The sequence below is a fragment of the Toxorhynchites rutilus genome, chromosome 3 (genome assembly GCF_029784135.1).
Source record: "Toxorhynchites rutilus septentrionalis strain SRP chromosome 3, ASM2978413v1, whole genome shotgun sequence".
Taxonomy (NCBI): domain Eukaryota; kingdom Metazoa; phylum Arthropoda; class Insecta; order Diptera; family Culicidae; genus Toxorhynchites; species Toxorhynchites rutilus.
The window spans coordinates 322,531,440-322,675,618 of record NC_073746.1 but is presented as its reverse complement, the minus strand read 5'-3'; the positions used below and the strand labels follow the sequence as shown (position 1 = coordinate 322,675,618).

Genomic DNA, 144,179 nt, shown 5'->3' with positions numbered 1-144,179 from the left:
GGAGAAAGAAGAGAAAAAATACACGAAAAGTACTGCAGGTATAAAAGCATAAAATTTTGTGACGTCACAATTAGGACAGAGGAAAAAGGTAGGGAAAATAGGATAGGGTCAGAAGAAAATTAAAGAGTAGATTTAAAAAGAAGGAATTAAAGAAGAAAATTGTAAGAAAATTACATTTATCTCCTCTATTGCGGTTTTGGAAATTCCCGTTTTTTCGGACTCGAAAGGATTCGCCAGCCCTCGTCTTCGATTGGTCGGCGGAGTTGGCTGGCATTGCTCAACCTTTGAGAGATAGTTGATTGTGGGAGTAGTTGGATGCTTCAAAGGAATGCGTAGGTCTTGTGGAGAAGGATAAAACCGACACTGCTCCTTTTTGCTGGAGGAACAGCTGTTTGCGAGTGACCGGAAGCAGGTGAAACGACCCTGAGAAAGGAAATCCCTAATTAGAGAGTTTCAAATTCTCTACAATTTGCTCAAATAATTCCTATATTTATCGGAGTTTAAAAGATACTAATAATAATACAAGAATTTTCAGCATTTATTTTTTATCAATATTTATTTTTATCAACTAATAATTTTGTTGTTTACAATTTAATTTTTTCATTATTTTCTTATATTTCTATACACATTATGATAACTTGCTGCATTGTCGTTAGAGTACAACTTTTCTGCTACTTCATTCTCGGATACAGGTACAAAAGAATGATACTTTTGGGTACCTGGAATTTCTTTGGTGTTATCATACATGCTACTCAACTCTTCCACACCCTGATCATATTCTTCTTGTGACATATATGAAAATGATAATTTTGTAAGATAGTCTTCTTTTCGCTTGCTAGCCCAGTTAAATAACGTTTTTGCACTGGTAATCGGATGTTCATGCGCCTACCCAAACTAGCTCTTGTTGCAATCCGTTTTAATGTACCACCAATTGCATCACAAGGTTCTTTGCCGTGTGATGTCGTAAAAAAATGCCATTCAGCGTCAATGTCGTATTTCGATTTAAACTGACATAAACTCGCAAAATTTTTCCTATTTTTCTTCTGGGATGCAGCACCATCCGACATGAATTTTATTCTTTTTACCTGCATTTGTTGTTTCAAAAATGTTACCAATTTAGAAATAAATACTTGCACAGCTATTGTGTCATGACTTAAAACTTCAGATATAACTACAAAGCTTAAATTTGCCAGAGAACCTTTTTCATCTCTATACTAAACAACGAATGGATGGATTGTTGCTTGATCATTGTTCCAGTGATGACTTTGAACTTCATCTTGAAGCACAAATGAATAATTTTCGGAAAAATCGCAAATCACAACAACCTTATTTTCTTGCAAATTAACTTTTATATTGTTAAGAAATGTGGACTGTTGTTTTTTAATGTAATCATAATAATTTTTCTAATTTTTCTAGTAATTTTTCTATTTTTTCGCAAAAATACGATACAAATTCTTCCACCAGTTTAACAAGAGTTTCTATGTCGCATCGATCAGTAGAAATCCATTGTGCATAAGTGATTTCAATTAAATTGCGTGCCTGAAGCTTATCTAGAAACCAGTTTCCAAACTCGTCCATTGTTGGGCATTTTCTGCATTCACGAAGGTAACAGTATTTCGATCTATTTGTTACATAGTATTTTTTCCATATAATCTTTGCATTCAATGTTAAAGGAATATTTTTTGAGACTATGAAGCATAAGATTTACATTTTCATGGAATGTACAAACACAAACGTTATGATTTCCTGAACTACTTAGCAATTTACAATGCTTCGGACGCATTGATGCAAAAGAGCTAAATCCAATTTTGCAATTTGGATTAAGTTCCTTAAATCTGTTGAAAGTTACCCATAATGATGTTATTAATAACCTTTTTTGGATGTGTTGACGCTTCCCATCTTTGGCTACAGAAACATAGTCTCTTACTCCAGTCGATCTTAATGATCGACTGATATCGTCGTCATTATAAAATTCCGAAACATGATTTTTAACATCTTCACTTAAACTTGGTCCATATTTGCTATGTGGTGTCGACAATACACCTTTTTCATTTGCCAGTTTTTTGGCTTGAATTGCCATATATTTATTAACGCCAAATTCTTCTTCCATTTTTTTGCACGGACCAAGACTTAGGCAAAACTGTTAAAATTCTAACTTTTTCTGATCTTGTTATCTCTGTGTGGTCAAATTTCTCTTTGAGCTGATTGATAATCTCATCAAATTCTTTTGAAACTTTTTGTTTAAAGTTCGACTCTTCGTCTTCGTCATGTGAAAAGGAAAATAGATTTCTTTTAATACCTTTAAAAATTTATTTGAATTTTTGTTCGGGGTAACTAGCCTGTCCAAGTCTTTTCGTCATTATTGGTGAAACGTTAATACCGGCGATTCCCTTGTTGAATAGCTCAATGTTGTACGCTCGGGAATACTCTGGTATATTTCTGTTTTGGGAATCTTGCGAAGATGCTGAAACGACCGAAACTATTGATGGTACTTCTTCTAAAGTATTTCCTACTGCTGTACTGATCTGCTCCACAGTATTACACTGCTTTGGTTTGGAAGAGTATACAGATAAACGGCATGATCCGCAAATTTTTAAAGGTGTATCTAAAAGGATATTGCATCCCATTGACTTAAGTTTCTCAATCATTGACACGGTTAAGAAACGTTTTTCAGATGAACATTTCTTACCGTTTTTCGGAAACGGTCTACAACACGAAAAACAATTTTTGTAGTCCATTATGGTATACTGTTATTCACTCTATAAGGAAGATTGTTCGACTGAAGAACGATGTTTGAATATGAGTAACATTATATACATTATAGAGGTACCTTAAAGGTACCTGACTTTACATACCTGTACAGAGGTAGCTTCAAGATACCTGACTTTATATACCTATACAGAAGTAGCTTAGAGATACCTGACTTCAGGTATAATCTAGGCATAACGTAAACAAGTTAATTATATGTGTACCCATAACGTCCGGTTGAATCAACAAGGTGTATTTTTTGTTGGGATTTCAATTCTACTGTTCGTGTTTTGATTGTGTAACACGAATAATATGTTAAAAGTTTGTATTAAGATAAAAAAAGATTTTTTAACATCGCTACGTTTTGTGTTAACCCACATGTCTTCAAATGTTTTTCAACGTAACTCCTAAACATATACTTTTACCATAATGATGTATTTGGAAAAGTTGTTGGAAATTATAAGCAAATTCATAAAATTTCATGAACATGACGGTATAACACGACAAACATATTAAAAGGGAATATTTACTATAAAAAAGACAATAAATTAAAAATATTTTTTTTAAATATCTCGAGAATGGCTTCATCTAGAAGGAGATTCATAATGAGCTTTTTTGTTTTAAATCACATCAGAAAACATAATTTGTGGCTAAAAATGATTGTTAACATACAAAAACTGAAAGTTTCGGAAATTCATAAAAATTCGATGTTCCACAAAGTTCGTCAAAAATAGTTTTACCATCTTGGACCCATTTTTTAAATTTTCTACATGACTTCTATTTTATATGAAAAAATAAAAAAAAATTAAAAATATGCATTTTGGATATTGCCAATTATAGTTTTTTTTTGTAATTAAAAAAAAGGGTACTATTTTTTTTTCTCAGTGTATATTTTTTTCATGTTTAGTCATCTCACGCTATAACTCTTTCTAAGACACTATTTCGGTACGACTCATAGTTTTTTAGATATAAATTTGATAATTTAATTAATTAAAAGATTTCTCCTACTAAAATCGATACGCCTTTCAAAAGTTACGCTTGAGTCAAAAAATTCCCAATTGCTGTGGAAAACTCATATTTCCTCCAACCCAAACGGAATACAAACTTTCATTCGAATCAAAAATACATGTTTTCAAAATCTGCATTTTTTGGACGATTTCATTTGGAATTGCACAGTTGCATTGTGAATTTCAAATTTCTGTTGATGGGAGCCTCTTCTACGTGCTATTCAAGAATATTTAAACCATCCTATGACAATGAACACTGAACCAAAGTGAAATAGGGAAACAAAAACCCAAGATCAAACATGATTCCACTTGTGGATGTAATTTTTGCGCCTTCGATATTAGGCATTTTGAGTGTGTTCGTGTAAATCAATGAAAACACACGGTTCTTTCGATAGCGATGATTATATTTCAATCAGCTTCAAGCTATAAATATTCCTAATTAATTTTACACAATATGTTTGGCGATGATACCTACATTCAGTGTGCCTGTATGATTTACGCAATGGACACCGACAGCAATATCCCTAGACGTAGCGCTGTTTCGCTGGGTAGTTATAGGAATATAATTTACTTCAAGCTCAAATTCATACTTTATAAATTCAATTCCTAACCTGTATTGTCAATCACTTCTATTCACGTAGTGTTTTGACCTCTCAACTGTAGAATGCAGCGAATTTTATATATTAAAGATCAAAAGGTAGTTCCACGAGTTTTTATAAAGCACGCTCTTTAATCCTATGAATTGGCAGAATGCCTTCTATTGTTCATATGCATTGACGTTGTCTGCCAAGAAATGTCGTTGGATCTCCATAGTGTGATTAGATGATGTGCGTTTGGTTGCAGATAGGGTCGCCAGCGATTGTGCCTCTGCAGCTACAGAGTGATTTAATTGCAGAATTGAATTCGCTAATGGTTATATTTCGGTTTATGAGTTGACAGAGAAGCGGTAGGTATGTACGAAAAAGTAAATTCTTTTGTAAGTGGTAAATTTATATTATTGAAATAATTGCACTGGTGGGGTTGAAATGGACAGTCACATTCATAATCACATCCAATGCATGATGGAAAGTGAAGGGAATAATATTGAACTTTTTTTTATATCGCTTTCTCTTTTTGTTCTATTTCAGTTACTGGACACACAAACACTGATAGAGAGCGAAATTATTCCTCTCGCGAACGATAAACTTCTACGCTTCGTATATTATTGACATGTCCATAATCCCCCCACTACATGTCCATTATACCATTATACCCGATAAAAATCGATTCTACTTTTCGGCTTCTTTTAGTTTCAGTAAAAAAACACGAAAAAACAATTTTTTTTAAAACATTTGGTCAATTATTTCGAAAACCAGTTCATTGAATTGTAACAAACTGCTTTTAAGTTTTGGAAAACATGAGTTCCCAAAGATACAAATAAAGTTTTCCTTAACATGTCCGTCTTACCCCCATCTGCCCTATATCTCAAAACATATTTCTCCGATTGCCCGATGGACACATTTCGCTCACAGCATGCAATGTGGAAACATAGGAACTCTAATGATATCAAAAGAGTTGCATTGAAAAAGGAGATACAGAATGATTAGAGTTGATTGGATTACGCAAAATGAATTTCTGGGGACAAACAGCCTTCTAACTCAAGTAACAACATCTTATTTTTGGTTGCATAACCTAAGCAATGGAATATCGTTTTATTCCAGAGCTATGAGAGCATATCGGATATTCGGAGAGCATCGTGGAGAAAGAGTCGCTTCCTTTCACAAATAAAATCATACTGAATAACAACCATTCATTTTCTCTGACCCGGTTTGTATATTCAACAGTTTTTTTTATTTCTGAATTCTAACAAAATATTCAAAGTGAAACGCAGGAGTATTGTCATCTGATTAACAGTTCCAAGAAGTGCCACTTTGAATATTCACGTAACACTACTACACTACTGAACGGATTCGTATGTCTTACATCCAAGACTCAACCTTAAACTCGAAGCTCTGATGATTCAGCTAACAAAAACCAGCCTAATAAAAACAGATAAACGCTGCCATTCATTCGCGGAATTCTAATGATGGATTTCACGGTGAAAGGTAAAACAAAAAGAAAAAGGCGCACTATCCCCAGTTCGGCTTCGAACGGATTATACTTTGAAAACAAACATCCCCTTATGTAACTTTACCCTCCCCGTGCGAGACAGATGCTTTTGATCCTGTTGCGTTCAGAATTCGACTATCGGTGTGACCGGTTTGGCATGATGGTCCCCTAACCAAGGATCAAAATCGTGAGGACAGTTATATAATAAGATTTGAAACACACTAACTAAAAAACAATTCATCTGCCTTCGCACCCAGGACGGAATGGAGCTACTGGGCCATACGGGTATAAACGCATAGTAAAACAAAAATGAAATGTTACACTTCCAGGGCTGCACCATAACGTGAGACAGCCTTTGTTGATAATGAAAAGAACGGAAATCGTAAAATGCCCGGCAAATATGTCGTTCGCTGGATTAAGACGGAAACGTGACTGACTCTGGCGGATGTCTTCAAACGTGGCCACCGCTGTATCGATTTTCTCTTTAGTACTTTCACTTGCGAGCAAAGTTTCAAAACGAATCGTTCCGCCTCCAGGGACAAACTTTGTGGTGATTTTTTTTTTTTTGCTTTTGGTACTCAAATACCAGCTCGATAATAGTGGGATCGACTTCGAAACAATCTACAAAGGAAGCCGTTCCATTGTTCCATCAGTTATTTATGTTTCTATTGTGGTGTCAATAACCGTTTGAGTGCTTGTTATATGCCATAACTACGGAGAGCGTAAGATTTCGTCTTTCGAGAACATATTGAGGGTAAAAAATGAAAAAATCTAGATTCTATCATAATTGATGAGCAACATCAATTTTTCGATGATTTTTTCGCCTATCCATTATATTTTGCTCCGCACTCAAACGGTTGATATTAATTTCTTGCCAGTGCCCGTCAGGGCTCATCAAGGTCATATTCAACTGAGGATAGTTAGGGGACTATGAAGCCATCGGCCTTCGCATTCAATAGGAAATGAGTTTTTGCTTCTTCCAGCTGTTTCTCTGTCAACATGAATCAACAGTAATTCGGGCGTTTTCGTTGCTATCTCCTCTACGACGCTCCGTGCTCATTCCAATACTCACCGTCAAATGGACTTCACGGCATATTGAAGTGACTCCCCCAGACTCTTCCGTTGAGTTCACGGTGGGTAAAACGGCCGTACGTCGATGGTGTAACTACTTTTTCGCATCGGAAATCATGTTTTCGTTTCACTTCATATGGACGTTCAAATAAGATTGTGTACGCAGACAACGAAGTACATGTCAGGTACAGTAGTGGTGGATTGGAGTTAGGTTGAATGAAGCGGCAGATTTGTATTCATGCGTCACGTCAATTAGAATAACCATTTGCTAAAATTGAGTTGACTAGAAATGAATTGACGAGCGTTAAGAGCGAAGATGACAGGTGAGCTAGTCATGTTGACGGCGCATGCTGATGAATTCCTACTCGAAGCGAAGCCACTGAGAAGATGGTCGATTTTCATGTTTCGTCTTCGAAAATGTTGGACCCTGTTGGTATGTGCTATCGTGATAGGAAACCTTCTGGCTCTCGATTTTGTGTACAGGCATTGATCCAGTGATATTTGTTTTGCTGTCATTGACACTTTCAGAACGGATTTCTTGAAATGGTTTTCGAGTTTATAGAATAGAAAGAAGTAATGGTGCTAGATTAAATGAATGGAGCGTCAAATTTTTGAGTTGTTTATCAGAGCCTCTTCAGATGCACGCCAAGTGTGTGGACGAGCGTTGTCGTGTTGCCAGATTATTGGTGCCAGGTTGCCCCTAACATGACAGATTTGTAGTCGGAGGAGTTGGTTAACGAGTGGTTAACGTCACAAATTGTCATCAAAATCCACTCGTTCTGTCCGGGGAATTTTCATCAAAGAAATATCTTCTGACTTGCTTGCCATTCCAGAATACATTCAAAGCGTGTTATTCGGCATAGAAATCCCAACTTATTACTACTAATAAAAATGACGCAAGTAATACCTACGTTGAGAACAGAAAAAAAAGTTCCACTGGGAACGTTAGTGCCATCCAAAAAGAAGAATATACTGAGCAGAATTTAGCGTTTGCGACGATTATCGTCTGAGACAGCGATTGGATGTCCGTTCCGTGTTTTGTCAACAATTTTTTTTTTAGGTTTGGCAATAACGAAATTTTATTACCCATCCACAGTAGACCTATATACCGTATCATCACAATCAACAGCCTGTAAACGACAATGAATCCCACTAGGATTCACTTTTTCAGCAGTTAAAAATTCGAAAACAGTGCATTGTTTAGTTTCCGTCGACATAGCACCAGAAAACAACGCTATACTTCCACTACTCAAACCAAACTGAATGAAAGCAACACCTTCAAACTGTGCAGATGTGCAGAGTAGAAACAGTACTTCCAAATGCAACCAGGGGTACTTCTGATGTTTATTTAGTTGGTCTTCTACAAGCTGCATTACTTGGGAGTATGATTGTGTTTATCGACCCAGCAAACATTAAATCGTTTAACTTTTGCACATGCTATATAAATTCGTATCAAATAACAATCGTTTAAAACATCAGTCAAAGGACGCATCATGTGTATCCGAAATCGTATATACAAAAACGCGATTTTCTGTATCATTGAGGGATTAAATCGTATATCTTATAACAACAATCATACTAGTGTCGCGAAATGTAGTATTATATACGCACATTCTGTTCGTTTTATAAGGCATTGTCGGATCAAACCGCATATCAGTGTAAAAAGCATCGTATATCGTTATACCCGGCTTTATATGCGTATAAAATATTGCATATACGTATATCGCCAATTATGGCCATTCATACGATTTAATGTTTACTGGGAAGTTCTGATTAGAAAAAACACTCATGAACGAAATGCTCGCGAGGAAAAAAACAGTCAGAAATAGATCCTGGATGCTGTACATAACGATGTTGATGATGTTCTATTGCGTTGACGACGGAACCTCCGTCAATGCAGACTTCGGACAACTTTCTATGCGGGAGTTTTGTACGATATTCGGAAAGGAAAGGTAAGAGTTATTTTCAGACATGTGGAACTGTCGAAGTCAGCCAAGATATATTGAATGGCGTTAACGTTCCCTATGGAACTTTTGCCGTCTCAACGTTTGCATTAACTAGCGTCATTTATTAATACTTAGTTGAGATTTCTTAAGCCAAATAACACGCCTTGAATGTATTCCGAGGGGCGAGCTCTAGAATACGCGTGAACCACAGTGCAAGGCGAAGGAAATTTCTTTGACGAAAAATCCCCCGGCCAGAGCGGGAATCGAACCCGAATACCCGGCATGATAATGTGAGACGCTAACCACTCGACGGGTGCACTAGCCAAAATATATTTGGCACTGAAAACATTTTTGCATGTGACTTTAAGGCGACATTCACATTGCGACCGGGACTGCCAACAAGAAAATTTATAAGCTCAATAATGTTGGTTTGTCCAGTCGAAAATATGATCTTGATTTATCCACTTTTTCGAATACTCTAGTTCAGCGCACCTGTGTCAAATCATGTCTCAAAACTCAAATGTTTCAAAACATATAAATAAAATTGTCTTTTTAATTATTTACAGCAGTTTCATAGGATATTTTCACGGATTCACATGTTTTAAAGGCTTATCAAATCCATCTTCTATTGGTGTCTATGCGCCACCAACAAAAAATATTCTTTTTGCTGCACTTGGAATAGTCTTACAATATTTTACTTAACCAAAACTTTCTGAAGGTATCTGGCAATACTCCAAATTTTTTTGGCTGCTAAAAATGTACAATATTAATTTGGGAGTCATTTTTATGTAACAAAACCACGATTTTCGATGGTGTATTTGATGAAAATTTCAAATTTTAATTTTTTCTTTGAAACTCTATATTAAAAAAACAGGTTTTTTCGCTTCATTAGAAATATTGTAAATCGCTGAAATAATCGGTATCGCTGCACTAGAAATATTGTTTTGTTTTTTGCATAACCAAAGGCGCAATAAAGTGAAGTATTTTTGGGGTTAACGAGCAGTGGCAACTATATTGCCACCAATTTTTTCAACTGTTTCAATAGTTAAGTTGATGTCTAGGCCTTGCCTAGTTCTCACGGCCCGTTAAAGGGTCAATCAATCATCAGATGATTATTTGGTACATATTCGGACCTTTTCTGGAATAAAATCACTTACAAATATTGTAAACATCATGCTTGCACACCATTTGTATCAGATTTTTATATCTCAATCATGTAATGAATGCATCTCGATTACCTCAAATCTGATCAGTATTTGTCCGATGCACTGATGATGGTTTGTCTACTTTGTCACTATGACAGCCGCTTGGCGCGCTGCAGTTTGTTTGTTTGTTTTGTTTTGTTGTCCTTTGCGCTAAGCAGAAATAAAGTTTCTGTTTGTTGAGTGCTGATCACCTTTCAAATGCCCAAGAAATTGTAATATTCTGAAGAAAGCCTAAATTATGAATGGATCAATACGATGACAGTAAACTCAAGCGAGGAGCGAAGAGAAGACAAATGCAACATCTCCTTGATAATTCGACTTTTTCATTCAAAAATGGTGATTTCTATAACCGGACAAACCATGACCATTTTTCGGACAAATCATGATCAGAGGTGGACAAACCATAATCATAATTTCTCTTTGGACGAGGGGTCTGTACAGAATAATGACATGAGCGAAACGAAAGTCCCAGCAAATAGGATTCGGTCAACCAGATGAAGATATCTTGATGAAGAATGATCCAACGGCTTAGGTTTGTTTCCCGTTTATCCGCAAAGATTCCTGCAAACAATTGATAATAATCGTGAAATGTTTCACAGTTGAATACCATTTGGTTTCCGTCTTAAACGCACAGATCCACGATTCGTCATTTATGTGATCGTTTACACTTGTTCCGATCAACGAGGTGGTATTTTGTGATCATTTGTTTCTATCAATCGACACGAGTTTCTTTTCCAAATGTTGTGAGAATATATGAGTTCTACAGAGAACAAATATTTTCACGGTTGATTCATGATATACGCTGGTGAAACTAAAGCAGCCCTTATACGGTCATTCGTATTGACATTAGTTCAACAAAATGACATTAAAAATTATCGTGTAGTTCCACAAAGTTGAAATGACAGCCAATAATGACGAGAATCCGGATTTTCTGACATCGGCCCATCATTACTGAAATAGGGCAGAACATGTTATTTTATTAATAACGGTGGAAAAAGTAAGGTGTGCTCGAGTCTCACTCGTAGTGTACTTGCATAAAATAGGGCGCTAGAACTCTCAGCAGAGTAGTGAAATCACTTGATGTGTGACGTATTAAATAATACGGGAAGGGTTTAATAACGATTAATAAAGTAAGGTGGGCAGAGTTAATTTTTGGACAACAAAGTACGATGGCGACAACTAGAAACGTTTTGACCGAGTGAAGCTATGCAAAACTATGCAAAACTAGGCAAAAATGTAATTTAAAATCGTCAAAAGATCAATGAAAATAATTGCTAATAGTTTTTTTTTTGAATTCTCAAAACATGTTATTATATGTTTTTTAAATCATTTCTGAAGGACATTATAAGGATGAATATTTTTTGAAATTATAATTAAAACCCGTCAGAAACATTTTCGCTAAAGGCTCTTTCACTGCTTGAAGAAAACTAACACTAACAATTAGAATATTTGTTTGATACAGAAAAGATTATTTTCATTTATAATTTTCATTTCGTAAACGAGTTAATTTCTTCCACGAATATGAGTGCTAGAGTTGCTGCACTCCCACAAGCTGTCAAAATCGGCTTCTTTGTTGTGAATCATTGTACATATCCAGTTATCCTGGTATGCTATGAAGGTCCACGCATTAGTATTAGTGAAAAAGCAGCAAAATAACATCGTAGTTGGAGGCGATCTGGCGCAGTGGTAACATCCATACCTCTCACGCAGAGATCACGAGGTCAATTCTCACTCCCGATATTCTTCCAAAAATGGAAGTAAAAAGTGACGAACCAGCCGAAATGTGTTAAAAGTCACTATAATAGAGAAAAAAAAACATCGTAGTTCTGCAAACTATTTTCATTTGTGTGCGTAATTTTGGTGTAATATATAAACATTCAAGCATACCTGTTAGATTAGAGACCATAACAATACTGTAGGAAAATAATGAAAAAGTAATTGTGATGTAAAACATAAAAATTCAAGATCAAAGTTTAAGCCTGTTAAACTGAAGACCATAACAATACTGTAGGAAAGTAATGAGAATGGAAATGATTGTGTAGGGTTGAAGAATAATGATATTGTGGATTGAAGTGAACCTCGAATGAATATCATTACTATATCATTTCATTTTTCCCAATCAAATTGTCTCATTGTTGTTGCATTTTGAAGTGACTTCGCCCAAAACGAATTCGTTCCTCTCTCGCACCCATGTATCATGTATGCAAACATCGATGTTTGAGTTCAACGTGGTTTGACATACGCTACAGGCGAGCTAGATTGTTTGTATCGTACACGAAAATTACTCACACGTATCAAATAGCGTGCAGTGTGTGTGCGCTATTTTGCACGCTATTTACTAATACTAACGCGAGGGCCTTTATAGCGTACTTGATAAATGTCTAAGTTCGTTGGTTTGAGTTCACGATGGGTAGACAATAAACTGTCCACTAATAGGGTAACTACTTTTTTGCATCAAAAATCAAGTTTTCGTTCCTCTTTATATGGACGTAAAAATAAGATCGCGTATACGGGTAACAATTTCGTTCCTAGGGGGATAGAAATGTGGGTTGAAGTCAGTTGAATGAAGAGGCAGATTTGTATTCATTAGTCACGTCCGTTAGAATAACCACTGACTGGACTAGTTCATCAGTCATCCTCGCTAGTCAACGCTAGTCAATTCAATTTTCGTTGATGGCGACTGCCGAAGCAGTTCTAGTCGAAGCGAAGCTACTGAGAGTAGAGTCGATCTTCATTGTTCACCTACGAAGATTTCGGGCCCTGACTGGTAGTGTCAATACGGATGATTGAGTAAGGGTCGCTTAACAACTGAAGTTGATTCAATGGAACGGTACGTAATACGAAGATCAATTAAGAATTTTGTTTACCAATTAAATGGATAATAACTTTCACAATGGATCGATACACGCCTTTTATGATGAATCTCGTCCAAAGGCGTAATAAACTATTCTACGAAAATTTTTCTCATTTTCATTTTTATTTTGAGGTAGATAAGATTTCAGCTTCCAAACTTTCAAATGGATCCCATAAATGGCACACAATCACGATTTTACCGAGGATCGCAAAATAAGTTATGGCACTCAAATTCAAACGTTTCTAGAATTTTTGTGATTCACAGTTCGTAATTAATTGTTTCGTATTTAGAATTTTGTTTGCTGAGTCTCTCAACATGCTGAACGATTGATTCAACTGATTAACCATGCCAAAGGGATGCTTTTCACCGCATATCACGACAATTTACACACAAAATCATCATTACTACCTAAATGATTTTTTTTAAATCTATATTTACTAAAATTGTCACTCAAAAACTAAATCCTACAGAACACAACTGCTTTTTTTCGTGATACGAATTTATGTTGAAATAAGAAACAAAATGATGAAGTACACCGATACATACCTCTGAAATTACATTCTAATCACCGTATTGATAGTTCCGCTGATTTGTACTGATATTACGATCAACAATGAGTGCAGAAATCAAATGTTCACTTAGCGTTGGCGCTTTCTTGGATTGCATCTACCAAAACACAACACTATATGAAAGTTTCACATAAATTTGCTTTTTCAGCACTCAAATCACAATAATCAAACTGGAAACTGCGTGAATGATTCTATTTTTTATTATTAATATTTTTGCACTATTCCACCACAGGAGATAATAAAAAAATCCAGATTCGTTCAAATCACACGACACACGAACGCACATTCACAGAGTGTGGTTTCCTAATTTCACGTCCGTCTCGGATCAGATTCTAAGCACAACTAACCGACGAAAGACTTGGGTTGCACCCTATAGTGTGCATGGTGGGTTGAAGATGCGAAATGAAAGAAAATACAAACAAATGCGCATATTTTTCCTGGCCACGTCGTGTGTCGGGATCAGTGGCTTTCCATCGCAGTGGTGGAATAGGATAGTGTGGGTTGTAGTAGTTATTCATCTCGCAAAAGTTAGAATCCTTATTTTCGTATACACTCAGAATCGGCAACTGATTACTCGTGGAGCAATTCCACGCGAAATCAGACAAAAAACGGCAGATTTTGACGCGACTCTCTCTCTCTCATTTTTTGACGTAGAACTACGTCTTTCATTAAGGGTGCCAAATCAGAAAACTGGTCACGTTTTTATGAAATAAAGTTAACGTTAATAACTATTTTTGCCGCGAACGGATTTTGGCGATTTACATACCAAACGAATCGGAAATTCCCTAAGATATAGCATAGCATATCAATACATTACAATCCCCTGGCGTGTAAATGGTTAAAATTCATGAAAAGTATAAGCGTTTCCATTTTCCCATACATTTGTTCTGTCCATTTGTGTGCTTTCCCGAACAGAGCAACTTATCGACAAGCAACGAAAAATGTAAAGTGAACAAAGGAAAAAAGAAAGAACGAAGGGGAATATTTGCCTGGAGTATAAACAGTGGATCGCAAAGTCGTAGTGTTGATATTTTTCTGAGAAATGAACGTATTATTGATTTTTCAGTCTGATGGACCTATGCGCGAGTATAGGAGTGTTAATCGTCAAATTGTTAACTTGTATTGGTAACTGTCTTAAGCAAAAAAAGCTGGATAAATTTCCTGTCTAATGGTATATAACACAACATATGTCGTAATAACGATTTTGGGTAATAGCGTTCGAAAACTCTTAATGAATCGTTACATTTTTCGTAGAGTGACCCCCCTACATAGAAATCAAAGACATAGTCCTATGTCGGAAGTACAGATGAGAAATATTTTCAACCCCTCCGGTACAGATGAAAACATGGCAACATTGCTCCCAACATTCTTCCGAAATGGAAGGTAAAAAGTGACGAACCAGCAAAAGTGTTAAAAATCACTATAATACAGAAAAAAGGCCATTTGTTACGTGTCATGTAGACAAGAAGGAGTAGAAAATAGAACTAAATTTGCGTTATGTAATATTTGAATGACCCCTAGTTGAAAAATTAACAAACTTGACCTGTCTGATAGAGATACCATGTGTCCTGATTTAGTAGGACATGTCCTGATTTTGAGATGCTTTTAGGGCGTCCTGATTTATTTTCCATACTCAAACCATTGACCAGATCTTTATAAGAAATTAAATTTTGTTGACGAATCGTGATTCTTTTTTTTTGTATTTTGTTTTTCAGTAGGATTACGTCTTTCGTCATATTGGGGTTCAAATTGAAAAACGAAAAACCTGTCACATCGCAAAAATTGTCCAATTTCAAGCGCTCATTGCTAAGTTATTAAGCTAAGCTGATGAAATTACGAGATATTTGCATCAATCGATTTAGGTACTCCCTAATAATTTATTTTTTTTTTATCCAAAATATATATTTTATTAAGGCTCATATGGCGTCAGCCTAACGGGGCCGGGAGTTCAATATTTTGACAATGTTTGCTTAGACTATGTTAGTTATATGTAACCGATTACTCGCGGTTGACTCGAGGTTAGTATTACAAGTGTTCTCATAATTGGTATGTCGCAGTCTTCGATGCTCTGTACGTGTGTCCGACACGGGATACTTCCTATTGGGATGCAGCTGACCATTAATCAGCAACGCCCCCCTAGTCTGTACCCCATATCTAGCGTGGTGCGTCTTTCTCGACTCGAGGAATCCAGGATAGAATGGTCACTAGCCGGCGCAATCATCAGCTCGTGTAGAGTTGTCATGAGCGGTACAACCTTTGACTCTTGTTGAATGATCAGTGGACTGCACAACCTTTGGCCCGTGTATCTGTAAAGAGTGTGTGTATGTATTGCCGCGACTAAGTAAAAGTTTATAGATCGGATAGGAGGGATACGAAACAGGGACACAACGAAGGAAACATCATTAAACGTTGACATCGGGGTTTCTGAGGAACAGGTATAGATGAAGCAGAAGATCAGGATCACGGCTACCTAAGATATCCCGGACGGGGATATCCGATTGTCTGCCTTGTGCTCTTAGTGCTCTAGAGAGCTGAGAGCGAGCAGCATGGAACCGGATACACGACCAGACAACATGCTCGATGTCGTGGTAGCCATCGCCACAATCACAAAGATTGTTTGCTGCGAGCCCAATGCGATAGAGATGCGCGTTTAGGTTGTAGTGATTGGACATAAGCCGAGATATCACGCGAATGAAATCACGACCTACATTCAATCCCTTGAACCATGCACTCGTCGAGACCTTAGGGATAATCGTGTGTAACCAACGACCGAACTCATCTCCACTCCACATGCGCTGCCAACTTACGAGCGTGTACTGACGAGGAATGTGGAAAAATTCATTATAAGCAATTTGCCTTTCAAAAAGATTGCCTTCTAAAGCGCCCACCTTAGCTAGCGAGTCCGCTTTCTCATTCCCCGGAATCGAGCAATGAGAGGGAACCCATGCTAAGGTAATCTTGAATAATTTTTCGACCAAAACACTCAATAGTTGTCTTATTCTAGTTAGGAAATAAGATGAGCGTTTATCAACCTTCATTGAGCGGATTGCCTCTATTGAGCTGAGACTGTCTGAAAAAATAAAATAGTGGTCGATGGGCAATGTTTCAATGATCCCTAATGCGTAATATATCGCACCCAGTTCAGCGACATACACGGAACAAGGATCTTTGAGTTTGAAAGAGGAACTGGAATTTTTATTGAAGATGCCGAAGCCAGTGGACCCGTTTATGAATGAACCGTCAGTAAAGAACATTTTATCAGATCCAACTTTCCCATATTCTGCCGAAAATATCGGCGGAATAGAATCGGAGCGTAGGTGATCTGGGATTCCATGAATTTTTTGTCGCATGGACAGATCAAAAATGACAGAGGAATTGCAAAAGTATGGGAAGCAAACTTGGTTGGAGATGCCTGGTGAAGGGTGCACGTCGTGGGTAAGGTACTCATGGTATAAAGACATAAAACTTGACTGAGGAGTCAGCTGGAGTAGATTTTCGATGTTATCAATCACCAATGGACTCATGATCTTGCAACGGATGAGAAATCTGTAGGATAATTCTGTGAACCGAAGAGTAAGCGGGGGTACTCCTGCCAAAACTTCGAGACTCATCGTATGTGTCGAATGCAAACACCCCATGGCTATACGCAAGCAACGATATTGTATTCTCTCCAGCTTGAGAATATGAATCCTGGCAGCTGATCGGAAGCAAAAACTGCCATATTCTAACACTGACAATATCGTTGTTTTGTACAACTGAATGAGGTCTCCTGGATGGGCACCCCACCATGTTCCGGTAATTGTTTGGAGAAAATTGATTCTTTGCTGGCATTTCTGTTTCAAATACGCAATGTGTCTCCCCCAGGTACATTTAGAATCAAAATATACACCCAGGTATTTGAAAAACATAGAGTGTTGGATCGTTTTGCCGGATAGGTAAAGCTGGAATTGGGCGGGTTCGTGCTTCCTAGAAAAAACGACCATTTCAGTTTTCTCCGTAGAGAATTCGATACCCAGCTTGAGGGCCCACGTGAACAGATTGTTCAGGGTATCTTGCAACGACTTTTGCAGAACGACGGGATTAGTACCTGTGATGGAAATAACTCCATCGTCTGCAAGTTGTCTCAGCGTGCAGTCTCTAGTTAGACAATCATCCATATCATTGACGTAAAAACTGTACAAGAGGGGGCTTAGGCAGGAGCCTTGCGGTAGGCCCATAAAACTGTAACGAGAAGATTTCGAGCTGCCATGAGAGAAAATCATGTGCTTTTCTGGCAGTAAATTGTACAGGAAATTGTTAAGAATTGGTGAAAGTCCACGATTATGAAGCTTCTCTGAGAGAATTTCCATGGAAACTGAATCAAATGCCCCTTTGATATCGAGAAAAACGGAAGCCATTTGTTCTTTGCGAGCAAATGCGATTTGGATTTCAGAAGATAGTAGCGCGAGACAATCATTTGTCCCTCTACCTCGGCGGAAGCCAAACTGCGTATTTGACAGCAAATTGTTCGTTTCGACCCACTTGTCCAAACGAAGTAGAATCATTTTCTCTAACAATTTACGAATACAGGATAACATTGCAATCGGCCTATACGAGTTGTGATCGCAAGCCGGCTTGTTGGGTTTCCGTATGGCTATCACTCTCACTTGTCTCCAGTCATGCGGGACTATATTCAGCTCCAGAAACTTGTTGAACAAGTTCAGCAAACGCTGTTTTGCCAAGTCGGGAAGATTCTTCAACAAGTTGAATTTAATCTTGTCCGACCCCGGAGCTGAATTGTTACATGAGAGAAGGGCAATTGAGAATTTCACCATCGAAAAATTCTCATAATCGGTTTGAAGTGGAATGTCGCGTACGACGTTTTGTGCAGGAACGGTGTCGGGGCAAACCTTCCTTGCAAAGTTAAAAATCCAACTGTCAGAGTATTCCTCACTTTCGTTTGTATGGTTCCATCCACGCATTTTCCTAGCCGTATTCCAAAGAGTGCTCATAGCGGTCTCCCTTGACAAACCATTGACGAACTTCCGCCAATATCCACGCTTTTTTGCTTTAATCAAACCTTTTAGTTTGGCTTCTAGAGCTTGGTACTTTAGAAACCATTCCACTAATCCAGTTTTCCTGAATTTTTTGAAAGCGGATGATTTTTCAAGGTAGACCTTTGAACACTCCTTGTCCCACCAAAGTGATGGAGGACGACGTCGGAAAGTGGTAGCCGGTACACGTTTCTTTTGAGCTTGAAGTGCGCTTTCGTAAATCAAACTCGATATAAAGTTATACTCTTCGAGTGGAGGAAGTTCATGCATTGAAACAATTGCTTCAGATATTATTTCCGCAAATGTTCTCCAGTCAATATTCTTCGTGAGGTCATACGAAATATTGACTGACTCACGAGAGCTTGATTCATTAGCGATCGATAAAATTATTGGTAGGTGATCACTACCGTGGGGATCTTGGATTACCTTCCACATGCAATCCAGGGATAACGAAGAAGAGCATAGAGATATGTCTAGCATGCTTGCCCGTGCAGGAGGGTTGGCTATTCTGGTTGCTTCCCCAGTATTCAAAACTGTCAATTTGAAGTTGTCGCACAGATCATAAATCAAAGTGGCACCGTTGTCATCGTAGAGTGATCCCCATGCTGTTCCATGGGAGTTAAAATCACCTAAGATTACCCGCGGCTCCGGCATTGCCTCGATAGTATCAAAGAACTGATGGCGGCCTACCATAGTTCTGGGAGGGATATATATCGAAGCAATGCAGAGGTCTTTGCCATTGATTTGTGTCTGGCAAGCAACAACTTCAATGCCTGTCATCGATGGGAGAGTGACTCTATAGAAGGAGTGACATTTTTTAATCCCCAATAGTACGCCACCAAACGAGTCATTTCGATCGAGGCGAATAATGTTGAAATCGTGGAATTTCAGCTCATCGGCTGAAGAAAGCCATGTTTCACAGAGAGAAAATACATCACAGTTAGAGCTGTGAACTAAAAATTTAAACTGATCTAGTTTAGGAATAATGCTTCTGCAATTCCACTGTATTACAGTGGTCAAATCCTTGACCTCTTGCACTGAATCAGGCATCGAGGGAAATGAACGCTGCCAAAAAACCACATTTTTCTTTCAAAAATGTTCTCACAATCGGAAGCAAACATAATACTATGCTTTTAAGAGGGTCGTTTATATTTAAAGCATTTAAAATGTTGTCCACCAGGTCAGAAAGCGCAAGCAAGCCAGATTGTGGCTGTTGCCTCGACCGCGAAAAAGGAGCAGACGTGTTGGGTGCTGCTCCGGGAAGTGCTGAGGACCCCTGGTGCGTAGAAGAACCGCTTAAACCAGGAGGTACTTGCTTCGGTATATTCTCAGCACGTTCGATTCGAGTTTTCATTCCAACTTGGGAAGTTTCGGTTTTCTTTCTGGGGAGTGATGGAAAAATTGGAAAATATGTTTGGAATTCACAATGAACCATTACAGGTAAATCTGATTTGGAAAGCATGTCCAAACACCGAAACATTGCAAGAGTATTCAATTGGAATCTATTTCTAAATTCATGCTGAATCACATCACTCAGAAGATTTAGACTGCAGAAGGAACTCTCACGTTTTATACATCATAAAAGCTTCAAATCCGCCAAAAAATCTCCTGTTCTCGCACAGAACAGAAGTCATCACCTCCGGAGTATTTTCATCGCATGGATTGTCCGAGAAATACGATGAATATATTTAAGTATTTTGGTGTCTTGAATTGCAAATCAAACATAACGTGTTATCGGGCCCTATTATATAAATCGAATCGAGAATTCGATACAATCACTATCACTATCACACCGAGTAAAATCTGGAATTCTAGAAATCGAGGAAAACAGCTCGATTCGTTACTCTGCTCGAATGTCAGTGGCAGTAATGAAATATTTTGAAACGAGTTTGAAATGTTTCACAAAGCACTATAGAAAGGATGTCAAATCTTTTTTGAGACATCGACTATGAAAATTATAAATATCTATATTTCCAAAAGTGTTAATATGGTTATGTTTTGGAGAAAACTGATATTCCCTCTACGAATGAAGCTTAATGGGTGTAATGCATGCATGGATGTGTAATAAAAACGACTTCATGGAACAATTTGCTTTACAAAAAATATAATTATTAGAAAATGAACTTTTTCATGTATTTTCACAACTGCAATCGATGGAATTCCGTAGGAAGGCACGCGTGAATTCCACCTTTTTTAGCAAAACTATTTTTTTGCATGTAATTTTCTTTTAGCGTCGATTTCTCGTTGTAGCGGCGTCAATGGGCCCTATTATAGAAATCGAATCGAGGATTCGATACAATCACTATCACTATCACACCGAGTAAAATCTGGAATTATAGAAATCGAGGAAAACTGCTCGATTCGTTAGCAAGCTCGAATGTCAGCGGTTGTGATGAAATATTTTGAAACAAGCTTGAAACATTTCAAATGTTTGAAATGTTTGAGGTATCTGCTATGAAAATGTATTTCCAAAAGTGTTAATATGGTTATGTTTTGGAGAAAACTGATATTCCCTCAACGAATGAAGCTTAATAGGCATAATGCATGCATGGATGTGTAATAAAAACGATATCATGGAACAATTTGCTTTACAAAAATATAATTATTAGAAAATGAATTTTTCATTAATTTTTACAACAGCAATCTATGTCATTCCGTAAGGAGTCACACATAAATTCCATTTTTTTAAGGAAAACATTTTTTTTATGTAATTCTCTTTTAGTGTCGATTTCTTGTTGTAGCGGCGTCAATAGCATTATTGTATTGGGTCACCACCTTTGGTCCTTAAATTCTCGCTTGTTGTGTGCTAGTGTTTATTTACTTTTCACCTCATGTCAATCCAAATCTGTAATTTAAAAAAAATCATTGTTTTGCAAGACATTTCAGCTTTAGCATATGGTATAGAAAGTTCGGTATAGTATAGCAATAAAAAAGAAAATTGCTGACAAAAGTAACACGTACTAACATATGCTAGCAGGAATAAGACATTTTTAGGTAGGAAATTCGTTTGATAGTAATTCAAATAATATGATACAATTTACTTATGAAGTTATATGTATCGTAGAAAAAACACTTACTTTCTGGCATTCTGAACCAAGACGCATTGATGGTCTCAGCGCATTAAGCTCCTCACTAAATTCCTCCAACGTTACCTTAACCTGGATTTTATTTGAACTTCCTCCGCAAATACCTCGAGCAATGTTTACATTCACTTCCATTGGTTCAACGAGTCGTTCAAACAGGTGGTGATTTGTCTGTCCACTCGTTTTCAGCCACTGAAATATGTGCTGGAAGTAAGTTCTGCATTGTAAATTATAACTTAATTAATATGAATAATGTTGGATTGAACAATTACCTTGTATAGACTATTCTGGCAACACCGTAAAACAAATACTGATCAAAACAAATGAACATGTGTTGAAAATTGCATATATTCAAGCGTTTCTGAAATGTTTCCTAAAGGAAAATATCAGGGACGCAAACCAAAACAAAATAATTCTCTGAAGATATGCAAAAAGCGAACCAAACAACTCGAAAATTTCTGACACTTGCGTCGATAGCTATCACTCGCTCGGTGCTATTGAATTGCTCGATTTCTATAATAGTAAAATAGAGCTAACGAGCAAAATTCTTATCGCCTCGATTTCTATAATAGGGCCCATCATTTATTTATACAGGTCGGACCCGATTATATATAATCGCAATTTCACTTTCAACGTTAATTTTCGAGTCCAATACATAATCGAATAGCAAAAAAGCTATATTTCTATCAATGTTTGATATTCATACATTAATGAAAAAATTGTTTTCTTGAGAATGATATGAAAATAATTGTTGAAAAAATAAAGGTTGACTAGAGATAGGGCCCTATTCCAGAAAACGAGACGAGCAATTCGTCTCGTCTTGGTTTCAGTCACTGTCGAGACGAGCAAAATATCCCATTCCAGTACACGAGTTTCATTGTAATGATTTATTTGGGAGACTGGAAAGACTTCAGTCAGTTTTTCTCGGTATGATAGCAATTACTGAACTGAATTTGATGGTTGCAGTTGAAAACATACATTGCTTATGCAATACTAGTTTAGCCGTGAAACAATTTTTGAAGATAAAGGCGGAGCAGAAGAATACCGATGCTTCCAATCAAAAAGGTGAACAAACACATCAAACAAACTAGACGATTCGACTGATTCATCGACGAGCGCGGCCAAACGGTCGTCGAGCCAGACGAGCTACTCGTCTGTTTTTAGTCGAGCTCGGCTTCTGGAATATGAAAACAAACGAGACGAGCGCTCGTCTGCTCTTCTCGTTTTCTGGAATATGGCCCATAATCGAGTCCGACCTGTATATTAAAAAAAAGTTAAAGGTTTGGCCAAAATCGTAGCTACAACAGGTGTCCTGATTTTTAACTCCGACCAGATGGTATCCCTACTGTCTGACATACTGAGGAACAAACCTGCAGTAAAGTGTAAAAAATGCGTCAATTTCCACTGCGATCTTATCTTGAAAAACATGGGGTAATTTGAAATGCTCGAAGAGCTATACGGAAAAAGAATTTTTGGTTCAGTTTTCAAAATCACTACTTTTAATTCTCACTATTTGATTACCTGACGCGCTTTTCTGAAGATATTTTCAACAAAAATCATTTTTTTCGTCCCTTTTCAGTCAGCGCGCAAAATTGTTTGCTTTGATTTCACGACCGACGAAAAGTGAACAATGACGCGGATTGCGTTAAGGTAATTGAAATATTCTAGTTATGACTGTCACAAAGTAAGTTGAAAGGTACTAAAAAAAATATATTACGTTATGACTTACGTTTCAACTTACCCCGTATTCAACTTGGCTCGGTGTACCTTAATCCATTTTATGCCAAGCGTTTGAAAAATCGAACAGCAATTAATTTTTCATCGCTTTAGAAAGCAACCATATGGCACGTTTTTGGCATCAAACAATAGCTTAGTCTATTGGCTACCAGTCACTATCAATTTCATTTAATTGTATAACTTTACTGGGTAATGAATTCGGTTTAAGCAATTATGTACGAAAGGTACATAACCTCATATAACGTAACAAAAAACAAAACCTCATAAAATTTATAAATATGTAAACTTTTCTACAGTATTACTTTGATAAAAAATCACTCATTGTGATGTAGGAAAAAAATTTAAGGGGTTGTATTTAGGACACGACCGCATATTTTCGACGTAGAACTACGCAATTATATTATGCAATCCACTTGTTTACCATTTCGAATATTATTTAAGGATGCATCGAAAATTTTGTAATAGATTATGTTCTCCGTTACAAATAAATTTGATGAACGTCCTTTTACATTTGATATGATACCTAGGACTACCAAAATATGTGAACGGAAAAATTGTCAAACGATCATTGTATTTTACATTTCCCTCTGAAATTATTGCACACCTCATGTTTACGTAGTTGTCGAACCGCGAAAGTTCATTCACCTCTAGTATCTGAAATGCCGATTTTCCCGGACTTCTCAATTTAAAAGTACGTTTTAGGGAAACATATTCCGGTCTGCACAACGACAAGTGAGTAAAAAAGTACTCAACACCAAAAATTACCCCTGACTTGCATGTATTTGCAAAGCGGATTCCCCCAGGCGCATTGATTTAGATGTCCGTGTTAGGGAAACGCAGCTCGGTGAGAAAAAAAATACCCCCGGCTTGCATGTATAATTGCAAAGCGGATTTCCACAGGTACATCGATTTTGAAGTCTGTGTTGAGGAAATTGTGAATCGGGCCAATCAACCCTTGGTAGTTTGGGCGTTTAGAAAACGCTTGACATTTTGCAGTCATTCGATTGTTCCTCTCATGAAAAATAACATTTTATTAATTGTGATAGACGCGTAGAAATATTTCCTATCAATTGATGCATCATTCCGATATTATTAACAAATGTTCGAGTCATAAGCATTCGAAATACGGATAGGGTTAGCACACACAAATCTGCAGAACAAATTTATGAAAGGATTGAGCCTCCTACAGAAACAAAAAGGTCGGTTTTGGCCAATGTTTTTGTTTGACGATTTTTCGATTCTTTGTCATTTTCCGGAAAACGCAAGAACGGGAAAAAAATAATTCTTGAAGATTGCGGTTTCTGTAACACCAATAATCAAAATTACACCAATGGCTTTTGTTAAAAAATAATATTTACAGCTTGGTTGTTGATGGGTTAATGAAAATAATGTTCGTGAAATAATAGAGAATCCATACTGTTGCTGGACGTTACGACTAAGTTTCCTACACTGTGCAGAAATTTCACAAACATTTCGCATTTTTGACGCAGAACTACGTCTTTCAGAAAGGGTGCCAAATCAGAAAACAGGTCACGTTTTTATGAAATAAAGTAAACGTTAATAACTATTTTCACTGTGAACGAATTCTCATGATTTGCATACCAATCGAATCGGAAACTCTCTGTTTGATATGCTATACATTACAATTCGCTAATCTCTAAACGGTTTAAATTCATGAAAACTGGAAGAACTTCTTTTTTTCCCATACATTTGTTCTGCCAATTTGTGTGCTAACCCTACCCGTATTTCGAATGCTTATGACTCGAACATTTCTTAACAGATCGGAAAGATGTTTGCATCAATTGATAGGAAATATTTCTACGCGTCTATCACAATTAATAAAATGTTATTTCTCATGAGATGAACAATTGAATAACTCTAAAATGTCAAGCGTTATCTAAACGCCCTAACTGCCAAGTTTTGATTGAACTAATTTACGGTTTCCCCAACACAGACTTGAAAATCGATGTACCTTTGAAAATCCGGTTTGCAAATATACATGCGAGTCGGGGGTGTTTTTGACGTAGAACTACGTCTATCGTTAAGGGTGCCAAATCAGTTAACAGGTCACGGTTTTCATGAAATAGAGTTAATGAAGTTAATAACTATTTTTGCCTTGAACGGATTTTGACGATTTACATACCAAACGAATCGTGAATTCCCTAAGATTTGTTATTAATGCTATATACTACAATTCCCTGATGTGTAAAAGGTTGAAATTGATGAAAACTGGAAGCATTTCCACTTTCCCGTACATTTGTTCTGCTCATTTGTAAGCTTCCCTACCCATGCTGTCTATAACGAGCAACTTATCGGCGATCAACGAAGGGGAACGATTACAAGCCTCCGTGAACAAAATAAAGAAGAAGAAGGATAACGAAGGGGAATATTTTCCTAGAGCATAAATATTGGATCTCGCTGATGCAAACTTTCAGTATCATTCTAGATACGAAGCAATGAATATCGCTTGTACTTCTTTGTTTTGCGTCATCACATGTCTTCGCTTCGGATTGAGCTGTGAACGCGACCAAATTACTTACTCGCTGCCATTCCATTAAGGTTCTGAGCTACACGATTGTGTGGGGAAACATCACACTAGGCTATCTTCGGCTCACCAAGAAAATAATTGTTCAGAAATTTTGTGTGTGATTTGGTTTCGCATGACTGTAGCAAAACAATCTACACCATGGATGATAGCTAAGCTTATCGAGACCGGAAATATTAATAGAAAGGGCATCTATTGAGAAGAGCGCAAAGTAGAGATAAGTGTGTGTGTGTGTGTGTGTTGTGTGTTGTATGTGTGTAAAACAATATCCAAAGTTATTATCAGGCGACAAAATAACAGCGTAATTCTACGTCAACAAAGTGGTCGTGTCTTGAACACAACCTCTATAATTTTTTTTTCCACTGAGCTGTGTTTCTCTAACACGGACTTCAAAATTAATGTGCCTGGGGGAATCCGCTTTGCAAATACATGCAAGTCGGGGGTATTTTTCGGTGTTGAGTACTTTTGTACTCGCTTGTCGTTGTACAGACCGGAATATGTTTTCCTAATACGTACTTTTAAACTGAGAAGCCTGGGAAAATCGTCATTTCAAATACTAGAGGTGAATGAACTTTCGTGGTTCGACCACTACGTAAATATGCGATGTGCAATAATTTCAGAGGGAAATGTAAAATACAATCGTTTGACAATTCCGTTCATATATGTTGGTAGGCTTAGGCATCATATCGAACATAAAAGGAAGTTCATCAAATTTATTTGTAGCAAAGAACATAATATATTACAAAAATTTCGATGCATTCTAAAATAATATTCGAAGTGGTAAATAAGTGGATTGCATAATGTAATTACTTAGTTCTACGTCGGAAATATGCGATGGTGTCCTAGATACAACCCCTTTACTATTTTTTTTCGAATATTGTAAATATTCATACATTCGCTAACCTGCTATAATTTTTTTAAGAAATGAAAACCATCATAAAACCATGAAAACCAGCCATCTGAATACCTTTTCACCCTCATGTGACACTATAGCTTTATCTAAATAGAATGTTTCGAAAGCTTACATACATTCAAAAGTAATGAATATAGACTCCATGGTGGTGGAAGAATTTCCGTCAGATATTGAGAATCCTGAAATGACAATCCGATTTAAAATATTGTTCTTCAATTAACAAGTCTCTATTCGGTAGAGTTTTGACTCTGCTTATTTCGGATGTCTTTCAACATTCTCAGCACTTCACAAGTGTTGCTAATGCCCCACAAACGATCGAGTTCCACACACCATGTTCAGTTGAAGAAAATTCAGCTACCCTGGAACTCCTACAGATTATGACGTTAACTGAATCTATTTGGCCAATCTGTTGGTCTATGTGTTGCCATGGTTGTCCCTACGTCCGGAACATGACTGAGGTACCGCCTGTAGTTGAGATTACCAAAGACAATTCGAAACATGTACGCCACCTTTGTGATAAATCATTGTCGACGAAGGGTTGATTGTGTTGAGGGAGAACCTTCTACTTCCACACTATCATCTCCTCCCCCTTGTTGGTAGATTACAGTTGAACTTATGCTTCACTTGCACCAATTGCCATAGGCGATCAGCGAAAACTTATCCACTACAAGATATTTATATTCCCCGCATTCAGGGCAGTTTCGAGATACCAGGTATGCAAGTTGATTTTTTTCCGTTTTCCGGTGAAGGGAACACATAATTTTCAGGGGAACTTAAAATATATTTATTTGAAGTAACCCTCGTTTGATTCTACACATTTCGCCCATCTCTCAGGTGATACTACACCCAAAGTTAATTTTTAGCACATGTTCTGACATCCCGATTTATTACATTAATTGAGCTGAAAGATAACATAAAATGTTCTACCGCCCATGTATATCATTTGTATAATATATATGCTAGAGCCAATATGAGGGAGCGAAACAGGAGACACATTTAAATGAAAGCATATGAAAGCCTTTCGTATAGTTTTCCAAATACACGGCCCAGACAGAGAAAGATATATTATCGTTCATGTTCTTCTTTATCGGCTTAGAAAACACCTTCCAACTTCATTTTATGATGAGGTGTAATATTATCACGCTCCTTTATAATAGCGCTGACAGATATATGGATAGCGTGGTCGTGTAAAGTAACTTTGCATTCCAGTCGGCCTTGGTTCGATCCCCATTGACGTCGTAAGGACTTTTTTTTTTGCACAATCCCAAATGAAAAGAGAAAAGAAAACTGAAAGAGATGTCTGCTCGCATACATACAAACCATTTTTAAGCTTTTAAAATAGCTCATTATTTGCGCATTTGACTCTCATGAACAGGAAATGGCATCTTTTCTGCCAAAGATGACATGTTTTCTGCCAACGCTAGTTTGGGTGTATGTACCGACTATGTACCCTGCAATAACCTCGATAATTAAAACTGAAACAAGTCTTACATCAAATTCCAACATAGCTATTCAATGAGTCTAGCTGATTGGGTAACATATGTGGCTTCACCAATTTTTTTTTTCGGACACGTCCGCTTCGAATATCACGCTAATACAGTCCGCTGACCCCGAACATCCAGCTGAGAACCTTGTATTAATTGGTTCTTTCCGGTGTCCTCATGCTCTGCGTGCAGTGATATGTGCGGATGTCGAACGAAATGACAGTTTAATTCATAATGTTTCCACATTGTATTTTATAATTCGTGCCTCCGCAATGAATACCTCAGTACAATCCGCACAAAGTTCGCTCAGACACGACGCTTCCGACGTGACTCCGGTTGGCTGGGAGTGTTGAGGGAACGACAGCCTGTTGTTTATTACGCAGAGCTCCTACATTGCATCAAATTTTCCGTAGATTCGCGATAAATCCCATTGCCACCAGCACAATATCCGCACCACCCAGTTACGCTCAAACACGACGCTTTCAACGTGACTTTGGCTGGTAGGTACCTATCGAGCACTGGTGTGTACGTAAATGGGAATTGGCCGGAGCTGGAAATGTGTCGAGACGCAAGACATGGGATAGGAAAACGGTTTACATAAGTGTGTTGTTCGGGTAGCGTTGTGAGTGAACTTCATAATAGCTGGTCCAGGAAGAAAACAAGGCAAGATGTATGAACAATCGATCGGGATTCGACGGTTAAGCGACACGTGAACAATGCTGGGTAATAGAAATTTTACCTTATGGATAGGAATAATTCGATGATTATTTGTATTTATAGATTACAAACTTTATTTAAGTTCCCTACCATTGCATTCCCTACCATCGATTTCCAACGATATTTTAGTTACGGAGGTAAATGAAGAACCAGGGAATACTTTTGATTTGATTGCGATGTGTTACCTCACCCGACGTATTCGTCATCCATTTCTCATTAAGACTATCAAGTATTTCGGTTGGAGCGTACGACTTGAATTAACAGTTAGGTTCACATGTGTCCTATGAAGGGTGCGGATTTTGACGTAGGACTACGCCTTTCATTTCTGCACCGGTGTGTAAGTTCAAAGTTTCGAAAACGAGATATTGACGCTGGAGTGCAGAGTTTTGAACAAACCCCTTTACCGGCTAAATGCAGTGGTATAATAATCATCACATTCGAAAGATAAAATGTCAGAGAGTTATACGATACGAACCGTTTCAATAGCTTAAAAATTGTTTTGAAAATAGGCTATTGTAATCATAACAATCTAGCTTGATGATGATTGCTTTTGTGGCTATCGGAATGTGTTCCCGAACACAGACGCAACATCAAGGCACCCGCAGAAACCGTCGTCGCGAATACATGCAGACTGATTTCTTTTACTCGCTTGCGCTTGAGCAAAGGAATTTTACAGATTTATATTTTACAGTTTTTTTCGCCAAATTTCAGATACAGAATCTGTTTATACAAAATTGCAGATTTTCTGCAAAGATATAAAAATTACAGTTTTTTTTTAAATTCAGTTTTAAATATTGAATTTATTACAGTGCATACATAGATACCTTGGTTTAAAAAAAATCAAAAATCATTCAGACAAATCTTGAGCGATTTAAAGAGCTTAAACTATTCTTTTCGTTCCAAGTTAAGTATGACCATAACCAATCAGCCAAAAAATTACTCATTTAAACGAACCTATGACTAAACCGATTATGCCGTTTCTAAAGTTTGTTCTACTGCTCATCAATAACGTCAATTGCACCTTTCAATAAGAATATAAATATAAATAACTTATGCTTGGAGAGCTACGTGCAACGATTTAGTGATGTTGACCTTGATGTGAAAAATTTTGAAGACTTTCTGAAAAATCCTGAAGATGTTTACGTTGGTATCGATGCAGAAGATGCTGAAAAGCATTGGATGCAGCTAGGAAACTGACCTTCAAATAGATTTGTCGTGTCTTTTATATTGAACTCGTGAAATAGATTTCAAGCGATTGGATTTTAGCGATCAGGTTGTCGAAACTGCGTCCTTCATAATTCCTCAAAATTTCGTCAAGTTACTAATTCTTAATGATTCCAATTTCCTCAGTTCGTTGAAGCAGGTAATAGATAAGACTTGGATAACGAATTCAGACTACTCAAGAGGAATGTTATATGGCAAAAATTGAGTGAGCGAATATTTTCGCTTTACAATGCCAACAAAACAAAGTCCGGAAATCGCTTGGCACCCACAATTATAGACTCTATTCTGAAAGCGAAAAACTATGTATTGGCCCAATGCGGAGCTACAAGGATGAAATCGACGAAACATTGGGAGGCAAAGTTCAACAAAACTTTGCTTCCACGTGGAGTGCTCATGAAAACTCTCGTGTATTATTCTCACGAGAACAAAATAGAATTATGTATCAAATTTAATCAGTTACTTTTGCAAAACCACGCCAACTCAACGGTTCTTTCCTGGACCACCAACAAGTTTGAAATAGTTGGAATTCATGTTAACAACAATTTCATACTCATGCTCATCCACTCACACACTACCAGGGAAAACTTTCAGCAATCTTTAGAAATAATTCTTCATTCAATCATTAAGAATTGATTCAGTTGCAATTTCAAACAATTGATTACAGAGCCAGCGATAGTCCTACGTCTACCTTGCGGTTGTATCACAGATATAACTCGCTTCTAGTTTTTTTTCAACAGAACACATATATTGATCCAAGTAAATTGAGCTGTTAGTGTTGAACACGTGAATTCTAATTGGCCAAAAAACTTCAACATAAACAAATATACGAGAAATTGCGTTCTTATCTTTGACGCTCCCCTCAGCTCCTAAACGAAGCTCAATGCAGTCGATGCGAAGTGAGCTTCCTACACGAGTATAGGGGAGCGTAAAAGATAATAATTGATTTTCAAGCGGTGTAGCCGTTTAGTATACATTATACACAAAAATATGTACAACACAACACTTTCATGCATGTAACACGCAACACATACACGCAATGAATTTAAAGACGGGTGGGTAATGTCGGGGACATAACCGGAGTGACGTAGGACTATACAAAGGGGACAGCTTTTGTTAAATATATATTTTAAATATATTGTTTTATTTTCTTCTCCTACGTGAATACCTACCTATCTACCTGAAAAATGAATTAGTTTACTGTTTACTCTTTATGAATATGTTGATGGTTCTGAGAAGAACCTTTGGTGTTGTGTTTTTGTTATCACTCGATATTCCTATTTTGTTCGGTTAAACCTTCCTGTTTAGCTATTGCGTTTGCCACTCGCCACAGCTTTCACAGTTGGAAAATTTCTTCCCATCCAGCTTGTGACATGTTGTTCAGAAAATTACATTTAATGCGACGTGCCGGAGAAACACTTTGCCACTCACTGAAACTAATTGTTGCCTTGATGAGCGCCGAACCGAAGCTGCTCTGTTCTTGATGCGGGTTTTCTGATTGTCGTGAGCAGCTTTGCAAGCCAACTCGAGCACTCCGACGGCCGAAACTCTATAATCGCTGTTAGGTATACTGGTGCTCCGGCACCAATCCGTTCGGCCTAGTTACCCTTGCGGAGCAATCAGTGAATGCGAACAACAGGGAACTGGAGACCTGCACGGTTCGAGTGAGACTTTGCCTTTCCCTTAACTTGTCCTCCTATGTTACGTCCACGATGCCGATGCCGTACAATCACACGGGTTTACGGTTTGAAAGAAAATAAGATATTTTTTTGGGTTCCGCGTATTTTATACTCTAGCGGTACACACTCACAGGATAGAGACAAATCGGCAGACTCAGCCAGAGGGGCGAGTCCAACGAGACGAAGGAATGAGCGTTAAAAGGGAGCGATGGCAAAAAAATACATCATACTGATTTTAACCTCCGACCGAGAAGGTCGATTTTTCTTTCAGCAGCTCGGAGTTTTGGCGGTTCTGGACAGCGGACTGGGACGTTCCCCCTGGCGATTTTGGAAGGAGATTTGGAGCAATAGTTTAAACGTGACAGCAGAAGGAGAGCGGGAAAAGGCAATAGCCTCTTCGATCGTGGAGAGCGGGCGCTCACCGTGGAGAGCGCGCGCTTTTTCGGCGTCACCGACGCCACGCCCCCTTTTTTCTTTCGGGCAGTGTTGCCAGTTTTTTTTGTAGTGCTAGTAGTGAATCTTAATTATTAAATAAAATCTAAAAAGAAAAAAAAACACGCGTACAAACAGTGAAGTGACTGAAGCAATTATTAGATTAAGTGTAATTTGAAATTTTCTGCACCTATTGGTGGCTTTTCAAAATGCTTTATCGGAACAAAGTGTAATTTTCTGGGAAAATACCCCTTAGTGAATATCCCCCATAAGGAATTTTAGTGATTTTATATCCGTACCTGCTGACTATAACCTAGGTATAGTCAAGCAGAAGCATGGCTTCAAGTAGCTCCGGGCCTCCGGGAGGCCGGGCTACAAATTTCTATAAGGGCAGGCCCACCGAAGCCACCGCTCCACTATGGGCGGACCCCTCGAACGGTAATCTCCAGATACTGCTTCTGAGAGCTACAGGAGACAAGGTGCTTCCAACAAACCCATTCACAGTCAGCAATACCATCAAGGCAGTTGTAAAACAAATTCAACAACGCCAAACCACAGCGAGATGATAAAAAGAAACTCCAGTACATCTTGACAACCAGGGATGAGGATACAGTCGGTAAGTTACTTTCGATTACCAAACTTATTGATAATACCCCTGTAGAAGTGATCTTCCACCCAACTTGAAACCAACGCAAATGCGTTGCGACTTGCCGCGAAGTTATCGACCTTCCTGAATCCGAACTGGTGAAAGAACTCACCGCTCAAGGTGTGATCGGCGTCAAACGCATCACCAGAAAGGACAACATTGTTGTGCCAACGGCCACTTTAATATTGACCATTCGCGGAACTGTCGTTCCCAATTTCATTTACTTTGGGTTCATTCGAGCCGGGACTAGAAATTTTTATCCCAATCCCATGCAATGCTACAAGTGCTACAAATTTGGGCATACGAACAAGCGATGCAAACGCGAAAATCCGCTTTGCAGAAACTGCGGCCAAGAACATCCGGAACAACAAACAGACGCAAACAAAGTATGCGATGCTTCAGCTTTTTGTGTCAACTGCCAAGGGAACCACTCCTCTTCTAGTAGGAATTGTCCCGTATGGCAAACCGAAAATAAAATCACCAGAATAAGAATCGACAATGGAATCTCATACAAAGAGGCAAAGGAACAGCTGCAACTTCAAAACAATGCTCCAACATTCGCAAGTGTTCTGCAAGACAGACTATCCAACTTGCAAAAGCCAGCACCCAGCTGCAACTGCGAATGTAACTGCGCCTCGGCCGCTTCGGCCACTTCTAGCCGCGAAAGCACCCCCCCAATTGACACTACATTCGATACAACCATGACAGATTCAACAACTGGTAGTTCATCAACTGAATCCGAAAGCGAATCAGTCATTTCTATGGATACGTCTGATGTTCCAAACAAAAACAAAAACAAAAGAAAAATGACTAAAGGATCATCCTCAGAGTCAGATCAAAAATCTGAAGATGAGACCCAAACAAACAAGGACAACAAAAGAACTAAGAATGAACAAAGACAGACACCAACAACAAATAACAATACAACCCCAACAGAAAACAACAACAACAACAACAACACACATCAAACAAAAAACAACAATAACAACAACAGCAACGCACATTCAACAAAAAACAACACAAACACAACAAACACTCCAAAGACTTCTACACCAAACAAAAACAACACCAATACCTCAAAGAAAGCTTCTCTTTCCAAGGGTAAAGGACCATCGAACTAATTCTCTTTGAATAGTTCAAACATACACACAATTAAGACTTAGGAATTAGAGTTAAAATCACCAACACATTCACTCCAACACAGAAATTCGGGATACAATGGAACATCAGAAGTATCCGACGAAACATTCTAGAATTGAAAATGCTTATTTCGAACTCTAATCCCACAGTCATAGCCCTTCAAGAAACTATGACACCAAACAATTTCAATAAACACTTCATCTCAAAATATATCACATATTTCAAAGAGGGTCCCAACCCCTCAAAAAACGGAGTTGCAATCGCAATCAAAGATGGCACTCCACATGATCTTCTTCCCATTACCACTGATCTTCAGGCAGTGGTAGTGCGCATTAAACACCCCTTTCCAATCACCGTCGTTAGCATCTACATCACTTATGATTCCGATCCGAACACTCTACGCGGCCAACTGGACCATCTGTTCGCCCAACTTCCCGCCCCAATCATGCTTATGGGTGATTTCAACGCCCACTCATACGCCTGGGGAGGTGCATACCTCGATCGAAAAGGATCCATCATTGAGGATTTCATATCCGACCATTCTCTTCTCCTTCTTAACAACGGTCAACACACCAGAATCCATTATTCTGGTACTACTTCAGCCATCGATCTCACTATAGTATCAGACAAACTATCTTCAAAACTTTCTTGGAACATCCACGATGATACTTGCGGAAGCGATCATTTTCCAATCTTCACTTCCTTCGGCCAAACTTCTCCAGAGTTTTCAACAACCTTTCTAACCCACAAAACGGAATGCGAAAGAATTCCCATCGATTTTCATACCGATGTGGAATTTGACTTCAACAAAAACCTCTCCCTCAAAGAGCTCGATTGGGTACTGAACAAAGTCAAACAAGGATCCACAGGACCTGATGACATCAGCTACCCTATGCTTAAGAATCTACCCCATCTCAGGAAAAAAGCACTTCTGAAGCTCCTCAACAAAGTCTGGGACAGTGGAACCCTCCCCAGTTGCTGGAAAGAGGGTTTAATGATCTGTATCCCGAAACCAGACATGAACAATCATCTTCTTGACAATTTCCGCCCCATCACTCTCCTAAGTTGTGTTGGGAAAGTCTTGGAAAAAATGATCAATCGACGCTTAACGACTTTTCTAGAGTCAAATAAGCTGATTGATCCCAGACAATTCGCCTTCCGTGCGGGAAAAGGTACAGAAGATTGCCTTGTAGCAATCGAAAAAATCCTAGACGACGCAACTGAAAAATTACACCACATTGATATTGTTTCCCTGGATTTATCCAAGGCCTTCGATCGGGCATGGAGGTACCCAGTGCTGAAAAGCCTTTTCGACTGGGGGATTCGTGGGAGATTAGGTCTCTTCGTTAAAAGTTTCCTAGAAAACCGATCTTTCAAAACCGTTATTAACAACCACCAATCTTCTCTAAAAATCCCAGAAAACGGCTTCCCACAAGGCTCAGCACTTTCACCAACCCTCTTCAACATTGCCATGCAATCTCTATTCGAGATTATCCCGGACCATATAAAGATCATAGTCTATGCAGATGACATCACTGTTATCTCTACGAGCTGCTTCGGCTTAATTCAGAGAAAGAGGCTTCAAAAAACCTTAGACTCCATCCAAAACTGGGCTCTAAAAACAGGTTTTAAAATTTCCCCGGAGAAATCCAAACACATACATATCGGAAAAGCTCTCAGAAGGAGAACCTATCTTCAGCTCAACAAAATCCCGATCCCTACAATGAGGACATTGAAAATACTAGGGGTTACTTTCGACAAGAAACTCAACTTCCTATCACATTCCCAAAAGACCAAAATAGCCACCAGAAAGAAATTGAACATCATCAAGGCTATCGCAGGCAACCTAGCCTCTGGCCATAGAAAGACGCTGCTAAATGTTGTAAATGTTTGGTTGGTCCCACAAATCCTTTACGGAATAGGCACCTTCAGCCGTGGAGGGGACAGGGTGTTAAACACCATTCAACCAATTTACAATAAAGCAATTCGGCTCGCAATTGGCGCTTTTCCCACCAGTCCTACTCTTGCTGTAATGGCAGAAAGTGGGCAACTTCCCTTCACCCACCTGGTAACAAAAGCCATCACTAATAAAGCCATCCGTCACTTGTCACTCCCCGAAAGCGACCACAATGTCCCATTAATACATAGAGCTAAAACATGGTTCAAAAATCTCACGAACAAAGATCTTCCCGATATATGTGAACGTTCGTCTGCGACGGGAAGAAATTGGAACGTCAAACCGCCGAACATTAACCTTGAACTTCTCAAGGCAGTTCGGGCGGGAGACCCTTCTCCAAAAGTCAAAGCCTGCTTCAATAACCTCGTTGCATCCAATTTTCAAATCAACCACCAGGTATACACAGATGGTTCAGTCAGTGCCGATGGAGTTGGATGTGGAATCTTTGAGAGTAGATACACTGGTAGCTTTTCTCTTCCACCGCAATGCTCCATCTTCAGTGCGGAAGCTTTCGCCCTTTTAATAGCTACCCAAGAATGCACCCATGAGTTTCTTCCTACCACAATATTCTCAGACTCAGCTAGCTGTCTCCACGATCTTCTAAGTGGAAACAGCAAACACCCATGGATTAAGCAAACAGAAGAGGCTGCTTCAAATAAAAACATCTCCTTCTGCTGGGTTCCTGGTCACTCAGGAATCCGCGGAAACACAGCCGCCGACATACTGGCCGGCAAGGGCAGCAAAATAGAACCCCCAGACATGCCCTGTCCTCCATCTGACATTGTCCGCTGGGTAAAACAGCAAGTCCGTGAAAGTTGGGACATAGGTTGGATAAACAGCCGTCCCACTCATCTTCATAAAATCAAAAATTCCACTCTCCCTTGGGAGGACCGTCTCAATAGTAGGGAAAGGCAAGTCCTTACCCGTCTTCGAATTGGGCACACTAACTTCACCCACTCACACTTGTTCTGCAGAGCCGAAAAACCCCAATGTGCTTGCAACGAAGCTCCGGTTTCCGTTAGCCATCTTTTACTTGAATGTCAACATACCAAAGATGCTCGAGTCCGACACAACATAGGTCAGAGTCTCCGAGATATCTCCGAGACGAGACCCAAGAAACCAATTTAATTGCGTTTCTGAAAGAAACCGAGTTCTTTGGTAAAATCTAAACCGAAGTACTAAATACCTTGGAAATTGCTTATTAAAGTTCGCCACTTCACAGTCATGTATGCGTGTTTATGTGTGTATACACATGTATGTACGGGTCGGAAGGAAGGTATTCATACATGTATATACACGCATTCAATAATAATAAATAACAAATAATATAATATATACTTTCATACCCACATCTATCTTCTATCCATTACATTATATTTTAATCAACTTCCTATTCCTACAGCCACACTCACCAAGGAGGATAAATTCATTAAATAAACCTCTCCATTTTTCAGCTATACTATATACCATTAAATTCAAAACCACTATATTTTTTTATCTATTCAAACTGTATTTCATTTCATTTCACCCCACCCCACACCCACTCCTCCCCTCTTTCCTTCCCATACCACTCCCACCCCCTCCCACTCCACTAATCCCACCCAAATCCTTTCCACTCCTTTCCTTCCTATCCTCCTGAGAAGGGCCTTTTTGTTTTTTGGCTTTGGAACACGCCTTTCGCTGGGTCACTTGTGCTTCGTTACTGCTTTGGTCCTCGGATCAGTAAATTTTTACTTTTCTTCACAGCATATATTAAATATCTTATGAAGCATAGGATCCCTTCCTTCTTCTTGTATGGCGTTAACGTTCCCTGTGGAACTTTTGCCGTCTCAACATATGCATTAACTAGCGTCATTCATTAATACTTAGTTGAGATTTCTTAAGCCAAATAACACGCCTTGAATGTATTCCGAGGGGCAAGCTCTAGAATACGCGTGACCACAGTGTAAGTCTGAGGAAATTTCTTTGACGAAAAATCCTCCGGCCAGAACGGGAATCGAACCCGCACACCCGGCATGATAATGTGAGACGCTAACCACTCGGCCACGGGTGCACCCTAGGATCCCTTCCTACCTTCTTCTTTAACCGAGAGTCGAGCGGACAGATCTGATGAGTGATTTTTTTTGGTTTCCCTTTCGCCAGTCCCCTCTGGCCTGGTTTTATTGTGGCTCTTCACTGGGCTAGAGGCGAATGAACTGCAAAGTTTAAAGCCTCTTAAAAACAAAGAAAGAAGAAGAAAAATACATTCATTACGATTTGTTCGCTCGTTGGATTCACATGCAGGCTAAAAAGGGTCCTTTTCAGGATCACAAAATTATCTTCAATCTAAAGAGTTTATTGTTTTGTTATCACTTGATATCCCCATCTTGTTCGGCTAAACCTTTCTGTTTAGCGATTGCATTTGCCACTCGCCACAGCTTTCACAGTTGGAAAATTTCTTCCCATCCAGTTTGTGACATATTTTACAGTAAATTACATTTAATGGCACGTCACATTACCACCACTCAATATCGGATTGGAGGTAATTTTAACCTGTAATTGAACATTTGCGATGACAGTCGTACAGTGTCGACTTTCAATGTGGGGTCATAATTTGGACCCCGAACTCTATGTTTACAAAAATGTCCAACTAAATATGTCGCATTACAGTTCCGTCCAATTGGCTAAATGTCGAGATAAGTGTAAATTACTGTACTTTCAATCTAGAAGCAATTTAGGAATTGGTGAAAATCATTAAGCTCAGAACAACTGCCAAATTCACATACTCATCATATCCTGGCAAACAAATTATGAAAAAATCAATTTGAGTTTTATTATTATTTTGGATATTGTTTTAGAAAGCATTGAACTGTATTTCCTAAACTCTTTTTTGGAAGGTTCAATGGTTCAATGAAAAGCGCCTTGTTTTATGGAATGGTTCCAATTTAGAAAACTTAGTAATCGTGGTTTTGAAAAAAACCATTTCGAACGCCCTGGATGCCGCCTTGTTCTGGATTTGCCACCAAAGTAGTTTGTATAAAGAACAAACTTTTTTCTTCTGCTACCTGATGCCGTTTTGCGATTGCGTTTGCCACTCGCTGCAACTGCCTGTTGTCTTGATGTCCACCGAACCGAATGTGTTCTGTTCCGAATGCGGGTTTTCTTATCGTCGCGAGCAGCGTTACCAGCCAACTCGATCACTTCGGCGGCCGAAACTATATAACGCCGGCTAGGTGGACTGGTGCACTAGTACTAACGCGCTCGGCCTAGCTACCCTTGCGGGGAACTCCAGATCAACACGGTTCGAGCGGGATTTTGCCTTTCCCTTCACTTTTCCTCCTTTACCATGTCCAGACATGGCTGCTTGTGTTGGTTTGTTGATGTGTTGTGATGCGAACCGATGTGGTGTACGGTTTGAATGAGAATGATCGTTACGGAAGGAAGGAAGGTCTTGTATTATAGAGACTTTAAACTTTTGCAGTTCATTCGTCTCTAGCCTTAAGAAAGGCCCTTTGAAAACTCTACTCTATTCTACTCCAGCGCTACCACCTCCACCCTCTTGCCTTGAGAAAGGCACTCGATCCCTCGCCGTCCAGCCCGGGGCTGTGGCAACCCTATCCCAACCAATGCAAATTGAGCGTAGGCAGCATAAAGCAGGGCTCGCGCTAAGGGGGCTCACATATTGTTTACTGTTTGGAGTCTTATATGTTAATATTTGATTACGTTGGATAGTTTCCTTTAACTAGCGATGTTTGATACCTATCCGGAAGCTTTCTTGGCGATTTGCAATTAAAATCACTGCTACAGGATCGCGTGGAGCACTTCATTTTTAATTTCAGGTTATGATTTCTATGCTCATGAGTGTCTATGCTGGCTACAGAAAGACGGCCATCTTAGCAATCCCTTGGTCCAGCCCGTCAAACAACGATGTTGTCCAGTCGGTGTCCACACAAAGAATGTGATCGTTACGGCAGCGGAGCGGGGATTTTTAAGCTGAATGGCTGGCTCGAGAATTACGCATGTGTGAGACTGCGACCGATGTTTCGTTCATTTTTTTCTTTTTCCTTTCCAATCGTGCTTCATTCTATTTCGCTGCTGCTCTGGTTGCCCGTTTTGGTCGGTACGATTTGAGGAGCACAAAATGGGCACATAGTGCATTTTGACAATGCTTGATATTTCACAATTATTCAATTATTTATCTCATGAAAAATTAAATGTTATTCGTTATGATAGATGCGTAGATATATTTCCTATCAATTGATGTAAAAACCTTTGCGATCTATTGAGAAATGCTCGAGTTATAAGCGTTCCAAATCTTGCATTTTTTCCTACTTGTTCAGTGCCTAGATTTCCATTTCACCCCCTATATCTTCCGGTTAGACGTAGTCCTACGTCAAAACATTTCACATGGATGCGGTGGGCAATCAAAGATAAACCCAACGACTGACGTCACTATTCGAGAAATGGTTACGGCAGCTCATGCTATGTCGCTCGAAACTCTACCATCTTCAATATCTTTTTTCCAGTGCATTGGGTGTACCCCATAGAATGTCGGGGTTTCATCATTATTATTATTATTTTTCGATTATTTATAACATTAAAACTCAGCACATCTATATTTTAAAATGAAGTGTTCAAAATATGAGTCTAAGTGGCATTGCATTCCATGATTACTGTCATCATGATTTTTGAGATGAAAAAGAGTGCCATGCTTTATGGTTTTTTTTTCAATTTTTAATCGAATAACCCTATATGTATCAAAGCCGAAGGTTTTGTCCTACCATTCTACGCACCGCCACCAGCGTGCATACGCTTGATGTGTTGATCCAACCGATTCTTCCTTCCATAGCTTGCCCCACATTGGTCACACTTAAACGGTTCAATGCCCTCGTGGACTTTCTGTCGGTGAAATTTTCTCGCGCTGAAATTATTGAACCACTCATCACACAAATCGCATTTGTACGGTGTTGGGTTGCTGTGGTGACGCTGATGATTCCGCAATGCCTGCTTCCGCTTGAAACGCGCCGGGCACTGATCGCAGGGAAACGGCTGCTCTTCCGTATGCGTCACCATATGGATTGGAACCTCGAACTTCTTGAGAAATGTTTTGGCGCAAATTGGACAGGAATGTGTTTTCTCCGAATTGTGTAGCTTCAGATGATTGCGGAGCGAACCGACCTGGGTAAATCGTTTGCCGCACTCTTCACATGCATAGTTGCGTTCGGTAGTTATGCAAATTTCTTCGTGTTTCTTCAGTGTGCTTCTTGCAAGGAAAGCATTTCCACATGAGGTACAAACGTACTCGCGCTTCTTGTATGGTCGTGCTTTATGTTGAGCGAGATGTTTCTCCGTTAGAAATCGCTGGAAGCAAATTTCGCATTCATACGGTCGTATCACGTTATCTGCAATGCGATATTTCTTATGCTGATCGGTTCTATGAGCTTCGAAAGCCTGCTGACTTTCGAAAATCTCCGACGGACAGCTACAGCAAACGAATCTCGAACTAGCCTCAGTTTCTGCTTCCAAGTGTGGTATTAATTTTTGTTTCCGAGGTCTCCTGCTGATAAGTTGTTTCCGTTTCGCAGGTTTAATATCTTCTTCCGACTCCGAAGCTGTTCCTGAATTCTCATCCACGTCCGAGTACCCTGGATCACCCAGAGAAGCCAACACTTCATACTCTTCTTTCACAGCGTCAGTTTCTTCAACGACCCATTCTTCCGTTAAGACATTCGACTCGGGGTAATCTCCATTATTCGACGAATAAGTTCCCTTATTGTCCAAGTCTGCAAGTTGCAGTTCAGCATTTGAATCTACCTGCAGTTCTACATTGCAGCTATCATCGTGTGGGACGTTTTTGGAGAGCACATCTTCGGACTCAACCGAGGTGTTATGCTCCGCTTGGAGTTTCTCTCGCAAATAGGCATCCGCTTCCAAACATTGTTGTCGTAGTTTAAAGAATTTGAGAAATTCCTCCGTACAGAAACCGCAAATAAGTTGGGTGAGGCCGTCTTGTCGCTTGATCTGGAATGAGCGGCATCTTGTGAGATAATTCTAAATTAACTTAATGATTACTAGATAATAGCTACATTCTAGTCTTTTTGGAAATGCTAAAATGTTGATACAAAACGTTAATTATATTACTATTGTGAGGATACAGAAACATTGCATGAATGTGAACACATTCATTTACCCAACGGCCACAAACTCCTGATCTACGTTTTTTTACTGCGCACACCCACCTGAATTCCAGTGCAGACCATTATCGCCTTTGCGATGGTCCGTTTATCTCGAACGGAGAATAGGGAATAATATTCATAATAATCTTGACTTAAGCACACACGACACACGCTCATGCTCGGGCATAGATTTGAATGAATCGATTTTGATTTAGCGTACCGCAAAGAAAATAAATATCGAAGCCTTGCAACACAGCTGCAAATACAAATTCTTACCAATGTAAACAAGTTGGATTTTGACATCCTCTGAGGTCAAGATATACGAAACAAGGTAGTGAGCACTCCCCGAATCCGACCGTAAACAACTGGTTGAGTGTAAACCAAGCCCCGGGCAAGGGGATATGATCCGCGAGTCAAGATGTGCTACAAATTTAGCTGTCATTGCCAAACCTATCAAATTACTCGGCGAACTCAAGGCAAATCTATGGAACAAGGTGCGCCCATTCGTTAACTAAAAAAAGAATTGTTTTTTGAAAAAAAAAATTATGTGAAATGTAATGATCATGATGATCACAAGGGTCTGAATGATAATATAAAACGTAGAACCCTAGGTTGATCACTTGAAATGTAGTATTATATTATAATGTAAACCAACTTAAGAACATCTGGCTTAAAACGCACGTAAACGTAAACTTCATATTTAACTCGAAACAATCGTTAAATTTGTGAAAATTTAAAGAAGGTAGTTTTGAAATCTTATAAATAGTATGTAGATTTTTAAGTTATTCGATTACTTAAAACACGTAGTCCTGACGCTTACTTAGCCATTTGGTTGTATATTTCCAAATATTTTACAACACAATAATCACAAAAACTCACCATTATAATATAAAATCAGCATCAAACACAATTTCAGTTTCATATTATTTCACAATTTTCGAGGAAACGTATTACTCTATTACATAGAATACATATTGAATACAGAAAAGTAAATTTTCATTCATTATTTTTTGTTCTAGAAGTGTGTTAATTTCGTCCTTAATTTCGTTTTCCAAATGGCGCAAATCATTATGGTGCCTTCAACGCAAAGACAATAAATGAAACGCTTGCAGCGTAAAACGTAATGAATATAATGAATATAGCAATGAGTATTTCATAAAGTATCAGTATATTCCACAAATTGTGCTCAATCGTCTTAATTTACTTTTGTGTATTTTTTAAATGGCTGCAGAAAACCACTTCACGTTTTGACCCACCTGGTAGTATGTTAAGTGCCTTGTTTTACACCAGCTTGAGAGTTTGGCAGTTCTCGCGAGTGACAGTGGTCGCAAATTGCATTTGCGACCCGGACATGTCAAATCCTATGTGCTAGTATACGGATGCCCTCAGGCTGGTGTAAACACATAACGTCTTACTATCGAGCTGCATTTGTTCAAACATATCAAACCGAAATCATTTCTCGCGCAACTTTTGAAAAGGTAACAAATGTAAACAGATAGAGTTAAAGGATACACTCTATTAGTTTTCAATCATTGAATGCATTACAAAAACAATCGTTCATGTATCTATCTTCTTCATCTTTTTATCGCTGATACAAAAAATGTCCAATGTACATATTCGGGTTTTGAGCACTCGGCTGTTACTTCGAACGCCACTTTACTCCGACGTTCGAAAAGTCCGAAGTAACAAAGCAATCAAAACAAAACGAAGTCGTTTTGAGTTTTTGTTTCTTTCAGGTGTTGTTATCGATTTCAGTGCTATTCAACGAGTGATAACAATGATAATCTGTCTTTAGAACGATATGCTGATATTTGGATTGTTTTTTTTTTTTTTTTATCTTCGCTTATTTTTCGTCGGCCTATTTCCGCCACTTTAGTGCCAATCACCGACATCAGGGAGGCGACTCCACCTGTTCCTACCTATCAGACTCAACAACTCATGAGCCGGGCCAACTTCTTTTACTTCCGCTCCGAAGGAAGACGTAACCAGAGATTTTTCGCCTCAGAAAATCCCAACGACGCCAGCTGGGATTGAACATTTGGATTGTTGTTTAATAGTTAGTTTCAAACTCTTATCGTGCAACACGATATGTCCAATGTGCAAACGCGGGCATTCGAAACGTCCATGTAACATTTTTCGCTCCGAAGCTTCAACTTTAAGCTTAAATCACGAAACAACAGTTACGATAGGTTTTTCAGAGCTATTATTGACTGCTAATGGTGAAAGTAGTGATAAAGATCGATACCTTTTAAGATAATTCGCAGAATAATTGTCGGCTCTTCAACTTTGTTTTTCTCGAGTTGACGAAAATGTTACATTGAACCTTTTCAAAAGTTACACGAGATTTCCTTAGGTAGAATGTCGAACTAGGTTATTTACCATGATCTGATACGGTTCTTTTATTCTTATCTATCTAAATGAAAAATAGGTTTGAAATAGAAAGTTTCGAATAAATATGCGAACAACACACACTGAAATCAATAATATTTGTGTGCTGTAAGCTTCTTCTTCTTCTTGAATGGCGTTAACGTTCCCTGTGGAACTTTTGCCGTCTCAACGTATGCATTAACTAGCGTCATTTATTAATTTGAGATTTGAGATTTTCTAAGCCAAATAACACGCCTTGAATGTATTCCGAGGGGCAAGCTCTAAAATACGCGTGATCACAGTGCAAGTCGAAGGAAATTTCTTTGACGAAAAAATCCCCCGGCCAGAACGGGAATCGAACCCGAACACCCGGCATGATAATGTGCGACGCTAACCACTCGGCCACGGGTGCACCAAGCTGTAAGCAGATTTGTTATTTGTAATTTTGTTCACAGAACGAAAACCTGCCAGTTCTAAACAAAACCCAGGAACCATGAGTTTTCGACAATTCATGTCATTTGAATTTTTCGCGGGATGTTTATGATATGTTTGAAGATTCATAAAAAATATTTGATACTTCAAATATCGTTAATTTAGTCGCTGATAGTTGTGCGCATAAGTGCTTTTCAAAAGCTGGATGAACATTCATCTCGAGAACTCTACGGCCGATTTGGCTAAATTTTGGTTGAAATATGTAAAAATGTATCCTCCAACAAGTAACGTAGCGGTTTTTCTAAATTTAAGAAAATGTCAAAATGGCGGTCATACGATTTAATTTTTTTCAATTTTTGTGCTAAAAAACGTCACTTAAAAGTCTCATATAAAATTCAAAAACCGCTTCGCAACGTGATAGAAAATACATTCCTATATGCTAAAAACAAATTTCAAAAATCGACAAATCGGACACATACATTCTGAGATAAATGTGCCGACAGGTGAATACAGGTATATGCTGAACAGAATCAAAATCTTCTGAAGGATTCGATGGTTGACACCATTGACACAATAGTACAATAGCGAGAATTCAACCATACAGCGAGGATTGTCATAGTTTCCGTAGATGTTATGTGTCACTATGTAATTTTGAGTTTACTTCATGAACGACTAGCCCATTCAGCAGGGTCGTTACCCCAACGCTCACTGTCAACTACTTGACGTCAGTTGGGAACTGATGGGAATTCTCTCTTGTGTTCTACACACGTCCACAATGGTTAGAGGCCTCAACCACGTTCTAACTTCACCTCAAAGGCTGAGATGGCCCCTCTTTCCACCAAACTATATGGGGCGAGGCTTGGTAAACTCTTTCGAGTTCGATTACGGTATACGGTATAAGAAGAAGATTTTATAGAAGAAGAACCATTCCAAAAAGAATATATGTTTTATTATATGTGTTTGGTATGTGTATTTACTCATTATTTCCCTAATTCCTCTTTTCTATTTTGTCCTACTAGTGACGTCACATTTTTCGTGTAATACTTGCGCAAATTTGAGCAATGTGGTGACACATGCTGATGGTTAAGAACCCTGCTTATAAAGCATTGTGGGTGAACACACGAAAGCTAGGAGAAACAATAGATCAAACCAGCTTAACTTTTCGTAGCCAATGAGCAGGGGTCTGACATGCTGATGAGTTTTTATTTGTTTACAGTATGGCGTGTGGTCTCTGTAATGTATCTATAGTGTTTATTTGGAATATATTTATTTAATTATGAAACCGAACGGTTACAACTACAACAAGTACGGTGGTAGTGCAACACCCGTGACGATATCCTGACTGGTGTTCCGCCAGAAGGCGTGAGTGAGAAAATTTTCAGTAAAAATGTCGGAAAAAACGGGTATTTGAATAGTAAACTACAAAAGTAGGCTTATAGGAACAGCAAACGACGCCATATTTTTTCCAGCTCTCTTGACATTTCTCTTCAGTAAGATTTGTCGTTTCATAATGGAAAGATATACGATCCAACAACGAGTCAAGATTATGAAAATTTACTACCGAAATTCGGAGTCAATGACCTCAACTTTAAGAGCGCTACGTCCAATTTATGGTCGTCATAATCGTCCGCATGCACAGTACAAAATGTTCCCGTGCCAATGAGACAAAAAAGTACCCGTAGTGTCGTCGATGTGGCGAATTGTGCGAAAAGATCTTGGCCTACATCCTTACAAGACCACCAGAAGCGTCGTATGTTTGTGAATTGGGCTAAGCAACGACTTGAAAATGATCCGGATTTTCATCGAAAAATCATCTTCAGCGATGAGGCTCATTTCTAGGTGAATGGCTTCATCAATAAGCAAAATATGCGTTATTGGTCAGGCAGCAATCCACACGTACTCCATGGATCACCACTGCATCCCGAAAAAAATACAGTTTGGTGCGGTTTATAGTCCGGCTGCGTCATTGAGCCGTTACTGTGAATGGGAATCTCTACCGCTCAATGATAACCGAATATTGTTGGCCCGAATCGGGTGATATGGACTTGGCAATATGTGGTTTCAACAGGACGGCGCCTCAAGCCACACTGCGAATTTAACAATCGATTTATTGAAAACCAAGTTAGACTATGTGAAATTGCAACAGTATCGACCGATTTATGGTTGAAAACCGTCAAAAATTAGGTTCAGCGTCTGGACTTCTGCAAGCGTGCCCATACATACATAATGGCATCAAATATACTTTCCCATGAATAAGTAATTTTTGTTTTATTTAAAAAAAAAACTTTTGTAGCGCTCTTATTGAAAAACCCAATATATAGACAAATGGTTTAATAAGGGCGATTACACATTATCCGGTTTCAGCCGGACCGGTTTCAAAAAACGCCGCTGGGTTTGGACGGATAACCGGTTAACAATGTGAAAAAGACCTCGCGCTACACAAAACCGTGCATCTCTCACATACACATACGTGCATTTATTTATATAGTGGATTGACAGGTAAACATTGCTACAAATACTCCTGCTACATGCAGCCGTTTGTATACGGAAAACCTTGAAACCACAGCTGCTGCACCAATTACGAGTCTTCTCAAATTTGCGTTCCTTTGGAGAGTATATACGGCCGTGTTAAAAAAAAAAAAAAAAGGAACACGGCAGATCTTGCGAAAATTACGCGCATCCTGCATCAGGACGGTATTATTACCGATAGGTGCGATCCAGCGGTCGAAAGTGTGAATCTTCTCGCCCCATTTCAAAATACAATTCAATGACAAATAAATTTAAAAGTCCAGTTGCTGTGTATTTATCCATATCCATATATATAAATTGTTTTATTTCCAAACTTACACAAACAGTATTATTCAATCCATACACTCTGTTGCCACATATTTCCAATAGAATTTGAATGAACCAATAAAAAACATTTCGTAAGCTAAGGGCACTACTCAATTATTTATTCACTTCCTGTGATTTTCTTAGAATTAGCCTACGAGATAATCCATCTATTCTAGAGTGTCTTTTTATTCCACCATTGCAGTATGAATCTTTACGATTAGAACAACATAATTTTCCTTCAGAAACTATTTCATCACTGCTTCCGCAGATTCCTCGAGCGCGTACTCCCGGGGCAGGGACGGCTTCTCGAGCGTATTTCGCATCAACACATAGTTATCAATACGCGGATCCTAGGCGAAAAATGACCGAATCAGATATGCCAGCTGGATGATTTCGCTCTGACAGAGCGGATGCTTCTGCATCGGGCAGGAGAACATCTTGATCACCGGTCACATGACAGACAGTTTGGTCTTGAGCTTCTCGAGCCGAGCCTTGTCATCGATCGCTTTCCGGGTCAGGTCAAACTGTGTGGAATGCCCAATAAGAATATTACTAGAGAGCTATTTTTGGTGTGTTCAAATTAACAAAAACTGACCTTCACATTCAGCTCGATAAAATCGCTCACCATTGCTTTGCTTTGAGCAGAAACCTGCATCACTAAACTTTTTCCACAGTAGCGAAATAAAGGAGTAAATGTAAATCCATCCATATCACTTGCAAATTCTGAATTTCAAAAACAACAAACAAACGTCAATAGCACACACATACTAATACATGGGACGAAAAACTGCCTGAATTGTACTAATACTAACAGACATGACAAACAACTGTCAATCCGCGTTGATGGCATGGAACTTCTTGCTCTGCTTTTGGGAAATGATAGTGATAATAGATTTTCAGGTGCAATAAACACATGTTTGAAAATAAAAGTTATGAATGAAAATTAACTTCTTCTTATAAAATATGTTATTTTCGTAATGGAGTAACACGTTCTTTTGCAAGTGGAGAAAACCCCCTGATCAATAATTATATTTGATGATGATTTTGTATTACAATTATGAGTTTCAGTGAAAATATGAAGAAAATTATACAAAAATGATTAAATGATAATCAGTTCACGGGTTCTAAGCTAAGTGGTGCGGACTCAATCCACTTCATTTTCAAGCAAATTCATGCATGTTTTCAAGCGATTTCTTGCAATAAATTCTTAGACCACCAGAGATGCCAGATTTACAAATATGTTTGTAAATTTACAGACATGTCTGTAAAACACTTTTTGTTTTTGTTGTAGACTTTTTGGATATAACAATATTTCACAGGTTTTTGAAAAATAAAAGGGCTCTATTCATCACATCAAAAATATTCGACTCACCATATGACATTTTCCACAGTTTTAATACAGAAAAGTTATTATATTTAGTTTATATCAATACACATGACGTTAGACCAGCTATTCTCAACCTGCGGCCCGGCAGTCTTTCTGGTTGGCCCATCTGGTGTGTATGAAGTTTGGAACCCGTACTTTTGCCCTGACATCATTGCAGACGAAAGAGAGGATACGGTTATTCACAATTAATGAAAAATTGCATTCTCTGCAGGTAACGAAAAATCTTGAACGAAAATTGTCTCTGATAATAATTTTTTGTTCTAGATAAGATTGTTTTGCTGAAATGCAAGGAGATTTATTGAAAAATAGTAAGGCTAGGGTCAGGACTATGTCTTCTTAGTATTAAAACAAAATCGAATAGAAATTTTCATTCTATTCTCAACAATTTACATTCGCTTTCGGGCCTGCTTATGACGAAAAATGGGTTACTGTTCGATATTGTTACCACAGACATAGTTCATGGCTAAGTGGGGATCTAAAACTTGTATAGCCTTGCATGGCGGATGGAAAATATACACTGTATTTTCTTATAAGTTTCATCAACGACAAGACCGCAAACCTTGGTGGATGTCCAATATATCAACGAAGAAATACCGATTTTTATAAAAATTAACAACGCGTATGTATGTGTATGTATGTATGTGTAGATCGTTGAAACATTTAAACACACTTACAACACATAAGTTATTAAGTGGTCCGAAAAATCAATTTTTTCCACTTTTTCCCAAAAATGACAAATGAAAATTAAAAACTTTTGAATCACTGAATCGATTTAGATGATCGACATATAAAATTGAAACTAATGACTTAGCCTTTTATTAAAAAATATTTAACTTGCGAAAAAAATAATTATATTTTAGTAATTATTGATCGTAGTCGTTTTTTATTTTTTTTTTGTGACTTTGGACTAGAGGGCGCTATATTTTTATATTTTTCCTTGAAAACTGAGGATTTTTTACATAACATATCTCGATATCAGAGATGCTATTTTTTTGTTTTTTTAGATATGATGTTTCAAAGTAATCCGGTGAATCGAAAAATCATTTTTTTCCCCTTTGTCCAAAAATAACTTTCTGCAAAAAATCATAACATTTGAACTACTGAACCGGTTTTGATGATCGATGTATTAAATGGAAGCCAATAAGCAAAATTTGAAAAAATATCACACTTGCGGGACGGATATTAGCAGCATAGTTCTAGTTTAGTCACATATGAATATTGATCGAAGACTTAAAACATGTTAAATTTACAAATTTATAACTTAAAAACGATAATTATAACATCTCCGATATCGAGATATGTTAGGTAAATAATCCTCAGCTTTCCATAAAAAATATAAAAAAAATATAGCGCTCCTATCTTTAAACGAGAAAACTATGAAAAAATAACTCAATCAATAATTACAAAAACAAGAATTAAATTTTTTCGCAAAAGTAACATTTTTCCAAAGAAAAATAGCTCGTAAGCTTCAATTTGATCATGTCGGTCCAATAGTTCAAGAGTTATGTTTTTGTAGTGGGAAAAATGGGTAAAATTTGTTTTTCAAACCATCGATTAGTTTTGAAAAATCATATTTCAAAAACGAAAAAAATAGCATCTCTGATATCGAGATATTTTATGTAAAAAATTCTCACGTTTCAAGAAAAAATATAAAAAAATATAGCGCCCCCTAGTCCAAAGCCATGAAAACATTAAAAAACGAGTACAATCAATAATTACGAAAATAGGATCCATGTTATCTGCAAGTTCAATATTTCTCAATTAAAGCTCATTGGCTTCAATTTGATATGTCGATCATCTAAATCGGTTAAGTGGATCGAAAGTTATAAATTTTTGAAAAAAGTCATTTTGGGAAAAAGTGGAAAAAAATGATTTTTTGGATCACCCTAAAATGGAAATGGGCACCCCAATGAAAAAATAAAAAAATACGAGTCTAATGTTTTGCGATAAAGTACAACATTACCACTTTTGACGAAGATCTGAGAACCACTATATTGGTTTGGCATGGAATGGCTGTATATATATATACAAAATACAATCTTACGTGCATCACGATGTACAAAGTATTAATGAATATGTGAAAATTAACGTTAAAAGACATTTCTATAGATCTGCACACTTTTACAGACTTTTCCACATTTTTAACAGACATTCACATGTTTTTACAGACTTTTTTTAAAAATCATCTGGCATCTCTTCCTTCCACTTTTTATGGAATATTTTGAAATCGCAGGAGTAAACATTTACGTGACTCTGACTTCGTTTGTTTTTATTTCGTTCGGAAAAACGTTATGTCAAAGAGAGGGGACATTAAAAAGGCGTAGCTCAGTGAAAGGCTGAGATGCTCTTTCAGAGATGCAATGGTTAATTAAACAATTTACGGAAAAATGTAGTTCGTTCATTTTATTGTTTGAATTATTTTTGCCCCTGACAACAATACCTCTTTTATAGTGTTGATTATCATAAGAAAAATAACACTCCTGATCGTTGGATCTCTTTTGACATTTCAATTGGATCTTTTTTGACAGCCGTTTTGATTCAGTCCGCACTACCTAGGTTCTAAGTAATCAAATAACATGAAGTAAAAATTTTCATTCAAAATTTAAACAACTTGAAACTTAAAAGGTCTGATAATCTTATAGAGAATGATTTGCTTTCCCAAACTGATGTCTCCACCAGACGTCGGCACAATACTATTGTCATCGCGTGTAATGCTTGTCCGGTCACCGGACATTGCAGTCGCAGTAGACGGCTGCATCACGGCGCCGTAAAGAGGTTGGTACGGTCGAAATTTGCCATTTGGGTTTCAGACCGGTCCGGCAAAAACCGGATAAAGTGCGATTCACATACAACATTCACGTCACGTTCACGTCCCGTCACGTCACGATACGTCAATGATTCTACCATGAAATTCTCATGAAAACATTCACATACACCAGCAACGTAACGACCCGTCAGCATACGTTCAACGAAAACGACCGGCAGGGTTTGTAGAAAAGAATAATTGACGGAGACGGACGGCTCGTTTGGTTTTTGTCTGGGCTTTGTGTCTCGGCTTTTGTTTTGATTTGGTTATACAGTAATTTACATCTACATCGACACTAAGCTAATTGAACAGATCTGTGATGCAACACGTTTAATTAGACATTTTTACCTCTAGTTGGACATTTTTGTAAACATTGAGTTCGGGGCCCAAATTATGGCCCCACATTGAAAGTCGCCCCCAGTCGCAAATGTCCAATTACTGGTCAAAACCGACTCCAATGCGACACTGAGTGGTGCCTCAACATATCGCTTTATAAGTAACTTACTGTATTTTTTATGCTAACATATCTCTTAGCTCCAAATTTCTGAGTGAAAATCATTTGAAAAAAGCGAGTGAATGTCTCCGAGACTAGCTTTGCGCAGTGACGATATCCATTGAGGTTTATCCGAGGTGTGATTATTGCTAGTTGAACACTAAAAACCCGAGGCAAGTCTCTCTGTTGTTTACTAAGAACAAAAATAAACAAGTGACACTGATAATCGATCGACCGATCGATCGAACGATCGAATAACAATAGTTAGAAATTTATGAAAATAACATCTCTAAAAAATTCACATACGCTACCATACTGAAATGTCTTCACATATTTCATAATGTCTTTAAAATGTCTTCACAAAATCAAATGTCTTTAAGGCCCATTTATACGTTGCTAGTAGCTGACCTGACAGTGAGCAGCTACTGGGCCGGTAAACTCGCTTGACAATTGGTTGACTTGCCTTGTCCGTTCACACAGTGTGAGCTGCTGATGAGAAACTAGGTACTACATCATTGGCTTACCAGGGATGCCAGATGATTTTTCAAATATCCATCCAATAGTTAGAAACAGCTATCAGATCCGAATTTGACAGATGATTGATCCGAAATCGACTTCTCTATTGGCAGTTTTTATCTCAGGTTTTCAGTTACATTTATCATTACACAATTTTATCACGAAATACATGCTGATCGTGTATAAAAATAATTTGTGCTGAATTTCTTCGAACTGAAGGTACTATCCGAAAAAGCAGAAAGGCAAGAGGATTTGGACCATGAATTGGATGCAAAGAAAAGGAGCAACAAATACAATATTGAAGGAACTCTATGATGATGATCCTCTAGAGTACAGAGCAGTGTTGAGAAAAACACCTGAATAAGTGGAATAAGTGGAAACACTGTTGGATTTCATTGGTCCAAAAATACAACGCCAAGATACACTCATGAGGGATGCTATACCAGCAAGAGTGAAATTAAAAAACGACATTGATGTGCCTTTCTTCTGGAATATCGTTCAGATTGTTGGAGATATTTTTTTAGAATCTCGAGAGCATCCATAGCTAAGATAATTCCGAAAGTATGTGATGCTATAAATCGCAGTCTAAAAGATTTTTTTTGAATTTTATTTATTTCGTCTTGCCAGCACCAATTGTGAAATGAAAATGATAGTAGATTTACAGGTGGAACAATACTTTTTTTGCAAGTTGTGAGTGAATTTTGAATGAAAATTGTGTCCGATAATGATTCTATATTGGAGATTCTAAAGAAAACTATTTAAAAAAGAAAGCATGTAAAACAAAATAACAACGATTTCGTTTAGAAACTATGAGGTTTTTATTTGTTTTTCCAATAATTTTCAAGTCTAAAAATATCTTCGCATATTTTGAAATATCTTAAAAATCGAGACATGTCTTTACATTTGGCATCCCTGATTCGAACGCTAAATTTTGTTTTTGACGTTGTGAGGGATGCGAGTGCGAGTAAAATCAAAAAACTTTGAAGTAGCTCGCACGCCGGATCTCGCATGACACTAACTGGCATGATGTGTTCACACGGTGTGAGTAGTTGCACTGCAGTAACTGACTAGACCGTCTCGTATGCTTACTCGCACCGTCTGAACCCGGCTTTAAGGCCCATTTATACGTTGCTAGTAGCTGACTTGACAATGAGCAGCTACTGACCCGGTGGACTCGCTTGACAATTGGTTGACTCGCCTTGTCCGTTCACACAGTGTGAGCTGCTGGCGAGAAACTAGATACTACGGCACGGGTTTACCAGGGATGCCAGGCGACTTTTCAAATGTCCATCAAATAGTCAGAAACAGCAATCAGGTCCGAATTTGTCAAATGATTGGTCCAAAATCGACTTCTTTATTGGCAGTTTTCATCTTAGGTTTTCAGTTGAATGTATCATCACACAATTTTATAGCAAAACAAACGCTGATCGTGTTTAAAAATACATACTTTGTGCTGAATTTCTTTGAACTGAAGGTACTATCCGAAAAAGCAGAAAGAGAAAAGGATTCGGGCCAGGAATTAGATGCAAAGAAAAGGAGCAACAAATACAATATTGAAGGAACTCTACGATGAGGATCCCCGAGATTACAGAGCAGTGTTGATAATAACACCTGAACAAGTGAAAAAACTGTTGGATTTAATTGCTCCACGAATACAACGCCAAGATACAGTCATGAGGGATGCTGTACCTGCAAGAGTTAAATTAGAAATGACATTGATGTGCCTTTGTTTTGGAATATCGTTGGGATTGTTGTCGATATTTTTTAGAATCTCGAAAACATCCATAGCTCAGATAATTCCGAAAGGATGTGATGTTATAAATGGTAGTCTAAAAGATTTTTTTTTTTAATTTTATTTATTTTGTGAAATGAAAATGATAGTCGATTTGCAGGTGCAATAAATACGCTTCAAAAATTTTAATAATGAATGAAAATGTACTTTTTTAAATCGAATATGTATTCTGTTTCTTAGAACAATACTTTTTTTTGTAAGTTGTGATCTGATAATGATTCTATATTAGAGATTCTCAAGAAAACTATCTCAAAAAGAAAGCGTGCCCCGCCAGCGTGCAAAACGAAATAACAATTATTTCGTTTAGAAACTATGAGGGTTTTATTTGTTTTTCCAATAATTTTCAAGTCTATAAATATCTTCACATATTTTCAAATATCTTAAAAATAGAGACATTTCATTACATTTGGCATCACTGATTCGAACGCTAAATTCTGTTTTTGACGTTGTGAAGCATGCAAGTGCGAGTAAATTCAAAAAACTTTGAAGTAGCTCGCACGCCGGATCACACATGACAATAACTGGCATGATGTGTTCACACGGTGTGAGTAGCTGCACTGCAGTAACTGACTAGACCGACTCGTATGCTTACTCGCACCGTCTGAACCCGGCTTTACAGTGAGTCAAATGTCTTCAGAACGAAGACATGTTTTCAAACCTGGCATCCCTGCTTCAAAATGAACATGTCTTTACATCTGGCATCCCTGTAGAAGTCGATAAACGTCAAGAAACCCAAACACACAATCATTCGTAAACAAAAACACGTGCGTTGTAGACGAGGACGCGGGAGCAACAAGAATTTAGTGGTCTTTCGTAAAAATAGTGTCGAGCGTTCGTCTATTTCTGAGGATGCCGGATAAAATCAGCATATACGATGTGGGGGATCGATACGATCCCTCCGAGTCGGAGGGCGAATACGACGAGCGAGAGAAAAAGTTGCTAACCAAAATTCGCCACCGCAAGGATCGCAATCGTTTCGGTGGCGACGAGGAGGAAGTGCTGGGTTTCGCTGAGGATGATGATGACGAGGAAGAGGACGAGGAAGCGGAGTTCGATGAAATACGAAAGTTCGAACATGATAGTGACATCGAGGAAAAGGATGATGATGACGATCTGCCCAATCGGAAAGCATGGGGTTCCAAGGCGAGAAACTTCTACGGCACGGATTATGTTGATCAGGACTATGACAGTCTGACTGCACAGGAAGAGGAACGGGCGCGCTTGGAGGAGATTGAAGCGAAAGAGATTCAGCAACGGTTGGCGAAGGAGCTGAACGAAGCGGACTTTTCGTTAGACATTTTTGTTCCCGAACAGGATGCAGCCGATTTGGAGCCCACAAAAAGCAAGAAAAAGAAAGACAAGTCAGAGATTAGGCTGAAAACAGATCTTTCCGATTTGAGTGACCGACAAAAACGTGAACTGTTCAGAAAGGAAGCGCCCGAATTCGACGGTTTGGTAGAAGATTTCGAAAAGTACCTGCAAGATTGTCATGAAACGATGGAACCCGTGTTGATGTATTTGAGAGAGCGGAATATTACCGAGCATCCTTTCATCACAATGTTAAAAACGCGTTTTGAAATGTGTTTGAATTATTGTAACAACATTAGCTTCTATCTGTTGTTAAAAGCTAAGAAAATCAAGGTCCAAAACCATCCCGTGGTCAAACGGATGGTACAAATGAAGCAACTTTTACTGGAACTGGATCAAAAGTATGCAAACACTATCAAATCCCAGGTAGAAACGATACTAGAGCATATTGCTTCCGGGAAGGAATTAGTCTTTTCAGACGAACCAATCGCTGAAAAAGTTGAGTCGCCGAAAAAGAAGAAACTTGCGGCTTTACAAAACATCGAGAAATATGAACAGCAGGAGGAAGGGGATCAATCAGATGAAGACTCTGACGATGACTTTTCTGGGGAAGATGTTTCCGACGACGAAGAAATTTCGTCAGCTAAAAAACTTCGACTGGAGAGTGAATCCGAAGATGAACAGTTGCCTGGTGATGAAGCAATGGATGAGGACCAAGAGGAGACGATGGATGATGCGGAGGGTAAGCGAAAAATCACCTATCAAATGGCCAAGAACAAAGGTCTCACAGCACACAAGAAGAAAGAGCATCGCAACATTCGCGTTAAGAATCGTCGGAAGTTCCAGAAAGCGCTTGTTCGTCGGAAGGGTGCAATTCGACCGGTTCGGACGGAAACCACTCGATACGCTGGCGAAGCAACCGGGATCAAGGCTTACGTTAAAAGAAGTGTTAAAATCAAGTAGATTTGTTAGTGTGATTTATTTTATTTTTTATTTTTACTTCTCAAGTAAACTTTTCTGTAATAAAGAAATACATACTATTCATTACATATTCTGCGTTAAGAATACTTGCTCACAACATAAGAAGAAACTTCCTCGTACTTAACAGACAAGGTAACACACAGGCAGGAACATTTAGGTACGAAACAAAAGAAACAAGAAAAGTTACATCTACAGAAAAAGAAGAAAAAACTATAATCTACTTTAGAAGTAGCTTTCTGAAGTCTTCGTTAGATTTCGGCTTGTTGGTCGGAGGATTGTTTCCATTCGATGAAGCAGAGGCTCCACCAGTCTTCCTAAGGAGAGCTGTCGGAACCATCGTGGACAACATTTGCTTCGCGTCGCTATTGAAAAAACGAAAGGGAAAATCGTACATTAATGATATCACCGATTGGACAAAATTTAAAAGGATTCACTGAGCTACTCTCTCAAAAGTAATACTTTGAATCGGAGGCAAAGATCACTAAGGAGCCATTCATAATGAATTATGCTGACGGTGTTCAATCAGAGGGGAACAAGTCGCAAAACAAAAAAAACGATGGATGGGTTATACCTATGATGTAACCGCAAGGTTGACGTAGGACTGCTGTTGGCTTAGTAATCATTTGTATTTTTTCAATTAGCAATAATCGCACCTCGGATGTTCCTCACTGGGTACGACATCGCTGCTGCGCAGAGCTATCTTTTGTATGTATCGATTAAATTATTGATTAAACTAGTGAATGAATGAAAAAAAAATGCGAATTCAATTGCAAACAAATCCAAATTTAGGTCAATTCATGCATTATGGTAGTGATTATCGCAGCAAATAGTTATCAACCCTTTGCCTAATCATCAAACGGTATGCGTAGAAGTTCAGTGAGCTGGCGATATGAAGGAATATGTAGCTATAACCGAGCCAAAGCGTTGCATTTGTACCCGCTTTTGTAGACCGTGTTAGCAAAACGAATTCCGGAGTGTAAAAATGCATGGGGTGTTGGGGAAACATTCCGATTTGCAAAAGCGCAAACGAGTATAAAAACACCCGCTGTTTTCATCTAATTTGCAATACCAGTTTCCTCAGGTTCCATGGTTTTGAAGTCAGTGTTAGGGAAACATTCCGATTTTCAAAAGCGCAAACGAGTACAAAAGTACTCGCTGCTTGTATCTATTTTGCAATGCCGATTTCCCCAGGCTCCATGGTTTTTCTTTCGAATGAAGTGTTTCTCATACCATTTCGTTCAGTTCAGCTATTAACGCTCAAAATCACAGTCTCCGGCGTAACGCTTTCGTCTTCAAAACTTTAATTTTACACCCCAGTATAGAAATAAAAGACGTAGTCCTAATTTTGTTGTATTCGTCTCTTCCCGTAGATCAAAATAGTGGAGAGAAAAACCGGAAAGTTTTCGGAAAACTCTGAAGGAAAGCCGAAAAATTCGGAAAATTGAATTCCCACATGTTCGAAAATTACATCATAATAAGCGTTGTTAGTCCATTCGATATTTGCGCTATCGAAATTGATCTTTGTTCGTAAGTGGAAATGGATTTTCAGGCGAAATAACGCATTTCCATATCTTATATCTATATAAATAAAAATGTAAGGCAAAATCTGTTGGTTAGCGGAAAACCCGAAGAAGGGATGGTCCAATTTTAGCCTTCTTTATTTTGTTGTTTTCGTCTCTTCCCGTAGATCAATATAATGGAGAAAAATCGGAAAATCCTGGAGGAAGGTCGGAAACTTGAATGAATTGTTCGACAATTACATCATAATAAGCGTTGTTAGACCATTCGATATTTGCGCTATCGAAATTGATCTTTGTTCGTAAGTGGAAATGGATTTTCAGGCGAAATGACGCATTTCCATATCTTATATCTATAAATGCAAATGGAAGACCAAATGTGTTGATAAGTGCAAAACCCGAGGAAAGAATGGTTCAATTTGAGTCATCTATATTTCGTGGTATTCGTCTCTTCCCGTAGATCAATATAGCGGAGAGAAAAATCGGAAAATTTAATTCCCATATGTTCTACAATTAGCTAAGCGTTGTTAGTCCATTTGATGTTGGCGCAAACGAAGTTGATTTTTGTTCGAAAGTGGAAAAGGATTTTCAAACGGAATAACGCATTCCTATATCTTTTATCTATATAAACAAAAATGGAAGGCCAAATTTGTTGGTGTGCCCTAAACCCGAGGAAGGAATGGTACGATTTGAGCTGTCTTTATTTTGTAATATTCTCTGTATCAAACATGTATTCCATGCAACGGAGAAACATGTTATTTCCAAATGCTTGAAGAATCTTGAACGAGAATTGTATCTGAAAATAATTTTATATTATAAGGACGAATTTTTGTAGAGGTACTAGACAATTTATAGTAAAAGGAAATTGTAAAGGGTCAAAGGGTAATCAATCAATGAAGAGTTCAGTGATTGGACTCACTAGCGTTCACTTAGTAAAATGTTTGAAAGTATTCAAATCAAGAAATCTGTTTTGGGCGGGACGAAGTTCGTCGGGTCAGCTAGTATTTAATGAAAATTTTACAGCAAAAAAGCAAATATGACAATTATATTGCAAGTGGTTTGTACGGTGGTTGGCATCAGGTTGCTCGTTTCAAATACACAGGGTTTAGCAGTAAAACATATGCTTTGTATGTTTGTTTATAGCTTGCGTAATAGAACGCGGCATACCTGAAAATGTTATATTCGTTGCTCTCAAACGAGCAATTTCAACAACGGTGCTATTCGTAGACTCAATTAGTCCCGCTGTTGTGTGACCAACTAGCCCGTCTATATATGAAAAGAATATGAACATTTGATCAACATTAACATTTAAAATTAATACATACAATGAATCCTTGTTTTACGTTAGAACCGTTTTTTTCCATAATTCAAAACTATTTTTAGAACAAATTTTATAATGCGCAAACAGTGAATGACTTTTGGCAAAATCGGCACCACGCACGTATTTTTCAACCTACTTAATATAAGTTTTCCCAATTTGCTTATTTCATTGCATCAGCAATTCGCTATTTTTCATCCATAGATAGTCGATTTTTTGGACACTCATTTCGAGATATCGTCACTGACAAACTAGCCCCGCCCTACCCTAATGCTGTTTGCTTTTCTCTTTTCAACACTGTATAAATAGAATTTAAACTATTTTCAACTTCCAAATTCAAACCAACAAAAGTGTTTCTAGAAACGAATAGGTTCCTTGTTGAAATGTGCTCGAACCCATTAGCGTAGAAGGTACACGTTTTGATTTTATTAAAAAATGAATTTGGTTCACTCTGACTAAACGGATTAGTGAATAAAATAAATAAAAAAAACTTTTTAAGTTAAACGGTTTAAATGTGATTAAACATAATAATGTACTAAAAATTAGAAAATAACTAGGCAAGTAGCAGTTAGCAGTTATCACACCTCTCCTTCATTAGTCTAGGGCATTGATAAGACTAAAATAAAATCGTGGGACATATCATGAAGTCGCTAATTGTGGATAATGGAAATCCAACGAGCCCCACGATTTTATTTTAGTCTTATCAATGCCCTAGACTAATAAAAGAGAGGTGTGATAACTGCTAACTGCTACTTGATGGCATAACTGTGTTCTACTATTGAAGCCCTTTCATTTGATACCCATATTAATGGGGTTTTGACATAATATGTGGTTCGCAATTTGGTAGTGGCAGCCATCTTGGATTTGCATTTTTCATAGATAACCGTATTCTACTAGTCAAACCCTTTCATTTGATACCCATATCAACGGGGTTTTGACAAAATATGTAGTCCGCCATTTTGGATTTGCATATTTCATAAATAACTGTGTTCTACTAGTCAAGCCCTTTCATTTGATACCCATATTGATGGGGTTTTGGAAAACCCATATCGTTTTGATAAAATATGTGATCCGCCATTTTGTAGCGGCCGCCATCTTGGATCTTCAAGATCATGAAATACACAGTTTTATAATGACTACAGATATGAAGGTGTGTTCCAAATGTCAGCTAAATAAACCCGTTTAAAAATGCTGGTCTTCAGTGAGAGTGATCGCAAAATGTACTACTTCAGAATGCGGTTTAGACTGTCGCGATGACAATGAATGAATTTAGCTTTGCGCAGTGGCGATATCGTAACCAATGAGGTACATCCGAGGTGCGATTATTGCTAGTTGAAAACTAATGACAATGAATTCTCGCGTAACTTTTGAAAAGGTCCTAAGTAACAAAAGTAAACAAATCGAGTTAATGGATGCATACTATTAGTGCTCAATCATTGAATGCAATGCGAAAACAACCGTTCAAGTATCTATCCTTTTCACCTTTTTATTACTGATACAAAAAATGTCCAATGTACAGATTCGAATTTTAAGCACTCGACTATTACTTCGGACGCCACTTTCCTCTGACGCTCGATACGTCCGAAGTAACAAAGCAATCAAAACAACACGAAGTCGCACTTCGGACATTTTGAGTTTTTGTTATTTTCGGGTGTTGATAGCGTTTTTAGTGCAATTCAACGAGTTATAACAATAATGATCTGCTTTTAACACGAAATGCAAGTATTTGAAGCGTTGTTCAGTAGTTATTTGCAAATTGTCATCGTACAACGTAATTTGTCCAATGTACGAAGCGGTCGGTCAAAACGTCCAATATAACATTTTTCGCTCGGAGGTTTCAATATCAAACTAAAATCACATAACAACAGTTACGATTGGTTTTGCGGAGTTATTATTGACTGCTAGTGGTAAAAGTAGTGATGAAGATCGATTCCTTTTGAAACAATTCGCGGAACAATGTTCCGATCTTCAACTTCGTTTTACTCGAGTTGATGTGAATGTTACATAGGACCTTTTCAAAAATTACGCGAGAATTCAAATTTGACGATTCCTATTGTGGAATACATTCGCCTAAAATGATTGCAAATGGGAAAATGTAACCCGTGCAGTCATATTCATGGCTGTATAAGGTGACAGCGACTATTTTGCTGAACGCAACCAGATGTGTATGCAATTCCAACCTCCCACCGCTTCTCGGTTCATTTTTCATAAAAGAAAGACACACTTCGACTCACAACTGTTAATTGTAAATACTCCGAAAAGGTTCAGTCATAGTGAACCGAGTCTTAAAAAGTACTTCATTGGTTCAATCAGAGTGGACCATGTACGTATTGGAAGCCAAATAGCTGTCTGTCTGTTAGACATGAGACTTGGTATTTTTTGCAATTATCATACTTCACAGTATTGTCAGAGAGTAGCTAACATTTCTGGAAACAATACTGAACAAAAAATTTAAAGTTTCGACAATTGCAGAACAATAAACTTCATGTTCGTTTTCCTCGAAATCTGCTCATTCTGCCCGAAAACTCATTATTCTCCTCGACACTTCACTAACTCGTAAAACGTAGTTCAAAGGCGTGCCGTTTATTTTGTTTTCACCGTGAAGTGTATTCGAGAATCAGTCCCGATATCATTGATAATGTAAGAGTCGATACGAGAAGGATTTGCAGTATTTTTAGCGCAGCTCATGCTATTCGTCGTTTATCTAGTTGAGAAAAAATTAAAGTTACAACACTTATACCAAGCAATTCTTCAAAATACACAAACCACATTGTGAAATGATGATTTCCTAACCTTTTTAGCGTAGAGAGGATACGTGAAACCGGGAAAATGGAAGATAAATTCTGATTTTTCTCGAAAATTTGGACGAATTTCATACCAGAAAAACAAAACATCATCGTTTTATTCGCTGCGCCATCTGGTAGTAAATCCAACGTAAATTTTCCTCGAAATCATAAAAATGTCACATGGTTCGGTCTGACTTAACATCGACTGTATGTGGCAAGAAAATACTAACCCTTTAATGACATGTCGTTTCCCACCGCCAAGGCTGCTACCTGCCGAAGTCATCGGTTCCGTTGCACTCGTTGCCGTAGGGTTTCCTCGGGGCGGAGGAGCCGATAGTGCCACGGTGATTGTAAAACCGTTCATGTTGTGCTGATCCATTTTCAACACAGCATTCTTGGCCGCCGCCTCGTTTTCGTATTCAACGTAGGCCAAACCTTTCGACTTTCCGCTCCGATAGTACACTAAGCGGACGTCTTTCAATTTCCCGAAAGGTTCGAACAATGTGCGGACATCGTCACTACTTGCCTCGAACGGAAGTCCTTTGATGAAGATCTTATTAGGTTCGAATTTTTCCGCGTATTTGAATTTATTTGACCGGTTCGATTTGTCTCTAGCGAGAGATGAAATAAATACCGGGCGTCCATCGAGTGGACGGCGGTCGAAACTGAGAGCCTTCTGTACGTCTCGTTCGTCCTCGAATTCGACGTAACCAAAACCTCGGCTTTTGCCGCTGGAACCATACACCAATTCGATAGATTTCATCCGGAGCTCGGGGAAGGCAGCCCGAATTTGTTCCTCAGTTGCATCGAAGCTAAGGTTGCTGAAAAAGACACGCTTGTTATCGCTAGATACGTCCACTTCCTTGACGGGAGGTTCTTCGAGACGAATTCTCTTGGTGCTTTGCTCCAATGTTGATCCCACCTTCTTTGGCGTTTCAGGCTTTTTGAAGTGATCATCTTTATCGTCGCCGAAAGATGGCTGATCGTGCGGTCGCTTCAAGTTTTTCTTTTTGGTTGATTGGGTTTGATCGATTTCCTTCTTCGGATCCGATTTACGTCCCTTTGATGCTCTTTGTTGACTCAAAGATTTGTAGTAGGCTTGAATCATAGGAATGCACTGTTCTTGGCATGAAGTTAGCTGCTCTAGAGATCCATTGCATCTCTCAAACCGCATCCAAGCAGCAGCCAACGTTTCTGGATCGTTCAAACCCTCCGAGTTGATAGCCTTTCGATACACTTTTCTGGTCGGATCCTTTCCCCGAGTTCCTTCCAGCTCTGCATACTCAATCCACAGCCCAACGCGTGTAGAATTGTCCGAACTATCCATCACATTCTGCCACAGCTCACGTCCCTTCAGTGGATCACCCAGAGGTCCATACTCCAACCTTCCCCAGAACTGCAAAATTTTGCACTCCGGATCAGCAAGCTCCCCCCAACTTCTTCCGAGCTGATTCCAGGCCAACTCGAAGTTCGAACGCAATATTTCCCTTTCCTTCTCCTCTTCAAAATTAGCTTGCCGCCGTAAGTAGGTCAAGTATTCTAACCACACTTTCACTGCCGGTTCAGGTGCCTGAAACTCCACCGTCGCCACCTCTTCCATAATCTTCAGTAGCTCCTCCTTGTTACGCTTCGTGCGCTCATAGATACGCATCTTTTCCACATACAGTTCAGCGCTCCATGGGCAATTGTGCAGCGCTCGGTTCACCAAATCCAGTGCTGTTTGGCTGAACACCAGCGATGGCGAGTATTCGTCCTCATCCGGTGGATACTTGTTAAGATATTTCAAGTAATCACTCCACACACTCGGATCCAGGCAGCAGTCTGCGACCGATCTCTCGTACAACACTTGCAGCTCATCGTCACCCAGCTGCGCACCACACTCTTTGATGTACTCCCTGTACAACTCAGCCCGTTCCTGATGGCAATGCGGATCCAGTGCCACCAGTCTGTCCTCAAAGGGAAGCATCCGCTGAAGCAGCTCCTTAGCCTGCCGGTAGCGTCGTTCAAACTTCTCCGGGTTCAGATCCTGCAGTGTATCTTTGTACTTCTCGCACAGTAGCTTGTACTCGATGTACGAGTCCTCCATGTTCTTCAACGGGATCTTCAGCTCCTGCTCGTAGATCCTAGCGAGACGATTCAAACGCTCCGGAGTACTGAGAAAGAAAAGAACATATTACTTGTGATTTATATGAGAAAATACACATGTTATATCCTCCGAACGAACCCTTATAACGTTTTAATGATCTGTCAATGTCAAAACATTAGTCAAAATCAACATTTTCATCATTTCATCAAGTACACGAACGAGCAACGCTTAATAATTATTAAAAACTACCACCGGAATTCGGAGACGGTGGTTGCCGACCAACGTAAATAATATGATGAGATTTATAGAAATCGCATCAACCGTTTACACTAGCGTGAACTTCTATAATGAATATATTCAAACCTTCGGTGAAATTATTCACCTGAAGTAGAACTGCATCCAACTTTAGTGATTTCTCACCAGTGAGAAATTCACAAGCGTTTACATATGCTGAATTTATTCAAGCTATATATACCTCGAATAAGTGTATCATATTTATTCTCACCCGTTTACACCTATTTTCACGTGAATAAATCCATCTATAGCTATAGATCTCCCTAATGTAAACCCGCCATAAGTGAGATTTGAAGTCATATCCTCATGTGTTATCGACTCGGGTATCAAAAAGAAGTTGAAAAGTAAGGTAGCTTCCACAATGAAGCGAGAAACTTTGCTATCTCACGTCACTCGCCGTGTGGAACAAGGGGGACTAATATGTGTCTGCTCGCGAAAACAAATGATTTGGCTTTGGGTCTTTGACAACTGGACGAAGCGTACGATCGGTACTTCGTGTACCTGCAGGCTTAAAATTTAACCCACTCGTGATGGTCCTCAGCTGTAAGTTGTATTTGTGATGAAAATCATCATTTTTTTTCAAGATTCGCCAGAGCCCAATCGGAGCAGTTTCGGCACTTCATATGGTCAAGTGGCTTCAGTTCTTGAGTCCATTTGATTTTGTAAGGATGTAGCCCAAGATCTTTTCGCAAAATACGCCCAACGGGGTTTGGAAGATGCCCAATTCTTGAGAACGCCTTACTTACTCCTCATTCTTAGCCAGGAAATCTTCTTTATATGACCCGAATATAGACCTTCCCTTGGTAGCATGTAAACCGTAGGTTGGAATGAGCGCATCCCATATCGCCTCGGATAGCTCCTGGTTTGCCTTCGATGCCAGAACAGCGTATTCTTGAGCCACCTCTACCGAAAAGTAGTCACCCATCCTCCGAACGAACCCTTATAACGTTTTAATAATCTGTCAATGTCAAAACATTAGTCAAAATCAACATTTTCATCATTCCATCAAGTACACGAACGAGCAACGCTTAATAATTATTAAAAACTTACACCGGAATTCGGAGACGGTGGTTGCCGACCAACGTACCTACGAGAAGCTGCCCCGCACCTAGGTAGTGCCGGGGCTCTGGCAACCCTATCCCATCCAATGCAAATTGAGCGTAGGCAGCATAGAACAGGGCTCGCGCTTAGCGGGCTCACGTATTGTTTAATGTTTGGAGTCATATATGTTATTATTTGATTACGTTAGATAGTTTCCTTTGGCAAGCGATGTTTGGTTACTCATCCGGAAGCATTCTTGACGATTTACAATTAAAATCACAGCTGAAGAATCGCGCGGAGCACTTCATTTTTAATTTTAGGTTATGATTTCTATGCTCATGATTTTCTATGCTGGCTACTAAAAGGCGGCCATCTTAGCAATCCCTTGGGTAGTGCGGACTGAATCAAAACGGCTGTCAAAAAAGATCCAATTGAAATGTCAAAAGAGATCCAACGATCAGGAGTGTTATTTTTCTTATGATAATCAACACTATAAAAGAGGTATTGTTGTTAAGGGCAAAAATAATTAGAATTATAAAATGAACGAGCTACATTTTTCCGTCAATTGTTTAATTAACCATTGCATCTCTGAAAGAGCATCTCAACCTTTCACTGAGCAACGCATTTTTAATCTCCCCTCCCTTTGACATAACGTTTTTTCCGATCGAAATAAAAACAAACGAAGTCAGAGTCACGTAAATGTTTACTCCTGCGATTTGAAAATATTCGATAAAAAGTGGAAGGAAGAGATGCCAGATGATTTTTGAAAAAAGTCTGTAAAAACATGTGAATGTCTGTTAAAAATGTGGAAAAGTCTGTAAAAGTGTACAGATCTATAGAAATGTTTTTTAACGTTAATTTTCACATATTCATTAATACTTTGTACATCGCGATGCACGTAAGATTGTATTTTGTATATATATACAGCCATTCCATGCCAAACCAATATAGTGATTCTCAGATCTTCGTCAAAAGTGGTAATTTTGTTCTTTATCGCAAAACATTAAACTCGTATTTTTTTATTTTTTCATTAGGGTGCCCATTTCCATTTTAGGGTGATCCAAAAAATTATTTTTTTCCATTTTTTCAAAAATGACTTTTTTCAAAAATTTATAACTTTCGAACCACTTAACCGATTTAGATGATCGACATATCAAATTCAAACCAATGAGCTTTAATTGAGAAATATTGAAATTGCAGGTAATATGGATCCTATTTTCGCAATTATTGATTGTAGTCGTTTTTCAATGTATTCATGGCTTTAATCTCCCCTAGGGGGCGCTTTTTTTTCTATATTTTTAATTGAAAGCTGAGAATTTTTACATAAAATATCTCGATATCAAAGATGCTTTTTTTTCGTTTTTGAAATATGATTTTTCAGAACTAATCGATGGTTCGAAAACAATTTTTCCTCATTTTTCCCACTACAAAAAGTCATAACTTTTGAACTATTGGACCGATTCCTATCATCGACATATCAAATTGAAGCTTACGAGTTATTTTTTTATAGAAAAATTTTACTTTTGCGAAAAAATTGAATTTTTCATTTTTGTAATTATTGATTCAGTTAGTTTTTCATAGTTTTCTCGGTTAAAGATAGGAGCGCTATAATTTTTTATATTTTTCATGGAAAGCTGAGGATTATTTACCTAGCATATCTCGATATCAGAGATGCTATAATTCTCATTTTTAAGTTATAACTTTGTAAATTTAACATGTTTTAAGTCTTCGATCAATATTCCCGCTTCTAGAATCCAAACTTCCCGCAAGTGTGATATTTTTTCAAATTTTGCTTATTGGCTTCCATTTAATATATCGATCATCTAAATCGGTTCAGTAGTTAAAATGTTATGATTTTTTGCAGAATGTTATTTTTGGACAAAGGGGGAAAAATGATTTTTCGAACCACCGGTTAACTTTGAAAAATCATATCTAGAAAACGAAAAAAATAGCATCTCTGATATCGATATATGTTATGTAAAAAATTCTCAGCTTTCAAGAAAAAATATAAAAAATATAGCGCCCTCTAGTCCAAAGTTATAAAAAAATAAAAATACGATTACAATCAATAATTACTAAAACATAATCATTTTTTTCGCAAGTTAAATATTTTTCACTAAAAGGCTAGGTCATTAGTTCAATTTTATATGTCGATCTTCTAAATCAGTGATTCAAAAGTTATTAATTTTCATTTGTCATTTTTGGGAATAAGTGGAAAAAATTGATTTTTCGGGCCACTTAATAACTTATGTGTTGTAAGTGTGTTTAAATGTTTCAACAATCTACACATACATACATACACATATATACGCGTTGTTAATTTTTATAAAAATCAGTATTTCTTCGTTGATATATTGGACATCCACCAAGGCTTGCGGTCTTGTCGTTGATGAAATTTATAAGAAAATGCAGTGAATATTTTCCATCCGCCATGCAAGGCTATACAAGTTTTAGATCACCACACGGCCATGAACCATGTCTGTGGTAACAATATCGAACAGTAACCCATATTTCGTCATAAGCAGACCCGAAAGCGAATGTAAGTTGTTGAAAATAGAATGAAAATTTTTATTCGATGTTGTTTAAATACTTAGAAGACATAGTCCTGACCCTAACTTAACTATTCTTCAATAAATCTCCTTGCATTTCAGCAAAACAATCTTATCTAGAACAGAAAATAATTATCAGAGACAATTTTCATTCAAGATTTTTCCTTTCCTGCAGAGAATGCATTTTTTCATTAATTGTGAATAACCGTATTCTCTCTTTCATCTGCAATGATGTCATGGCAAAAGTACGAGTTTCAAACTTTATACACACCAGATTGGCCAACCAGAAAGACTGCCGGGCCGCAGGTTGAGTATCGCTGGTCTAACGTCATGTGTATTGATATAAACTAAATATAATAACTTTTCTGTATTAAAACTATGGAAAAATGTCATATGGTGAGTCGAATATCTTTGATGTGATGAATAAAGCCTCTTATTTTTCAAAAACCTGTGAAATATTTTTGTATCCAAAAAGTCTACAACAAAAATGAAAAGTGTTTTACAGATGTCTGTAAATTTACAAACATATTTGTAAATCTGGCATCCCTGGTGGTCTGAGAATTTATTGCAAGAAATCGCTTGAAAACATGCATGAATTTGCTTGAAAATGAAGTGGATTGAGTCCGCACCACTTAGCCCCGCACGAAGCAACGGAAATTTGATTTGATTTATTTCAGTCGGCTTTAACCTTTCAGGTCATTCGCCGATTGCAAAGGAAATATCAACGGAAATATCGCAGCCGCATGTGAATCCATATAGGGGAACCTGGGGCAAGAGTGCCGCCTTAACCTAATACGCGTTTTTGAATGCTCTTTTGTTATATATTTTTTTCCATTTTTTTTTGCTGATTTGTTCATTTATACTCCTGTTTAGGTGTAGCTATGCATAAAATTGTTCAAAAGTTATGTTTACTATGAAAATGTTACATTTACAAAAATGATGTTTTTGGCTTGTTTTTTTTTCCAGTACGGGGCAAAAGTGCCACCTCGACGGGGCAAGAGTGCCAATCTTATAAAAATAAAATTTTTGATGAAAAAAGCACTGTGAAATTCATGATGGTTCCAAAGAACGCAAACTCAAGTTCTGGTGGCGTTCACGAAAACCGGCCAATCTTCTTTGGCCAATTTGGATGTTTTGTCGAAAGAGTGATCTAAATTATTTCACTCTGCGATTTTATACCCAAGGTTCGGGATGTCGTGTGTTGTCCCATAAAATAACTTCTGTATATTAAAGGTGTGACTCATGAGTTACTTCTCCTGTTGTTTAGAAAACACAAGTTTTAAAACGGCCTAACTTCCGCACATATTTGGCCAATGTTCTTCTGGGCAAACTATATTCCTTCGCAGCTCGTCTCCATGATTTACAGAATGTACGACAACAATCATAGTTTCCACCTGCCACTGGTTTCGGAACGAAATCCGTTCATATTTACAAACCATGACCACAACAAACACAACCACGATTACACTATTTGCCTTTGACAGATCGAATTCGAGGTTACGACTATGGCATTTTTACCCCGGTAATAATGGCTCCTTTTGCCCCGGAAATTGAGAGATAACAAATTTATTTTTTATTGAAATAAATGCGTACGGTTTAAATTAGTTCATACAGTAAGTTGAAGAGAAATGATTATTCTATTTGTATTTATGGGTGGAGTCACGCAAACATATAGAAACTAAGAATATTTCGTTAATTTGCGCCTGTGCGTTCTTATATAGATTGCAGTTGTAAGAAGCTCAGTTAGTATTTATCTGTTTTTCAATGAAAAATATTCAAGGTTCTGGCTGATAATTTGTGAGATATATGCAGTATCTGTATAAAACAAAGTTCTGTAGTTAAATAATTGTAAAGGATGGAAATGGGCAAAATAATCAGATGGGCACTCTTGCCCCGGGTTCCCCTAGTGATCCCCAATAATAGTTCGATTAATCGAATATTTCCTACAGCAATCGATTATTAATCGAACGAATACTGTACAACCAATAATCGAAGCGAACGAACAATTTACGTCGATTATTCGATCCAAACTCAGAGAGAAAAAAAACCTACTGTCGCTGCAGTTTTATCCTGAAAATCAATCATTATCTTTGATGCTCCCCTAAATTCGTAATCGAAGCTCAATGCCGTCAACGTGAATTAAGCTTCGTGTACGAGTTTAGGGGAGCGTAAAGGACAACAATTGTTTTTCAGACGGAATGAACACTCTTTTGATTCCAGATGGCTTTCTAGAAAATGAGAAATATTAGTCTAACTAATTATTTCTGTCAGTGTGGCGATTAATCGTATCGAATAACAAACTGCGGAAAGGCATTCGATTAGCTGATGAACGATTAATTTAAAAAATCGGGGATCACTAAATCCATCCGAAATGACCCATATCAGTCAATTGCACAGCGTTCTCAAGAATTGGGCATCTCCCAAACATCGTTGGGCGTATTTTGCGGAAAGATCTTGGGCTACATCTTTACAAGATCAAATGGACTCAAGAACTGAAGCCACTTGACCATATGAAGTGCCGAAACTGCTCCGATTGGGCTCTGGCGAATCTTGAAAAAAAATGATGATTTTCATCACAAATACAACTTACAGCTAAGGACCATCACGAGTGGGGTCAATTTTAAGCCTGTAGGTACACGAAGTACCGATCGTACGCTTCGTCCAGTTGCCAAAGACCCAAAGCCAAATAATTTGTTTTCGCGAGCATACACATATTAGTTCCCCTTGTTCCACACGGCGAGTGACGTGAGATAGCAAAGTTTCTCGCTTCATTGTGGAAGCTACCTTACTTTTCAACTTCTTTTTGATACCCGAGTCGATAACACATGAGGACATGACTTCAAATCTCATTATGGCGGGTTTATATTAGGGAGATGATGGATTTATTCACGTGAAAATAGGTGTAAACTGGTGAGAATAAATATGATACACTTATTCGAGGTATATATAACTTGAATAAATTCAGCATATGTAAACGCTTGTGAATTTCTCACTGGTGAGAAATTGCAGTTCTACTTCAGGTGAATAATTTCACCGAAGATATGAATATATTCATCATAGAAGTTCACGCTAGTGTAAACGGTTGATGCGATTTCTATAAATCTCATCATATTTCTTTACATGAATATATCACTAGTCTAAACCCACCCTTAGTGACAAACTATAGTCACGCCATTCGCCTGCGGTAATGCAGTGATTTGAGCCATCTCACCTCATTCGCCGCGCGGAATAAAGGGGAGTGTCTCATAATGTTTACCCGGAATTTGTCTGACGAAAATTTTAACTTCTATTGAAATTTGTCAGCACATGGCAGTTTAGCCCACTAACTAGAATTCCGAACACTTTATTCTGTTTGAGAATCCGATTGGATTCTTCACTTGCTCGGTAAAATTTTTAGTTTTCTCGGTGACCGATTTGCTGCACTGCAAATGCATTGCTATTTTAATGTTTGCTCGTCAAACCATAATCTGAAGTGTTGGCTTACTTCCGTAAATATAACTTAAATAAATACGTTGTATTAATTCCTTAATAAGGGACAAAACAGACAACAACGCTATCATCACCTTGTTCATAGCCTTACTTACTCCTCATTCTTAGCCAGGAAATCTTCTTTATATGACCCGAATATAGACCTTCCCTTGGTAGCATGTAAACCGTAGGTTGGAATGAGCGCATCCCATATCGCCTCGGATAGCTCCTGGTTTGCCTTCGACGCCAGAACAGCGTATTCTTGAGCCACCTCTACCGAAAAGTAGTCACACAGTGCCCGCCGAAACAGTTTGTCGACCTCTCTTAACTGTTCAGGCGAGGAAGCGATGCTAACTTCTATTTTCAACCAGCGCAACCAAATTTCCGGTGAAAGTGGGTAAACCGAGGAGAAAATCTCCGCCGTTTGTCGAATTTTGTCCAAGTCGGTCATTTGACTACGAATACAGAAAGATTAATTTTCTTGGCAATTAAATGAATTTGGTTATAATCTATCTTACTGAGCAATTTCCAAAAGTTGCACATAGCTATCGTAATTGTATTTATCCTCTTGAATCTTTCCCAGCAGCTCTAAATACTGTTTCATTTGCAGTGCTTCCTTGCTAGCATCTTCAACGTCATCCATATCACTGTCGCTTGATGAGCTTTCATCCTCGGAACCATCTTTGGTTTTTGCTTCCTTCTTATTTTCATTTCCTTCGGCAACTTCTGCAGAATCCTCCTAAAAAAGAGCACGATCAGAATTGCCACAGAAAATTCCCACTATCACAACGTTTTCAAATCACCTTTGCTTTCTCCATTTGCTTCATTTCCGTATCGGACATTTTGGCGGTTCAAATACGTGGACAATGGTCACTATTTTTCCGTTAAAATGCGATCAAACGTTTGTTTACGTCTTGGCTCCAGCTTTTCTCTGGCACTAACCTTGGCGCAACACTTTTGGATGACAGCTTGCGATCTATATTACAAAAAATGCGTTGTTTATGTTCTCTGTCGGGCTTTCTCAAAGGGTGTGAATCGCAAAGTTCAGATTTTTTATAAACAGGGCTGTATTTGAAAACACAAGCAAGGATTCACTTATAATTGGACAGGCCTGTAATGCGACACGAATGATTCTGTGGCATGGTTTTTGTGGCGAGGATTCGTAGCACGAGTTTCAATGCAACAGCTGGCGCGGGGCAGTGAAGCAGGCGGCTTGAAACTACAATTGCCACCTTTCAAATATAAGGCGCTGCTGTTAATCGACATTTGAGTGATATCGTTTCCCTTACCTTCTATATGTCCTTCTTTACCCAGAGAAATCTCACCCCTCCCGCAGATTGTCCTTGTCTGAAATTCATCCTTTCTAATCTTCCTACACTCCCTTCGCATATACAACAAAATCCTTCCGCCGATATTAAGGTCCATTTATACGTTGCTAGTAGCTGAAGGTAGGTTTAGAGTTCCCGTGAACGTGAACGCGGATAAACACTTTTTTGCTAATAATTCATCAGCCCATATATAAAACGCGAGGAAAACACCTTGAAACGATAGGAATAAACATTCTCTAGTTGAAAAACATGATTTAACACAATTCATATTGATAAAAGTGGATTAATTCAATATTTCACAACGATTCTGAATTTCCACCGTGGAATCGAGATGTTGGTGAACTCACCATAGTTCACCGACTTCGGTGAACGTGAACGTGAAAACAGTGGTGAATAAAGACGTCAAAATATTTCCCGTTCATGTTCACGTTCGAATGTCCCAAGGCTCATGTCAAAGTATTGAACTCCCGGTCCCGTGAGGCTAACGCCATATGAGCCTTGATAAAAATATATATTTTGGAAAAAAAATATCTCTTAGTTTCGAATTTTGGAGTCAAAATCATTCGCGACTATTTTAAGTATTTTAAGTATTTAAATAATATAATTCAAAAAAATTTATTGAATTTTTCAAAAATTAGATTTGATTAAAGTCATGCTGATTCAAAGAGGGCATTGCAATTTACAACTGTTGTAGGTGGCAACACTATGAATAACATTAAATAAATTAATGCGACAATGCCGAAACGCCACTCAGTGTCACAATGGAAACAATTTTGGCCTGTAATTGGACATTGGCAATGAGAGTGGTACAGTGTCGACGTCTGGTGTCGACTTTCAATCTGAAGCCATAATTTGGGCCCCAAACTGGATGTTAACAAAAATGTCCAATTATAGGTAAAAATGTCCAATTAAACGTGTCGCATTACAGGTCTGTACAATTAGCCAAGTGTCGCATTAAATGTAACTAACTGTTCTTCTAGGCGCCTTGGATCAAATGTTCAATCATTTTTTTGTCAATGTATAAATTCTTTATTTTTCTAGCAGTTAAAAAGATGTTTTTACAAAATAATTATTTTAAGCTTCGTTTCCTAGTTCAAATTCTAATGAGACTACATCAATAACGTTATTACATCGCATAATGAAGATGACATATTTTATAAGCATTTTTAGAATTTGAATTTTTTTTAGTTGTTGGTATATTCCTCAGCTGAGGTCTTAAAAGTTCTTCTATTTCGAGCCTGAGCCATCCACCAAGCAGCACAGCACTGATTGCTGTTTCTGACTATTTCATGGGCATTTGAAAAATCATTTGGCACCCCTGGTAAGCCAATGCTACAGTATCTAGTTTCGCGTCAGCCGCTCACACTGTGTGAACGGACAAGGCGAGTCAACCAATTGTCAAGCGAGTTCACCGGGTCAGTAGCTGCTCATTCTCAAGTCAAGCCTGGTTTAGAGTTCGCTTGAACGTGAACTTGAACAGGTGATGGGATAGTACGATCGTTTCACGGTGAACTACATTGCGAACAACAAAATCGTGGGGAACAGAATAATTTTGTTCACGTTCACGTTCATATTAAAAGTTCGGCTGTAAACGTGAAGTAAATAAACATCAATCTTCAATAAAGTAATTCGGATAAAATATACAGTTGTTCACGAATAAACCCGAAGCAACGAAATTTTTCAACCTGCGCAGAGATCCGATAGAATGAAATTGCATCCATATCTAATTTTTCATTGAAAACAGTAGATTTTATGATTGGAATGGGAGCCCACATTTGTCCACTCGGTGTGCGAGAAGTCAAACTTCATTGTTCTCATTTCAGTTTGGAAACTAAGAGATATGTTGGCATAAAAAATACAACCAAAATCAAAACAACAGCCGAGACACAAAGTCCAGACAAAAACCCAAACCCAACGAATCGTCCGTCTCTGCCAATTATTCTTTTCCAAAATCCTATCGGTCGTTTTCGTTGGACGATCGTTGAGGGATCGTTACTTACGTGGCCGGTGTATGTGAATATTTCCATAAAAATTCCATAGGAGAATGATTTATGTAACGTCACGGGACGGGAAGTGAACGTGACGTGGATGTTGTATGTGCATCGCACTTTATTCTTTTCTATGAAGTCCCTGTCTCCGCCCAGAGAGGTTTCTGAGCAGAGTTCTAGTAGTAGAGATGAGAGCAGAGTTGAGAGTAGACTGGCTACCCTTGGTGAACTGAGATGAGAACGAATATAGCCGAAGCCTGTTCGCTTTACTGTTCGGTGGTTGATTTGCAACTGACCTGCTCTGATCTGTTCTGTTCTTGTTTTTGAAGGGACTTTAACTCAAATGTCATTCGTCCCTGTGACCAGCATTGAACATTTCGTGCCCTATTTAAAACATTGACCCATAGTCATTTGAATAGTCTTTAGCAATTGTTTCTCTGGTCGGGTTCCTTCTCGAAAGTTGGTTATAAACGTTGTATAGCGGGTTCGTTTCCATCTGTTCCCGTTCTATAGCAATTGGGTTGTTATTGTTTATTTGCATATAATTAAATTGTTGTGGTTTTGTCTGTCGTATTCAGAGCTGGTAAGTATTATGTTGTATATTGTGTTCTATTAATCATCGTTCCTTTCTAGGTTTTGGTTAACAGGTTTCAGTGGATGATGGAAAAAGTAAGTAACAATTGTGACTCATTTATGTGAGATATAAATTGTCATTCTTTTCATGTACCGTATTTTGTGTAGAGTTGTTGTAGTGTTTCGTTTAGTTTTGTTTAAGTGTGAATAAAAATTGATAAAGTGTGTCGTTCAATAAATAGTTGTCCGGGCCGTAACAGTCCCCATTCAACGAGGATAAGAAATCGAGGTGGCCTAAGCCGCCAAGATGACGCGATCCGAGTCCACCATCGACCCGCCGTCGGAAGCGACGGTGTCTCGCACGCAAACTTGTGTTCCACTGATTGCCAGGTTAGTTTGGAACATAGGATACGATCCTTTAGCAATGTTTTTTTTTATCCCAGGTGTTGATTTATTTAGGCTCATCATCATTTTAGCTGTAACAGAGCCGGATTTCAATCGTGTACATGTCACATGTCTATAAATCTATCTATAAATAGCACATTACACAGTTGCCATTTAAGGCGTAAGAGTATTTCTTCTATACCATTGCATATGGTAAATTACACAGTAGCCATTTAGGCGTAAGCCCGATGTTTCTTGCAGAGCAGCACAGTTGTATGAATGAATCGATCTTATTTCGACCGTGGATCGATTTCCATCGCTGATGATTGTTGCGTAGACGTAGTTATTCTTTAACAACACAAAGAAGGTCAATTGAGGGGCCCGAGCTGGAACCCACGATCGATCACTTACTAAGTGAAAGCGCAACCAAAGTGGCTACGAAGACCCCCCTTTAGCAATGTTGCCCGGTTGACTTTTGTGTTGTATTACAATACAAAACATTTTTAACATTGTATAATGTAGAAAACCGATTGCTCGCAGTCGACTTCATAATTCTTCAGGGAAAGGAGGGGACATAAGGATATTGTACCAATATTCACACTCACACTCACACTCATCACACTTAATTGTTAAACCTATTCTTATATCCATTATGTATTTGCATTTCATTTAATGCTATTGTTAGTAAGAAGGGATCCTATTTCTTGCGAAGGAAAAGGAAAAGGAGAATATAAGGATGTAATAAAAGTCTTTCTGAGTTCGCGAAATATGCAAAAATATGTTTTTTTTTTTTAATTAATTCGTTTATTTTTGCAGGCTCAGTAACTTAAGTTTAAAGGAGCCGAATTCTTAAATATAATTTTAAAACTATATATATAAACAATTTTCTTACATCTATGGTTAGTAAGGTGGAAAACCGATTACTCGCGGTGTACTCGAGTTTAGAAGGGTGACATATTTTTAAAATATAGCGCTCCTATCTTTAACCGAGAAAACTATGAAAAACTAACTCAATCCATAATTACAAAAACAAAATTCAATTTTTTCGCAAAAGTAATATTTTAAAAATAAAAAATAAAAAAATAAAAAAATATATCTCGTAAGCTTCAATTTGATATGTCGATGATATGAATCGGTCCAATAGTTCAAAAGTTATGACTTTTTGTAGTGGGAAAAATGGGGAAAAATTGTTTTTCGAACCATCGATTAGTTTTGCAAAATCATATTTCAAAAACGAAAAAAATAGCATCTCTGATATCGAGATATTTTATGCAAAAGTTCTCAGCTTTCAATCCATATTAAAAATAGGATCCATATTATATGCAAGTTAAATATTTCTCAATTAAAGCTCATTGGCTTAAATTTGATATGTCGATCATCTAAATCGGTTGAGTGGTTCGAAAGTTATAAATTTTTGAAAAAAGTCATTTTGGGAAAAAGTGGAAAAAATTATTTTTGGGATCACCCTAAAATGGAAATGGGCACCCTAATGACAAATTAAAAAAATACGAGTTTAATGTTTTGCGATAAAGAACAAAATTACCACTTTTGACGAAGAGCTGAGAACCACTATATTAGTTTGGCATGGAATGGCTGTATATATATATATACAGAATACAATCTTACGTGCATCGTGATGTACAAAGTATTAATGAATAAGTGAAAATTAACGTTAAAAGACATTTCTATAGATCTGCACACTTTTACAGACTTTTCCACATTTTTAACAGACATTCACATGTTTTTACAGACTTTTTTTAAAAATCATCTGGCAGCTCTTCCTTCCACTTTTTATCGAATATTTCCAAATCGCAGGAGTAAACATTTACGTGACTCTGACTTTGTTTGTTTATATTACGTTCGGAAAAACGTTATGACAAAGAGAGGGGACATTAAAAATGCGTTGCTCAGTGAAAGGCTGAGATGGTCTTTTAGAGATGCAATGGTTAATTAAACAATTGACGGAAAAATGTAGTTCGTTCATTTTATAATTTTACTTATTTTTGCCCTTGACAACAATACCTCTTTTATAGTGTTGATTATCATAAGAAAAATAACACTCCTGATCGTTGGATCTCTTTTGACATTTCAATTGGATCTTTTTTGACAGCCGTTTTGATTCAGTCCGCACTACCTAGGTTATAAGCTACCTGAATACGCTAGAAGAAAAAAATAGAATGCCTCATTTTTCTATGTCGAGGTCCCCCCTTAAATATCTTTAAAATGAGAACATATCTTCGAATCTAGCATCACTGGTAATCGATCTACCGCTATGAAGTTGACAGATCTCCTATCATCGAACACGTTTGTTTTTGTTTCTTTTCGGTTCCATACATGCGGTGCGAGTGTCGTTATTTTTTCGTGAGTGAATATTTTATCTTTTCTCCGCTAATCTGAAGCTGCAGTTAATTGAAAATGGGAAAGTTCCGATCTAAGCTAAAGAAAAAAGTTGGCACCAAACGTTGGGGTCGAGGACAATCGTCCAGCTCGAACCCCGAATCGAGTAAACATCGAGCCAAAGCGAAGAGTCGCTTTTTCCAGACAAATTTGAGCCTGGCTCCGACAGCGCCGCATGATGCAGCATCCGCGGCGAGTAAGCTGACGCTGGAAGCTGTGCTCAAGCACGATGCTATCCAGTCGTACGGTGGGGCTGAAAAGACTGGTGGTCCAACGGTGAACGATATTGCCGCTAGCATGAAATCGTTCACCATGAATGACGTCGAGACGGATGGAATGACCGAAACACAGCTGGGAACGTTCAAGACCTTCCAGACGTTCGCCTCGAACTGGAGCGCGTGCAGTAATATGAGCTTCAAGAAGTTGTTGAACAATTTCCGGGCAGATTCCCAGCTTCAGAAAGACATGCTGGCGATATTGGCCGCGCTAACAGAGGTGGGTATACTTCGGCTGTTGTTTTGTTATTCCAGCTGAAATGCGTTTTATTTTTTGTAGGTAATCAAAGAAAAAGGAGGAACTCAGAGTAGCACCGAATATTTTCTGGGACTGATGGAAACAATTGAAGCGACCAAGGAGGATAATGATACAGTGGCAGCCGTTTCGTTGCTTTCGATGGGAATAAAATCCGTTCCGGAAGCTGTTTTGAGAAAAAAATTCTCCGAGACAGGTCAAATATTATTGACTCTTTTGGAGCGGTTTGTAGAATCGGATAATCAAAATGTCATGAGAAGCATTGTCGGATGTCTGTCGGTTCTACTGAGAGCACAAGAGTACTCACAGTGGAAATTATCTTCAACATTGAAGTTTTTCGATGCGATACTATCGTTTGTGATTCATACGAAACCCAAGGTGAGGAAGGCAGCCCAACATGCGGTGGTAGCTATCATCCACGGAAGTTGCTTCATGCTTCCTCCGAAATCGGTTCAAAAAGAGGGTGACGACAACCAGGATGATCAAATGGATGATGGAGAGCCGAAAAAGCCGCTAGTGAAGTACCATCCAGCCGGAAATCATGTAGCCAAATTTTGCGTGGGACAGTTCAAACCAGAGAATGTTACCAATAATCATACGCTTGTTCTCCACACTTTGGGATTGCTTCACAATGCGCTGCCGGGATTGTCGAAGGATGATATCAAACTGGTCGCTGAGAGTTTGCTGTCCATCATGACTGCCACGAATGTGCTGATTCGAACCAATGGCTTCCAGACGTTCCATTCTTTGTTTGCCTCGAGAACGGAAAATTTGACGCCCGTTTTGGCTGGAAAACTGATCACCGCGCTGTACGATTACAGGCCGGACAAGTCCGATTCGAAACAAACAATTGCCTGGCTGACGGTGCTTAAGGAAGGGCACCTATTTTTAGCCAAATATAATTTGAGTATATGTAGTGGAGCCCTGCCAAGATTTGTCGACATCTGCACTCATGATTTTTGGAGATCGGGTAAAATGGAAGTGGTTTCGGCGGCTTCCAATGCACTGAAGGATATCCTCTACGAATGCATTCAACCCTGCTGCGAAGATGAAGAAGTTGATAAACATCGCGCTTCGATTGAGCGCATTCTGAAGTCTATTTCTGATGTACTGAGTACTGCTCCGTTTGGACACGCTTCGAATCAAGTACTCATAATTTTGGCAATCTCCTTCGACATCGCTGGCCGTCATTTTGATAAGATTCTTGCACCAGCTTTGAAAACCTTAGGCAATCGATACGATCCGCAGTCTTCCACTCGAATTCAAATTGAGCATGCCGTGCTGCAAGCGGTTGGTTCCATGGATACCACTTTGGTGCTCGAGTGCATTCCATTGGCCAATAAGGCTGGTAAAATTGATCTGGACAAAACCTGGATACTTCCGCTGCTTCGCGAAGGACTCAATCAGTCGAAACTTGAAATCTTCGAGAATGTCATCCTGAAATTGGCCTATCAGTGTTACGTGCTGTGGAATGAAAACAAAGAATCGAACAACAAAAATCAGGCGCACATCTACGAGCTACTCTGCTGCCAACTTTGGGGTCTCTTCCCGGGATTCTGTCGTCGACCGAAGGATATACAAAATTTCCGCCTCATCGCCAGAACTTTGGGAACAGCGCTGAATGAAAATCCAGATTTTCGTTTGCCTATTTTGGAGGGTCTCAAGGAACTCATTTCCCATCTCGAGTCGGATGCGGACAAAGCGGCTATCGCCATGTACGCAAAAAATTTCCTCCCGCGACTGTTCAACATTTACACCACCAAACCCAAAGGTAGCTACGAGAACGAAGTCCGTCAGGCGGCTTTCGAAACAATCAAAGCATATCTGAGCATAACCCCGACTCCGGTTCTGGATGAATTGCACACCAAAGCGCTCGATGAGCTCACAACAAAGTCACCCGGCACCTTCAAGTATGACATGATGTTTGATCTCGTGGAACAGCTTTCGCTCTTCCAGACGGCGGATAAGCTGGACGATATTTACCAACGCTACATAACGGCTATTTTGAAGCGAGATAAAACGCAAGAAACGGTTGCCAAAACAAACGCCAACGTGCGACGCCAGATGAAGAAAGCGTTCAAGCTGCTGCAGGAGATCCTGGCTTCGGACAATGAAGGATGTGTTGATTTTATCGAGAGGAAACGCGGGAACGTGGAGAAGCTGCTGCTGGGCACGCTGCATTCGACATTCGACGGTATCCAAGCACCGAGATTGGCGTGAGTATTACCTTCGTTTTGATGTAAAGATCAAAGGCGTATAATTATATAATGTGCTTCCAGTTGTCTCAAACTACTCATAGTGAAAAACTCCGACATCAAGATCACCAACAAAATTGTCACACGAACCGTACCGGAAGCGATCGCATCCTACGGGGTAGAAACCGTCAAGCAGGAGAATTTGTCTAACGATCTGATCGAGACAATCGGAACCATGTTTGAAGTAAGCAGACTTTCTTCTTTCTATAATAAAAATATTATTGTTTCATTTGGTTACAAATTATTGCGGGGTTAAGAATTCTCGTAATCACGACGGTCAATAATTTAATAGCTAGTGCATTTTCTTCAAACAATTCTCAATTTATTCGAATAGGCGACCGGTTCGTCCACCATAATTCCTTTCGCGACGTAAAAAAAAAAGCTACGTGCTCTTCCTTCGATGGCTGTTTAAAGGGTTGGTACGAATCGCAAAAAGAATAGGCTAGAACCAGGAAGCACAACTTGTTGATCATAAACCTTTCAATACGGCAGTGTGCACCGTCGGAATGCTACCGCTGTACGGAGCACTGCGCCGAAAAGTATGCACATCGCGCTGGTGTGATCGATGTGCATGTATGACTTTCATGTCGTCTAAAGACGACGCTCGTACATACAGCTCATCGTGCGGATGTCGTCTATAGGCGACGCTCGTAGCGAAAGGGTTAAGGGGATTGGAAAGACGCTCATCTGTGCCTACCAGTCTTCAAAATGCAACTCGGTGCTGATGCGCAACATGATTTTTGTACCCAGTTGAACTCCCATTCCTTGTGTACGCTTGCGCTCTGGCGAATGAGCACGCTCCGAAACACAGATGAATTTTGACGTGGGACTACGTCTAACCGGAATATATGGAGGGTAAAATGAAAACCTAAACACAGAACATGCAGGAAAAAATGAAAGATTTCGAATGCTCATAGCTCGAACATTTCGTACTGGATAGGAGAGATGTTTGCATCACTTGATAGGGAATATTTCTACGCATCTATCGCAACTAACAAAATGTTGTTTTTCATTAGATAAACAATTGAATAACTGTAAAATATTAGGCGTTATCTAGACGCCCTAACTGCATCGTTTTGATTGGCCCGATTTACGGTTTCCCTAACACAGCCATCAAAACCAAGCAGCCTTGGGGAAATCGGCATTGCAAATACATGAAAGTAGGGGGACTTTTGTTCTCATCGAAAAATGTTCCCTAACACAGACTTTAAAACCAAGCAGCGAAATCGGCATTGCAAACACACGAAAGAGCCTAGAGGCGAGTGAACCGAAAAGTTTAAACCCTCTTAAAGCCAAAAAAGAAGAAAAAGAACACACGAAAGTAGGGGGAGCTTTTGTTCATGCAAGTCGGGGGTATTTTTGTTCCGACTGGAATGTGTTTCCCTAACACAGACTTCAAATCCATGAAGCGTGGGGAAATCGGCATTGCGAATTCATACAAATCGGGGGTATTTTTGTTCCGATTGAAATGTGTTTCCCTAACACAGACTTCAAAACCGAGGTTTCTGGGGAAATCGGCTCTGCAAATAAATGCAAACTGCGAGTACTTTTGTCCTCGCTTGCCTTTGTGCAGAGTGGAATATGTCTGTCCTAACATGATCTTCTAAACTTAGGAACCTGGGAAAATCGTGCAGCCACTAGAAGCGAATGAACTTCCCAGTTTTAAGCAAATTCGAGATTCGAGAAGTATGTACACTTTTGGGTTGAAAACTTCAGAGGGAAATGTAAAATAAAATAATCGTTTGATAATTTTTTTTTGTCTTTATTGGAAAGATTTTCAGCCTTAGGCTGGTTCATCAAACGTTTGATAATTCTTCCGTACATATATTTTGTTCTAGTCATCATACCAAACGTAAAAGGTCCGTCATTAAATTTACTTGTAACGAAGAACAATCAATCACAATAAATGAATTGACTTTACACGGCATTTGTTCATTTTTTTCACTCACAGAGCAAATATATTGAACTCAATTGAATTTGGAAACTGTTTCATTCAATCAAGAATTTAATCAATACAAACGAATGATTGCTAAGCTAAGGTAGTTCCACGTCAACCTTGCGGTTATATCATAGATATAACCCACTCATTTTTTTTGGTTGTCAGCGCCGTTTTTGCACCCAGTTTTGCGGTGAGTTCTACGCTGAATTTTGCGCCCTATTTCTATACTGCGCTCTAGAATTTGGATTGCTCTCTCTGTTGAGATATGAGTGTGTATGGAATGAGGCACGCATCACCCAAGTGAGAAGAGATGTTTAGTAAAGGGTGTGTCACATCAAATTGCATCACGGAAAAACGCTGTAGAAATTTAATTTTTAGGAATTATATCTTCAGCTTTCGCATATAATCAGATAAGAGTGTATAGATCACATTGGCCATGCTTCACTGTCAATTTTTCGTAAATTTGGAAAAATGTCGTCGAACGAAAATGAGCGTCGTGAATTAATCCTGCGCACTCATTTCGAGAATCCGGAGTTGTCACAACGGGACATCGGTAAGATGATGGGAATCGTCCAATCCACGGTCAGCAGAGTACTAAAACGATACTTCGAGAACCTAACCATCGACCGGAAGGTGAAGAACGGCAAATCTCGCTTCGTGCCACTATTCAAAGGACGTGTTGGAGTGGTACGAAGCCAACGGGGTCACCTTCGTGCCAAAGGAAATGAACCCGCCCAACGCGCCGGAGCTTCGCCCAATAGAGAAATATTGAGCGATTATGAAGCAGGCCCTCCGGAAGAACCCAAAAGTTGTCAAATCGGAGGCGGACTTCAAGAGAAAATGGATTCCTATTAAAAAAAAAACTACAACCTGACGTTGTACAGAACCTTATGGACGCGGTAAAGAGGAAGGTGCGAGCATACGGGCTTGGGCTCGAAGTATGAATAAAAAGAAAATGCCAAAAGTTGTTTAATAGTTTTTATTTTACTGTCTAAAATTTTCAAAAGGATCGGTCTACTGGGCGAATTTATACAGCGTTTTTTCCGTGATGCAGTTTGATGTGACACACCCTTTATCTTAATTCTGCGCCGGGTACATTTTGTGCTGTCGGGTTTATGAATTTTGTGCACTTCGCATCAAAAGAGAATACGTGTTTGCTTTGAACGCGCGCTGATGAAAATTAAACTTAAGCGCAGCGCTGCGTATGTTTTCTGGAGACTGGTGCCTACCTATAAATAAGCCTTAAATTTCACAGTTTCATCCATGGAATGCAGTTGGTTTCGAAATCATCAATCGATAACCTTAAATTCTTGGTCGAATTGAAAATATGATTTTGATGTAGGTGGAAAATCCTGATGTTTATGTTAGTCCTGAATGTGGATACGTCCCTCGAATTAGCCAGTGTATCGTCGGTATTGGTAATCGAACCGATTTTTCCACATGTATTCCCAACGGCAACTCCGATCTCTTGAAATCTAATATGGAGTTAGATTTCACATGAAACATCACGGCGGTTATCGGGTATCCTGTTTACGTTACCATGTTTCATCGGATTTCAATTTATTACGGGCTTAATAATTCACGTTACCACGACAGTTTTATTCCAATTATTTAATTCATTGGTACTAAGTTGCCATTAGTAAAATCGTTCCAGAAAACAACTGCAACAGAAACAACCGCTCAGAAAATGTGTAATGTCACAAGTAGGCTAGAAATATTGCAGGGCGGGAAAAAACATCAAAATGCCTCACAGGAAAAAGCGTAATTTCTGTTATAAATATTTTTTTTCGTTTTCGTTTCCTATATTTATTCTGAGGTCAATGTAATGGGAGCGAAGTTCCCATTTAATGAGAATAAGGAATCGAGGCGGCCCAAGTCGCCAAGATGACGCGATTCGAGTCGACCGCCGGCCCGATGTCAGAAGTGGCGGTCTCTAACACGCAAACCTGTGTTCCACTGATTGTTAGTTTGAAACACTAGTTTGATACGATCCTTTAGCAAGGTCCGACCGAGCTTTATCGAGTCTCGGACGGCATTCGTTTACTTAGTGCATTACGTTTGCCCGGTTTATTTTTTTTTTTTGAAATACGAAATACGTCCGATAAGTACTTAGAGTACAAAAAAAAACAAAAAAATTGGAAAAGTGGCAATTTCATTCTCAACATAATCTCCTTTTAGCTCGATACGCTTGACCCAGCGATGCTCCAACTTCTTTGTCACTCCTATACTCGCGCATAGGTCTGTGAGACCGAGAAATCAATAATTCATTTCTCAGAAAACATCAACCTACGACTTTTCTCTCTAGCTTCGTTATTCGTCGTTGATCATCGTTTAGCGTATCGTATGTGTTTGTACGAAGGGGACGTGTATAATTTTTTTACCACTTTCGGTCTGACACACCGACGCGAGTATAGGAGTAACTTTTTTGGACAAGTGACTTTTTTCGTATTATAGAATATTGTTCAATGAAATGTATAAATTATTGTTAGTGGCGTAGAATGTTTATTGAATATAATACATATAATTATTACCGGACTATTTTTATTTGATTTTAGTGCTTTTTGTCACCAGATTGAACGGATTCATATATTATTCGTCGATGTATTCCTCGTTAGATTCATAAGAACTACAAAACTACAAACTACATTTGTATACACTGCGTTTCACAACTATAGAATCACTCATTCTGAGTTTCCAGAGATATGTAAGAAGTCGATTGAATCGAAGTATATAGTGTAGGCCAGGGGTTCTCAAACTATTTTGGGCCAAAGACCCCTTTTCCACAATGATGTCATACCGTAGACCCCTATAGCCAAATATTTTTGAGAATCCCATCTTTAGTTTTTTTCTTTTTTTTTTTTTTGGCACACTTATCTCACTTCTTAACTAGGCGAACCTAGCCAGAATTTTCACCTGCCCCCGGGCTTCTGAATGCCAAAGGGGGACTAGGCTCTGCGAAATGCACGTATCTGCATGCTCGTGCCGTTTTAGTCCTGGCCGAGGAATTGTCGGACAATCGCGCAGGTGCTAAGGATGACCGACTTTTGGATGCCGGCCAATTCCTTCTCCATATTCAACACCTTTAGCGCTTCCAGAAGTGTCTTCGGGACAATTCCAGTTTCAGAGAGAACGACTGGAACAATTCTTGGGACCTCCCTTAGCCCCCACAGTTCCTTGAGCTCCACGGCCAATGGTCGGTACTTGCAGATTTTGCGACCGTGGGTCTCCTCCAGATTCTGGTTCAGTGGAATAGCGACATCGATGATGGTGACTTTGCGGTCGCTCTTGTCGTAAACCATTATATCTGGGCGGTTGTGGTGGATCGAGAGGTCGGTCAGAACAGTGCGATCCCAGTACAGCTTGAAACGGTCATTTTCCAGGACAGGTGCAGGCAGGTACCGGTAGTTTGGTACGTTGTCTTCCAGTAGAGCACATTGGAGCGCCAGTTGTCGATGAACAATACGGGCCACGTTGTTGTGGCGCTCGGTGTAGGCTGCGTTGGCCAAAACGGGACAGCCTCCCATAATGTGCTCTATGTTTTCACCTGGTTGATGGCACATCCGGCAAATGTCATCAACGTCTTGATGCCAGACGTACCGCCTGCAGTTTCTCGTCGGCATTATCCTGTCCTGGATGGCTATCATGTCGGTTTCTACTACTGAAGAGAGTTCACCACGCGTTAGCCACAGATTAGATGCGGCCTTGTCGACGTGTGGCCGGTCCAGTTGATGGGGGTGGGCATCATGCACTGCCTTCTGCTTCCAAGCTGCAATCTTCTCATCCACTGTCTGCAGATTGCAGTTGAGTTGGTACTCCGCTTGCGCCAAGTGCAGAGCGCTGTATCCTCTGTCGGCGGCGCAGACAGCCTGGTATAGCGCGTTTTGGTTGGCGCGTTCTGCGAAGTACTCGCGCAGTTGTTGTACCTGGGCAACACACAGTGCAGATATGTCGACTATTCCAAGTCCCCCTTCTTTGCGTGGTAGTGAAACTCTCTCCAGTGCCGATTGAGGATGGTGCATTCCGGCCTCTTTAAATGCTTTCCTCATCCTCCTCTCAAGGTCCTCTAGGTCAGTTTTGCTCCATTTGACTACACCAAAACTGAAGGTCAGCAGGGGAACCGCGAATGTGTTGATCGCGCGTACCTTGTTCCCCGCGTTGAGGAAAGTCCTCAGGACACAGTTCACTCGACTCAAGAACTTGTCTCGCAGCTCCGTCTTGATGTCGGAGTGGCGAATCCCGGTGAGCTTTCGGAATGCAAGATATTTATAGGATTCGCCACGAACCATGTCTCTTATAAACTCGCCGTCATAGACCTCGTAGCCTCCGGATTCGGTAAGTTGTCCTTTCAGCAGGTGGACACAGCGGCACTTGTCGAGGCCGAACTCCATGCAGATTTCCCTGCTTATGTCTTCGACAACCCGGATAGCTACACCTAGACGCCGACGTGAATCAGCGTAGACCTTGAGATCATCCATGTAGAAGCGCCGTGGGCGCCGTCGCCATACCTTATTTTATGACCGTTTCTATTGAGCGTCCTACTGAGGGGGTTCAGTGCCAGACAAAACCAAAGCGGGCTGAAAGAGTCGCCTTGGAATATCCCCCTCTTTATCTGCAGCGTTCTAGACTGCAACACATTTTCCCCATCACTGAGGTGCAGAGACGTACTCCACTGCCTCATCGCATGCTGCAGGAACCTAACGACGACGGGATCAATTTTGTAGAGCTCCAATACCCGGACGAGAAACATAAGCCTTCCTGTAATCGATGTAGGCCATACTTAGGTTCCGCTGGTTATATACCGCCTGGCCGACTATGGCTGCGTCGATGATGGCCTGGTCTTTGCAGTCATGCGTATTTTTCCTGCATCCTTTCTGCTCTTCTGCGATGATGTGATGCTGTTCGCAGTGAGCAGAAACTTTGGCGGTAATTATGCTGCTCAGTATTTTGTACAGACTCGATAGGCACGTTATCGGTCTGTACTTTGATGGGTTCAATGTGTTGCTGTCTTTCGGGAGGAGGAAGGTGACGCCACGGGTGGCGAATTCAGGAAGGTTGTGTGGGTCACGTAGCACCTTGTTGAAGCACTCAGCTATCTTTGGATATGCGACGGTCAGCTTCTTGTGCCAAAAGTTCTGAACACCATCGGGGCCCGGTGCTGCCCAGTTCCTCAGGTACCGCGAGGCTTCGCGGACATCGTTCTCTTCGACGATGATAGCTGGCATCTCTCCAATTTCACCACAACTCTCCTCCTCCCGTCTTAACCACATTTGCCCGTCGCGATGTTCTACTGGGGTCTCCCAAATACCAGCCCAGAAGTTCGTCACATCGCTAATATCTGGCAAACCTTCGCGGTAGTCGGGCTTCTCGTCGCTAATGTGGTCGTAGAACGCTTTTTCGTTATCTCTGAACATCCGATTTTGTTCCCGGCGCTTTGCAGAGTCAGAGTAACGTTTCAGCCGTTTAGTTAGGACGCTCAATTGCTGTACCAGTGTGTCGAGTTTTTCCATCAGCTGGTGAACTCCCAGCTGGCGAAGTTCAGTAGGCCGCACGATCACAGCAACTTGGCGACATAATTTCGCCGATCTGCTGCCTCTTGTGTACGCCATCAGTCTTCCAATTGCGGCGCGCTTGTTTAGGATCCGTTGCTCCAATCTCCTTCGCCATGGAGGCTCACGCCTTTCACGGAGATGTTGGAGCAGTCCGCCTCTTGGCCTAATACGGTATCCTAAACTTTTGGCGGTCGCCACAGCAGCACAGTAAACTTTCAGTTGCAGCTCCTCCATGTTCTCAGCATCAACCAAGTGCAGCGGAAAAACGTGCTCGTTCATGAGCTTTACTGCACTTGTCAGCCTGCGGGAATGCTGCAACTTCGGGATCCTGGGGCGCGACAATGGGTCTGTGTCGCGGAACTGTGAGATCGCCTCGTCGTAGTGGAAGACCAGATCGCGTAGTAGTTGTTGATCTGGCTGTGGGTCTTCCGGCTCAGGGGGTTGTAGTACTGTGGCCTCCACTGGTGCTGATTCGCGTGCCCCACTCGCGAATGAATTGCTCAGCCGTACTGAACTTCGTCTCGACACATCGCTTGCTCTGTTGTTCCTGGAGCTTATTTCTCTCTGCACCTGCTGCTTGATCTCGTCGATTTGCGTTTGGGAGAGCATGTTGTTGCGTACTATCGCTCTACGCCTCGCGTTCATCGCGTTCTGATCAAGCCTCCCGACGAACTCTGGATACGCTTCCTCAAACATTGTTAGTATTCGAGGGCGACCGCTCATGTCCGTCTCCAAAGCAGTGCAGATGTAATAGGCGCGGATCACGAATTCATTCATTTCGTGTGTCCACATGATCCGTCGCCTAGTAGTACCCACAAGTGTGGACGACTGTCGTCTGGCAGTCGCAACACGTCTCGTAGGCGCAGCGTTTCTTGGGTGATGTCGATGGCTGCTATTTCCGTGTGGCGGTAGCTCTTCGGGTTGAACCCGGCTGGTGGCCCGCTCTTGTACCTCGCCCTCCAGCCGCTGGCCGCTCGCTCTTACGCCCGTTCCAGGACCAGCTCCAGTTCGGGGACCCTCCGCGGGTGATCGCATTCTTATTACTCTTCGTGATCGTAGCTCCATTTTATTGGGTGTATCTCCTTTGCCCGGGAGACAGCGGGTTGGCAAGGCCTCCATGACCCGGGAGGCCTTCCCCGGGAGAGATATAGCGCTCTGACTCGCTCGCACCTCCTCACTTAGCCACTTTCGACACCCGTTCTCGGAGCCAAGACCAGGTGTGTGTTTCCAGTTAACGCCCGATCTAAAAATGTCGTCATATGATCTTCGTGGAGGCGTGAGATAGGAACATTTGAGACCAACAGGCAGGCTCCTACCCTATGTTGAACCCCATTTGAGAACCAATTTTTTTTTTTTTTTTTATAATTTCACCATCTTCGACAACGTTGTACAGACTGAAACCTTAAGATCTAAATTATTCTAAGTTTCTTATTCTAGTACTAAACACATTCTTGGACAGTGTAAAATCAAACACATCACTAACATTGTTAAAAGAACGTAAATACAAATTGAAACTATTGTTGAAACCATAATTCGTTATATGGAATGGTATAAGAAATAACGATGAATTACGAAAACGACGGGGAGGAATATTCCACGGAACTTGACGTAACAGTTCGGGACAGTCCACATTGCCGGTTATTAAATTATAAATAAATATTCTTTGTAGTTTGGTACGCCTGGCTGATAGTGTTTCCAAGTCAATCAGTTTACAACGATCAGCATAACTCGGAAGATTTATCGGATCATTCCAAGGGAGCTGTCGCAAAGCAAACCGCATGAAACTTCTCTGGATTCGCTCCAACGCAACGATTTGTGTAACGAGGAATGGGGACCAAACCGGTGCAGCATATTCCATGATGCTCCGAACTAGCGCGCAGTATAACTTTTTGAGGCAATACACGTCAGAAAATCCAGAAGCATGGCGACGAATGAAACCGAGCACAGTGTATGCTTTATCGGTTGTGATTACTATGTGCTCATTGAACTTCAGTTTAGAGTCGATCATTACTCCTAGATCACAGATCGAGTTTGCGCGTTCTATGGGCTCCAGCCCCATGTGGTATTGGTGGCGAATGACATTATTGCAGCGACTGTAGGATATGGCTTTACACTTTTTACTATTCACACGCATACCGTTATCATTGCACCAGATTAGCAAACAATTAATATCATCTTGAAGTTTGATGCAGTCAATGGATGATGCAATCTCACTGTAAATTTTGAGATCATCGGCGAACAAAAGCTTGGATGTGGAAAGTAGCTCACATAGGTCGTTAACATAAATAATAAACAGAAGCGGGCCGAGAACACTTCCTTGTGGCACACCAGATGGAATGGTGAATATTCTAGAGCGCACGGAATTAACAATAACGAAAGCTTTACGATCCGATAAGTACGAGTATATCCATTTGGTAATCCATGAGGGAAAACCAATGTGATTCATTTTTTGAATGATGAGATTGTGCGGTACTGTATCGAATGCTTTCGCGAAGTCAACATAAACTGAATCCATTTGTCACTTTGATTCAAAAGAACGTGATATTTCTGACACATAGCACATAAAGTTTGTTGTTGTTGAACGCCGTTTCATGAATCCGTGCTGGCTGTCAGTGATGATCGGTGCACTCACTCTATACAATACTGCGTGAACCAGCTTCTCAAACACACTCTATACAATACTGCGTGAACCAGCTTCTCAAACACTTTTTGAATAATTATTTAATTTGGAAACATTGCAGTTAATTAAATGAGGTGATCTGACGTAGTGGTAACAACCGTACCTCTCACGCCGAACACCGTCACTAGTTCAATTCTCACTCTCGACATTCTTCAAAAAAATGGAAGTAATGTGAAAGTCACTATAATACAGAAAAAAAATATTTTCTCATCATATTCAACAAAATAGATATAAAATTTAGTAAATATCGATTGTAATTAATAATTATTAATACAAATTACCCACAAACTTTGAAAACATTCAAATCGCACCTACCAAAATATCGAAATACGGTTCAATAGTTAACCTGGAATCTCCGCGTTCGTTGAGTTTCAAATGGTTTCTTCGGTTTCAAGTTGTTTGTAACCACACTGAAGCTTTTTTGACAAAGTATGATGATGAAAAAAGACGAGTGGGTAATGTCGGGGACATAACCGGAGTGACGTAGGACTATACAAAGGGGACAGCTTTTGCTAAATATATATTTTAAATATATTGTTTTATTTTCTTCTCCTACGCGAATACCTACCTATCTTCCTGAAAAATGGATTAGTTTACTGTTTACTCTTTATGAACATGTTGGGGGTTCTCAAAAGAACCTTTGGTGTTGTGTTTTTGCGTTTTTTTACAAACTTGATCCTTGGATTTTTTTCTGAAGGCTTTGTACTTATTAAATGTTCAACGCCGGGCATCTTTCGGCGTATGCACATATCGTACAATCAAAATGATGGCTGTGATAGGGAATGCATAGGTGGTAGTCAGCTCATTCACTATCATATGTTTCACTATTGAGCACATTACCGTACCTTAAACTGTGGTTTCGGGGACGAATGAATTGAAAGATTTGTAGTCTCCGAAAACAAAGTAAATAAAAATGAAAAAGATCTGAGGTTTTGGAGACGAACTCTACGATCTGTCGAGAAATAGACAAGCTATAAGCGTTCTAAAAAATCAACAGTTAATACAGGGACGGATGACCTACGCATTAAAGTCCTTTAAAATAAGAACAGAGCAGCAGGAAATACATAGCTCATCATGTTGCTCCTTAGTTATTCTTCTATACAATGCAGATGTAACGTCAGTCAATTTTCAATATCAGTTATCAACCAAAGAAAACAGTTCTTGCTACCGAGAAAATTCCTTAATGCCATCCTGTATACAATGTGTTGTAATTTGAAGCCACTTTTAATTCGGAAACCATGCGTGGGTTTGTGAAAACTGAATGATCAATTTAAAAGACTCCAACCACCAATAAGTTCAAGAACAAGCATAAACAAAATATATCAGTTTATATTATATGTCATATTATGTCACTTTAGAATGCATTGGTATTGTGAAAAACTTTTAATAACTCTTCTTTGAAAGGATTAATGGCCCTGAAAAGCGCCGTGTTTTTCGGTGGCTGGTTTTGCCACCAAAGCAGTTTGTATAAATAAACTTTTTCCTTCTTCTACCTGCTGCCGTTTTGCGATTGCGTTTGCCACTCTAACTCGATCACTTCGGCAGCCGAAACCATATAACGCCGACTAGGTGGACTGGTACACTGGTACTAACTAGAGATGGGCAAATCAGCTCATCATGGTGAGCGGCTCAGAGCCGTTCAGCACATACAAGTGAGCTGTTCATTTGGAACAGCTCTTGAGCTCAGTTGAATTTTGCAGTTGTCCACACAGTTGCATATGAAACGTAATCACCATGGGACATTGCATAGTGTGCATTTTCTTAATAGACGGAAAGCAAAAAATAAACGAATTTAATTTGTAATTGTACAAAAACTAGAACTGATATGAATTCTAATAATATAATATACAACAAATACTGAATGCTGAAATCCAACATAGAAGATGCTTAGGATATGCTGAACTTAAACAACAGAAAAACCAGCAGTAGCCAAGTAAAATGCCTCCAGGAATATTGGCCGAGACAACGTTTTTTGAAAAAAAACCATCGAGATTTTTTTTTTTTGCATCCGAGGATATAAAAATAAATCCACTAATAGGTGCAACGAGAAATAATTATTCACGATCACAAAGGTAACAAAAGGACCAGCATCAATCATCAACATTTATGCCGGGTGGTTTTCTGAATTGTTTTGATTCAGCACGCGGAAATAAATGTATGTGTTTCCACAGTAATGTTTAAATAACAATGTAATACATAAAATTTATTTACAAGCATATAATAATGTTTATTATTTTGTTTGGCCATATAAGAAAAATTTAATGATGTAACGAATGATTGAATATCTTCAAAACAAAAACCTTTTTTCCTATCTGGCATCTCTGCTAAAGCTAAAGTACGAAGAGGGACACACGAAAACAAACTGACATCATGCCATGAAGCACGGGAGACGAAAAATCCTTTCGCGTCTCGCAATTCACTCTCTGCAGCTTTTGCGCTCCACAGCCTTGCAGCTCAACAGTTCAACAGCTCAGCAGCTCAACAGCTCATCAGCTCAACAGCTCAACAGCTCATCAGCTCAACAGCTCAACAGCTCATCAGCTCAGCAGCTCATCAACTCAACAGCTCCAGCTCCGTAATGAGCTGATGAGCTGCGTTTTTTTTATTGCGAGCCGATCCGAATCCGCTACTATGATGAAGCGATTCGAATGAACAGCTCATGAGCGGATGGCACATCTCTAGTACTAACGCGCTCGGCCTAGCTGCCCTTGCGGAGCAATTGACGAATACACATACGGGGAATTGCAGACCAACATGGTTCGAGCGGGATTTTGCCTTTCCCTTCACTTTTCCTCCTTTGTCATGTCCAGACATGGCTGCTTGTGTTGGTTTGTTGATGTGATGTGATGCGAAACGATGTGGTGTACGGTTTCGATGAGAATGATCGTTACGGCAGCAGAGCGGGGATTTTTAAGCTGACTGGCTGGCTCGAGAATTACGCATGTGTGAGATTGCGACCAATGTTTCGTTAATTTTTTTTGACGTAGGACTACGTCTAACCGGAAGATATAGGGGGTGAAATGGAAATCTAGGCACTGAACAAGTAGGAAAAAATGCAAGATTTGGAACGCTTATAACTCGAGCATTTCTCAATAGATCGCAAAGGTTTTTGCATCAATTGATAGGAAATATATCTACGCATCTATCATAACGAATAACATTTCATTTTTCTTGAGATAAATAATTGAATAATTGTGAAATATCATGCACTATGTGCCCATTTTTGATTGGTCCATTTTGTGCTCCTCAAATCGTACCGACCAAAACGGGCAACCAGAGCAGCAGCGAAATAGAATGAAGCACGATTGGAAAGGAAAAAGAAAAAATGAACGAAACATTGGTCGCAGTCTCACACATGCGTAATTCTCGAGCCAGCCAGTCAGCTTAAAAATCCCCGCTCCGCTGCCGTAACGATCATTCTTTGTGTGGACACCGACTGGACAACATCGTTGCTTGACGGGCTGGACGGCGAGGGATCGAGTGCCTTTCTCAAGGCAAGAGGGCGGAGGTGGTAGCGCTGGAGTAGAATAGAGTAGAGTTTTCAAAGGGCCTTTCTCAAGGCTAGAGACGAATGAACTGAAAAAGTTTAAAGTCTCTATAATACAATACCTACCTACCTACCGTAACGATCATTCTCATTCAAACCGTACACCACATCAGTTCGCATCACAACACATCAACAAACCAACCCAAGCAGCCATGTCTGGACATGGTAAGGAGGAAAAGTGAAGGGAAAGGCAAAATCCCGCTCGAACCGTGTTGATCTGGAGTTCCCCGCAAGGGTAGCTAGGCCGAGCGCGTTAGTATCAGTGCACCAGTCCACCTAGCCGACGTTATATAGTTTCGGCCGCCGAAGTGATCGAGTTAGCTGGCAAAGCTGCTCGCGACGATAAGAAAACCCGCATTCGGAACAGAACACATCAATACAACAACAGGCAGTTGCAGCGAGTGGCGAGTGGCAAACGCAATCACAAAACGGCATCAGGTAGCAGAAGAAAAAAGTTTGTTCTTTATACAAACTGCTTTGGTGGCAAATCCAGAACAAGGCGGCATCGAGGGCGTTCGAAATGGTTTTTTTCAAAACCACGAGTACTAAGTTTTCTAAATTGGAACCATTCCATAAAACAAGGCGCTTTTCAGGGCCCTTAAACCTTTCAAAAAAGAGTTTAGGAAATACAGTTCAATGCTTTCTAAAACAATATCCAAAATAATAATGAAACACAAATTGATTTTTTCATAATTTGTTTGCCAGGATATGATGAGTATGTGAATTTGGCAGTTGTTCTGAGCTTATTGATTTTCACCAACTCTTAAATTGCTTCTAGATTGAAAGTACAGTAATTTACACTTATCTCGACATTTAGCTAATTGGACGGACCTGTAATGCGACATATTTAGTTGGACATTTTTTCCAATCCGATACTGAGTGGTGGTAATGCGACGTGCCATTGAATGTAATTTACTGTAAAATATGTCACAAGCTGGATGGAGTGTGTACCGCTAGAGTATGAAACACGCGGACCTCAAAAAAATATCTAATTTTCTTTCAAACCATAAACCCGTGTGGTTGTACGGCATCGGCATCGTGGACGTAACAAAGGAGGACAAGTTAAGGGAAAGGCAAAGTTTTAAGAGAGTATACCTAACAGCGATTATAGAGTTTCGGCCGTCGGAGTGCTCGAGTTGGCTTGCAAAGCTGCTCACGACAATCAGAAAACCCGCATCAAGAACAGAGCAGCTTCGGTTCGGCGCTCATCAAGGCAACAATTAGTTTCAGTGAGTGGAAAAGTGTTTCTCCGGCATGTCGCATTAAATGTAATTTACTGAACAACATGTCACAAGCTGGATGGGAAGAAATTTTCCAACTGTGAAAGCTGTGGCGAGTGGCAAACGCAATAGCTAAACAGGAAGGTTTAACCGAACAAGATGGAAATATCGAGTGATAACAAAAACACAACACCAAAGGTTCTTCTCAGAACCATCAACATGTTCATAAAGAGTAAACAGTAAACTAATCCATTTTTCAGGTAGATAGGTAGGTATTAAAAAAAAAATAGGTAGGTAGGTAGAAGAAAATAAAACAATATATTTAAAATATTTATTTAACAAAAGCTGCCCCCTTTGTATAGTCCTACGTCACTCCGGTTATGTCCCCGACATTACCCACCCGTCTTTTTTTTCTTTTTCCTTTCCAATAGTGCTTCATTGTATTTCGCTGCTGCTCTGGTTGCCCGTTTTGGTCGGTACGATTTGAGGAGCACAAAATGGACCAATCAAAAATGGGCACATACATAGTGCATTTGGACAATGCTTGATATTTCACAATTATTCAATTATTTATCTAAAGAAAAATGAAATGTTAATCGTTATAGAAGCGTAGATATATTTCCTATCAATTGATGCAAAAACCTTTGCGATCTATTGAGAAATGCTCGAGTTGTAAGCGTTCCAAATCTTGCATTTTTTCCTACTTGTTCAGTGCCTAGATTTCCATTTCACCCCCTATATCTCCCGGTTAGACGTAGTCCTACGTCAAAACGAAAAGAACCAGTCTGATAAGTATTTAACCTACAAAAAAAAAACAAAAAAAATTGGAAAAGTGGCGGCAGCTCGGTATACTTGACCCACAATGTTCCAACTTCTTTAATTCATCTGAAAAATATTTTCTTGAGGTCTGCAAAGTAGGCCTCCGAGGCGACGATGATCTCCTCATTCAACTCAAATTTCTGCCCGGCGAGTGACTTTTTCATGTTTGGAAACAAAAAAATTTCGCGCAGGGCCAAATCTGGAGAATACGGTGTATGAGTATGGTTATGGGCAGTTCGTAGTGCAATTCGACCAATTTAACCGTGGTGACGGCGGAATTTTCATTTTTCTAAAATCCGCGGATACGCCCGCTTGCACAAGGTCAAAACAAAACTACTAGTCCGATTCGGCTGAAATTTTGACAGTAGCCGTTTACGAGAATGTACTTCACGATAAGTAATCTCTCTTGCGATACTGTCACCATCGGGCGATGAGGCTAAGTATTTATCGGACCGCCCTTGTATTTCAGCAACGTCCCACAACACAGGATATTGTGTTTCAATTTTGTGTTGTAGTCAGAACTTATGACAATCTTGGTTGTACTCCTGCTTGAGCTCTTCATCTGTGCCAATGATAATCAACTTTTCTTGCATTATCACCTTGACTCAATCCATGGCTGTGAGTGACATATGATAATATAACATGATTTTGAAGCTTTTGTGATAATTTTGACAAATGCGGAAACTGTGAATATTCTGCTTAAATTTTGTTTTTAAGGTTTTGTCAGTACTGGCTACTGAACATCACGAGAGTATTCTACATCGGTAAACAGCCCACTTTTAAGATTTGCCCATACAATTTCGTAGGCTTTGGAAAAATGGAAATCACCAACACAAGAAACCCGTAACCTAAAACAAATAAGGATACACAAAGGAGTAATGCATGAAAATGAGAGAAAGTTAAGAAAGAAAGTAATAGAGTTGGAAGAAATACGGCCATTGGATTGGTCGAAATCAATATGTCAAGTTGAAATTAAGTGTAAATTTGAATTGCAGTGATTTGTAAATGAATTATGTAGTAATATGAATTTTCAAAACTAAAACAAACGGACCGTAGTGCATAATCGCGTTGGTGCTGTGTTATTTGGTGGTACTCACCCAATTTATAAAACCTAGTAAGGAAAACCCCGACAGTCTTACATTGAAGAAACGCAGGAAAGGGTATTGCGTTTTGAAACGAACCAGCTTCCAAACAGTCAGACAGTCCGATATTCTTGATATTGTTTCAATCGAGTTTAAGTCGTCACCCTGCAGCTGAAACACAAATTCAAAAAAAACTAAAAATCTTGCTAAGTTAGGGTCTCCTGGTGGTAAGTGAACTTAAGCATGTAGAAGTAACCGAGTAACGATTTCGTCGTTTTACTCATATAGCTGAGTAAATAATCCAGTGTTCAAAGAATTGCTCCGAAGTTTATTGATAGCACTTATAACATATAGTTGAGACTGATGCGATTCAGGGATCAGATTTTTTGCTACTGAATGCTGTCTGTGAATCACGCAGTACCTGACCACGGCCTGAAAGATCGATTCTCCGCTGGTATCAGTCTCAATATATGACGAAAAATAAATTTCTTGCTACATATTTTATCTTTAATATATCGAACATACCCTAACAACAGAGCTTTATTGCTGGGTAATGTAGACTCGTCCAGCTGGAGTGAAAATCTATAATAAAATCTATAATAATAAATTGAATAACATTTTGCCCTTTTCGCGACTCATCTCAAGTTTCTGAAGTAATTTAAAAAAATAATTTGTTACGCCAAGCACCAAGGTTTTTTACGCGGTTTTTTGCGAGGTTTTCTTTACGCGGATTTTCTAATTAACGCGGTTTTTTAAGCGGATTTTCCAATTAGCGCGGTAAAGATCAGAGCAATATTACATCTCTTACTCTGCTCACATTTCGTCGTCATGCTCCGTCAGAGCATATGACGGTAATCATTGCTTGCGACGGAGCTTAGCGTTTATGACGGAAATTAGTGCCGCACTTTATCACGATGCTTACGTAGATTTTAGGTGACCTGGTATTTTTACGCGGATTTTCCAATTAACGCGGATTTTCAATTAACGCGGTTTTTTTACGAGGTACGTATCCCTCGCGTAAAAAAATCTAGGTGTATTATCATTCAAGCTCCAACGTATTTCAGAACGCAAATGAACTTGCAACCTACGGGTAAGCTTGTTATACAGTAAAATATCGGGAGCATGTGTGGACATTAATTTGATAATGACATCTTTCGTGTTGAATCGCATATATGTTTAAAACACAGAGAAATTCAAAACGTACCTGAAGGATTTGTACGCTCCTACTATTCGTATGACACTCCTCATAAGTTCGTGATAAGGTTTGATCTGGTAAACAAGCTGACCAGTCCAGAATTTCCAGATTTTATGAATGGATGCCAAATTACCCAATTATCACATTGTTTTTTATGTAAAAACGACAGTTAATGATTCTGAAGCACTTCGCTGCACTTATGACTGTTAATTTGTGTTGATAGTAAGCTACCTAAACCAGGCCTTTTTGAGGAAATTCTCCCCAAACCATATAAATGTGATCTCCAAAGCTGTGGGTCCTAAATCTAATGTGGAAGCTAATCCCGTGGGTTTCACTATTTCAGGAGAGTCTCTATGATAAAAAGAAATTCAACTTGAATAGAATTTGTTCATGCTGGAAGCACTTACGGAACGTGTCATGTAATTTTTCAACTCGTAACATTGCAGGCGGCAGTTTGATGGTTTAAGGAAAATATTTTCGAAACACAGCAATAAAGTTCAAATGGCCAATCTTTTAAATGAATCTAGTTATTATATCCTACACTATATACTTCGATTCAACCGACTTCTTACATATCTCTGGAAACTCAGAAAAAATGAGTGGTTCTATAGTTGTGAAACGCAGTGTAGTTATTCGCTAATACAATGGTCACACATATACACACACTCGCAGTGTTTGCCAAATGATCCACTCATTGAAAAAATCGCTTTCGTTCGTTCAAATATGATCTTTCAGGAAACATTTCCCCCAGCGGTATTCTATTGTTGTTATGTGCTGCAAATCACGACACAAAAGAGAACGAGACAACTCTGCATCGGCTCGCACTTCATTGCACACCAGCATGCAAGCAAAGCTATCATACACGCGTTCGGTGCAGAAAGCTTATTTTCTTCTTTGCCTCTAACATATGCATACCGACCTCTCCATGCATCATGAAACAGCAGGATCGTACGGACAACGCAAAGCGAAATATTCATATTCAGCTAATGTAGCAGATCCTGATTTTTAAGTCTCAGAGAGTGCAAACTATATGATTATTTAGCTCGATAGAGGCTAAGGGAAGGGTAGTCAGATTATATTTTCCATTTTTAACGCCTCTATCCCTTGAAATGTGTATATTCATATAGACCGCATAGTTTTACTAGCAACACCGCTCTCTTTCCCCATTTGTTGCTCTCCGCGAATGGTGACCGAATGATGACGTAATTTTTCTTGTATCATTTATTGCTTTGCACTTGCCTGTGCAGTGGGTTTCGCTATAGTAGAGCGGGACGATATATGTGCGATTCACATAGCACGTTACGGAGAAGAACGTCTACGTTCCGTCAACGTCTCCACCAATTCACACATGCAGTCAATGCTTTCACCAGCACCGTCACGTCAAATGCCAAACGAATGATTTATTTAATTTTATTCATGGTGTCGCCACCTACAACAATTGTAAATTGCAATGCCCTCTTTCAAATCAGCATGCCTAGAATCAGTTCTAAATTTTGAAAAATTAAATGAGAATCATTGAATTCAATTTTTTAAATGCTTAAACCCCGTAGTCCGACCCTTATGCAACAATTATAATAAATAGAATAATTCTTTCAACTAGTCGCGAATGATTTTCACCTTGAAATTTGGAGCTAAGAGATATGTTGGCATAAAAAGTACAGTAAGTCACTTATAAAGCGATATGCTGAGGCACCACTCAGTGTCGCATTGGAGTCGGTTTTGACCAGTTATTGGACATTTGCGACTGGTGGCGACTTTCAATGTAGGACCATAATTTGGGACCCGAACTCAATGTTTACAAAAATGTCCAACTAGAGGTAAAAATGTCTAATTAAACGTGTTGCATCACAGATCTGTTCAATTAGCTTAATGTCGATGTAGATGTAAATTACTGTTCAACCAAATCAAAACAAAAGCCGAGACACAAAGCCCAGACAAAAACCAAACGAGCCGTCCGTCTCCGTCAATTATTCTTTTCTACAAACCCTGCCGGTCGTTTTCGTTGAACGTATGCTGACGGGTCGTTACGTTGCTGGTGTATGTGAATGGTTTCATGAGAATTGCATTGTAGAATCATTGACGTATCGTGACGTGACGGGACGTGAACGTGACGTGTATGTTGTATGTGAATCGCACTATATGCGGTTCAAACTTGTATGCAGGCTTCGAAAATGGTATGCGATGTTTGATACAGATCGGATATGCAATCAACAGTCTTCGTTCCTCTCTCAGTTTAATCACTAAATATTACACAAGTGATTACTGACATTCATACAAGTATCTGAATGATCCTCTCATATTTGGTTATATGTTGGTGAGAGTTTACTTGCATGACACATTGTGTATCATTCGATTTTGATCGAAATCCAAACACTGCACACTCGTGAAAGAATTGCACTTGTGGAAGAATTGTAAACTGTAAACTGTTAACTAATCGGTGGCATATGGTTATTTTTTACATTGAAAGTTTCGGGAATGTTTTTTTATAATACTGAACAATATCGACTAGAAAACAAGTCGCAGGAAGTTCATAGGAATCATTTTATATCATCTTTTCAGGTCCCATCAAAAATACATTAAGCATTAAGTAATATTTATATATTAGAATATTAGAATATTAGAATATTAGAAATATGAAAACTTGAAATTCCAGAACCTTTATCATCTGGCAACGATCTAGAAGGTCGTTGTTCATTATTCTCTTCGAAAAAAGATCCGAAAAAACACACTACATAAAACGTAAATACGCTTCATAAAATGTAAAAAAATATGTTTCTCGCGAGCATGCAGTTATGTTATGTTCTGATTCTGATACCAATGAAACTCTAATGATAGTGATATGATAGTGCCCAGCGTATGAAATTTAATACGCAAAAATGCCCGGTTTTGAAAAACTGTTTTTGATGAAACTAAAGTGTTAAGCGCATTTTAAATGATACCACACGACAATTTAAGAGTGCTTTTTGTGTCAGTGTCATTTTATCCGTCATTTTTGTTGTTTTGTTGTGTATGGAAGCTTGCAAAGTTCGAGTTTCCCGTAAAAGTCGCAAAGTAAACATAACCTACACCTGGGCAGTAATGGGTTAATAAGTTGTTATGTTATTTTAGCTCTTTATACTTCCATGAATTACATTCAGATGCTTACTTTTGATTAATAACAGAAAAAAGTCGAGTTTCGTTATTTGTGTTGGAGTATCAAAAAATACTCTGTTTTGAGGTGGCTGAATAAGGTGACTATTGACCCTTTCATTACGAGCGTCGTTTATGAACGACATCCGCGCGACGTCCTGTGTGTACGAGTGTCGTCTATAGACGACATCCGCGCGACGAGCTGTGTGTACGAGCTTTAGACGACATGAAATTCATACTGCTCTTTGATCACTCCAGCGCGATGTGCATACTTTTCGGCGAAGTGCTTCGTACAGGGGTAGCACTTTGGCGGAGCACACTGCCGTATTTTTTTTTATCCAATTTATTTATTTAAGGCTCATCAGCATTTTAGCTGTAACAGAGCCGAATTTTAATCGTGTACATGTCACATGGTTATCATATCTATAATTAGCACATTACACAGTTGCCATTCGCCAGTATTCCTTCTATACCATTACATATGGTACATTCACACAGTAGCCATTTAGGCGTAAGAGTTATTCTTTCTGTTCTTCCATTATCCAGTTGGACCACCGGACAGCGGAGACAGTTGATTGATCATTGTTGAGTTATTTATAGAACAGTAGCCCGATGTGTCTGCAGGGCAGAGCAGTTGTATGGATGAATCGATCTTATTTCGACCGTGGATCGATCTCCATCGCTGATGATTGTTGCATGGACGTAGCTATTCTGTAACAACACAAAGATGGTCAATGAGGGCCCTGAGTTTTGAACTCACGATCGATCGACTGCCGTAATGAAAGGGTTAAAACTGAATGAAGATGAAGAAAACATATTTTCTAGAGTTTCTTCATTCAATTATTCCCTCTTCTTCAAATAAATACCAACAAAGCCTAAAAATACACAATAGCAAAATTACAGAGAAATTCAACTTTCGGTCTGTGACACCGTGTGCGCGTGTACGAGTTAAGATTTTGCACGCGAGTATAGGAGGGTTAATCCATCTGAAAAATTCGTTTTCTCGAGGTCTGTGAAGTAGACCTCCGTGGCGGAGATGATCTCCTCATTCGAGTGAAATTTCTGCCCGGTGAATGACTTTTACAAGTTTGGAAACAAAAAAAGTCGCACGGGGCCAAATCTGGAGAATACGGTGGATGGGGCTGAAATACTGACAGTAGCCGTTTATCAGAATGTACTAAACGATAGTAATCGTTCTTGCGGTACTGACACCATCGGGTGATGAGGCTAAGTACTTATCGGACCGCCCTCGTATATCATTCATTGGAATTCAAAACTATGGCACCACGATCAGAAGAAATTTCCCAAATTATAGATATTTTTAGACATTTATCGCACAAAATCATAATTCGTATACTTGCGGACGGTATTACAAGACCGTCTTAAACCCACAATGTTTTTCGTGCGCCATTTCCTAGCCTTCTTGTGACCTTACACATTTTCTGAGCGGTTGTTTCTGTTGTAGTTGTTTTCTGGAGCGATTCATTTCGGGAAACAGTTGCCAGACTTCTACGTTCCTATTTCTAAATAGAACAATACTTGAACGAGTAAAGTAATCATAACTGTTGCATCTTTTGATTTCAGCGCGAGGGTAAAATTAACGATTTTGTAGATTTGATCATCGCTGGGTTCACCGGCGACAGCACCCTCGTTACCAACACCATCTGGGTGCTGAAGAACGTGTTGCAGATGTTCACCGGTTCATTGACTGTGGAAACACTGAAGTTTATGCTGGAACAGGTCATGAACTTTGTGGTGGGCACCAACCGGACCGAGGTGGATGCCGCGCTCAACTTCTTGCTGATTTATATCAAGATTCTACCGATCCCGCTAGTGACGAACTATCTGCCGCTAATCGTAAGTCAAGACGTTTTCAGCTCTGTTATCAAGATAATAATAATCATTCATTTTTCCAGACAAAAGGACTCTCACTGATGGTACCAGATACCAAGCGCCATTCGCGACTTATTGTGGGTTACACACTGACCCGGTTGTGCAAACGTTTTGGTCCGGAGGAGATCATTAAGCTGGTTCCTGGAAACGACGAAATGACCCACAAGCGGTTGAAGAAGATCCGCAAGGAGATCGCTCGGGCCAGACGCAATAAGCTACAGGATCAGAAGAACAAGAAGAAGGGTGGCAATGCGAGCGACGAGGAGGATGATGATGGCGAGGATGAGTTGGCAGGTCACTTGGAGAAGAAGAGTTTGACGTAAGTTGGAAGGAAACTTGTCATGTCTGATAAGATAAGAATAATAAAATTATCATTCATTTTCTCCAGCATCGACGACATTCTGGCAGATTCCGACTCAGATTCGGATTCCGGCGTTGAAGATGAGAAAAAACCCAGGAAGAAGATTAATACCTACATTAAGGAATCGTCGGACAATATTGTTGATTTGGCCGACTTGGATGCGATTAACAAAATCACAAGTAATTGGAAAAATGGTAATCATAAAGTAAACAAGTCTTTATAATGTTTCTTTTCCAGCATCACAGCCAATGAGTCAATCGAAAACGGGCAGCTCGGAGGTGAAGAAGAAAAACGATGCGAATCGTGGCTTCAATACCGCCCCCGATGGTCGACTGATCATCGAGGATATTGAGGATTATTCCGATTCGGATGAGGATCCGGATGAGAATGTTGGTTATAAGGATAAAGCAAAGAAGAGAGTTTATGACGAGGCAGATAGTGATAGCGATGGCGATGACGGTATGGCTGAGGATGCTGAAGCTGGACCATCGTCACGCAAGAAGAAGGCTATGGAAGCGATGAGTATGCGGTCTGGGATGAGCGGAGCAATGAGCACTAGCAGCAGTCGGTATGTAGCGGGTGGTACAGGTATTCATCGACCGGTGGCAGCTTCGGTTAAGTCTGGCTACAGCAGCAAATCAACCAAGTCGAATAAGAGTGCGAAGACATACGCATCCACCGGAGCGGAGTACAAGTCCAAGAAGGCGCAGGGCGATATGTTGAAGAAAAATAAACACGAGCCATACGCATATGTTCCTCTGAGCAGAAATTCACTCAACAGAAGGTATTTTGTGTAGTACTGAATAATAACCAGTATTTGTTTCATAACATATCTCTATCTTCTAGAAAACGAGCGAAAAATGCCGGTCAATTCAAAGGTATTGTTAAGGGTGCCCGCAAAGGTGCAGCGGCAGGTGCGAAGAATAAACTAGTAAGTAAGGGAGCTTCCAAGCGGAAGTAAAACCGTGTGACTATATGTAATTTTCACGGTAACATAAATGAAGTGTTTTGAATATACCGCCTAGCATAATGCAGGCCGGAACTTATCAAACCTAAAGAAATATATAATTCGTGATAAACAGTAATTGATTATTGCGTGTCATTCTTTGTTTTTTCTTCATACTTGGTGTGTGATAATCGAAGCCATAGTCGTAGTTCGTAGTTGTTCTCTGTACCTTTTTATTAAAATCCAATAGCGGTGGTGGAGAGTTACCTTTGGGACACCTAAGAAGGCAACCAAAAGAATTCCTTTAAAATCAATCGACCCGGTGATATATCACGTTATTCATCACGCGTTAAATTAAATTAAATTAAAAAACTGGAGAATAGAAGAATAAAAAAAAACATATTTAAAGAATTAAAGAGAAGTTCGAATGCTTCATTCTGAAAATCAAATACTAAAATTATAAAACATAACCCTAAAGCTGTAAGCGTAAAACCTAAAAAAACTAAACCCGTGCAATCAATGCAAAATGGAAGGGTGAAATAATGATTAACAGAAATAAATTTGAATGAATAATATCTCTTCATCATATTTACACCTACACAAAAACACAATATATTAACATACAGTGTCGGACATTAACGGACATTAAACATTAAGACCACTGCTCAAGCAAAAAAAAAAAAGAAAGTTCTCAAAATAATCCAATCCATTGCTTCAATCCATTTATAATAATTTATTTGCATTGTTTGGAGAAATTTATAACATCTGTAGTTAAAACAAACCTTGTATATGTTGCAAACAGATTTCAATTTAGTGATTTTTTAAGTTAACTTGCAAGTTGAACTTCGTTGAAAATCGTTCCAACTTGCCCCGGTGTACCTTATTTTCTTTTAAATTCAGTTGAAATATTTCGTTTTGCTTATCTGCTAGACGGTATTGTCTGTGATCTTTATACTGAAATCATTCAAGTGAATACCAGGGTATGTTTACATTAGAGAGATCTATAGCGATAGATGGATTTATTCACGTGAAAATAGGTGTAAACGGGTGAGAATAAATATGATACACTTATTCGAGGTGAAAAAATAAATTCACCGAAAATATGAATATATTCATTATAGAAGTTCACGCTAGTGTAAACAGTTGATGCGATTTCTATAAATCTCATTATATTTCTTTACATGAATATATCACTAGTCTAAACCCACCCTAACACAACCACCACAACCGGCACGACCAGCACGAGAAACTGTGGTTCAGCCACAGCGTCGCGCGAATCGTGTCTCATGAGCGCTCCACCATCGTCATCTGGCCAATTTGCGCCGTTCTATCTGTTTTCATTAGCCACAAAAACAGGCGCTAGATCACGCCAAGATGCTCGCGCTATACGCGTCTCAATTTGCGCATGGCCTGACATCTTAGCTTTGACCGAAAGCAGCGATCGCAAAGCAATTCATAATAATTAATTTTTTTTTGAAAATACGTCAATAATACGTGAGATAGAGGAGTTAGTGAACCATTAAAGTTAAAATAACGGAGCTAGTACCTAGAATGTGTTGTTTCTGTGCTGCTTTTTGAAACACGGCTCGACAGCGAAGGAATATATATAAAATATTTCCATTTTTTTTATGGCTCGATGTGTGGCACCCAGATGCGTGAACGTTCGGTCATTGATGGCCGGGCTCGAGTCCAACTCGAATTATGAAAACATATCCCACAAATTATCATTTCATCGATTCCCGGGGGATGTAACCATTCGGAAGAAATGGCTTCGATTCTTCGGACAGGACATAAACAGCAATATTAAAAACATATAGGGGAATGGGGTTATGCCCGACCCCCTAAGGAAAAGTATTGTTTTGTGAGATCTGCGGGCACATATTGATATGTTTCCTCCACAGAATCATTGTCTAGTTTATTTGCCATGAGATATAAGGAATATCAGATCATTTAAACGGTAATTTTCTCAAGTAATAGTCAATTTAAAAAACTGCCATAAAAATGAAGCTCATCAACCAGTGCGGGTGAAACCGGCACCCCCCATGGGGGTAACACCGGTACCCTATGGGGTAAGACCGTCATCTCAATTTCTCAATATATATAATTGGCAACAGATGAACCAGTTTGAATGTGACAGTCGGCAAATAGAAGGTATTCTAATTCTAAATATCGCTGTGGAGTATGGTTCGAATAGCTCAACCGATTCCGGAGATATGGTCGGAACAAGTTCCGATGAATATGGAATATGGAGAAGAAATCACCAAACCACACCACAATTCAATTACAAGTTTAATGGAATCTAGGACCACATTGTCATACGAGGCTTTTAATCACACTAGGATTCGACTTGAAATCACAGAGAAGAATGAGTTCATGAATTTAGGTAAATTTTTTCAGGTTTGTGTGATTATGATGGCAATAAAACTAATTAAATTATGTTTAGTTGTAATTAGTTTATTATTTTCGTTAAGACCATACAGCCATTATTTTTCGTTCAATGATGAAGTTCATTTAATTTTAACGAACAGCTTAAATACAACATTAAATTTACATCAGTAGTTCAAAAGTCGTGGAAGCACGTTTGATAGAAACTCCACTAACAATAGCCTCTTTTGCAAGGGTGAGGTTCTCCTGGGACCAACTCCCTCGATTCGTTTTATATATGTCTATATGTCTTAGAAACCTTCAACTAAACGCAAACCATGCCAGGATCCCCCACTCAAAGAGTGACGGACTTACCCCGACAGCACACATTTTCCAAGAAGACTATTTCTATTAACTTATTGCTTTAACTTACCTCAACTCGAATCCCAGTGACTGCTAACAATCCAGGGGACAAACTGTAGAGCAACGGACAATAATTTGAAACCGCGTTCAACAATAAAAGCTTAAACTTCACTGACGGAAAATTACATCCGGCTACATATCATCGGCACTCGCGTTTGTTTTGATTTATATTTAGACAATTAACGGATCACGGTGGGTTCGATGTGATTGAAAACGTCTAAAATAATAAATACTAACATGTAGAGTATTCAAAAACGTAGTCAGAGTTTTCTAGTAAAACTCAGGGGGTGTCGGTCTTATCCTCAGTGGCGGGCTTACCCTCCCTTCCCCTAGAGTTGCTCGCTTTATTTCCGTTCAGATTGTTTCATGCATATCGATGGCTTGGTTGTACAATATCGTCGAAAACTGATGCGAACAGGTCCAGATTGTACAATTAGTACACAAAATAGTTTATTTTAGCTGTTTCTGCTGTCAGAAAGGCCAACGGCTCTCATCCCTCGGGAAATCAAAACCGCAAGAGCAAGAGTTGAGTCCATAAATAAACATTCGTAACATCCGCAGAATCGGTCCAATTTTCTAATGGGAGGAAACATTACTATCCCGAGAGGGATATTCCGTCAAAGGAAGTCGGGAGCAGCATCATCAACATCTCTAATGAGAATTCTAGCATTTCGGTCGGTTCTGATAGCTTAATTCAAGCACTGCGGCAAGATGTATCGGAGAGCTACAGAGGGCTTCCGGAAGGTAAAATCCGAATTGCCGATCCACAATTTCCTCTACGTTTTGGTTAGAAAGAAACCCTAATTGTATTATCTTTACGCTGCAACGAATAAATATATACATTAAGCTAAAATACAATAGAAATAAACTAATTTAGACAAATTTATAATACCGTCCCATGATACTTGCAAAGCTAACACATCACAGCCTCACTACTATTGATGCACTAGTCAGTCAAGACTACCTTGTCATAAATATACCCTGCTGAATACAAAACTTCACTCATTCGGGAACAGGGATGCCAGGTGTTTTTTTTTTCAAATGTCTTCACATGGTACGAAAAATGTCTTCAAATGTCTTCACCATCATATCGGAGCAAACTGAAATTCATAACTTACTTTTGAACGAAGTTTGATAGCTTATTCAATGTTTATTCTAACTAGTATTGTTATATAGCGCATTTAATTAAATTTACTTTGAGATTTTAAAGTTTATTTCGATAAATGTGAACAAAGAATATATTGCGCAACTGCGTACTAAATTTTATGAGTTTAGAAATGATAATTGGCTTGATTAACCATTCATTGAGTGAGAGCCCCAGCTTCTCCACAAAAACGGAACTGTATTACTCAATTTGTTTATTCCAGCGTTTAAGTTTTGGTTTTTTGGTCAAACTATATCCATAAAACTAATTATTGACACGGTATGTAACCGAAAAACCTTCGATTTGTGAGGTGGTCGTTTATAAGATCCAAGTTAATTTATTGTATAGTAAAGGCACAACATAATAGAAATACAATGTTACAATCAATCGGATTCTCGAACGCAAATGAACTAATGTCTTCTAGAGACAAACCGTGCTCAGACCACTTGAAGTTCTCCAGAATTTGATGTAAAAGTCGCTTTGTTGTTGAATTCATTCTATGTGGATTTTCTGCTTGGAAAAGTTTGAAAAAAGCTCTCGGATAGAGCCGAAGAACAAACTACTGCTTTGGTTGAGAACACAGTTACTAATGAAAATTGTATTTCTAGGTTTAAAGTCAGCGCCTGCTGCGCATGGATATTCAAATTCAAATTCTGCACGCTAATATTATCTTACGCTAATACTCCTCCTCGTGCTAATCTTGAATTACTCCCATTTGGCTTCGTAAATCCTCCAAACGGACTCGTTGCAGTGGCTTCGTCAACATGTCCGCTAACATCGATTCCGAAGAGCAGTACTACAGGTTGATTAGCTGTTGCTGATGGAGATCGCGAACGAAAAAGAATTTCGTTTCAATGTGTTTCGTCCTTCGCTCCAAACGGTCGCTTTCGATTACCTTGATGCAGCTCTGGTTGTCTTCGTATACTGGAATTGGCTGGGTTGAAGACTCGCCGATTTCATCCATCAATCGCTTCGTCCAGATAAGCTCTTGGCATCCCTCTGCAAGTGCAACCAGTTCGGCTTCAGTTGTGCTGAGGGCCACACACGACTGCTTTCTGGAACCCCACTGGATCAGGCCTCCTCCGAACATGATCAAATGTCCAGATTTAGACTTCCGGTCCCGCTGGTCTCCTGCCCAATCCGCGTCAGCGTATAGCGACAAGCCATCACTGTTGCATCCCAGTGCCAGCTTGAGGTGACTGCTTGTTGCTAGATATCGCAGCACTCGCTTAGCTTCATTCCAGTCTTGTTGGTTGGGGCAACTGGACTTCTGCGCCAGGATCGTCGTGCTTACTGCAATATCCGGACGAGTGTGCAGTGCCACGTAAAGCAATCCTCCAATAAGGCTAATGAATTGGTGGTTATTCGGTAGCTGGTCATGCTCCTCCTCCTTCAGCTGCAAATAGCCTGGATCGATGGGAACCTTCGACGGTTTGGCATTTTCCAAGCTGAACCTCTTGACTAGCTTCTTGATGTAAGTCTGTTGGTTCAATTTGAAGCCATTCTGTCCACGTTCTACCTCCATACCCAAGAAATGATGAAGATCTCCCAGGTTGGTAACGGCGAACTGTTGCTCTAGATATCCCAAGATGGAGCGGAACTCTTCCTCTGACTGCGCGACGAAGACCATATCATCCACGTAGATTAGGATGTACGTGAATGCTCCTCCTTTCTTCCGGATGTATAGGCATGGATCTGCCTTCGACTGGATAAACCCTATGGGCTTGAAGATAGAATCCACCTTCTTGTTCCATCGCGCTGACTGTTTGAGTCCGTATAGGCTCCTCCTCAAGCGGCATACGGTACCCTCATTTCCGGTATGGAAACCATCGGGTTGGCGCATATAGATGACTTCATCCAGCTCTCCGTTAAGATACGCCGTCTTGACATCTACGTGCTTCACAGTCAGATTCTTCCGGGCAGCGACGGTTAGCAACGTGCGAAACGTGACTTGCTTCGCCACAGGTGCGAAAACTTCGTCGTAATCGACACCAAACTTCTGGGTGAAGCCTTGCGCCACGATCCTGGCCTTGTGCCGCACGATGTTGCCCTTTTCGTCCTCCTTGGTTTTAAACAGCCACTTGCAACCAATTGCACGCTCACCGGGGGGTAGATCGACGAGCTCCCATGTGTTGTTCCTCACTAACGCTTGATATTCTTCGATCATTGCAGCTTTCCAAAGTTCGGCGTCTGCGAATTGTAACGCCTCCTTGAAACTACGGGGGTCACTAGCGGTGCGGCTAGCGAGACAGTTGCCCTTCTTCATACGTTGCTGCTCCGATGCGGTAGCCGATGCCGATCCAAACGACGAACTAACCGTTGGCTGAACGTTGCGCTGGCCTGAAAATTGGTAGGACGGTAGGCCTTTGCTCGGAATATAATAATCAAGGTACTTGCCTGGTAATGCGCGCTCCCTTCCGCTGCGCCTCAACACCTGTGACTCGGGTGGTTGTGAAGTTTGTCGCGGGGGGAGCGCAATGATTGTCACGTCACCGTCAGAAACATCACTTTCGCTGGTTTCGACTTGCGAGTAGTAGTTGGATGCCTCCGAATCGTCCGAATCATCATCTGACTGCTCCTCTTCTTATTCTTCCTCAGGTGGGTGCGCCTCGATGACATCGACGACATCTGCTTGTGCTTCTTCGAAATTCAAGGACATGAATGTACGCACCTGCGTTGGCTTCCTCACTGGAGCTGGTACGATATCGGATGGTTCGTGGGACGGTTCACTAATGAAGACGACATCCCGACTCTTGAAAACCTTCTTCGTGGCGGTATCATACAAGCGGTATGCCTTGGTATCTTCATCGAAACCCACGAGAATCGATTCCTTGGACTTGGGATCCCATTTGCGCCGTTTTTGCTTGGGAATGTGTGCCATCACCTTGGCACCAATCACACGGATGTGTGACAAATCCGGCTTACGGCCACTCCAAGCCTCCTCCGGTGTTTGCTTGTGCCCTTTGGTCGGGGAACGGTTGACCAAGTACGTTGCAGCTGCCACCGCTTCGGCCTTCGGTAGCTTCGCTTCAAACAATATGCATCGAGCCCGCTCGACGATAGTGCGATTAACTCGCTCGGCCAGACCGTTTTGCTCCGGGGTATACTCCGTTGACGTCTGGTGCCGGATGCCCAATACTCTCAGCCGGTTCTGGAAAGACTTATTGGTGTATTCCTTACCATTGTCTGTCCGAAGAATTTTCAATTTGCATCCGGTTTGCCGCTCTGCGAGACTGTGGTAGTGGATGAACGCTCGTAGCACCTCGGCTTCGGACTTGGTCTCCAGAAAATAGATGGAAATTCGTCTCGTCTTATCGTCGGTGAAGGACACGTAGTATCGACTTCCGCCCAACGATGTCTCCTCCATCGGACCGCAAATGTCTGAATGGACGACCTCCAGCACTTGACCTGCACGATGTCCCTCCTTAGGAAAAGGTAGACGGGACTGTTTTCCCATCGCACAGACGACACAATTTCCACAAGTCGTTTCATCGAACTGTATACCAGAAGCTAGACCACCTTTCAGGTGCTTCAGGCTGCCTACATTCAGGTGACCCATTCTCCTGTGCCACGTGTCGATATTGCTTGATGTGCATGCCAGTGACGTTGCTATAGTCTTTTTCGCTTCGAACCGAAACAGCCCTTTCTCGATGTCATGGCAACCCGTTGCTATGACGACGCCCGATGGATCGATCACCTTGACTCCGGTTAGAGAAAATTGCACCACGTGTCCACGGCGAACGATTTGACTTACCGAAAGAAGGTTGTTGGACATTTCGGGACGGGACACTCGCAACGATATTCATCGTCACTTTGTCTGCTGCTATAACTACACCGCGTGCATCCCTCGTGTTCACCAGAAGTTTTCGGTTGTTGGTGAAATGATCCGACGCTCCTGAATCAAAATACCAAGCTTCGTCATCCGCACCGTTGTTAGTCGATAACACGGCACTAAACGCTGATCCTCGTTGATTCGCTGGGCATTCTCGGGCGATGTGGCCAAACTTCTTGCATCGCTTGCATTTGGGTCCCTTGGGCTGCTCTGCTGACCTGCTTTCGGCTACGCTTTGCTTCTTCCTCGTTTGAGGTTTCCTTTTCCCAAAAAATGCGGTTCGGTCGGTTTGCGTTTGCACTTCTTGTAGCAATTTCGTTTTGATGCTGTCCCCTGTAATCGCAGTCCCAGAGCTTTCCAATGCCATTATCATGGGTTTGTACTCTTCCGGTAGACCTGCTAACAGCAACGTTCCGATCCATTCCTCAGAGATATCAAATCCAACGCCTCGAAGCTGGTGGGCGGTGGAAATGATCTGGGTGACGTACTGGTCCACAGAATCACATGCGGCCATCGTTGTGGTGATGAGCTTTCGCAGGAGTCCTACTCGCCGGGTCAAACCGGTGTCTTCAAACGCTGCTTCCAGTTTCGCCCAACACTCACTTGTCGTTCTTGCGTCCTTCACGTGAACGTAGTTGATCGGATCAAGTAGAAGGATGATTTTCGCACGCGCTTTCCTATCCTTCCGTTGGTCGACGGCTGGGAAAATTCCATCAGCATTCGCTATCGGCTTCACCGCATCCCACAGGTCCTCAAGCTCCAAAAATGTTTCCACCGCAAATTTCCAAGTTGCCCAATTGTCGCGACCAGTCAGGCGTTCTATGGACGGTAGGGTTGACAAATTTTGAACTTGAGCTATTGCTGGTACCGGTGCTGGTTCGCCGCTTCCGCTTCCTCCTGAGTTACTACCTCCAGTCGACATTTTTTCATCACTATTCTCGAACTTTCTTCAGTTTTCCGCTGGGCCCATAACCTCTCGGATAGAGCCGAAGAACAAACTACTGCTTTGGTTGAGAACACAGTTACTAATGAAAATTTTATTTCTAGGTTTAAAGTCAGCGCCTGCTGCGCATGGATATTCAAATTCAAATTCTGCACGCTAATATTATCTTACGCTAATAAAAGCAAATGAATGATCCCGAGACGAAAATCTTTGTTGATTACTAAGAACAAAAATAAACAAGTGACACTGATAAAAAAAGCGAGCGAATGACACTGAGACAAAAGGCCCTCCCAGCAAACATTAAATCGTATAATTTTGCACGTTCCAAGTCTTACAAGAAATCCGAATAAATCGTAATCGCATATAATATCAATCAAAGTATGTATCGTGTATATTTGAAATCGCATAAAATGTAAAAACTCGATTTTATATACCATTATCAAATTAAGTCGCAATTCGGTATAATAAACATCAATTTTATAATGTACATTGTCGTAAAATATATTTAATCCGCATCATATGCGTATATTACGCTGATGCATTTTGTGTGTCGTATAAGCGTATAATTTAAATCAATTCAGTACTGTAGTAAATCGTGTTGCATGCTGAAGAAAATCATAAAACAGTAAATCATATTAGATCCTAATAAAGAACATATTACATCATATTGGAATTTCAATGAAATACTGATGCACTCGAAAGTTTTAACCGCTGTTTAATTAAATTTCAGATAGCCTCGCGAGATAGCTGGTGGATGATAATCCAGACGACCGGAGTTCGAACCCACATCGGAGCAGTTTTCACCAAACATCAATCTGTGCCATTTTAAACATTCATATTCCACTCCCAACACAAGTCAATCAAACAATTATTATTTCTACAAACATAAATACTCATATATAAAAATGGCGATTCGTGAGGCTATTATAAACATTTCCCGAAAATATTTTGCGCCATTTGTTTTTTTATCTATGTATGTAGTAAATCGTATATGAGTATGGCAAAAGTCGTATTTGGTGCTTTGACAATTCATGAATATATTCATATTAGATCGCAATTCAATTTCAACATAATCGCTATTATAGCCGGTCAAAGTTGCATATTCATCCAAAAAAAATCGGTAAGCATTTTCCGTGTATGTATATGGCCTCTACTTTTGCATGCATATGCCAGTTAGGCGCATTATATGCCAACCAAATTTTAGGGCATATGATGTTATATATACGCTTGTTATGCGATTTAATGTTTGCTGGGCTACTTCTTTTGTGAATATTTTCGACCAATAGTGAGAATTTCATGGAAATAATATCTCCCAAAAACCCACGTACGCTATCATACGGAAATGTCTTCACACATTTCATAATGTCTTCAAAATGTCTTCACAAAATCAAATGTCTTCAAAATGAAGACATTTCTTCAAACCTGGCATCTCTGTTTAGGACCAACCTGATTTGTCATATACTACAGGTGAGCTAGATTTTCTGTATCGTTCACGGAATTCATTCACACAGATAAAATAACGTGCAGAATTACGAAATTTTGTTCAGAGACTTTAACAAATTTATGAATTTCGTTAATTTAAAATTATTTTTCCTTTGGTTTGCGGAGGCTATCTGGCTTAGTGGTAACATTCATATCTCTCACGCTAAAGGTCACGAGTTCAATTTTCACTCCCGACATTCTTCCGAAATGGAAGGTAACTATAATACAGGAAAAAAAGAAGAGTTTCCTTAGTTTTTTTTCTCACAAAAGGGAACTCGACGAAAAAACCAACTAGAAAGTGATAAACTATCATTGGATGGATTGCAAATATTTAGTTTGTGGATTCGGCTCAATTTGATGCAATTTGGCAATCAATTTACAAAAAGTTATATGAACGATACTAATTTATCAAAGGGTGATCCCCTCTATGATTTGAAAGTGCTAATTAAGGATAGGGAAGAATAGCAACGGACCAACAACATTTAATTGATTTTGCTTGCGAAATACAAGGCTCGAATTTGAACAAAAATATGTCGGATTCACTGTTAGATGTTAAATAGTGTACGGAAGAAGTTGGGTACCCATGGTAACGTACAGGTAATTTATACTGTTCTTCAATATTTGACAATGTTACACTTGTTAAAACATTTTGTTTTATGTATGTAATGATGGGCTTGAAAGTTTCGAAACTAAAAGATGAAAATGGCTTTTGTACTTCTTCCTTTCTCTTCGGCCAATTTAAATTTTGGTTGTGTGTATTCACCACGCATACTGAAACCTCGATTGTTCAATTTCGTTTTCGTTCTGCTGTGTTTCCTTTGAATTTGAAATCAAAAGCTTCCACTTGACGATTGAATCTACCCTATTCATTATCATTTGAAGGTTGTGTGTCACATTCAGTTTTACATATGAAAGGACGATCACTGCTTTCAATTGAATGTTTCATTCGATTTCATTTCTTCAAACTGAATTTGAAAAAAGAGGCATATTAGACTTAGAACCTGCGACAACAACTGATTATGCCTGCAAGAATACTGCACATTGTTTTAACATCGTCATTTTCATCAATTTCAGTGAATACGTCTTGAGCTCCAAGGAAATTTTCATTCGAATTTAGACACTTCATTCGATATAAGTAACATTCGGTACGAAACTAAACTAGACTAAATTACACTTATGATTACATACATTCATATATGAAGGAAAAAAATTGTTACTAATAGCAGTTTCTATAATTGCGGAGATGTAGCGTTTCTTGAGTAATCCAGGAGATAAACCAAAATCGATGAAACAACTGCATCGATTGAACTCGCGACACATTCTCGACGAAGTCTCATTGTAGCCATAGTTTGTACGAGAAAACGGTATTCGTATAAAACTGAGATTTTTTTAATTTTTTTTTTGTTTTTGTTGCAAAAATTTATGCAAATCTGTTATAACTTACCTGGTAATTGTCTATGTACCTTGGTCTCAGTTCCGAGCAGCGTTGCCAATGTTCCAGTTTAAACTGGATTCTTCCAGCTTTTTTTCTTCGATCCAGTCAAACAGTTAAACCCTTGAAATCTTCCAGTTTTTTCAAATATTGTCCAGTTTTATCAAGTTTTTTTATATGGTGCTTTAGTTTTACCAATTTTATGTGAAATAAATTCACAATGTATAAATATTATCCCTCCCTCACCCTTTCTATTCCTTAACCAATTTCGTTTTTTGACATTATTCGTTCGATCGATCAAAGAGGTATTTGCCTTGGATCGATATTTCTTTTCTTGCACACTCTCAGTGTTATTTTCCTCCTGCTTACACTTCCGAATTCAATACGATTAGTGCGCAGAGCGTGTGGTGACTACCCAAGCAGCAATGTTCTAGGTTTATATACATATTATATGTTCTAGGTCCTCCAAAACATGCTGAAGTTCAGACCAACTGATCTACCATTTCAACAACGACTGGTGCAATGTTCTTAACAAGAAATCTAACCCTAAATGGTTCATAGAGCCCGCTTGCTATGCTGACTTTGAGTTTATATAAGCATTATATGTTATAGGTCCTCCAATTCATTCTGTAGTTTAGAAGAGCATAGGATCAATGTGCTCCATTGACTTTAATTGATATGAATATTAAACAAAAGTAATCTTGCTTCCGTTTACATCCGTTTACATCAATCGACCCTTCAACGAAATGAAAATCCAAAAATCTCATGTGTCACAACATGCGGCAAAGATTATTTTTAGGTAACCTAAAAAGGAAAACCTGTAAAATTAATAAGACCGGCTGTATCTTCCTCAATCGAAATCCATTCCATTCAATCCAAAAGAGCTTCTCACAATTAAAACCTGAGAAGGTATCCGAGAGAACTTCTCTAAAATCAATCGTCCCGGCAATACGTTATTCATAGCTTTATAGTACTCCATTCGCGACGGCGGAGAGTTAACTTTGGGAAACATGAAAAGATAACCGGAATAATTCTAAAATCAATCGGACCGGCGTTATATTCCGTCATTCATCTATATTGAATTTCCATCTCGAAGGGACATAGTTATCTTTCTGAGAAGCCGAGAGAACTCTTCTAGAAACAATCATCCCGGAGCTATGTTCTAGCTTTATAGAAATTAAATCGCGACAGAGGAGAGTTATCTTCAGGTAACCTGAGAAGATTACCGAGAGAAATCCTCTGAAACCAATAGAAATTCCTCGAATATTGTTTCACAGTAATGTTCGAGTGGTGGGAAACGTTATTTTGATCTGCTCGAATGGTTAATTAATGGTTCATTTCGCTATTCATGAGCCACATGTAAATATTACACGAAGCTTCGAAGTAAGGTCTATTTCTCAAGCACTGGAATAGATAAAAAAAAATATGTTTTGAATAACTCAAAGCAGAACTTCTTAAAATAAAACGATTTTTCAGGATCCAGTTTTCTTCCAGTTTTTTGAAAAATATTATTGGCAACTCTGGTTCCGAGTTAACTTCATTTGAAATATTTCGCATCACATGTCAACACCAGTGAACGTCAAAACACATGCAGGTATATTTTCCATCCACCATCATCTCGGACAGCGAGTTTTCATTTCGTTGTAGTCTATAGGAAAACTTTAATCTCTGCGTTTCTTTTGTTGCACGTTCCTTCGCCGCGATTCTCCGACAGCAGGTCAACTATGGGTATACTGGAGAAAATCTCCGACATCGAGAAGGAAATCGCTAAAACCCAAAAGAATAAAGGTAATGTGCGCTTGTTTTGTTTTGATTTTCGCCAACCGATAACTTCCGGTTCTATAATCTCTGTCCGCAGCTACCGAATATCATCTTGGATTGCTGAAGGCAAAACTTGCCAAGTACCGTTCGCAACTGTTGGAACCCTCGAAGAAGGGTGAAAAGGGAGAAGGTTTCGATGTGCTGAAATCAGGTGACGCGAGAATCGCACTGATTGGTTTCCCATCCGTCGGTAAGTCAACGCTGCTGTCGACGTTGACCAAAACGGAATCGGAAGCGGCCAACTATGAGTTCACGACGCTAACGTGTATTCCCGGTGTAATCGAATACAAGGGAGCGAATATACAGCTGCTAGATCTGCCAGGAATCATTGAAGGAGCCGCGCAGGGTAAAGGTCGAGGACGACAGGTTATTGCGGTAGCTCGCACTGCGGATCTGGTACTGATGATGCTGGATGCTACGAAACCGAATGTGCATCGGGAACTGTTGGAGTACGAGTTGGAATCGGTAGGGCTGAGATTGAACAAGCGGAAGCCGAACATTTACTTCAAGATCAAGAAGGGAGGTGGCGTCAGTTTCAACTCGACTTGTCCGATGACGAGATGTAACGAGAAAATGGTGCAGACCATTCTGCATTCGTTCAAAATATTCAACGCCGAGGTTCTGTTTAGGGAGGACTGCACGGAGGATGAGTTTATCGATGTTGTGTCCGGCAATAGGATTTATGTTCCATGCATCTATGTGTACAATAAGATTGATCAGATTTCATTAGAAGAAGTGGACAGACTGGCTAAACAGCCGTTCAGCGTGGTAGTTAGTTGCAATATGCATTTGAACTTGGACTACCTATTGGATGTGCTATGGGAACATCTTATGCTGATTAGGGTGTATACAAAAAAGCCGGGTGTTCCGCCAGATTTTGATGATGGCCTAATTTTGAGACGGGTAAGACATTCGAAGATATGTTGGCTCACAACAGTAGTGTTTAACGTTGAATATATTTCAGGGCGTCACTGTTGAACATGTGTGTCACGCGATTCATAGGACTTTGGCCGACCAGTTCAAATATGCACTGGTTTGGGGCACCTCCACGAAATATTCTCCCCAGAGAGTAGGTATTTCTCATGTGATGAACGACGAGGACGTTATTCAAGTAGTTAAAAAATAAGGCACTGGCGGCCGACCTGGCGAATCGCACGGTCTCGGAAAGTTTCTCGAGATGACGGTTTAATTTTTTTTTGACCCCAACATCTGCCTATTTAGCAAGCTTAGTGATCGCCTGAACATAATGAAACGTTGACGAGACGGAGGAGAGTTTAACCAATTACTATTAAAATAAAAACATTGTGTATCGAACAATTTTTTGACCAGCTCTTGAACGTATCCAAATTTTCATCATGAGATCAGAAATCATATGCGATCGGAATGCATGGATAAATGTTGTGATTTTCGTAACCGAGTGATTAGTGTCACGCATATGCCGAGAGCTTTAAGTTAAATTACCGATAACCGATTTACGGACTACCTGACCGGGAGATTTTTCGTTGAGGTAACTTAAATTAAGGCTGCATTACTCGCAAAATCAATCAAACAAACGGAACCAAAATAGTGCATGTGGTGGTTTCAGAGGGAGGGGAGGGGGGCTATGGTATATTTCGAGAACTAATCAAACAAATGGAGCCAAATTTGGGATGTGAGGATTTTTGGGTACGAGAAATGTTTCTATGATTGTTAGTCCATTCAATGTTTGCGCTAACGAAATTGATCTTTGTTCGAAAGTGGAAATGGAATTTAATGTGATAAAACGCACTCCAATATCGTCGTCTATCTATATAAATAAAAATGGATCGCCGAATGTGTTGATAAGAGCAAAACTCGAGAAAGAAATTGTCCGATTTAGGGTTGTCTTTATTCTATCATATTTACTGATCAAACATTTATTCCACGTAACGGAGAAACATGTTATTGCAAGTGGATGAAAAATCTTGCACGATAATTGTGTCTGAAAATAATCTGATATTATAATTACGAGTTTTGCGATTGGACACATGAACGTGCGCTTAGTAAGAAAACGTGATTGTTTCAAGGTATTGATACCAATAAATAAATTTTGGGCGGGACGAAGTTTACCGGGTCAGCTAGTATCCTATAAAACTACTGCAAATCACGAAAAAGATTATTTTATTCATATGTTTGGAAACATTTGAATACCTGATTTGACACAGGTGAGCTGAACACAAATCACTATTTACAGGGACAGTAAATCATCGGCGGGACCAGTGAATCCGGGTGTGCCTTAAGGTGAAGGTGGAAGCTAGCCACAAATGGCTGCCACAATGGCGCTCATTTCTTTCATCTCCGTCCCTCACCCTTCGCCCGAAAATCAATAATTGCGCGAAACTATGTGAAGAAAATTATCGTTTGGGGTCGCTACCTTTTTTGCTTTATATCAATGACATCAAACAGGTGCTAAATGACAGTGGCGTAAACTTATTTGCTGACGACACTGTAAAGCCAGCGCTACACAATGCTACGAACACCCTCGAATGCTGGACGCTCCATGATTCGACGCATCGTGTAGTCGACTGACGAGCTACGAACCTCCAATGTCGAGTGTCGAATATTTGCGTTGGAAGGTAATCCGTTCGTTGTGGATTACCTTCCAACGCGAGTGGCACGAGTCAAAGGATTTTTGTCATGCGTTGATTCGACACTCGATTACATTCGATACACCGCCACGGCTTACAGAGACAAGGCTAGCTACTCCGGATCAGTCATTTTTTAGTGACGTCATCTGAGTCGTTGAAGTAAACAATGTGTTCTTATTTTTTTATTTTTCGTGCTTTGTAAGTTTGTGCGTTGATAATATTTAACACCATGAATAATTTGATAAAACATTTATCCACAAAGAACATAAATCTCGGTTTTTCGGAAAGCGAAAGAATCTCTTTTTTGGTCCGATAATGTCATTTTCATAATTTATACACCCGCTCACACCGCATTGAACCATTTTCGATTTTTGATTTCAGGAACATTTACGCGTAAGTCGGAAAACAAAATACAACTGGCGACTGTTTACACTGACAATTCGGATGACGTCATCAAAAAAAATGTTTACTCGCTAAAGAACTAGCCTTGTCTCTGTAAGCCGTAATACATCGCTACACGATTTGTGCGAATATATCTTTGAGAGATTGGTTTGTTTACAAGCTTTAAATGAGGGAACTATGAAATTGATTCATAAAATTCAAAATATTCGGCAAAATATTGCAGTTTAATAATGTTGATTTCAAGCATTTTTAATTTACAGCCCGATATTAGTACAATTGCTACGGCAGCAATTTCAATACTCGCATCGAAATCAATTTTCCTAACGTATTTGATGGTAAATAAAAACAATAAACATTCGATCCAAATACTCGCCGATTGTTTGGACCGATTGCATTGAATCGAACATTCACTTCACCGTGTAGCAGCACATTCGTCACAACATTTGTCGATTCATCGAGTCAAATGTTTCAGTCCAACATTCGAGTAAAACGCATGATATTCGTTGTAGCTGAGACATTGCAAGATTGCTACACAAAGATGAACCATGGAGCTGTCCACACACCACGTGGACAGAAAAAGCACGATTTTAGACTCCCCCTCCCCCTTCGTGGACAAGCGTGGACATTTTCATACCCCTACTCCCCTTTGTCCACGAGGATATTTTTCTCTTTTTAATTAAAATAACTAAGGAAATAACTGAATTGTGCCTAAATTCCATTTAAGTTTATTTTACTTCAAGTTTTACTAGCTGTACCCTGCTATACTAGCTTTGCTGTGGCTCATTGTTGTTTTACGGTAGTGAAATGAGTAGCATAACAAAGCACATGTTTCATTCAATCTTAAAATACTTGTGAGTAAATTTTTTTTTGTTTTTCAGTTATCAGCGAAGATATGCAGGCTATCTATTTTGCCAACACGGAAACTCGTAATGTACAGTTGACCAGGTGAGGAACAATCCGGATCTGAATATGAACTACACAACTTCAAAGATTGATCTTGAGCTTGACTGATTGTGATTGCGAACGCCAAGCGAATAAAAATAAATGGATTTAAAATTATTTTCAAATACAATTTTAGTTCAGGATGGTTTCAACAATTGTAATTAAATATGTTGATATCACATAGAATACATTGATACAATAATGTTAATTTAAGTTCACAGCTTTATTTCAGAAGTGTACTTATTCCATCTGGAAATCCACTAACATCTTCGCCAGTAATAATCTAATTAAACTGATTGATTCGTTTTCATTCGATTCAAATGAAATTCCAGTAGATTTTTCTTCACAGAGATATTCTCGATCTAATGAAAAATAATCCTTTCATTTTGGATTATGAATATTTCATGACATAACGATCGACAGAACAAATCGATGGACAGTTTTCACATTTTCTATACAAGACCCAGTTATTGCTTTGACAAATGCATCGTTTTATGACAGTTACAGCGTTCCAAAACCCACTCAAAATTTTCGATGTTGCATTCTGGTCCTTTATTTTTTGTTGAGTGCAGATCTTTGCCCACTCCGGAATGTGATCGATCACAGCAAATGCCGATTCATCTTCATTCTGAATTTCCGATTCACCTTTAGTCTGTAGCGCAACACGAAACCTTTTCCGCTATAGTTCGGAAAATTTTCAAAGGGTATTGAAAGCGTATCAAAATATTTTATTATTTTTCAAATCCTTATCGACCATTCTGCAATTCATTAACCTTTTGCAGTCGTATGTCTGCTCTCAGCTACCACAGCGAGGAATCATACTAAATACTTTATCCAACTGCATGCAATAATTTACACTACTTTTGTACGAATTTTAATGTCTAGTGAATTTGATCATGAATTAATACGCAGTTTCTATGGATAATAGATAACGGTACTCGGTGTAAACAAAAGATTATCAGCGTAGAGAGATAAGAGGATCATAGGAAATTATGAAGACAAGTGGTGCATGGATCATCTTTCGCAAATGTAAATATTAAATCCTAGAAATTGAAAAATTCCAATACTTTGAAAAATTGTTACTTTTCGAGAAAAATAATACAAAAAAAAATGGTTTTACACGAAAAACTATACAGAAATTTTCATTCTAAAACTAACTGTTCTCGAGTTAGTATATATATATATATATATATATATATATATATATATATATATATATATATATATATATATATATATATATATATACGTTACGACCAGATGTACCCCACACGACCACTTAGAGCAACAACGAATCATAACAACCGATGCAACCAGGATCAGATTGCATCCAGAGGCCTCCCATCAAGACAATCGCGAGCCATAACAACTGACGACAACGGCTGACCACGCGACATCATTCAAAGGAACCCGATCTGGAAACAACGCGACCGTACGGATAACAAGGAATCTGCTGACGCGAGATACCGACATTATAAAAAGGCAGGGAACAGAAGATAGCATTTAGTCTTAGTATGAACGTTGATGTGTAATCTTTAAATTTAGCGAAAATAAATTTATTTTTTATATTGTAATCGCCACTTCGGTCATTACTGGCGCAGTCTTTGTGAAAGTGTTGTGTAGTGCTGCTTCCTGGGAAACCATCCGCGAAAGGACATCGCTGGAGTTACGGGAGCTGCCGAACAACTCACGGAACCACGCTCATCGATAACATTAACAGACTCCGGGAATGAGGTTACTGATACTGTAAGTAATTTTCACTCTCGTTATTAATTAACCAAAAAGTGATCAAGTGCAACTAACAAGTGCAACCATTGCTTCAAGAAGAAAAAATTCTAAACACGAACGGTTTCAACAGCATAGAGACAGCATAATGTCCACGCAAGAGAACCAAACAATGCAAGAAACAGCGCAAGCTGAATTACCAGTGGAAATTACAGCGGAGCAATTAATCGCTCAAATACAAGAGTTAACGAAAAACCAGGCCGCTCTTATTCATACTATAACTAAGTTAGAAAACAAAGCGAAGGATCCATTTTTAAATTTCGTCACGCCGGATCCCGTGAAAAATATTCCGCACTTTAGCGGAAATAGAAAAGAAACGCTCGCGTGGGTGGAAGACACGCAGCAAACACTAGATTTATTCAGTGACTATAAATTCGAGCCAACCTACAAGCAAATCATACGTGTTGTTAGGTCAAAAATTATCGGGGAAGCAAGAGAGGTTTTGATTTCCTCCGGTAACCCTACGGAATGGGACGAAATTAAAGAGGTTCTCTTAAACTCGTTTGGAGACAAGAGAGATATCACCTCACATATCCAATCTCTTTTTTATGTAAAACAAGGGAAAGCATCTCTCACAGAATACTATAACAAAGTTAAGACGATTGATACAGCAATCAAATCGTCTGCTGCACACATGGAAGACTATAAAAATTCCATGGAAGCAGTCATAAAATTAATAAGTTTAATGTCACTTACAAGATACATAGACGGACTGAATGGGGATCAGCTGGCTATGTACGTGCGTAGCTATAGGCCGAATTCGTTAGAAGAGGCCCATGACATAACTATGCAACATTCCAATCCCGCATTCAGGCAAAAATTGGAAAACAAACAAGGTCCTTCGACCTACAGAATCCCCGAGCAGAAGGCTCAGACAATTTCACAAAATCAAAAATCATATAATCCAAAAACCAATCAGAATAATAAACCCGTATCTGAGAGATTCAGATCTCAAAAAGTAAATAATGACGAGGACGTTTCTATGAGGACGTACCAGTCGAAAATGCAGGTTCATAATAATGAAGTGCGCGAACCGGAACCTAAAGCGGATTTGACGTCGAACGATTCAATTTTAGAATCAGAAGACGACGACTATTTTGAAGGCGACGAATTAAATTTTCAGATGGTAAGAAAGGAAAAGCAAAAAACATAAAGAATAATAATTTTATTCCTTATCTGACTATCCAAACAACTAAGGGCAATTTAAAATTTTTAATGGACACAGGTGCCAATAAAAATTATATTTCGCCCAAACATGTTAAACTCGAAAATTGCAAAGATGAAACAGGAATTCACGTCACGAATATCAATGGCAAACATGACATCAATAAATCAGCTTCATTTGACATCTTCCAAATTAGGAAGAAAGTAAAATTTTATGTATTCGATTTCCACGATTTTTTTCGATGGATTAATAGGGTACGAAACACTGAGAGACCTCAATGCTCAGTTGGACATCGGCAGAAATAAATTGAAAATTGGTAGAAAAACTTTTAACCTCGAAAAGAAATTTCCAGGAAACCACAAAATCAACATTTCGGAACAAGAGTTCCAATTTGTAGAAATACCAATAAAGCAAAAAGGTAGCTTTCTTGTTGAGGAAGAAACTCCATTTGATTATTTTTCAATTCTCCCCGGTTTATACCAAAGCAAAAATGGCATAGCTATAGTGGCAATAAAAAGTCATTACCCCAATAGAACAGTACAACTGAACTCTAATGAAATTGAAATTGGAACCGATTGTTTTAGATTGAAGGACATTCCGAAAATTTCACCAAAAGGAAAATACTGTTTTAGGAGTGAACACATGAACGATGAGGAGAAAAAAGCTTTAGAAAGGGTTATAGATGCCAACAGAGAAATACTTTATACCGACTCGGATAAATTAACTTTCACCCATAAGATAAAGCACAATATCAGGACTTCAGACAATATACCAATACATACAAAATCCTATAAATACCCACAAATTTTCGAAACAGAAATCCAACAACAAGTGGAAAAAATGCTTAGAGACGGGATAATAAGGGAATCAATATCACCTTATACATCGCCTATATGGGTTGTCCCGAAGAAAACAGACGCTTCTGGGAAGAAAAAGTTTCGTTTAGTTATAGACTATCGAAAACTAAACGAAAAGACAATTAGTGATAAATATCCCATCCCGGAAATAACGGAAATACTTGATAAACTTGGCCGAACTTGTTATTTTTCTACAATTGATTTGGTGTCCGGTTTTCACCAAATTCAACTTGCAAACGAAGATATCGAGAAAACAGCTTTCTCGATTAACTCCGGAAAATATGAATTTACACGCATGCCATTCGGGCTGAAAAATGCTCCAGCAACTTTTCAGCGTGTTATGGACTGCATCTTGAGAGAATTCTTAGGGAAGTGTTGTCTCGTCTATATGGACGATATCATAATCTTCTCAAGTTCCCTAGAGGAACATAAGAAAGATCTCATGAATGTATTGAAAAAACTAAAGGAAGCAAATTTAAAAATCCAGATAGATAAATGTGAATTTTTCAAAAAAGAAGTTCACTATCTTGGACACACTGTTTCAGAAGAAGGCGTTAAACCAAACACCGACAAAATCGAAATAATTAAGAAATGGCCGACTCCAAAAACCGAAAAGGAAATACGTCAATTTCTTGGTACCCTGGGATACTACCGCAGATTCATTAAAGATTTCGCGAAATTGGTGAAGCCTTTAACTGCTCTACTTCGTAAAGACACCGAATTCGTTATATCCCCAGAAACAGTCGAATGTTTTGAGAAATGTAAACAACTTCTTACAATGGACCCTATACTCATTTATCCCGACTTCACGAAGGAATTCATACTAACCACCGATGCCAGCGATTTTGCCATAGGGGCAGTTCTTTCACAAGGACCCATAGGCAAAGATCGACCAATCGCGTACGCATCTAGGACCCTTAACAACACCGAAGAAAATTATTCCACGACGGAGAAGGAATTTCTAGCCATCGTTTGGGCTGTGAAACATTTCCGACCATATCTTTATGGACGAAAATTTAAACTTCTTACGGATCACCAACCACTTACTTACTCCATGACAGACGCTAACAGAAGAATTATAAGGGGGAAAATAGCATTGGAGGAATTTGATTATGAACTCATTTATAAGCCTGGCAACCAAAATGTTGTAGCAGACGCTTTATCGAGGATAAAACCAGAAGAATTAAATAATAATGAACTTGATCTTGAAACTGTTCACTCAGCAGAAACCAGTGATGATTTTTTCATATGGTGTACCGAAAAACCAATCAACAGTTTTAGAACACAAATAATTTTTAAAATAAATCATTTTGATACGACTATACACGAAGAAACATTTCCAAAATACCACCGATTCACTATTGTAAAACCAGAATATACAGAAGCAGACATAGTCGAAATTCTCAAAAGTTACCTTAACCCCAGAGGAATATCTTGTCTAAAAATTCCAATATCATTAGTACAACTCGTTCAGGAAACATACTGTAAACATTTTACTAACAATAAATTCAAAGTTTTCATTTCAGAAAAGCTTCTAGAAGATGTCAGAATAGACGAGCAAAAAGATGCCATAATACCGGAAATACATGACGCAGCACACAGAGGAGCAAAAGAAAACAAAATGCAAATCCTGCAGAAATATTTTTTCCCCGAAATCGAGCGAAAACTGAAAATATTTGTTAACTCCTGTCATATTTGTAAAAGAAGCAAATACGACAGGAAGCCCCCAAAATTAATTCAGAAATCATTTTTCGGCTCAAAACAATTCGAACGGGTTCACATGGACATATTTTTCATGAAAGGCCAAAAATGGCTGACCATCGTGGACTCCTTCTCCAAATTCGCCAACGCCATACCACTGACAACAAGAACGATAATAGACATAAAACGCGCTTTTTCCGAACACATCAGGCACTTCGGTAGACCGCAAACGATAATTTGTGATCAAGAGCCCGCTTTTACATCAATAGATTTCGTCGGCTTTTTAAACGAGCTCGGAATCGAAATTCATTTCGCGAGTAGTTCTAATTCCAACGGAATAGTTGAGAGATTCCACTCAACGATAATCGAGCTTTATAGAACACTAAAAACAAAATATAATGAACTTCCGATCAACGATCGGATGAATATAATTACCGACATCTATAATAATACATTTCACTCCGTGACGAAACGAAAACCACGTGAGCTAATATTTAACACAAATAATGTTACGAACGCGGCTGACATAATTGAACAATCCAACAAAATCCACTCTGCAGTAAAATTGGAACTAGATAAACGTAAACAAGCCTTCGAAAAGAAGCATGAGAATCGTGAAGAACCCAAGCCACTCAACCCTAACGACACGAAATACATAAAAATTAGTCAAAGGTTGAATAAAGATAAAGACATTTATAAACTTTCTACCATAAAAGAAGACAACCATCTAACCTTCAAGGACACAAATAACATTAAAATCCATAAAAATCGCATAAAAAATTAACAAAGACCACTAAAATGAACACCATATTAAAGAAGCCATTTGTTTTTCTTGCAGAATAATACTCATCAAAACAATAAGCACCACCAACTATAAAGAAATAACGAACAGCAATGGATTGGTTGCGTTCAAGATCAAAACAGCAAGGATTAGAATCGGATATGACAGAATGTTGCATAGAATCAACCTAAATACATTAAATGACAATATAGAAAACATAGAAAAAATCATGAAATCGTTTAAAACTATAGAACACCTAGAGCAAACACTACTAGAAAAAACCAAACTAGCAAAAGATAAACTCAGGAGCCTCCTACCACATAGAATAAAAAGGGGACTTATGAACGCATTAGGAACAGCCATTAAACTCATCACGGGAAACCCTGATAACGATGACCTAATAGTCATGTATCAAAGTTTGGGAATATTAAAAACACAAGGAGACAAATTAGTGAACAATCAGATGAAACAAATCCAGATCAATGAACTTTTTCAAAATAAATTGAATAATATTACAGACTCTATTAGTAAAATTGAATCAAAAATTACTAAGGAATACAACACAGTACAGGGAATAAAAACAGATTTAGAATTCGTCAACCTTATCTGGAATATGGACAAAATTATCAGCATATTAGAGGACATCGAAGAGCAAGTAGAATTTTCTAGAGTAGGCTTGATAAACAAAAACATACTCTCATTGGAGGAAAAACAGTTAATTTTAGACAGGCTTAAGACACAAACAATAAAGCTAAATTACTTAGACGAAATTTTCCAATATACCTCAGCGAGTGTCGGTATCAGCAACAATCAAGCAGTCATATTAATAAAGACCCCCATTTTGGATAAAAAGACGTACGATTTGTTAGAAATCCATACTTTGAGAGTTAACAATTCACGGATCGATACGAACATCAACCTGGTAACGAAATATGGCAACACAGTTTATTACCAACCAACAGAATGCGATATTTGCGATGGAAATAACCTAATTGAGGACGATTGCATCTATAAAATATTAACTCACCAAACACCCAAATGCTCGTTTGTAAAATCAAAACAAACAACACAAATCAAAGAAGTCAAGCAAGGAATCATCCTGATCGACACAACAGAAATCGTAGAAGTAAAAGACTCTTGCGGAGATTCAAGGATGGTTAGCGATGCCACAATAATCGAAACCGAAAACTGTACCGTCAAAATACGAAATTTCACATTTTTTGGACAACCTGACGTAACCTACCAGCATGAATACCTGATCCCAATATACAGCAAGCCCCTCCAAAATGGAAATTTTACAGATCTTGACGATGAAAACGTCATGCTACGAATACAGAACTTGGAAGAACTCAATGAAGTTCAACTTTACTTGAACACCACACAACACCGGGTAACAATTGGAGGTACAACCCTCCTCATAATAACATTTATCTGTTTCTTTTCTGTATATTTCTACAAAAAAGGTAATAAAAGAAATGAAGTAACCAAAAATCCGCCAGAACCTCTCGTGGCTACTCAGGTGGACGAAACTGAAAACAACGGAAGTATTCCATTATCCCTACTTCCGGGGAAGAAGGCAGAGCAAAAATGCATCCCGAAACCATGGATCGAGCTGCCGAAACTTCAATCGAGGACGCTTGAAACTTAGAGGGGAGACGTTACGACCAGATGTACCCCACACGACCACTTAGAGCAACAACGAATCATAACAACCGATGCAACCAGGATCAGATTGCATCCAGAGGCCTCCCATCAAGACAATCGCGAGCCATAACAACTGACGACAACGGCTGACCACGCGACATCATTCAAAGGAACCCGATCTGGAAACAACGCGACCGTACGGATAACAAGGAATCTGCTGACGCGAGATACCGACATTATAAAAAGGCAGGGAACAGAAGATAGCATTTAGTCTTAGTATGAACGTTGATGTGTAATCTTTAAATTTAGCGAAAATAAATTTATTTTTTATATTGTAATCGCCACTTCGGTCATTACTTATATATATATATATATATATATATATATATATATATATATATATATATATATAGAAAATTATATTTGATGAATAAACCATATGCGTAATATAATGAAAATTGAACCATTATGGAATTCTTTAATTTTTATAGTTTTTGGTTATGAACGTCTATGTATAGCCCGTAACTATAAGTCATAGGATCACAAGAAATAGTTCGGTTGTTCACAGTTTACGTGAGTTATTTTCAGAATATGTATTTCAGTGAAGTAGTCCAATGATTGAGTAAATATATATGATGCACTCTCAGTAAATATCTGACTCTCAACTCAATCAGTTTATTGATAATTACGGAATACTCAGGTTGGGCGGAGTTTTGAAATTCTTGAATATGGAACAGTTTTTATTTAATTTAGAGTGTGTCGGTGATTATATTTGAAAAAACAGGAAGTGGGTTATATCTATGGTATGATCGCAAGGGTGACGTAGGACTATCGTTGATTTAGAGATCATTTGTTTGAAGTTGAATCTAAATCCATTCTGAATGAATGAATAAATGAATATTTGGGGGACTTCGAAAACGAGAGCGTTACGTTGGAGGCACAGGGTTTTATGCATCCAATATAGGATACGAAAAACCTTGTTCTGAAGAATAATCGTCAGAAGCTTTCCTGCTAATTGTACTTGATTAAAAAATCACAAACCCAAATGTATTATATGGATATTTTATGGATAGAAAACATTCAAATAAACTCTTTCACATGAATGTATTTTTAAATTCCCAGAGGAACTGGCAGATTATTTTCCGGATCTTTCTCGATGATGAATGGCATCCAAACGGAAAGAATTCCGTGCGTGTATGTGTGTGTGTAGCGGCTGCTTCGATGGTCACCTTCTCTTCTCCTGAAGGACGGCTTCTCTGTGCTTCCTCACAGTTTCAAACAAACTGCTTGCGTTTCAGGGCAGATCCTTCGCCGTCCAGCACCCTCAGCAACGATGTTGTCTTGTCGATGTCCTCACGAAAAATGAATGCATCTCACCACCAGAAAATCGCTGAAGTATGCTTTTTGTGTGTGATTGAATCGAGAGAAGGTGTGGTTTACGATGGCAATTTGGAAGGCAAATTAGAGGGGAATGAACTCTCTGAGCTCGGAACTTTCGGCGACTGAGCAATAATCGATTGCGGGCGCATACAATATTGGATACGGAAATATCCTATTGATGAGAAAGAATAATCTTCAGAAGCTATCCTGTTAATTGTGATTGATTGAAAAATCACAAAACCAAATGTATTTGGTCACAGTGTTACATGGATAGAAAACATTCAAATAAACTCTTTCACATGAATGTATTTTTAAATTCCCAGAGGAACTGGCAGATTATTTTCAGTAACGATTAGATATTTCCACATTTTCCTCGATACTGGAAGCCCACCAGTGGTTTATGCTAACTCGATAATCATCTGTTAATAGCACTTGATTGAAACATATTTGGTCACAGTGTTACATGGATAGAAAACATTCAAATAAACTCTTTCACATGAATGTATTTTTAAATTCCCAGAGGAACTGGCAGATTATTTTCCAGCAATGATTAGATCTTTCCGGAACTTTCTCGATGCTGAATGGCATCCAAACGTAAAGAATTCCGCGCGTGTGTGTGTGTAGCAATGTGTTCCCGGGGAATCGTTTGTGGCATCACTCTCCTCCTGATGGATTCCCTCCTGGCCTAGGGTGCACAAACAGGCTCTTGGTGACACCGTTCATCCGCGCTTTCATGATAAACGAAGAGCTTCACCACAACAGCGACAACATGCTCCAATCGCTGTTCAATTAGAACTGAGTGGATTTCCGAGCGGCGCTCGCTTATATACCGATTGGTGATTTCAATAGCCTGTTTTGAAAGCAATTTTAAGACTATTGAAACAAGTTTTTGGATCAAAAAGTAACAAGTATAGAACGCGTAGACATTTTATCTTTCGAATGAAGTGTTTATCATACCATTTCGTTCAGTTGTTTAGGAGCTATTAACGCTCAAAATCTCGGTCTCCGGCGTAACGCTTTCGTTTTCGAAACTTTGGTTTTACACCCCGGTATAGAAATGAAAGACGTAGTCCTACGTCAAAAAATATTTATTCTTCGTGTCCACGTGGACATAGTCTATACCCCTCCCCCCTAGATAAAAACATTCCAATGGGCTAATTGTGGAAACCAGAATGAAGCTAGGGATAGCTCAACCAGAATACTGGTAAATTCATCTTCTCAACTGATAATTATAACGAGATTTTTCTGTGTTGTGGCGGATCTCATTGCAGAGTCAGGTTGACACGTTACATCCTGGGTTGAATATAGGGCCTGAAGTATCGGCTGGAATTAGGCTTAGGTTTGCTCAGCTGTCTGGTGTCGAAAATGACCGCATTAGCAGGTCGTTGTCGGGTATCTAGTAAAGCGGGAATTCCTTTGTAAATTCAATTGTAATGCTGACATAGGTATTGGGTTTGATTCCTGATCGGTCAAGGATTTTTTCGGGTTTGAAATTTTCTCGACATGCCTTGAGATAAGTAATGGGCCTGAAGTATCGGCTAGAGTTAGGCTTGGGTTTGCTCAGCTGCTTGAACTCGGAAATGATCGCATCGTGACCGGGAATCTAATAAAGCGGGAATCCCCTTGTAAATTCTTGGCTAATACTGACATAGGTATTGGGTTCAATTACCGATCGGTCTAGGGTCTTCCCGGGTTGGAGATTCCCTCGACATGCCATGGAATAAATACGTTCATATAATGGCTTGAATTGTTCTTCCGATTAGTAATCTATGCCTGCGAGATAACGATTCCGTTTCTTTTCAATTTAGCTTGCCTACTGGTTAGTTGATGAAAAAATGTAAATACCGTAATATGATTATTATCAATAAGATAACTCGTTCCGCTCAAACCTTTGCAGGGGGACCATCATTATTTATAACTAGAGCATTAAAAAAGTGGACAAATCAAGATCATATATTCGACTGGATAAATCAACATCTTTCACCTTACCAAAAAAAGGAAGTATACATGTCCGGATTGGTTTGTAAACGACTGAACTAAGCGTATCATCGGTACTCCGCGTACCTCCAGGCATAAAATAGACCCCATTGGATGATGGCCGATCAACGAAAGAATGTGTAGATTGATGATGCGAGGCCAATTCTTCCACATTAGCATTATCAACGTCCACAGTTCCCATCTAGCTAGCACCGATGACGATAAAGAAGAATTCTACCCGTAGCTAGAGCGTGAATACGAACGTTGCCAAAACAAGACACAACATCGTCATCGGTGATTTCAACGCTGAGGTCGGCCAAGAGGTAACATTAGACACCAGCGCTCACGACGGTACCACCTACGACGACTGCAGGAGCCAAACGTTGCTGCAACGTCTTGAAGCTGCGTTACCGGGGTAGACGATCTGGATGCTGCTACTCTCGATGAATGTTGATACACCCTGAAAGCAGCAATTAACAGCACAGCAGAGACCGTCATCGGGTATGAACAACATGGACGGAACGAATGGTTTGGCGGTAAGTGCCGAGCGCTTCTGAGCGAGACGGTGCGATAAACACGTGAATCGATACAGACTGAAGCTAAGGCAGCAAACACATCCTTATCGGGGAAAAAAGCGTCGCCTGGAGAAGAAAGAGTGTGAGGAGATGGAGCTGCCGAAATGTGCAGAAACAAGGAAGGATGCCTCTTGACGAACGAACGCGAGGTGATCGAAAAGTAGAGACAGCACTACGATAAACACCTGAACAGCGCGTACATGGGAGACCACACCGGTGCAGAGAATAACGACGATGTACAACCTCCTACTAAAGGTGAAGTTAAGGAGAACCACAAAACAGCTGGTAAGAATGGCCTCCCAGCGGAGCTTTTCAAGGGAGGTTCAGGAGAACTTGTAGAGTGTATACACCGGGTCCTAGTCAGGATCTGGGACACAGAACAACTACCGGAGAAGTGGAAAGATGGTGTAATCCACCCCATCTATGAAAAAGGTGACGAACTGGATTGTGGGAACTACCGTGCTTTCACGATCCTGAATGGTGTCAACAAAATTCTTTCACAGAACCACTTTCGCCGTCTACCGCCAACAGTAAACAAATTTGTGGAAAGTTAACAGGACGGATTCATGCCCGGTTGCTCGACGACGAACCAGATTTTTACGCTGCGGCAGATCATCCAAAATTGCCGCGCATCACATCTTTGTCGACTTCAATGTCGCATATGATACAATCGACCGATGACAGTTACGAAGAATCATGGACGAACACGACGTTCTCCGAAAGCTGACAAGACTGATTCAAGCAACGATGAACGGTGTGCGGATCTCAGACAATCTGTCGGAATCGTTTGAGACATACAAGGGACTTCGACAAGGCGATGGCGTTGTATGGTTTCAAGCGGAGAGTGGGTTTCAACATGCGAGGCACGATTTTCAACAAGTCTTGTCATTTTGTCTGCTTCGCAAACGACGTGGAAATAATCGGAAGAACACATGCGACGGTAGCGGACTTGGGATCAATGTTTCGAAGACTAAATACATGCTAGCAGGAGGAATTGATCTTAACACAATACTTCTTGGTAGTAGTGTGACGATCGACGGCGACGAGTTCAAAGAGGTAGAGGAATTTGTCTACCTTGGTTCGTTGGTAACAACTGACATCAACAACAGCCGTGGAATTTGCAGACGCACAGTCAATGGAAGTCGCGCCAACTATGGGCTCCGAAAATCCTTAAGGTCCAACAATCTCCGACTCCATACAAAGTGTACCATATACAAATCCCTGATTCGATCGGTTGTTCTCTATGGGCACGAAGCATGGACGATGTTCGAAAATGACTCACAAGCACTCGGATTTTTCGAACGCCGAGTTCTCAGAACAATTAAATATGGTGATGTACAGGAAAACGGAGTAAAGAGGAGGAGAACGAACCACCAACTAGCGCAACTCTACGGTAAACCTAGCATCCAGAAAGTCGTCAAGACTGGACGAGTACGATGGGCAGGGCATGTTGCAAGAATTCCGGAATGCAGCAGCCCTGCAAAGATGGTGTTCGAATCGGATCCGGTGGGAACAAGAAGAAGAGTAGTCCAGCGAGCGAGATGGTTGGACCAGTGGAGCAGGACTTGCCATGAATCGGTGCGGTTGGAGCTATGCATGCTATGCAGCTATGAACCATGTTCATTGGCGGAACAAAGATGTGAATAAGATTCAATCTCCCCATGGGATGTAGCATCATTGTAAATAAATAAATGAATAAATAGAAATACATGGATAAAGGTTGTAATTTTTGCAAACGAGTGGTTAGTGACATATGCTAAAACTTTGGGTTCGATTCCCGTATTGACCGAGAGATTTTTCATCAGGAAATTTATGATTGCCTGCGCAAATGAGACATAAAATTTTCAACCAAATTACACAAATTAGCAGATATTCTTAAAGATCTTTCTCCTTTGTGTCTGGAAAGTGTGATTGGCGGTTAATGGGATGCATTTATTCGAATGTTGCAAACTAAAATCACTTTGTTTTCCAGGATGAAATATTGTTATCCGTATAGCGAAGCATAAAACATTGAACTAAATGGTTTACTACGCTCCTTCATCGCTGTCGCTTGCAGTCATTACCCAAGAGTTCCATGCGGTACCACGTGTACACTGATAGTTTTATTTGTTTATGACGAAACCGATACAAATGACATCATCACGTAAGTGTCATTTTCTGAAATATATCACCTTATATTTGTGTACACCATGGCTGTCAATCAAATAATATTTCCAAATGTGTTGCTAAGTGCAAAGCTTGAAATTGGCTGAGCCGATTGATTAATTTTTTGAAGAATATTTTCTTTGAGGCCCGGGTAATGTACTTATGGAGAGAAACAACGGTGAAATTGCAAGGGAAGCAGTAACAGCAACATTTGTTTTTCACCATAAAAACCACATAGTAATCTGTGCCTAGCTGTCAGTTGCAAGGAACTGTTATTACATCTGCCCAAAACAAAGTGCTACAAAAAAGGGGGTGCGTGTCATCATTACATCCTCTGTGAGTGGCATTTTCATAGTTATTTTCAAATTTTCGTTATTTCCGAAAACCAATTGTGTGTTTTTCTTTGCAGGGGTGTGTTCACATTTAGACTCATGCCGCCTAAAAGACGCCGGCGCAGCAATTTGGGTCGAAGAACTCGAAACGCAATAAACCAGGCAAATTTTAAACTCAGTCGGACTGCTCAGCAAATTGTAGAGCGAAATGAAATCGAAAGGATTAGAATATCAGAATCTCGTGCAGCGCGTTCTTGTCAAGCTGCTTTCAGTTACGATGCTTCGATTGACTACAATTCCTATCCATACGTCACTGTTGGCTCTACACTGAAATCGGAGCCATTGGATCTGCCACCAGAGCCATTGGACTCACTGATGTTAGAAGATGGAACGGATTCCAAAGATTTTCTCACAAACATACAAAATATAACGGCTGCTCCTAAAAACGAATTAGTCCTGGAGGCAGAAGATTTCCTAAATAAAACATAAGGAACTGCTACCAAGTGACTTTATTTGGGATAACAAATATGCTTCGTTACAATTTCATGGTAACTGTTAAGGTAATAAGACATACTTCGTTTATATTATTTTGTTTCATTTTATTCTGTTTAATATATAGGTACAAGGCAAAGTATATCAAAGTAAAATTTCATTTCATTGATAATACAACGTAGGGAATTGATCAGTGTTGTGCACATAACAAATCAGTAAGGAATTCTTTTATAGAACAATTACAGACATTATTTCATTAACACTATTATTTGATAAAACTGCCTTGTGATAATCATAAAATTGTAATCAAAAACGTTAATACTCTTCTTGGACAACATGCAAGACGATTGAATGCACCAAATCGATGGAGTTGCCATTGTAATGGTTGGTTGTATTACAGCGTGTGTATGAAATATATATAATCATATGACGCGTAAAAGAGTGTAAGGACCTATATTTGGTCGAAAAAAAAATGTATGGTTAAATTATTTTATTCGAAAAATCATTTTACTTTTCTTTAAGTAGCTCAATCAATATTATACAGAGAAAATATATTCTTTCAAGCTTCCGCTTTGCCAAATGAAAACAGCTGCACTTCTGCCGAACACCTGCTGTTAAGTAATTTTTCTCGTCGACTTATTTCACCGCAGAACACCTGTTTGCTTCGAACTGTCTTTCAAAGAAGCGTATGCAGAGTTCCCGATGACCCGGCTTGACCAAAACGCGATGAACGCGAGGCGTAGAGCGATTGAACGCAACAATATTCTCTCCTAAACGGAAATCGACGAGATCGCATACCAGGCGCAGAGAGATCTTATTGAGGCTCACGAATCATTAGCTCCAGGGGAGGTCATAGTACAATTACTTCATGAGCCAAAAGCTCCACAGCCAGATCAACAATTACTCCGCGATCTGATCTTCCATTATGACGGGGCGATCTCACAGTTACGCTCCAGGATCACGAAGTCGCAGCATTCCCGCAGGCTGACTAGTGCAGTAAATCCCATGAACGAGCACGTTCTTCCGCTGGACTTGGTTGATGCTGATCGTGCGGTATATTGAACATCGCCAGCTGGGAGCTCACCAGCGGACGGAAAAACTCAGCTAAAATGTTATTTTGACTATGCAAACCCAGCAAACATTAAATCGTATAATTTTGCACGTGCCAAGTCTTACAAGAAATCCGAATAAATCATAATCGCATATAATATCAATCAAAGTATGTATCATGTATATTTGAAATCGCATAAAATGTAAAAACTCGATTTTATATACCATTATCAAATTAAGTCGCATATCGGTATAATAAACATCAATTTTATGATGTACATTGTCGTAAAATATATTTAATCCGCATCATATGCGTATATTACGCTGATGCAGTTTGTGTGTCGTATAAGCGTATAATTTAAATCGATTCAGTACTGTAGTAATTCGTGTTGCATGTTGAAGAAAATCATGAAACAGTAAATCATATTAGATCCTAATAAAGGGCATATTACATCATATTGAAATGTCAATGAAATGCTGATGCACTCGAAAGTTTTAACCGCTGTTGAATTAAATATCAGATAGCCGCGCGAGATAGCTGGTGGATGATAATCCAGACGACCGGAGTTCGAACCCATATCGGAGCAGTTTTCACCAAACATCAATCTGTGCCATTTTAAACATTCAATTCCACTCCCAACACAAGTCAATCAAACAATTATTATTTCTACAAACATAAATACTCATATATAAAAATGAGGCTATAATAAACATTTCACGAAAATATTTTGCGCCATTTGTTTTTTTTTCTATGTCTGTAATAAATCGTATATGAGTAGGGCACAAGTCGCTATTATAGCCGGTCAAAGTTGCATATTCATCCAAACAAATTCGGTAAGCATTTGCCATGTATGTATATGGCCTCCACTTTTGCATGCATATGCCAGTTAGGCGCATTATATGCCAACCAAATTTTAGGGCATATGATGATATATATATACGCTTGTTGTGCGATTTAATGTTTGCTGGGAAGCGTCAAGAACAAAATCGGATGTTCAGAGATAACAAGAAAGCGTTTTACGACCACATGAGTGACGAGAAGCCCGACTACAGCGAAGATTTGCCAGATATCCGCGATGTAATGAACTTCTTGGATGGTATTTGGGAGACCCCAGTACAACATCTGGCCGGCAAATGTGGTTAACACGGGAGAATGAGAGTTGTGGTGGAATTGGAGAGATGCCTTAAAATAAGGTTGTGTGTGCGAGCAAAGAGATTCATGTCAGGGTGGAGTGGTAGTGATGGAATGAAATCAGGTTGAGTGGAGAGGCAGATTTGTATTCATTCGCCACGCCATTTAGAACAACCATTTGATGCAACTAGATATGAATTGACTGTAGGAATAGTATAACCACTGTTTCATCCCTTGCGATGCAGAGAATAAAACGTGCTACCTTTTGATTTTTATATATACCTTGGACAATAGTCTCGTCAAGTATCAATCAAGACGGGTCAATGGTACTAGGTGAGGCCGTTTCGTCACTAAGTTGGTTAGGGGAGCGGTATATGAAAACAGTACGGAAGAAAGCTGAAGGGGAATTATTTGCTTGTAGCGTGAAAGAGACAGACTGATCACGAGCGAGCTTCGGCACTAGCGTATTGTGTTTTGTTTACAAACAAAACACAGTAGACTTCCAAGATGGCTGAAGAGTGGTTTTAGCAAGTTGGCCCACCTTAGGATATACTTCTAGGCGCCTTGGTATCAATCAATGTGAAAAACGATACGTCAAATAAAATTTTTCAAGTTGTTCCTTTTCTCGTGTAGCACGCGTCGCTGAGTTTTTCTCGATAGTTGAATCCGTTTTTTCCCTTGTTTTTCCTGTCGATTTCTACCTACAGATTATGGGCCCAGTGTCGGAAAGTGGACGTTTTATGAGGAAACTGTTTTTCCGGAAGACCGCGTTTTTCCGACGTATTGATAGTGCTGCGTAGAACGAGAAAAGATGACCGATTTGAAGGTTACGTTTGCCAAGTTGAACGGCAATAATTATGCTTGCTGGAAATCAGAGATCGAAATGCTCGCCGATTTCAGACGAAAAACATCCATTTTCACCCATAAGGAAAAATAGCTGAGAATATAGGAGGCGAGAGAATGTTATACGCTCACTCCGATTCTCGCGAGAAACGCAAAGCCGATTTTTAGTTTTTCGGTGAGTTATGATTGCCGAAAAATGGTTTCGTTTTCAGTGACTCCTTGATGCCGATAATGGTTTTTCACTTCTTCAGTACAGCTGAAAACATGCGGCAATGTTGGGTTTCGTCGTGAAATGAACATGAGATGGATTAATATCTGTACAATTCAGACGCTGTCCAAATGCAGATCGTTTGGACGCTGCTCTAACAGACTAATGTTTGTAAAGTTAGCTTTGATTTTTCGCTCCATATTTTCAGTACCAAATGCGAGACGAAAAAGCATTCTCGTTGAACTTCCTAGATAGAGATTTTCCACATCTCTTTCTCTCTGAAAAAGAATTTTCGGTGAAAAGGAAGAGACGAAAATATCAACAATACACGGTTCATCGAAAACTAGATTGATTGACTGAATATTTATCGCGCAGCGGAGCGAGAATTTCGATCTCTGCTGGAAATACCGCATGATGACGATGTTGGAACGGGAAGAAGTGTGGTATGTGATCTACCAGGCAAAGCCGGAGGAGGTCGATCTAGCGAAGGTGCGGGAGAAATGGGTTAAGGATGATCGCAAGGCCCAGACCACAATCGCCTTGAAGGCAACGTCGGTGAAGGAAATGTCGCATAACCTTAAAACGTATCACGAATAGGCCACCATCGGCAATCAGGCGATGCTGTTGCAACAGCTGTGCACCTTGAACCTGAGCGAAAGCGGTGATGTAGAGAAACACGTCGAAGAAACTGAATCCCTCTACGAGCGTCTGGATTGTGCGGCGGTGGAATTGAGTGAGCTGCTGCGAATCATAATGATGTTGCGGAGCTTGTCCCCATCGTTTAGTAGTTTCGTCTCCTCTCTAGAGAACCGTCCACAGGAGGATTTAACGATGGATTTGGTCATGGCTAGGTTGCGCGATGAATGCCAAAAGCGTGCGGGCCAGTCGGGAGGAAGCGATGAACGTGTCCTCAAAGAGAAGCGATAATATTTTTATTGCAACATGCCCGGCCATCCTCGGAACAATTTCCGGAAGTTTCTGGCAGCGGAAAAGGAGGAGAACGCGAGCCAATCCACGAACAAGCCCAGCGATCAGGAGGCGAAGCAGGTTCAGACGATACAAAAACCGGTGGCCCCATCTTCGGAGCAGCCATCGACAAGTTCAAGCACGGTGTACGGTGCCGTTTGTTGCATCGCAGGAGGAACGATTCCAAATTCCTGGACGGTGGACAGTGGCTGTACGTGCCACATGACAAACGACCGTAAATTTTTCAGTGAATTGAGGAGGGATGTCATTGTGGATGTCACATTTGCTGACGGTACAAAAACAAGATCAGCTGGATGTGACATTGGTGTTGTGCTCTGTGTAGATGGTGAAGGTAAGCGCATCGCAATCACGCTGGAGAACGTTCTATACGTACCGTCACTGGAGGGCGGTCTAGTCTCCGTCCGGAAGCCCTTTTCCAGCAGTTACAGAGCGTAAATCCAAGCAGCCGCTATATCTGGTCCACACTGATCTGTGCGGACCGATGGAAAATTATACCCCGAGCGGCAATCGATAATCGACGATTTTAGCAGATTTTGCGTGGTGTATCTTCTGAAATCGAAGGCAGAGGCAGCGGAGAAAATTCATGAGTATGTCAGCTGGACCACAAAAGTTTTCGGCCGGAAACCTCGGGCCATCCGATCGGACGGGGGAGGTGAATACACCGGACGTGAATTGCAATACTTCTACAAGGTGGAAGGCATCGAGACGCAGTTCACGGTTCCCTACTCGCCCCCAACAGAACGGGATAGCGGAACGGAAGAACCGTTCTCTCCAAGAAAAGGTAAACTGCATGCTTTTGGACGCAAATTTGCCAATGCGATACTGGGGAGAGGCGGCGCTGGCGGCTGTAATCGAGGCGGATGCCTTCCCGTGTCGTATATCGTACGCCTTACGAGATGTGGACTGGATCGAAGCCGGACTTGACTCGATTCAGAGTATTCGGGTGTGATGCACTTCCCGGATAACAAGCGGAAGAAGTTCTACCCGAAGGCGAAGAAACTACTGTTCGTCGGCTATTCGGACCACCATAAAGGATTTCGGTTTCTCGATCGCGAGACAGACAGGATTTGGATTAGTCGCGATGCACGTGTCATCGAGCTGAAAAACGAATCGGAGCAGACCAGCCCTGAGAAGCAAGAGCAGGCGGATGTTCCTGAGAAAGAAGAAGCTGATAATGAAAGTGAAGTGATAATGAATCCTGGTCAATGTGAAGAAGAAAACGATGAATCAATGAACGAAGAAGTGATTGAAGAAGAAGAAAACGATGAATCGATGTATGAAGATGCCAATGGCATATACGAAAGTGACTTTCTGGGTTTTGAAGATGACAATGAAGAAGATGGACTAAATCATGGACATAAGTGTTTAAGAAGATCTGATCGACAAACTCGCGGAGTTCTACCGAAACGTTTCAACAATTATGTGGTAGAACTTGCGTGTCACGATGAAGAGCCAGATGATTACCGGCAGGCTTTGGCCATACCGGAGTGGCATAGTGCTACGAAGGACGAAATGAATGCTCATGAGCTCAACGGTACGTGGGAACTCGTGAGTTTGTCGATCGGGAAGAAAGTGATAGGTGCAAAATGGGTTTTCAAACTCAAATTTGATAAAACCGGAAGAGTGGTAAAACATAAGGCCCGCATCGTAGCCCCAAGGACATACACAGCGGTTTGGGGTGGATTACACCGAAGTATACGCCTCTGTAACGT

The 144,179-nt window shown here is 39.4% G+C and overlaps 6 protein-coding genes and 3 pseudogenes across 7 annotated transcripts; 6 read left to right on the top strand and 3 right to left on the bottom strand.

Moving 5' to 3' along the window:
• Positions 1-40,766: 40,766 nt before the first annotated feature.
• On the bottom strand, positions 40,767-42,502 carry LOC129777495 (zinc finger and SCAN domain-containing protein 12-like). Its single transcript, XM_055783785.1, has 2 exons — positions 42,294-42,502; positions 40,767-42,075 (listed from the first exon to the last, which is right to left on the bottom strand). Exons 1-2 carry the CDS (start codon positions 42,405-42,407, stop codon positions 40,840-40,842), a joined length of 1,350 nt encoding a protein of 449 aa, XP_055639760.1. The 5' UTR covers positions 42,408-42,502; the 3' UTR covers positions 40,767-40,839.
• Positions 42,503-52,647: 10,145 nt separating this feature from the next.
• Positions 52,648-52,843, top strand: LOC129780888 (U4 spliceosomal RNA; annotated as a pseudogene).
• A 2,752-nt stretch (positions 52,844-55,595) lies between these two features.
• On the top strand, positions 55,596-57,192 carry LOC129779899 (something about silencing protein 10). Its single transcript, XM_055787664.1, has one exon. The coding sequence runs from the start codon at positions 55,708-55,710 to the stop codon at positions 57,127-57,129; it is 1,422 nt and encodes a 473-aa protein (XP_055643639.1). The 5' UTR covers positions 55,596-55,707; the 3' UTR covers positions 57,130-57,192.
• LOC129779898 (squamous cell carcinoma antigen recognized by T-cells 3) lies at positions 57,148-109,751 on the bottom strand. 2 transcript variants are annotated; one of them, XM_055787663.1, is made up of 7 exons: positions 109,702-109,751; positions 108,820-109,629; positions 73,010-73,182; positions 72,725-72,945; positions 72,323-72,661; positions 62,999-64,921; positions 57,148-57,509 (listed from the first exon to the last, which is right to left on the bottom strand). In XM_055787663.1, the coding sequence occupies exons 3-7, from the start codon at positions 73,046-73,048 to the stop codon at positions 57,365-57,367; spliced, it is 2,667 nt and encodes an 888-aa protein (XP_055643638.1). In that variant the 5' UTR covers positions 73,049-73,182; positions 108,820-109,629; positions 109,702-109,751; the 3' UTR covers positions 57,148-57,364. The 2 variants fall into 2 exon arrangements, with proteins under 2 accessions (XP_055643638.1, XP_055643637.1); XM_055787662.1 differs by lacking the exons at positions 72,323-72,661; positions 72,725-72,945; positions 73,010-73,182; positions 108,820-109,629; positions 109,702-109,751 and adding an exon at positions 65,895-67,738.
• LOC129780938 (U4 spliceosomal RNA) lies at positions 57,765-57,845 on the bottom strand (annotated as a pseudogene).
• On the top strand, positions 61,254-61,365 carry LOC129780650 (U4 spliceosomal RNA; annotated as a pseudogene).
• On the top strand, positions 78,777-106,161 carry LOC129779896 (RRP12-like protein). Its single transcript, XM_055787653.1, has 8 exons — positions 78,777-79,371; positions 79,432-81,623; positions 81,687-81,846; positions 104,407-104,679; positions 104,739-105,034; positions 105,104-105,255; positions 105,314-105,860; positions 105,923-106,161. The coding sequence occupies exons 1-8, from the start codon at positions 78,895-78,897 to the stop codon at positions 106,035-106,037; spliced, it is 4,212 nt and encodes a 1,403-aa protein (XP_055643628.1). The 5' UTR covers positions 78,777-78,894; the 3' UTR covers positions 106,038-106,161.
• Positions 109,752-119,225: 9,474 nt separating the features above from the next.
• LOC129779901 (developmentally-regulated GTP-binding protein 2) lies at positions 119,226-120,780 on the top strand. Its single transcript, XM_055787666.1, has 3 exons — positions 119,226-119,430; positions 119,501-120,366; positions 120,428-120,780. The coding sequence occupies exons 1-3, from the start codon at positions 119,367-119,369 to the stop codon at positions 120,587-120,589; spliced, it is 1,092 nt and encodes a 363-aa protein (XP_055643641.1). The 5' UTR covers positions 119,226-119,366; the 3' UTR covers positions 120,590-120,780.
• Positions 120,781-124,675: 3,895 nt separating this feature from the next.
• Positions 124,676-131,350, top strand: LOC129774510 (uncharacterized). The gene is made up of 2 exons (XM_055778261.1): positions 124,676-125,159; positions 129,760-131,350. Exons 1-2 carry the CDS (start codon positions 125,143-125,145, stop codon positions 131,348-131,350), a joined length of 1,608 nt encoding a protein of 535 aa, XP_055634236.1. The 5' UTR covers positions 124,676-125,142.
• Positions 131,351-144,179: the final 12,829 nt, after the last annotated feature.

Bases quoted from the DNA above. Each gene is read 5' to 3' on its own strand.
- LOC129779899 (XM_055787664.1), top strand. From the start codon at position 55,708: ATGCCGGATAAAATCAGCATATACGATGTGGGGGATCGATACGATCCC.
- LOC129779896 (XM_055787653.1), top strand. From the start codon at position 78,895: ATGGGAAAGTTCCGATCTAAGCTAAAGAAAAAAGTTGGCACCAAACGT. The intron at 105,035-105,103 runs GTAAGTTGGAAG...CATTTTCTCCAG, and splicing joins TTGGAGAAGAAGAGTTTGAC to CATCGACGACATTCTGGCAG. The intron at 105,256-105,313 runs GTAATTGGAAAA...TTTCTTTTCCAG, and splicing joins TGCGATTAACAAAATCACAA to CATCACAGCCAATGAGTCAA.
- LOC129779898 (XM_055787663.1), bottom strand. From the start codon at position 73,048: ATGTCCGATACGGAAATGAAGCAAATGGAGAAAGCAAAG. The intron at 72,946-73,009 runs GTGATTTGAAAA...GCTCTTTTTTAG, and splicing joins AGCAAATGGAGAAAGCAAAG to GAGGATTCTGCAGAAGTTGC. The intron at 72,662-72,724 runs GTAAGATAGATT...CTGTATTCGTAG, and splicing joins CAACTTTTGGAAATTGCTCA to TCAAATGACCGACTTGGACA.
- LOC129779901 (XM_055787666.1), top strand. From the start codon at position 119,367: ATGGGTATACTGGAGAAAATCTCCGACATCGAGAAGGAAATCGCTAAA. The intron at 119,431-119,500 runs GTAATGTGCGCT...CTCTGTCCGCAG, and splicing joins TAAAACCCAAAAGAATAAAG to CTACCGAATATCATCTTGGA. The intron at 120,367-120,427 runs GTAAGACATTCG...AATATATTTCAG, and splicing joins ATGGCCTAATTTTGAGACGG to GGCGTCACTGTTGAACATGT.
- LOC129777495 (XM_055783785.1), bottom strand. From the start codon at position 42,407: ATGAGCGTGTGTCGTGTGTGCTTAAGTCAAGATTATTATGAATATTAT. The intron at 42,076-42,293 runs GTGGGTGTGCGC...CGCTCATTCCAG, and splicing joins TGGTCTGCACTGGAATTCAG to ATCAAGCGACAAGACGGCCT.